Below are 142,410 nucleotides of genomic sequence, written 5' to 3'. Positions count from 1 at the left end.
TCTAATTCTGAGAGCTCTTCTTTAGATCCGTAACAAGGCCTCCAGAAATGCTAGCCAGACCATCCCATGCTAGGAGGTTCGATGGCTTTCTTCAGGGTTTGGTCCAGAGCAGTTCATCCGACAGCTGCAGTTCACAGTCCATGAGAGATCAAACAGTGTGTATTTGACTTGGATTGACATGTCAGCTCAGCTCTGGACTTTGCTCTTCACCGGTCTTTCATTCTGCATGTTATATAAGTTTGTAGTCTAAATCACAAATCAGCTATTTGGGGATTTAAAAAGTCAACATTTTTCAAGGGAAAGAGGGAAGAGAGAGGCACTCCCAGCAATGGCTTGGCATGCTCAGAGCACAACAATGTTGACATGTGAAGTATAGAAAAAAACTTGGCATTGGCCATCTTTCCAGAGTATTCTCTGATTTTTTGTGGACTTTGGCACTGCTCTCCTTCATGTCTCTCTCATTCACATCTGCTTTCGTCTGCTTCTTTAGATTCTCCTCTGTGCTCGCAGTACCAGAGTACTGCTGTATGCTGTAAAGTTGCTCTGTGTCACTGTGATGAGAGTGCCTTTCTTTGGCTGGCAAATTTTCTTTGCTTTGTCCCAAGTTAATTCTGAATGTCCTTGTAGCATCTTGCTAAATGTCTTGTTCCATATCTGAATTATGTCTCATGTTAGAAGTTCCCTGAGCTTCTCAAGGGTAGCTCTTTACCTCCCCACCAGTCACAGATCCTGCTGCTGTTTCCCCCTTCTTTTTGTACATAAAACCATGCTGTTTACAGGTCTCAATTTTATGAGGCACCTTACTCTTAATTTATTCTTTTGCATAACATTTCATAGTTGGCTTCATCTGTGTTGGTTAACTGGAAGATCCTACAAAGTGCTTTTTTGCTGCCTGTTACCAGAAATTAGGCTTATTTCTGATTGCCTTCCTTTTTGCTGGGACTCATGGCTTGTAGGTAAAACATAGGTTAAGTCTTCTCCAAGACGATTCTTCTGCTGATCCCTGAGATCAGTAAACACTGAGAGCCAGGACTCTGATGGAGATCTGTATCTTTTGGTGTCTGAGCTCTACCTGTGCAGCGCTAAAGCGGGGTTTACAACAGCCTAATAAAGATCTGTTTCCCTACAAGAGTGACTTGCTTTTGCCCTCACTCTGCACATGAACGTGATGGGCAGTCCAGTGAGGACCAAAGAAAATAAAGGAGGTGTGATGGCTCAAGAGGAATTGAGCTGTGGAGAACATGTGGCTGGACTGATGTATTTTGTTCGGTAACACGGTGATCTGGCCAAGCCCTGGAAGACATTAATGGAACTGATAGATGTTTTTAGTGGGGCAGCATATTTTATTCAGGAGGAACTCCAGGAGCAAACCCATATTATTTTGATATTTCAGCACCGAAAAATAATATTGATCCACCTACAATCATACCTGCTTATTCTGTTTCTCTTGTGCTTTAGGTAGTTCTTTTCCCTTTTGTGGGTGTGAAAAGAAAGAGGAATACTAACTCAAAATGCAGTGTAAATGTCATGTTTTAGGAATTACTTGAGGTGCAATGCCTAGAAGTATTGCCATTTCTGAATTTTCTGCCAGGTGTTCCTTTTGACCTATGCCTTGCAACTAGAGACTCTCCTGGTAAGAAAGGTGTGGTGATCTTCAGGTCGGTTTGTTTACTTTCTTTGAATGTAGCTTTTAAACTGGGTTCTTAGCCCTCTACTGTTACTCAAGAAACTGTCATTGAAATCAGGAGTTTTAGCTGAATACATATGACCCTGATTGAGTCAGTCTGCACTTTGCATTTTTAGATAAAATAGAAGTATTTTAACCTGAAATTTTCACTATAAAGTCTCTAAATGTAATAAGGGATTTTAAGATTAAATGCGTATTTTTAAAACTTAAATGTTTAAGAAGAAAATAGTTTAAAAATATCATCATGATATGGTGCTAAAACAGCTTCAGGGCACCTCTGCCTGCATACTCTCCTGCAAATGTGTGAATTTATGTTTTACATGGTTTTGTAGTACTGTTCACTGATTTTTTTTTTTACAAATAATATAATACAAATAAACTTTACAAGCAGTAGACATGTATGTTGTATTTCAAAAGGATAATTGAGTTAAAGTTGTATAAACAGGTGTGACATGCATGGTTTTCTTCAGCAACATGTTGAGAACATTTTGTGGCTTGGGACAAAGGCTGTTAGAAGTAATTCAGAGCTGCTTTAGCTGCCAGACAGCTGCACAGGGGCTCCTCCAGTCTTTGAACGAGTTGTGTAAACCCAGTCTGATCTGGTTAGCCTTTAGATATATGGGCCCACTTATAAAATATTATATATTTATGTGGGCACTGGGCCAACAGTGAGAAGCATGGGTGAGTTAGCATGTTGAAATGTGCACATGTTAATATTAATAGGGAAGAACATTAATGTTTCTGTGTTTTTCATTTAAAACTGTGCTTGCCATGTTCCTGGGAGGCCTGAGGGGGGTTTTTGTTTTTGTTTATCTATCTATCTATCTATCTATCTATCTATCTATCTATCTATCTATCTATCTATCTATCTATCTATCTATCTATCTATCTATCTATCTATCTATCTATCTATCTATCTATCTATCTATCTATCTATCTATCTAATCTATCTATCTAATGTAGAATCACTTAATGGCCATCCTGTGCAGGTTGTATAATTATTGTGAAAATGAGAGTCAGCTTTTGTAGCCTCCTCCCTTCTTTATTAGGTTATCTCTTGCCCCAGTGATCCTCTCCCAAAAAATCTCTCATTATCTGTACCAATGGGAGCAGAGCAATCCTATTTTGTTCCCTCAGGGCACCTCAGCATTTGTGAATGGTTAACTCTGATCTCAGATAACTGGTTGCGTTCTTGTGGGAAGCCCAAACCAATGAGATTATTTTAACCTTTTACCTACATAACTTTTCCCATAACAACTATGGTTCCCTCTGCTCTATCTACCTCACACGCTGAGCAAGAGGTTGAGGTGTGTCCCCAGCAAATACATAACACTTGTTACATGTAAATGACATACACTTGTTACCTGAAAAATACTGTCTTCCCCCCCCCCAGTTATTCTGCAGTCTTTGCTGCTTAAGAAACTGCAGAGATGACCACTTTAAATAATTTTGCAGTTTATGGATGGGTACATGTTGCCCCAACATGCAGTGTCACAACGGGGTTGGCAAAGACAGCCTTAAAGAAAGTATAGGCCCAAATTGCTACAACAGTCTGATGAAATGCTGTGGAAAAAGCAGTGTTGCAAGTCAGGCAGAGGTGAGCCACAGGCAGTGTGGAGAGGACGAGTCCAGGCCCCAGAAAACTCAATCTGCGGGAGCCTCAGAAGGTGGAAAGGTCATAAAGTCTGCTTCAAGTGTGGGAAGCCGTGCCCTGCCCCTCTTGCCCATGGTGCTGGTGACCCCAAGAAAGAAGCCCAGCTCAGCCTAGCTGTGCAGATTTAATGTAATCTGCAAGGTCAGGATGCACCTTGGATGTCTTTTGCTGGTTGGTGTGTTTAAATCACGGCTTGCATCCACACCAAGCTTCATGGACCTGGCCTCATCTCCCCACAGAAACTCCGTAGGGGCTGATGGATGGTCATGGGAAGGACACCTGGAACATCCTGGCTGCTGCACACGTAGGCCATAGGGATGTGGCCACAGGGTTTGCAGGGACATTTCCCCAGTTGTCTGCCTTCACAGCTTCGTGCAGGGGCAGCTCGCGGGCTCGTAGCCCAGGCCCCTGCTTTGGTGGAGCGCCGTGCCACCAAGGTGTGCTTGGACAGGCGTAGGGCGTGAAGAGGGAGAGGGCCATCGGATGGCACTCGGGAATCTGCACTGGGGTTCCTGTGGCAATGGCACCAGCAGGGTCGGTGGAAAAATAATGTTTAAACCTGTCCATTTTTTTGTGGCACTGGAAACCAAGAGAAGATGATGTACTGTTCAGGCTAAGGCAGTTGCTTGCGGACTGCAGTTGTGCTGATGGCATTTTTGGGGGTTGTTGGGAATGGGAAAAAATTGGAAAGATGGAAGTAATTTTGGCTTCAGTTTTTTTTCTGAAACAGAGATCCCACAAATCTGCACTGGCTTGAAAAAAAAAACCACTCTTTTTTGCTTTCAGTCTATTTTAAAATGAAATTTAGTTTGAAAGAGTAGTTTGAAATTACAAGCTGATTTTTGTATTGGAAATGTCAAAAGGAAAAAATAAAATGTAGCGGTGAGTAAATAGTGAGGTCAAGGCCTGAAACTTGAAATTGATGCAAATTTATGACTAGTTTTACTGGGCTGCAGGAAAAAACAGAACGACCGACAGATCACGGGTTTGAAATCTTTGTGTACCGAGCCAGGAATTAAAACAGTAATTGTTCAGACAAAATTATTTTCAGCATGGAGGCTGTTGCCTTCAGGGAATACTGCCATTCTTATTATCCATCTTAAGCTTTCTGTGCTTGTCTTCTACTTTACTCCCACCTAGCCTGAGGGCCAGTAAGACAGTTGAGTAAAACAGATACTTAAAAACAAAATAGGAAGGAAATACCTGCTTGTGTAAAGCAGTCAAGCTGTGAAATGTTCTGCCATAGGTGACTGAACTGTTGTTAATTACTGTAGAACCTAGAAGGTCACTCTTGGACCAGGTGCTAATAGGTCTGAGCAAATAAATATCCCCATCCCAAGGACCTCAGTCTGGGTCAAAGGCTAAAGGTGTTTTGGCAGGGTAGAAGGAAACTGAGAAGCTGTAGGACAGCTTGATAGATGGAGGTCCCAGCAAACCTTTTCTAAAGGTCTTTCTGAAGGCCTTCTTAGTGTAGCAGTGCATTAAGAAAGCACCAAGACAGAAGGAAGTAGGAAAATACGGAAGTGTTTCAGGAAGGCAGTGATGAAGTCTGGATGTCAGTAGTTGGGAGAGCCTTTTAGGTCTGCACTGGAAGGAGAGAATGGCAAGTTTAGGGCCAGGGGAAGGAAGGGGAGGGGATGGGAGCAGGTGTGAGCCACATCCATCACTCAGATGGGATGAGGTCACCAGTGCAAGTGAGGAGTTAGAGAAAAGAGCAATGTAATAAGGAGCAAAGGCTTTTAAGGACATAGGGGAGCGTCTGGTCCTGTACCAAACAGGTGCTGGGAGTGAGCCCAGGGGCACGATACCCAGTTGATATACTGGGTCCCAGCACAAGAGGAGTAGGTAGGGTTTGAGGCTTCTCTCAGGACTGCTTGCTTGCCCAAGGAAGAGCCCTGCAGAAGAATTGCCTTTGTAGCTGGTGCTTCTGCTCTGGAATATTTTGAGGGAAGCACTAGTGTTTGCTCTGAAGGAATGCTGAGGTATTTTGTTCAGGCATCTGAATGGTCTTTTTCCTCTCTTGTTTATGGAATAAGCTCTGGCTGATAGATTTTGTTTGTTTGCTTGATTTTTGGGGGGTGGTGGTGGTGGTAGGATTGTTGGGATTTTTTTTACTTTGTTCTATGGTAGTAATGGTGGCATTTGTTGTCCTAGGCTGGAGGCAAGATCAGCCCCTGTGAAGATGAAAAAATTCTGATCTGGTGATATGGGAGGATAAAAGGAGAGTTGTGGGGGAATTAATATGGTTACATTTTCTTGGATGAAATCAGCATCATCTTGTGCACAGTGAATTGGTGGAAATGCATGAAGTTAGAGGCAGGGGTCAAACTGGGGGAGAAGGTGTCTCTGGAAGAGGAGAGAACACTGTTGTTGATGAGGAGGACCATCCTTGCTACAGGATTTCTCTCAGAGTTGATCGGTAGCATCAATTCATGTGACAGGTGTTGATGAACTAGTAGGACTGATTTAGGTGGAGGGAAGTTGAAATGGGAGGGAAGGGAAAAGTAATCAAAAGTAGAAGAGGATACGGAACAGTGAGAAATAGCACCATGGTAATAGATAAGAGAAGGTGAAGGCAAGAAGAATGTGCCGAAGTGTAATTAATGCTTGCAAACAAGATCTCACAGGATGAAGGAGTGTCTCAGGAACAAGCTTAGGGAGCTGGTAGCCAAAGAGCAGCTACACATTAAATGAGGAATTGGAGAGGAATTGTTTGCAAAGGACACCCTTCTTTTGAATGGAAGAAAAAAGAGCTGTGAATTGAAGTTGTGATGATGATAAAACATACAGCTGAGGGATGGGGTGGTTCCTTGAGCGGAAAATGGAATTGCTGTGGATGATTGTGACAAATTGAGAAGACAGAGGAAGAAAAGTCTTGAAATAGAAGGCTGGTGGGAAAGAGCTAGGTGAAGTTCAGGTAATAACGCTACAGAGATTGTACAGGGCTACATGAAGATGATGGAGACAGTGGGGATTGCAAGCAGCAGCAATAGAGCAGAGACTACCCATCTCCTTAAGTCTGTTCTCCTCCCTTTCTTGGGTTTGATCCAAGATGAGAAGTGTGAGAAAAATGAGATACTGTACTGGATTTTCAGGTCAGGGTATATTTGTCTTTGTAAGTCTGGCTGCAGTGCTTGAAGGCAGAAGCCCTGAGTGTGACTAAGCATCCCTTTCTTGACTCATTTTCAAATACAGTGATCCTCTCTTAGCCTCAGTGGGTTGGGTTTTGGCATAATTTTGGATCACGTTGAACTGTAACTGCAAACAAAACAACATTTTGACCTCATGGTCCATAGCGTGGTTTATATGCACTCTTAAGTTTTTCTTGCTCACTTGGGACTCCTAAACAGAACAGATATTTTCCCTTTGCCTCTCTGAAACCATTCTCTTACAACTTTTGGGGGGATAAAATAGATGTGTAGATGCCAGCTATGAGATAAGATATACCTGTGGTGACATGTAAGAGAGCCCTAGTGTTGAGAACATATACACTGACATATTACACTCAGCTTTCTTTGGAACCAAAGTAAAGAAATAGGATTCTGCAGTGAATTAGAATTAGTTTTGCAAGAATACCCATATAACCATTCCATAAACAAACTTAACAATGCAAAAAAGATGCAGAGAATGATAATAATCTAGCACTCCGTTCCTCTTCTCTTTCCCAACCTCTCTTGAGATGAAATCTGGTTTAATAAAATAGTATCTGCTAATATAGAACAGCTCAACAACTGAATTCTTTTGTGCAAATACTCTGCTATTGATGTGTGATGTGATGCCAGCCTAAGGATTCTTAAACACTTGTAGTAATATTCACACAGGAGAGCTGTACAGATTTATCAAATTAAACCAATTTGAAAGCTATTTTAGTCTAACTAATTTGATTTCATTGTGAAGACAAACTTTCAGTTTTCATGCAGCAACATGTCTGTTTGCACTATGTCCAAATGCTTTGAGCATGGTAAGTACAAACACATGTAAGCATAAAATTAATGTCACACCAAATCAATTACAAAGCCAATCAATAAATCGGGAAAGGTGATCCAAAGGAAAGACCAGAGTAAATACATGGTATTTCTGTGGACTCCGATACCAGTTTATCAGAGTAGCTCATCACTGTTTGGTAGTACCAGCACAGTGGTCTGCAAAGGAGAACTTGGTTGTTACTCAGTTTTAGAGAAGGGGAAAACTGATACTGCATGTCTTGGTCAGGAGCCCTGAGATAATCCTAGGTTTCAAGGTCATACCTGAATTTCTGTCTCCTTATAGTATGTTAAACTATTTGGCAGTATCTAAATCTGGCACTAGATGCAAGCAAAGTTGATAGTTGCCCAAGGGTAGACAGACATGAGTGGAAAAATGATGTCCTGAAGGCGTTGTTGGGGGGACACAACACACCAGGTTGGTTTTCCCTGTCTCTTTTCTCCCCAGGTCAGCAGCAGCATATATATGCATTTTGCAGGTGATGAGGAGGGGAGCAAGAACAGGCTGAATACTGTGGGGACTTATACATGCAAAGAGCTGAACTAGGCCGTGGCCTCCTGTTCCTGGGATGAGGGAGCTCACTTCACTTTAGTACCGTGAGCCTCTCCGAGGCAGTGGTGTCTGTCACAGCCCTTCGGCCAGCTGTTCAGTTGAATTTTGACCCTTCCAAAGGGGAGAGCAAAACATGCTGCTCTGCTTCATCCTCAGAGCAAGCACAGTTCAGCTTTGCCTAGACTGCTGAGAAATGCTGAGCACTGGGGACCAACCCTGTGCGATCGGTACAACGGGGCTGCCAGAGCAAAGTCAACTCTCTGGCTATACGTAAGAAGGAAACAGAAACAGTTGGACTTGTAACACTGGACTTCAGCACTGTACTTAGAGGTAATAGTTAGCTTGCAGAATTAAGCATGCAGAAAATCCATGACTCAGGCGACCTTAGTTAGCAGAGCTCAAAAGAAATAAATCATCATTTGAGGCATTGCCTTTGGGAATGTTTGTAATGGCTTATTCTGCACGTTTCAAAAGGTGGGCAAGACATTTAAATGGAATATTGGTTCTATGAGGATATTCAGGATCAAAAATTAGTTATGAAACAGTAAACTAACTTCATAAACAAAATATTCCTAGCAGGTACACACTGTAATATAAAAGCATATCATCCTGTGTAACATGAAAGTTGTCAATAACTGGTCATCTTCAGAAATTTAGCATTCTTGCAACAGAAAGAATCCCTCTCAACACAAACAGATTCCAGGACAATGTAAACAGGTTTCATGACAGCAGTAGGTCAGGAATAGAGGCGATTTCCCCTACTACTCTGAGAATGTTAAAATAACATGCCCAAGATGTGAAAAGTCATGTCTTTGGAAGTGGTCCATGCCTCATTTTATCTACCATTAGTTGATCAGTGACATCCATTGATAAAGCTGTGCCACCCTAACGCAGGGTGGATCAGTAGAGTCAGGCATCCCATGCTCGCTGAGCTCTGCTAACTCCAGAGTGGTGTAGCCACCCCACCCTTTTCACTTGCTGGCCTGCAGCTGATGGCAGAAGAATTTGAAAAATCTACACAATGGATTTGATGACCTAGATGTAGAATAGAATGTATATGCGTAAAATCCATGGATTCTGATGATCCTGTAACAAGAGAGACTGGCTTATAGGTAAAACATGTAGCCAAATGAGTAGTGTGCTGGGGAGTTTCCATCAAGAAGTCTCCTCAAAGCATGTAAGATGTTTTCTGTGAGATCAGGGCTGGCTGTAAGTGAGAGCACCCTGCCTGGGAGGCAGGAGAAGGAGCACTGAGGGGCTTCAGGTCATGGAGGCGTAACTTGTTTCTTGATCAACTCTGTAAGCCTCTTCCAGAGCTACAGGAGCTGTCTTGTCCTTTCTGCAGACTCTTCCTCCTGATGGCTGAAGGGACAAGGTGAGATCAACAGCTGACGTCTGTAAACAGCTTCTGTGAGTCAAGGTAGGTAGACTTTGCCTTCCACAGCTTGCCAAGGAGATGCTCAGTAGCTGTGAATTAACTACATTTGGGGTTCTAATGAACTCTCTTCAGTTCTCAAAGCCACGAGGGGCTGCATGACCGCTGCAGTATTTCTGTAGTAGCTGCAAGTGATCCTAGAGACAGCTGGGTAAACCTGTAATTATGAAATTGCCTACAGGTTACTAAGTATAGACATAGCACAGACAAAAGGCTTCAGAGCAATGCCTAAATGTCTCTCAGTCATACTTAACATTTGGTGGCTGAAAGCCCTGCCATGTTCCCTGCCATACATGTGTATAACAATTTTCATGCCCTGCCAAGCTTGGAACAAAAATAACTTGGAGGCAAATGATCTCTATGTGTTAATTTGAAATGATTTTCTCTACACCTGTTGGTCTAAAAAATGCATTTCAATCATGTAAATTACACCAAGAAATCCTTTAATGAAGTTAATTTTCTAGAACAAGTGGCTATTACAACACTTGTGGGGAGGTGGGGAAGGAGTGGCTTACTTGAAATTCAGAGTTAAGATCCAGTGTAAATTGTTGGTGGTTCTGTGGGCGGGAGAAAGGGATGAGAGGGCAAGGCTGGGTGCGAGACAGGCTTCATCAGGTTTGGATTCAAATCAGATAACAGTGTTGGAGGCCTGGTGGCAGTGCCCTGTGGCGGTGACCACGGCTTTCCACGGTGATGCCGGGAAGGCACGCACACCAGCTCGGCACGGCTCAGGCAGGCGAACGCCGCTGTACCAGTGATGGCAGAGCACAGAGCTGCTGAGGACATGCAGCTGCGTTTCCATCCCATGCACCAGAGCAGCTGACACGGAGTTCATGGCATCCGTGCGCTCTGACGCCAGCGTGAGAGGAGGGGACAGTACCTGAGCTAGCCCAAATCCTGCCACTACAGTGTTAACTTGTCACAGCTTCTTACAGAAATTTGACTTAGCAAACCTTAGGCTGCCACCATCTGATGCAAGGTAAGTTTTGATTCAATAGCAGGAGTTGTGAAATTAGACCCACTGTTGTGAAACCACAACAATGTCTATATAGTCTAATATCCAAGGTGGTGACAAGCTGGTGTTATGAAAACCTTTTGAACACTTTGTATGGAAACAAAGATGGGATCGCTGCAGAGCAAGCGTTCTTGCAACTGCCAGGGCTGCTCCTCCACATCCAGTCCTTGCTGGGCACCGAGTGTGGATGTACCCAGCTACATGCAGGCCTGGGTAGGGATGGAGGGCATTCCTTGGGTATCCCAGGTGAAGCAGAGCTGGCCAAATACTCTGCTTCAGGGATTGTTTCACAGCTGTGCAGGCTTCGCTTTTTGATTGCCTGTGATTTCCAGAATTAGACCCTGGACTGTGTTGTTGTTGATGGCATTTGGTGAGAGCATGACGGCAATAGTCCAGCAGCAGCAACAGCCCTGGAGAGCTCCCTGTATCATGGCCACAAGAGCAGTACAGTTCTATACATCATCTGCATTTTAAATATGTGTCTGTGCTGTATGGAAAGTACAGAAACCTAGGTGTCAGATAAGAGAATGTGGTGTCTGAAATGCAACTACAGATCAAGGCTGCAGTGCAAGCAAGCAGAGAAAAAAGCAGGTAGAGCCTCTTTGTAACACCTAAACTTACTTTGTCTTTAGGAACCAGGAGATTTGAATTACATCTGGTACTGACAAATAACTTATTTTAAAGGACAGTCATGTCTGTGACCTGTATTGTGTGGATGAAGCATAGCTCACTCAGATGGCAAATCAGCAGTATAAATTTGAATTACATATTCAGTGATTTCATCAAAAATAAAGTCCAAAAGCATGTAAGACGCATGGAGCATGTGTGGTGTGTGGGGTGTGCTTGTATGCATGGGCATGTCTGTGCTGGGGATGGAGAAGGGAACAAGGAGCAGGGAGGGGCAGGCTTGATTGGATGTGAATAATGGGCTTGATTTCCAAGCTTTTCATCATGAAGCCTCTTCCAGACTGAAAACTTTCTTGTTCTTCCTGTCTAAAAGCAGATTTCATGGCAAAACAATTCCAAGACTTTGGCTGTCATCCAAACATACTTGGAGCTGTAGTATTTTAGCTGATCAGCAGGCTACCTTAATTTTTCTGTCATGCAGCCAAGATCTTGCTTTATAAAGATAATCCCCAGTTCAGCTTTACCATCCATAGTTACTTTTCCTTAGGAAGGAGTGCTGTAGGGAGAATAGTGCCTTAGTGAATCTGGGATTTCTGTAGACTGTTGACGGATATTACAGAAACATCATTCTGATTTATATTTATATATATAAATATATATAAAAATATATATAAAATCAGCTACGTATACACACATATATGACTCTTAATAGGAGTTTAACAAACTGATAATAAGTTCTGCCTAAATATAGCAAGTGACTGATATTTACATAAATTTCTGTAGGCAGTGGGGAGGAAGACTCTTCCTTGTAAAGGGTCAAGTAGTTTTTAAAAATTCTTTTTAATTATACAGTAGATTATTATACATCTTTGTTGTAATCAGTAATAATGTGGGCTTGTGGGAAGAAAAATCATGTGATAGCAAGCCATGTGAAATGAAGTTACAAACTGTACCATCACTACTTTACTTTTTGGTCTAGTCTGCAGGTATCTTGAATCGTTTTCTGTTTGAGGGCAGGATCCAGAAACCCTTATTCAGAAAAGTAACTTGGCTGCAGGCAACAGGATTGCTCCTCGTAAACTGTATTGTCTGCAAGAGCAGGATGCATATACCCTGAAATTACAGCAGATTAGTTGGATGGTAATCTATTAGAAAGCACATTTTGAATGCATTTGGGTCTTCCTAACTTCTTTTTGGATTTGTTGATCTCAGTTCCCTTGTTCTTCATCATTCAAAGCTGCGGAGGAGGCAGCATGGTGAGCACAGCCTTGCAGGGCTGAGTACTGGGGGCTTTGCCTGTACACTGTACGAGCACAGACCAGAACAGTTTCTTCTGCTACTACACCCTGATGGTGCTGGGCAGATGTTACACGCTTCTGATGAAAACAGAAAATTGCCCATCTTTTTATTTCCTTTTTTTGGATGGGTGGTGGCAGGAGGGGAGCTCATGTCACTGAAACAAACAAGGATTTGAAATCACTTTATGCATGACTTTTTCTAGATGTGGATTTTACTCCCTTCTCTGACTACACTGCTCAGAATCCCAGTTAGCTTTTATGTCTGTTTTGCTCACCAATTATTTCGCAAGTCCTTGGGCTTTTATTGTCAATGCATGTTGCTTCCAGAAATCAATAACAATTGAACAGTTGCAGTGGTCTGGATAACAGGCATTTACACTAGCTTGTGTTGACCACTAGTTTAATGTATAAGTTCCTATATAGTTTCTGTCCTTTTCAATGACTGGCTGTGGGGAGACTGCTTTGCCTTCAACGATGTGACATCATTTTCTGCAAAGCAGTAAAGTTGAAATGTGTCTGTGTTCAAAATTCCTTTGGGCTATCTTTTTTATAATTCTAGGATTATGTATGTTTACGCTAATGTCTCCTGATGGATTGTACCAAAATGGCCTTATCAATGACATTTAGAAGATACAGCTTTTTTTTTTTTTTCCTCTTTATTTTTTTTTTCCCATCTGACCATAACTGTGTCACATTCAAAAGATTCAAAGGATTGCTGATTTTCCAATGACAGCAAGGTTCTCACCATGCACACCTAACTGGGTGAAATTTCTGTGATTACTTTTAACCAGTGTTGTTACTTTGCAGATTTTTGTAAACACTGATTGTCAAGTACATAAGGAATTGCCAACAGTTGCATTGTAGTAACTGGGAGGGATTTCTACCATCTCCTGAAGGATACGGATTTTCAGTTCATGATCTTCTCTTTATTCATTAAGCAGTTTGTGTGTTTTTAGAAAAATAACGTTTCTGTTCAAACTGAACATGACTTCTATTCTGCTTGTGAGAAAACCAGCTCAGGAAGCAGCACTGTGTGTATAAACTAAGTTTACATTTACTGACTTTTACTTCACATCCTGAGGGGCTGCATTTGGCTTCCTTCCTGCTTTCCTGCCCACCCTCTCCCCATATTTTTCAGGTAAATATCAAATCTGACCCATTTTCCCCAGGATCCTGTTGTTCCTGTGATAATCTCTGCTGTTCTTCCTGTGTGCAGCCTAATAATATCTCAAGCCTGTTCCAGCTCTGGGACAACTGTCCAGGAAATGCCACATAAAAGTCCAGAGAACCTCTTATCGCACAAGTGACACCCAAGTTTTTACCCAAGCATCTAGGGATTCTTTTATTGCTGTTTTCACCTGGGCTTTACATGGTCTCCACTACATCTTCTTGAAGCACGGTGTCATTTTTAGTGGGTCATTAAAGGAGAGTAATGCTGTTTATTTAATTCTGCCTTCTGTAATTTATTCTTCCTGAAACTCCAGAAGGTCTTCATGCTGACCAAGAGGTTTGTCCATAGTGGATCAGCGTAGGAAGGAGGCTTTACTCTGGAAAGAGACTAATTTGAACAAGTTCCCAATATATCTCAAGGTGTTCAAATGAGTTTAAATTTACTTAAAAAAAAAAAAAAAATCATCACAAGTGACAGCCCCCACCCCTAAGTTTACCAGACAAAACAATTTATGAAAGGACAAAAATAAATGTCACCGCTGGATCTCCGGATTTCTGTTCATCACTTTGAAGGGAGAATAGTACCTGGAGCTCAGTGCTGTTATCCTGGGGTTTTGTAGTCACAAGGGGGAATCTGAATCTGAACTCCAAAGTTTGCGTCTCATCACTCAATTATTGTTAACTCCAGATAGTTTTTCTGGATTTATGCCAGCGTATCTGACAGATCCTAACACTAGTTCTTATTTTTACAACTTGAAGTAGCCCCTGATCTTCTCTCCCTCGGCAGTGTGCAAACAGAAAGCAGAAAAGAGTCCCTCCCCTCCTCAGATAATCTCTGACCTAATTTGGGCTAATCCTGGGAAGGGCAAGTGCCACCGAAAACTGCTGGGGAGCTTTGAGGGGAAGAGGACACAGAAGAGCTTTGTGTGACAGTCTGACATAAGTCAAAGCTTAGTCACGTATTAGGTCGGTGTTGATGACATCAGCCACTCTTCATTCAGCCTTAGCTTCATTCCTTCAGATGTTTTGTTGTTATGGAGGTTTTTCTGATGGAAAGAGATCAGATAAAACATCATCTTCAACACATAATTCTGCTGAAAGTTACCAAAAATCCCCAGAGCACTGTCCTACCAGTAGTTTTTGCCTGAGCATGGATACTGTAGACCTTTTTCTTGACAGTATAGAGGAGAGAAATTTTTTTTGCTTCCTTTTGTTATGATTACCATACAGAGGTGTGTGAGCACATTTTGTGCTCTGGCTTCAATTACACTCTGGGAATCCTGAAAGGTTACGGAGGACACAAAGGTCCAAGTATCATTTTAGAAATAAGAGGTCTCAATGTTGATTATTATTAGTATTAGTAAGTAGGAAAAGCCCAAGGGTTAAGTTCACGACCTTGTTGTGCATTTGAACGTGAGACCTGCTAGCTTTGATGCTGAGTCAACAGTCAATGTGATTCAAGTTGTGGTGTCCCTACATCATTTCTAAGGATGTCTGCAAGAAAAGAAATTCAGGAGTTTGTTGAGCTGTGAGCAATAAGAGAGTAAAAAAAAGTCAGTGCTATGGTTGCAACAGGAAGGCTAGTTTTTATTGACTCATATTGCAATAATCTTAGATATCAAATACATTTTATACAATGAACAAGATCAAAGCTGACAATTACAAAGTAAACTAGAGTTCTGACATTATTCTGCTTTGAAAATTGTTTTATCACTTTTTCTGTTCTTTAAGAAAAATATTTGATACTGGGAAATGTGTAAAACGGAATGTATAGAGAATGGGTGGGGGTTTTTTTGGTTTTTTTTAGCTAGCACACGAGAACTGACTTTAGAACTAAAAGGAGTTATGACAATACCAGCTGCAGCAGTCCATCCTGAGTGGAGCAGCACAGCCAAGTCTGGGGAAGGAGTGTTTTTCCAGGGCACTTACTAACCAGCATGGACGTGGCAAGACTCCTTATTTTTCTGGGTGAAATAAACCATGCCAGCTCTTTTGAGTGTTGTCGTTTTGACACCAGACACCCTTGCCAAACTGTGTTAATATGGGATTGTATCTTTTGCCACCTTTCCCTGAATTACATCGGGGAGGTTTTGCAACATAGATCTGATATGTTTAATTCAAAATAGAAGTAAAGATCCTTATTTTTTTCAGGCTTATTCTCTAATGAGTAGGCACTGGGATAACAGAGAACAAATCTGTACTTTTATCTTGGCACTTTTCATTGAAGTCTTAGTAGTAGGCATAGAGGCAGAAATGTTTCAAGGTTTTGCTCTTATTCTTGCTATTAATTTTGCTGTGTGGGCAAATCAGTGTACTTCTCTTTGCCCTTCTTTCTCAATCTGTGAAATGGAGATAACGCTGCTCTGATGTTTGAGATGGCTGGGCAGTGCCATTGTGGGCTAAATCCCAGGGCAGTTTCAAAAACCTAAAGGAGTCAGCATCACTGTGACTTAGTTGGGAACAGTCCTGGTTTGGTCTGGGTATGTGTCAGCAGAAAAATTGACCTCAGTAGGGTAAGTCTGAAACTGTGACTTTTCTACTAGTGATGATTAATGCTGAGATATATGAGGAAAGATCTGCACTGTTAAAGGAGACGAGACGTGCTTTTGATGTAATCAAAGATGTAAGTGTCTTGTGGTTGGTTCTGTGCTAGCTATAGATCTGGAAGGAAATTAGGAAATGTGGTTGTGAAAGAAAAAAAATACCTTACCAGAGCACTAGGAGATGATTACCCTCTTTTCTATAGGAAAACAGGAATTGACTGTTTTCTTTAATGATTGAAAATAAGATATAATCAACTTCAAAGGCAGTTCTTGAAAGGCTGGCTAAGTTATACCAACCTCTTCTCAGTCACACTCCAGCTTGCCCTCTGGGTAGACCTGTAAAGTTGTCTGTGGTTTATTTATAGCCCCACCACCTCCCCTGCAAGACTTGGAGGAGATGCTGGAAAGATAGCTCTACCTGCAGGCAGTACCTGAGCTGTGGGAAATTGTGGTTGTGCCAGAATAGAGGCTTTTAAGCTCCCTCACTACTCTTTTCATTCCTCTCTGCTTTGAAGGGAGCAGAGTGTATCTGAATGCCTCGACTTCGCGTTATAGGCAGACTGTATAATTTTTCAAAACTACCCTGGCATCAAGAAGAGATCAGACAAAATCTCTGCAGAAGAGATCTTACATACTGTAGGGCTTTGGTCTAATGTGACATGTTACCTGAAAAGCAAAATCTGAAAGAGAGTTTTTTGGAGTGACAGGAGTCTGGTGTCCTCACAAGTACTTGTTTCTAGCTCTCCATTCCCCACACAAGCCCTGCAAGGACTCCATGCCAGAGCTTTTGCTGCATAGCTGCTGGCTGATGTAGCTGGTATACTCTCAGTTTCTTTCTGAATGGTGCTTGGGGTAGGAAGGGGGTCATCAATGAGAGAACCAATGCATACAAGGAGTGAAATTAAAGCTGAAAATTGTCTCCTTTCAGTTTTAAGCCATTAGGATTTGCATATTCCCATTGACCACAGCTGGCTGGCTGTAGAGCCCCCAGGAAGTTTCTTAACGTACCAGAAACTTGTGCTGACACAGAATGGGTCAGGACTTCCTCTTCTCTCTTACTGCATCACATGCGTAAGAGGCTGATGATCCATTGCACCATGCAGTGGAAGCAGGTGGCTTCTCCTGGCAGCTGCTGCTGCAGATCTGCCCCCAGAAGTTAGTCCCAGAGTTACTTCCAGTTTGCACATCTGTGCCCATCAGAGCTTGCCACGATGCAGGGTGCTAGGGGTCAGAGCCTGTCCTTGTATCTCTCTGAAAAGGGAGGAGGGGATGGTGTAACCTCACTGCATGTAAGCCACTGCACAAAGGAGAACTGGGCGCAGGGAGCATGCTGCAAGGAGCATCACACTAGTGCTCCCACTGTGGCTTCTCCTCATGATGTCCCCAGGACTTTGACTGGGATGTGCTCGGTCCCCACAAAGCGGAGGCCAGAGAGCTGTTGCCAAAGTGCATCACACTGATGTCACCTGTGCTCCCAGGAGTTAGTTGTTCAAAGTCTGATTTGAAGTAGGAAGGGAATTTGGGATCTTTTTCTTGGGTGTTTATTCTCCCCTCTGTATGTCCAGACTGCTGCTTAGAGCAGGGGGAAAAAAGGGTGATGGCAAGTTTGTGGGTTGTCTTCTTGAAGCTGGGGTATGTAAACCATGCTGATTCTGTGCTTGGGAGAAGAGTTGGGCAAGGGAAGGGAGGGTGGGGTATGTGCTGAGGCTAGATGACTGGAGTTTTAGAGGGACAGCAAGCAGGAAAGTTACTGCCAGGAGAGAGGAATGGTATGCCTTGGGAAAAAAGGGCAAGGAAGAGGGAATACTTGCCAAGAGAGGGAGGCTGGAGCAGGGAGCCCTTGGTGTAGAAATGAAGGCTGTGATCACTGATCCAACGTAGCAGCTGGGAGTAGGGGAGCAAAAAACTCTCTGCTGATGGAAAGCCTGCTTGGAAAGACACGTGCAGGCTCAACAGCCAGGTGGTTTGTACTCATGGGCATGGGGGACACTGCAGGAAAAGCCAGACTATTTCTCTTCTGTTATCAAGCCATTGGCCAAACTACATATTTAAAGTAAATAATCAGTTAAGTCGGCAATCAAGTTTTATAGCCTAGATTTGTGCAAGGGTCAGGAACTGCTCCATCTCCCAAATTCCTGATTTATGCATTGGGTGTTATTTCTGTTCCTGTTTCAGAACTGTGATCAATATGTTAAAATACAGTCTTTGCAGCTATTTTTCATGTTTGTCCAAACTTTTCTGGCCTTACGGCAGTGCACAGGAGTCTTTTGCTTCATACTCTGTCCTTCTCTGATGGCACTGAAAGTTTTCTCCCTTCCCCACACACTCATGTAAATTAGCTGAGTTTATCTGAGTGCTTGAAGCCTAGTCAGGGCAGTTTGGTCTCAGGATTGCTGCAGCACAACTTAATCCGGTCAGACCTCAGACCCCTGCCTTGCACCACATGAGCCCTCTGAAGCGAAAGGAGTTCCTGCTTAAAGGCAGCTGCAGTATTAGGATATCTTTGTACCACAGAGCACAGCTCAGGACTCCTTGTTTCTTTGACACATCCTTGAACAAACATGCCAGTGCATGTATAAACCTGAACAAATACTATTTTTCTTGGACTTTCACAAGGAGCATGAATGAATGTGTGGCTGAAGCCCTTGCTGTATCAGAAACGTGACGTGCTTCCCAGCAGCATGGCTGTAAAGGGGCAAAGCTATGAAACGCCACTACAGAGAGAGGTTGTGAATTCAGAACTCAGCTGCTCCATCCTTTCTGAAGAGGTGTCGGCTCTACAAACAAACCTTTCAGCCCTAAGTTCCTTTCTCCAGCCAGGAAAGTGAGGAAATAGCCTTCCTGGAAACAAATTAACCCGAAGCACTTTTTGCCTTCCCAGCTTATTAACATATAAAATCCTTGACTGACCACAGAGTAGATCTTTTTACCCAGAAGAGAGGGCAGGTGCCAAGGGCTCAGTGGGCTTTTACCACAATTGTTGAATTAATGCAGAAGATGGTCTGGTTTCAGTGGCTGTGATCAGTAGTGCAGAAATGTGAGACAGCTGTCTTTGGATGTGGTGAGTTTAGAGTTGGGGACTAAATCTCTGATGTAGTTCCTATCACTGTGTGCACCTGTGTTAAGGAGAAAGGAAGCAAGAGGTGCATCGTTACCAGTTACAAATGCAAAATAATTTCCAACTCATCAGCTTTAAATTACTTTGTAAGCTTTGAAGGTTCCCAACTCCACTGTCTGTAGACACCATGCCTGCGTGCTGTGGATGTGAACGGGTAACCATACAAATGAAGCATTAGCGATCCACACTGAATAGGCTGATAAAGCTAATCCAGGGGAGTAGGAGCTACTTGAATACCTTCTTTCAACATATTATTGTAGCTAACATTTTGTTTAGGTAATCATGGAGGTTTTCCTCCTATCTGGGCTAGTCAGGAGGTAAGAGATGGACTATTATGTACAGAGCCATGTAGGAGGGTAGGTCAGAATTATGGTTGCTATTTATGGAGACTAAGGGCTTGCTTGGAGATACAGTTATGACTATCTTCACTGTCATGCTCTCCTCTCCTGTTGTGTTCTGGCCAATTGTGTGTGATGGACTATGTCACAGCTCTTAAAACATTGTTCCCTGTGTCCTTGTGGGTATTCCCTCTTGGTTTTTATGGTATTGCAGTGCTGTGTCCCCCAAGGCGTAACAATCAAGTCCCTGGACACTGTTGAAATACCACAATTGGCTGAAAATTGGCCTTGCTTTTTATCTTGTCCATCTCACCCAAGCCCCAAGTGCTTGAAATTTTTGTTGTATTTTGTTTAAAGTGATAAAGCCTTCATAATAAAATCCACACTTGCATTTTAACCTGTCAGGACCTACCATAGAAAGGAGGTCCTAAATAACTGTTAAGATGGTTGATGGTTTGCTTAAATGTAACACTGTGAGAACAGCCCTTCCTATCAGTCAGAAGGTATCTGGGGCCATCTGTCTTCAGGCCCAGCCTAGCACTATATTACCCAGACCTGTCCACTGAAGGTTTATTACTGATCCTTGTAAAGTGCTTTGATGGTAAAAGACTGTAGAAGTTTAAGACACGGACATGTTCTACTCAGAATTCATCAATCACCTATGTGCAGATGCTTTGCACTAGTTATTTCCTAATGAAAATGGAAGTGCATTTCCTGGAAAAGGGTAGCAAAACTGGTAGGGGAGTAGAAAAGGAATAAGGAAATTGCCAGCAAACCTCATGAGTCCAAGGGTTGTTGAGCCCTGCATTGCATAATGGAAGTTGATTCTGGTTTTGGATGTGCTGACTGAACGTGACAAACAGATGTGAGGAACATAATGTAGCAAAATATTAATATTCAGATGAGCTAATATTACAGCATTTCCATCAAAATAATGCTCAGACGCTTGGCCTTCCAACAGGTGATGTATGCAAGCAGCACATCATGCTTGTGCATGGACAAGGTTTCAAAAATGATGTTGCTGTGTAAATGAAGCTAGGTAGGGGGTTAGGGAAGAGTAGCATGTTATGGCCAAGGGTCAGTATGGTATCACATGTCTTTGAAGGCCTGGGGGTGACTGAGCTTTGCTTTGGACTCAACTCATCATGCAGAAGAGAGAATTACTGGAAAGAACAATTATTGATCATAATTTATTCCAAAACTTAAAGGTTAAAGGAGAAGTTTAGTCTGTCTTCAAATAAACGAAACTGGCAAGCTTTTTGAAAAGAAAACTGCATACTTTCTGAGGGAATTGAGGAGGAGTCAAATGCACTGACATACAATATTTGGCATCTGACTATGCCTGAAGGCACTGCAAGGTGTGGGATGCTGCAGAGGAGAGACAATATTGCAATATCTCCTTGGAGTTGGAGACACCTTTGCTCTTCCCTTCGTGCAGGATGGTAGGGTTAGCACTAACCAACTTCCCATCTTCTAATGGCCACAGATGATAATGAACAGCCCTCTACAGTTGTGTGGTGCTGCTGGCTTGGAACTCAAAATGAAGGCAAGTCTTTGCTCATTGCTTATCTGCTGCTGTTCCCTTGGAGGTGATCCACGCCGAGTTCTGTGCAGCCCACTGTGAGGAGTCTTGGATCTGCTGTATTGGAGGGGAATAAAGCTAAGGCACAGCCTGGGGCACAGGGACTGTCTGAAGAGCTGCACCGTGCCGTGTTCTGCTGTGACAAGGAGATAAATGGCCACGGAAGGCTGAGCCTCTCCAGCTCCTAGTGACTCCAGAGAGGGAGCTGCGTTGGTTGCGCTTCTCAGGTCATGCTCGTTCTATGCAATGACACTGGATAATCAGCTATTCAAAGCCATCTGGACTCATTTTTCCAGTTAAGTAGTGTCGACTGTGGGCTAATCTTCTCAATTATCTAATCACCCTGTACCACTGAGAGCACTAGCACAGAGATGTCTCCAGCACTTATTCATTAGGGTGGGTTTTACTCGGTTTATACCTGTGCTTCCTTCATCTTGCTGCACCATGTGAGGATGCATGTGAGCTGCCTGCAGGGCCTGGGCAAACTGAACGGAATGGCTGTGGAAGGCTTCGCTGGGTCGGGGCTTTGCACCCAAGGCACAGGGTGGAGGCTTTGTCACGAGAATGATGATTTTCCCCTAGCCTGCGGAAAGGTCCTTGGTTTTCTTTCTTTATAGCCTTGCTTAACCCAGCAGCTGCTCATGAAGGCTTTCCTTTCTGATTTATCCCTCCTGGCTTGCAGCCATGCTCAGAGCCAAATTGGGAGTGATTCCCAGTCCAGATGTGATAGCAGTTCTCTGGGGGACCCTGCTGCCCTGCTGCGGAGAGAGAAGTGTGGGATATGGATGGTTTTAAGTAAGCCGGTGATGTTGGTCTCAGAAGTCCTTGCTGGCTTGTTTTTATTCAGTCTGGGATTTGTATTACTTTTGTCAGCTCAACCCTGTTACTGGTTACATACCATAGTCCCCCACAGGAGCCTCAGATAAATGTTGTTTAAAACACTGCATCTTTCAGCTTCGTCCACAATTTACCAGTGTGATATGCAACCTATATAAGGCTGGCAATTTCTGATGCTATAGAATAAATATTGATGCCAGGACTGGCCTGTTGTCCTGGTGTGGGAGATGTGAATAGCTGTGCTGGGAGGAAAGGGCTCCTCCTGGAAAATGCAGTTGTGGTGTGACAACAGCATGCAGATTGTCAATGCACAGACTCTCGCTGGAACAAAAAACAATTTAGAAAGTAATGATTAAGATATTAAAATAAATTTTCATCAAGTAATGTGTTTACTCTGACAATATCTTCTTCCTATTCACAATCCAAAGATTTTGCTGTTCCTACTGACTTTACCTGGAAAGCACTCTGGATATTATCAGTACAAGCAGCCTGATTAAATTTAGGATGGATATACCATTAGATGCCTAGTGCTTTAGTTATGATGTTAAAATACTGATAAGGTGTGTAGTCACTACATCCTGTGCTTATTTGCAAGCCCGTTCAGTCAGGGTAAGACACTGATTGCATGCTTCTCAGTTGTGCAGAGATCTTTTGATTAAACATTTCTCTGAAACCTGTCTAAATTTCATTCGCACTATGTACTTTCAGGTGCTGTACATATAAACGAGAATATTTCCCACTTTGTCAGTCCCTTGATAAACCTGGATATTGGTTTAACATTTTTTTTTCTTTCTGCTCTACCCAAGCATTCTTGTCGCTCGTGAAATTTGTAGCAAGTCTAATATTATTAAATATAGTTTTCTGAATGAGTCTACTTCAAATGTATGTACACAAATTATGTATGAATAAAACAAAGGAAAATGAAAGTCTACAAGATAGCGTCATGTTGAAAATGAATGTTTGATAAACATCACAAAAGTAGACTTATTTCTAATACTTGCAAACAGCAAAGAGAATTACTAATGCTGACTAATCTATCCCAAGCAAGTGCTTTTCTATGACCTGGAGGACTGAAATAAAATCCATTTGTTTATTTGCTTTGGAAAAGAATCAGTTTTGCTGCATGGAAGGAAGCAGGACAGAAATGTGGCTCCTGGGGAAGAAAGGGGAATTTAACAGGGCTGCAAATTCCCCCTGATTCTCCCCACTGACCACATCTTCTGACTCTTGGCCCTCTTCCCACTTTGTAACAAAAAAAAGGATCCTAATATAAGGTTTTTATAAAAAAAAAACAAAACAACCACACTTTCCCTAACTGAGAAGCTGGGACACTTTTGTGCCAGAAAGTTTCTGAAAGAAGGATCAAGCGTACATTAAGCTTAGCAAATGTGTCTGAGAAAGAATGACCTTTTTTGTTTTGTTTTGTTTTGTTTTTTTTAATTGGGGATTTAGGTCTGGTTTTGGAGTTGCTTGTTCAAAGCTTAAGCAAATTGGAGATAGCCGCTTTTTTACCAGACCTTACTATTGGAAATCCAGTGGAATCTTGTCCTGGATTTTAGTGGAAGTAGGGCTGAGAGAGTCAGGGTAACCTGAGAGTCCCTCAGCACCAGAAGTTAACTTGTTTCTGTTAGACTGGAAGTTATTTGTAAAGAATTTTGATGCACAAATGTGATTACATGAATCTTAAAATTAGAGTGTTATCTGGAAGATACAAGTAGCTTCCTATAAATATGAAACAGTATCTTTGACCTTTCACTTTGGATTTGTTTCATGTTTTTATTTCTTAAGGATAATTAACTAATTACTTTTATGGTTGTGGTTTCAAATGAGTAAAAACAAAGAGCCTCCCTCCAAAAAAACATATCTAGAGTTCTGCTTCCCAAGATTTCAACTGCTCTTCTTCTAACCAGAGGTGTTGTGCAATTGCAATTTGGTGAGGAGTCCCTTTCATATTTGCATGTCCTGCAGAGAAGTCCCTGCTTGCCAGGAGGGTGCTGCTGCTCTGCCAGCGTGCCATGTGCTCCATCAGTGGAAAAGCTCAGTAATGGTTCTTTCTTGAGAAATGTTTTTAATATCATGAAGAAGTTGGATCCTTGAAGTTTTTAAATTGTCAGATACACATTGGCCAAGCCCATCTGCTTTGGCACTGTGAAAATCTGGGAATCCTTTATGGATACTGAAGGGAGTTTTTACTTGCTGGAGAACTTGCATTTTAAGACATACACATTCTTAAGTTACATGTGTGTTTAAAATCTGATCACACCAAGGGTAGATGGAAACCAATGCCATCTTACTGTAGATAAAAACTCACTAAGCAGCAACAGCTCTTCTAGGCAGTATACTGCACCCACTGTGAATTAGTAATACCCTAATCCAGATTCTGTTGAAGCTAGGGGAAGGATTTTCATCAGCTCCAGAAGAAGTTGAATGATAGCCAGCCCCAGTGTTCATGTGCATACGTGATCACGCTAAAGGACTGCTAAAGTGCTGGCTTATTAGTTACTATAGTGATAAGGAGGAGACTATTACTGTATATGGCCTGTTTGGACTGGTTGAAAAATGTTGAGGATGACCTCTGCATTCCCCCTTGCTTTGTATTTCCATTTCATAATTTTTACCAAATTGACCTGTCAGAAATGTCCTCATGGTTTACCATTCTATGCTACGTACAGTAGGCGGTAACAAATTTCAGGAAACATCTGTTGCCATGCTTTAGTTGGGTAGATTTTCCTGAAGTTTAGGATGATGTAGCTTTTACTTTGTATTCTGAATGCATGATGCTGCTGGATGCTGACACATTTTTGTGGCATTCTAAGCAAGTTGAGACCACCTTCTCGTGGGAGGGAAAATTCTTTCTGCATGGGGCAAAGCCATGCCCTCAGCTGCTTTCTGGGAATGTGATAAAGGTCCTTTCATCCCTGTGAAAGCAAGATCTCTGATAAGTCAGCATAGTTTGTGACTGTGGCTGCTCTGGGTTTTATAGCCTGGGCTTTGAGTTTTCTTCTGTGCTTAGTGGGGTAGATAACAGTTGAGGGGAAGTTGCATTCAACAAGCCCTTGAAGGCAAAAAGAGAATATTGAGGGTACTGAAGGAAAATTAATAAACACGTACTTTTACAGAGCTAAAAGATACCTTTGAGCTTCAGCACTTCCCACCAACAGTTCAAGAGGAGAGGAGTCTGTGCTTAGTAGTAACAGGGACTGGCTACAGGATGCACCTGGTGTAACGTTGCTTTCTTTCCAAAGAGGGTACAGAACATGGGGGTCACGCGTGCTCCCCTGCAGGGTGCCCTGCAGCCCCGGCCAGCTGAAGGCTGAGCGGAGCTGTGTCGTTACAGAGGATAAAGCAGTTGTCACGAGGGGAAAAATATTATCCCACTTTCTGGAAAGGTTACTAGCTCTTGCACGACTTTTTCCCTTTATTTTTGTTAACAGGTAATTTTACATTTCTAAATTTTCTAATTTGTTACCAGCTAGTCTCTAAATTGTTATCTAAAGGTTACCTCTGCTTTATATTGCCTGTTAAGGTGCGTTAGTCAAAGAAAGCAGAGGGAAGTTTGCACTACTGTAATGTGAAAGAGCCTATGCAAGCTGCACATTTGCAAATTTTTTTTTTTAATGTCAGAACTTCAAGGGGAAGTATAGGGCGCTGAACTTTTTACCACATTTGAGATTTGCTAATCAATTGTGAAGTTTGTGGTTTCACTTTAAGACACTGTGGGTTTAGTGAAAAGAGCAGCACCTGTACTTAACCTTGTAGGTGTGCAGTTAGTAACCTAAGCACAAAAAAAACGAGTAAGCAAAAAGTTCCTTGTCTGAGGTTATTAGATGATTTCCATCTTGTCATTAACTCAGTCAAGCCAAAATGATAGTCTGTTGCAGCCCTCAATGATTTGTGCCAAATTGTATATTTCAACCCTTAGCAATTTCTGGAAGTCTATTTTATTTTAATCTTGCTTTTTTTTTTTTTGGTTTGTTTGGTTCGTTTTTTTAAATATACTCAGCACTCCACGCTAATACCCCTGGGTCCTCATTCTCCACGGTCACTTCAGGCAAATTAAAGTTGTTTTTGTTTTTTTTTTTTTTTAAATCAGCCCTAAATGCGTGGGGTTTTGAAGTTCTGTCAGCCGATCCTCATATAATGGGGACTGCCCGTGTAACTACAGCGGTATCTGCTGCCGCGCAGGTGGGACGGGAAGGCGAACGCCGTCGTCGTTCCCTGGCCACCGCCGTGCCCGGCGCGGGCTCCTGCGTGACCTTGGGGCAAGCATGGCCACCCGGTGCCCTTTTTACCCAAAAGCGTCCTGTGCCGACCAGAGCCCAGGAGGGCAGCGAGGCACCCCGCGGGGCAGGGCAGTCCGGTTCAGAGTACGCAGAAATGCTTGCGGCTGGCACGAGATCGCGGGGCTCCACGTGTTGTCACCGCTGCCAAGCGCCCCGGCCTGCCGGCCGTGCAAGTGTCCGCACCCAGCACAGCTGCTCTTGCAGGGAGCACAGGTTGAAACTGCTCTTTCAAACTGATCGGTCGCATGATTTCTCCTTCAGCACCTTCGTGACATTAATTAACTTCAAAATGAAAATAATGAGTGGGGGATCAAATAGGAAAAGAAATTGTAAGATGCGTATATATCTCAAGGTAAAATAATGGCTTTGAGTTTTGCTAATCTAAGCTTAAGTTTGGCTTAATCAACTTAAATCATTTTTATTTAACATGAAAGTCTGAACTTAAAATCGTCGCTCTTTTTGCCCGCCGTATTGATGTACAAATTTCTTAGCTGCTAACTCTATTCCTCTCTACAACTAGGGAGAATATATATATATATATATATGCTGCCACGCTCTCTTTGCCTTGTGGGAAAAAAAGTCATTCTCTAAATAGTGACCCGACTGCTGGGGTGTTTTGCCTATAGATCAGAATTCAGGCTGGCCACTTGTTTTCAAAGGTGCTATACAGTTTTGTTGAAAACAGGTCCTAGTCACTGAGAAACAGCGATTGTACTGGGTTATTTGGTGGCATCTGGGACTCACTAGCACGTTCTAGAGGCTTTAGTTTTGTTTCCTTAATTGATATCTTAAAGTCGGAAAGAAGCAAGGACCGTCATTCCTATTGATGCTTATGACAAAAGACTCGAGTACCATAAAGGCAGTGAAAAAAAATAGTATGGCAAGAGCCTGATTAGGATTTTGAGGGGCTTACCTATTGCTCCAGGCAGAAGTTGGTCAGCTTTAGTCTGCCCGGTCCGCTGGCAGACTGCACAGAACTTGCAGCCAGCAGAAACCTCTCTGTGTGTTCTGCAATGTGCTTTATGTGCCATCCTACTTCATTTTAGGGTCTCCATGTACTTTATAGATTTCAAATTTATGGTAGTGATTAAGAAACTCATATCTAATAATTGCTGATCTCTTGACCTGGTAATGATTAAAGCCTCAGAAATATGGAAGAGATGTAGTAGTATAAAATTTGTTTTATCACACAGAGATCGAACAACATTGCAATAGGATCTGCCACTGTTTCATAGCAGAAAATATATGGAAGGAACTTAATGTAGTTGTTTTTGAGATAGAGAAAATTAGGGGGGTTTTGTGTCTCGTAAAAGTTTGCTGCTGCTAGATATTTCTAGACAAGATTTTGGAAAATCAGTTTTCTAAAGTACCAATATGTAGGTGTCCATGAATGTTACATAAAAATAAAGCTAAGCACTTCAAATAATAATGTTTAATATCATTAAGTGATTTGTTACATGAAGCAGTACTCAAATATTCCTCCAGACCTATCTCTATATAAGAAATAGGAATTTCATTACCAGTAAAAGATAGCTTTCCAAAGATAAATTACTACCCATCACTTTAAACAGTGTTGGATGTAGCTGACTCTAGGAGGTTTGCATCTTGAAATATAAGAAAACAAAATAAAGGATGAACTTAGACCGTTAAAATATCCCTAGACATGTTCATGAGCCCCTCCCACAAGACAAGAAGTTGCACATCATCTCTTCACTGAGTTACTTCTCGGTAGCGACCGGTGATGTGCAACCTCCTGTCTTGCAGAGGGTAGGAGAAAGGAAGCAACCTCAAGCAGCCTCGCGTGTGCCTCTGGGCAGGAGCTTGAACACTAGTCAGGGGAGGACAACTTGCAAGGACAAAGGTGCTCCTGTGTGGGGCAGAGGCTCCTGCATCCTGTACCGGGGATCCCTCTGCTCCAGCTGGGCTGCCGTGCTGCATGAGGTGATGGAGAGCGGCACTGATGGCAGGCTGTGGCTGGAGCCAGGGACGATGAGGGGTATGATGAAGTGAGGTCTCCACAGTGTGGAATTGGGGTGGCAGGTGCCGTAAGCATGGCAGTGGGACGGGCTGCAGAAGCACCAGGTCAGAAGTGAGGGCTTGACCGGCTTGTGCTGTTCAGGAATGGGATAGCGAAACTTCCTTTCTAAGAACTACTCAATGTCCCAACTCTAAAGCTTGCTTGGGTCCATGCACAGTGGCGGTGTGCATGCTGGCCAGTGCTCACTGGCAGGGAAACGGTGTCAATACCTTGTAGCTGTTTTGTGTAGACAACTGGATATATGCTCAACATCCAATTTGATTCATGGTGGTTCTTGATAACATAGACATGGCTAAACAAGGCTTATTTTCCACTTATTAACACCATTTTACCAAGGAGAGGCATATTTAGCTTGTCTTTCACATCTATTTCCTATAAACACAAGTTTGCACAGAAAGGTTTGTTATTCACAAGTCAGACCCATTTGTTTTTGTGCAGCAACAACTCTGTGAATCACCCCATCGCAGTGCGGAGCGTGGAATTGTTCCCACCCATTTCCAGAGACAGCTCAGGTGATTTATGATGAAGGGCCTTGACAAGTTGTTCTTTTAATCCCTGGATTGGCTTTCATCCCAAATGCAGATGTAGTTTACTGACATATCTTGTTGTGGAATACTTTAATAGGGTGTATGTCGGCCACGCTGTTCTTATCTGCATCCAACAAGCCTTTTATTAAAAATATTCCCAGGGCTCATCTTCCCCACAACATTAACCTGTGTGTTGGCTCTAGCTATTGCCCTGTCTAAACACAGCTTGCACCGAAGTGCGAAGGAGCGTGCAACCTCCGTTTTGTAGCCAAAAAGGCTACATTAACTGAAGTGTGAGCTACTTCGGCTGCCAACCTGAGCTCCCTGCACTTAGTCGCCCTTTCCCACAGGAGCCAAGCATGGGAGCAGGGCTTGCCACATGTGGGAATCATACGGTTTTTCCAGAAGCCTGTGCTTCAGTGTCTTTTTGTACTCGGTGGCTTACCTGGGTGGCTCCTGTGGATCTTCTCCCTCTGTTGAAGCTAGGCAGCTGATAACCTCCGAGGCCTGCTCGCCCATCATCTTGGACTGGCCTCTGCAGGTTTGCCTTGCGTGATACTTGACAGGCTCAGGCAGACGAGATGTGGGGCCATCCTTTCAAAAGCAGAGCTCTGTTTACACACATGGTCTAAGCGTTGTGACATAGGTGTTATATGAAAATGCAAATGACAGAACTGATGTACATCTTCCAGTATGCAGATGTGTTTTGTAAGAAATAAGGAGGAGCCCAAATGAATCCTTGCAGTGGTGGAGCATGCTTTTTAACTGGCAGGTTTGGGGAGGTGAGCACACTCAACTTGAGATATCCTTTAAAAGCAGATGTTCCTTGCTGTGACATCTGGCCTGCACCCAGAGCTGAACTTGGGTTTGTGTACCAATACTCATTAGAAATAGTTGCAAGGAGGTGTGGGAAGAATGTGAAAACATGCTGTGCATTTGGAGGTCATTGCTGGTGAGGGACATTACTGTAGTCTGGCACTACTTGGGGCTCTGCTGTTCGGTTCTGTCTTAAACGTCTGCTGGTGAACTGTAAACCCTACCAAATAAAACTTATTCCTTTTGTCAGCCAGAAAAGATTGTGCTTGGGATATGTTCCAGCAAAAGAGATGATATTTTACTTTTTGATGCAGACACTTTGTTTCTTAGTCAGAGTTTAAACATAATAAATATTTAACTTCTGAGCTTTCTTGCTCTGATTATCTCTGTGTAATATTTTACTTAATTTTCAGTTAGGCAGATGGAACATTATTGTTGGTTTATATATTTCTGCAATATAGCTTTATACATTGCAGCTCCTGTTCTCAAGTAGATTTTAGAAATAAAACATGCAAACTTTATCTTTTTTTGTGTAATGCCTTTGACTCTCAAAAAGATAGTTACACAGAGGAACGGTGATTTGGGATAATATTTTACAAGAGGAAAAGTGAACGTGTTGGCTTGTTTGTATTGCGTTAGCAGAAACAGCCAGCAGAACATCCTTTTTATGTTTGTGGTTTTATTTAAATAACTCTCAAATTTGAAAAGCTTTACATTGATTGTTTGGATGAAGCCAGTAGTAAACTTGCTAGTAAACTTGCGCACCTGTACAGCTTGGAGGAGGAAGCAGAGGGAAATGCAGCCCGTGAACGAAAGTTCAGAGAAAGAAGGACTGGAGGCAAATGAACCAGCTTTAACAGAATTTAATCCACTGTTGCTTTACGCTGGCTTTTCCAGTCCCACGTCATTACACAGGAACCCTGTCATTGGAGGAAATAATATTTTCGTTAGCCTGACATAAGCAAGCTGAATCAGTCATAGCCAAGTTGTCATCTTTTTAGTGGACAGGTTACTATTTCCATAGGACTCCTCTATCTCCTTCATATCTTCTGGGGTTCAAACTGACACCCCAGTGCTGTGGGAAGGGCAGTTCCTATGTGCTGAGTGTGAACTAACCAGGGACTTTTTCAGTTCATACAGCTGCTGGTTATCAGAAGATCCCAAATCATAAGCTACATATTTATCTTCAAGGGGGTAGGGAGCAGGAGCAGTAGAAATACTTGATAAACTGAGACAGTGACAGAAAGTGGAAAAAATAGTAGGCATAGCTGAAAAATCCCTCCTGTATTTTAAAAAAACCACAAAATCCTCAAAACCCAACAAAGTCAAGTTTAAAAACATGTACTTGCTGTTTAATTTGGCTTTCTAGTTTTCTTTCTATTTTTTTTCTGAAAAATACCTTTATATATATTTGTGTATGTATGTGTATATATGTCTCTTTTCTGGTATGCAGTAGAACTTTTGCAAATTTTTTCTTTCCTGTGCTTTTATACAGAGGATTTTGTAAACATTTTATTTTCCTGGTTGGGTATCTCAATGTTCAGAAGACCTGCATTTCATGGAACTCAATATACTCATTACTTCCTTACTTCTGTCTTTCTAAGTTGAAGAACTGTATAAGGTAACATAATGAGTGTGACCAAAGCATGGTTTAGTCTGGCTCTGCGCAGACCTTTATCCTAAGCCCTGTCAGTGCAGCTCACTGATGACATCAGTATGTCTGAGTTTGTGCTCATCTGTGTGTGAGGAAGACAGATGACTGTGGTCTTCAAGAATCCCCCCAGATATATTTTTCTCTCTGAGCTAGCACACAGTTTCTTACTTCTGGGAGGCTCTTACCTTTGGGATATTTGCTGTTGTGCCCAATATGATGTGTTGTTTCTTAGACGAAAATGCACCCATAATAATGACATAGACCTGAAAAAAAAAGGCATAGAAATAACCAGATTCAGCTGTCCTCAACAAACCAGTTCATCTGCTGTAAGTCAGCAATATCTTATTCTAATCTCTTCTTCACACAGTACCTTTTTTGTCCCAGCTCTAGCTGTCATATAACCTCAAATAAACTTAAGTCCCTATGTTCACCACTGTCTTTTGATGTGTGGCAGGAATACCCCATGTGACATGCAACCAGACACATGCCATATATTTCTGTGAGAGCGGAGAGCACCGGTGTTGCTGCCAGGGCCCTGGGGACACTTGTAGACCTTAATAGACCTGAGCAGCTACTCCTGGGACCTCCACCCACACCCCTGCCAAGTGGTCCAGGGGCTCCACTTAAGCTCAGGCATGGGCCATGCCATTCCCAGTCCTGTCCCTTGCTCTGCCAGCATTCTGATTTGTTTTTTTCTGGATGGAGCCTGGAGGGACACTGCAGGTAGCTTGTCTCCAGCCCTGTCTCCTGGATGAGCCCTAGACATGTGTCCCAGCCTTGTCTTCAGTCCTGGCACTGGCTCCTACTGCTCCCCACTGGGTGTCTGCGTGGACCCCAGCCCTGACTCATTATCTCAATTTGGTGAGGGCTCTGAGCAGAACCAGTCGGTGTCACCTACACGGGTGCCCCGGTACCACATCTCTGGGGACAGCATTGCCTCTGCTGGAGTCGCCTTCAGCTCCTTGCTTGCTCCCTGCTTTGGAGTGACCCCACTCCCCCTTCCTGCTCCCTGGCATTTCCTATCAGGACTTAGATTCCCTTTCTCAAGTGTGTGAAACAGTTAGGAATGAAAACCAAAAATTATTCCATTTCCCACTATGAAGAGGGTTGACAAGACATAAGTAACTATGCCTGTTCCATGGACCCAGTAGCTCATGTTTTTTAATTGCAGTATATGCTAGACACTTTGAAGTGCTTATTTACATAACATTTCTTTGTTTTTCTTCTCTTGAGATTCCACACAAGTGTTAGCAGATGCAGATACAGTATGGTAGAAGGCTAGGCAGTCTGTTTAGTATAAAAATGATACAGTTCGTATGGCTCTCACATGGTACACTTGGGATAACCTGATTCAGTAAAGTGATGTGCATGCCCTGTAAATCAAAATAAAAAGAACACAACTAAGTATTATTTTTTTCTGGCAGATGCTTAATTTACATTGTCAATGATAGCCAATACATGTATATAAGAACAGCACTTTGATATCAGTATTATTGGGAAAAGCAAATGCTGGTGCTAAAAATTCTATAATATCCATCCATTGCTGAAATGGAAATCCTCTGTTTTGGATGTCTATTTACAGGGTAATTGTCCTGTTTGCATAATGGCCCTGGAGGGAAGAGGGGTCTGAGAAAGCTGGTTGATTTTTCAAGGATCACCACCTCCAAGCTCAACAGTGGCCCATCCCCATGGACAAGTAGTCAAGCAGAGACGATCCTGCTGTTCTACTCAGCACCGGTGAGGCCACATCTGGAGTGCTGTGTCTAGTCTGGGCTCCCCAGTACAAAAGGGACATGGACATACTGGAGAGAGTCCAGTGAAGGGCCATGAAGATGGTAAAGGGACTGGAGGTTCTGTCGTATGAGGTGAGGCTGAGCAAGCTGGGATTGTTCAGCCTCAAGAAGACAAAGGTTGGGGCTAGGGGTGATCTCGTTGGTGTATATAAATGCCTATTTTGGGAGCAAAGAAGATAGGGGCAGACCCTTCTCAACAATGGCCAGTGAAAGGACAAGAGGCAATAGGCACAGACTGGAATACAGGGAATTCCCTTCAAACAAGAAAGGCGGAATGTCTTTTTGGACCTCTTTATTTACTTATTTGGTTTATCTGATGTACTTAATGAGAGTGGATTTCCCTAGTGAAATGGGGTTAGAGCCCGTATGCCCTGTACACAGATAAAAAGAGTTGGTGACATCTCAAATATAACTAAAACGTGTATGTAGTTCCTAAAAGGCCCTAGCCCTTGCTGATCCACAGGAGCCCCAGGTTCCCTAGCTCCCCTGTGTAAGACAGGCCAATATTGTCATTGTAGATTTTGTTTATGTACAGCTCCTACTTCTCTGTTGCCTACGTATGTTTTTCCACATAAATTTGGTTGAGACTGGGTCCCTCTCTTTTCTGATTAGCTGGAAAAAAGCCAGTTTCAGAGTAATGTAGTCCCTGGTTGTATAGTCTGATGAGTGTCGAGTAGGAGTAGAGAGGTGATACTGAGCATTAGTGAGATGCATATTTAAATACTGTGTAGCTGGGACTTTTGCAATTTCATGCTGATGACAGGATTAATGAAAAAGTATGTATGAGAGAGAGAGAGAGACCTTTTAGAAACCACCTTTCCAATGAGAGACAAGAAAAAATCAGTCCACTGAGGTTTCTCTGAGAGGGCTAAAAGTTGTGGTTTATGGCCTTTAGAAACACAGATGTGCGGAAAGATGTGATAATGAAGGATTAATTAGCATAGTAGATAAAATCGTAATGAGTTTTGGTGTTTGGCAGATGGAACCTAGATGCATTTGTGACAAAACATGAAGTCACCAGTGCCTGAGATGGTGTGTTTCTATATGACCTGGTTCCTTTATCCAAAACCCCGGACATAATGCAAAAATCACTTGTCAGAGTCTGGCTGTGTCTACATGACCATGAAGTGTGGTGCAGCAGCAACAAACCAGCAGAGCCCAACCACGGCAGAGCAGCTGATGCCCATGCTGCCTGTGCTTTGGCGCTTTACTCGCATGAGCTTTAGTGGTGCAGTGGACACCGTGCCCATTAGCAGCTGTGGTCAGCCAGATGCACTCCTGGATTATGTGCTTCCACTTCCTTTCCTGAGAAAGGAATTTATTTTGCTTTTCTGAGCCCCTCCACAGCGTGAACCCAAGTGCAGTTAAATTGGGACTATCAGCAGCTTCAGAAATGCCCTCCTCCTTTGTGCTAAAATGTGGATATAGGCTCATTTCTTTGTCAAAATTCCTGTTTTGCAGGAAGTCTTATGCTTGGTATACTCTAGTATAAACTGAAGCATCAGGAAACAGTGGTTGCCTTGATGTAAAATAAAAGTACCTCCAATAATTTATAAAATATTTTATATATAGATATATGAATGTGTATAGTCTTAACTCACATAGACACTTAAAATAACCCAAATATTACCCACAAAACACAGGAAAACTATGGCAATGCGGCGCATGCAGTATGGTGGGGCTTTGAGATGCGGGTTTATGATTTACAGGTCGAATGGGCTGATGAAGCTTACGGCCAAACCAAACCCAGCCAAGGTAACTGCCAGAGGTCGCCGCCACGGCCTCGGCCGCCTCTGCTTCACCCAGCTGCACCTCAAACCCGCAGCCCCCCTCACCAACAAAGTTCAGCAGCGCTGAACAGGTGACTCCCCGGATTGCAGCAAGGTCATCGTCCTCTTCCAGTGCTTTCCCACTGAGGCGCACACGTCCTTCTGGCCTGCTTATGCCGGATGCGGATGCCTTTTGCAAAGCCCTAGGAACAACCTGCCTTGCAAGCTGCCGCCTCAGGTTTGTAAGGTGCGAAGCCCCGCAGTGCCAACACTCGCCTCCCCGCCCTGTATGCTTCCTCTGGAACGTTTGCCGGCGCGTACGGTGTTTCCACCGCCCTCACCGGGCTTTGGTATATGAATTACTGCGGCACCCCCAGCCCCAGGCACCCGGGCGGTGCCCCGGGCGGCCGGGCCGGGCCGGGCCGCGGCCCCGGGGGGTGAGGCGAGGCGGCCGCGGCCCCACTGCCCGCCGGGCGGCGCGGGTGGGAGGGCGGGCGGGCGGTTCGAGGAGCAGGAGGGGACGGAGGAGGAGCAGGAGGAGGAGGAGGAGGCGGGCTCGGCACACGCACACGCCGCTCCCGCCGAGCTCGGCTTAAATAGGGCGGCGCCGGGGGAAGCCGCGCACAGCCGTGGTCGTTGTTGGCCGCCGCCGCCGCCGGGAGGTGAGCGGGGCTTGGGGGCGCCGCTGCCGCCCGGGGGTGAGGCCGCGGGCCCGGCCGCGCTGAGGGGCGGGCGGCGGGGCCGGGGGCTGTCAGGGGCGAGCCGGCCGCCCCCTGCCCTGCCCGGCCGCGGCTGAGGCGGGCTGGCTCCGCCGGGGCCTGCCGGAGCCGCTGCCGCCCGGCCCGGCCCTTCGCCACGGGGCTGGGGCGGCCTGCGCGGCCGCTGTCACCTGCGGGGCCGGGCGCTCGGCGCTGAGGGGCGGCGGGTGCCGGCGCCACCGATCCCCTGGGGCTGCCTCGCTGGGGCTGCGGGGCTTTCTGGCGGGATCAGCGGTCCCGGGAGCCGGCTTGGCTTCCCGTCGCACAAAAGCCTCTTCAGGAAAACGTAGCCGGCTGTCTCCGGCCTCCCCCCACCCCCCCCCCCCCACCGCTCAGCGCTGCGGCAGCTCCGGCTGACAGGGCATTGTTCCTGCCCCAGCGCTGCCCTCTCCCCCCGGCTCGCCTCGGCCCGGCCCGGGGTAAACAACCGGGGCCGCGGGGGGGTCGCCCCGGCCGGCCCTCGCTCCCGGAGAAGCCAGCCCCCGCGCTGCCCGGCCGGGCAGCAGGTAGCAGGCTGGGGAGCGCAGAGCCGAGCGCTAACCTGAGCGGTGTCACGTTGAGCGGCTGGACCTTGTCTTCAGGCAGGTTGTTCTTACGGGCACAGGCGCGGCGTGTACTCGGAGCAGGTTTTTCTACCTTCTGAAGCAGCTGAGAGCGCGTATGGAAATGTCGTGTGAGGCAAACTGGCCTAAAATGGAAGGTTTGAGTGGCTTTGACTTTGCAGGCCTCCTCTGCTGTTAGATGGGACTTGCGGTGCTACAGCTCAGGGATTTAGCCTGGTTACACGGTGCTTTTGTTCTAGTATGCATACATTTCTCGTTCCTGTTGAACAGGAATTGCAACACTTGAAGCCTTCTGAATTTCTAAAGGACATGTCTGTGAGCTGTCTGGGGTATTATAGACACCCTCTTGGACCTAGTAATCTGTCTAAACGTATGCCTCACTTGGGTTTAGAGTCTGAGGTACAATGGTCAGGTCCTGTGATAGGAAAGAGTGACATCTAAAGAAACTGTTGTTGAAGCCCCATGGTTCTGTACCTGGACCACAGAGCTATTCTGTGTGATGTTGACAGTTTTTTTTTTTTTTTTTCATCAGTGTTGCTTTACAGTGAACCATGCACTCCCCTGAGCCTGCTCAGGAGTGTTTGTGTCTCTGTTTTGGAATGTGCTCCCAAACTCGCAAGCTGAGGTTTCTCAGCTCAAGAGGCTTAGATCAGATTTTTTTGGAACAAGAAGTTCTGAGTGTAAGAAGGCATTGAGTTTACTGAAAAATATCCTTCTTTTTCTCTTGCAACAATAGCAGTATTAATAATGCAAAAACTGAAGTACAAGGTTCCTCATGGAACCATACCGTTCCTGCCTGATTCTTTAAAGTGGAGGGATACCTAGCTTACTTGTATTGGCGTATGAAAATGTCTGAGGATGGCTGATGGGGAAAATCTAGAGCTTGTAATTACAGGTAGCTGTTGTGTGTAGTGTACTCTGTTCAAGGTCTCGAGCAAATGGCCTTCGCCTATTCTGAGGGCTGTGTAAGTATTATGAATTTGAAAATCAGCTTCTAAACTTGATGGATGCTGTTTTACAACTACAAATAGGCCAATGTGAGGTTGGAAATAAGTCTTCAATTCTTGAGAAGCAATCCTCCAAGTAGCCTTTTGCTTCAAGGGCAAGTAAAAAGTTGGTATCAGTGGAAGACCAAAACCAGTAATTCAAAATGGAAGGGAAGACAAGTTTGAAAGGGTTATCTGGGTAAGTAACTCCTGTTTCTTGAGTAGAGTCTCTGTAGCTGATTCTCCTACCTCATTGCTCCACTAGAAATGAATACTGCATGGGATTTTTTGGAGGAGATAGAGGTGCATTATACCTTCTCTGTCCTGGGTGTGTTGATCTCCAGTGGGGAAGAGTAAGCAATTTCTTCTCTCTTTCCCCTTCAAAAAAACAGCGCTTTGACTAATGTGAGCAATAGAAGATAGTGCTAGGTTTTTGTTTTGTTTTTCTAAATTTCAGTAATGCAGGTGATTGAGAGGGGTAGACTCAAAAAGGCTAATTGAACAAAATTTTTCCAGTGTGCAGCAGAGAAGGAGAGAGAGATTCTGGCCCACAGGGATACGTTGCTTGATAAATTGGGCTTCTAGTAGTCTGAATAGACTGCCTGCCATATCCTACTTCCCTGCTGTGCTTAAATTACAAGTTCAGATATGTTAGATATTTTAATATTTCAAATGTAACCAGTGGTAACCCCCCAGAAATCCTCACAAATAAGAGGGGAGATGGTTTGTTCATTGGTAAATGGTTTTGCGTGGGAGTTTACAATGCTGTGTGGCCCAAGGAAGCACTGCTGTTTGGCGTTGACCTTTACAGGCAGTAGGCTGAACCCTGGCTGCAGATGGAGGGGCTTGCATTTCTGCAGATCCTGCCTGACTTCTGGAACAAGGTCACTTGATAACACAAGGCTTCTGCTCTCTCTTGCTGCCTTTCATGTTGGGAGTTACTCATCGACAGAGTCAAATAGGATAGTAAAATACTCCTTTTTGGTTAGGATCTGAATCTTAGTGTAGTACTGGTAGTTTATCCAAAACTGACTGAAAACAGCTTGCCTGGTTTTAGAGAGATTTAGGAGAAACGCTTTTTGTTTTTGTAGTTGGACTGTTTAAGGCTTACAGCAGAAATGCATGATGTCTAGTTTGCAAAAAATTACTTTGGCTTCTTGTATGAATTATTGTTCTTAATCCCAGAACTCTTAAGCTTTTTAGTTTGATACTGCAAGTGCCTTGTTTTGGAAACTTGGCTTCTACAGTTGGGCTGCACTAATAGCCTGGTGAGGATGGATTAGTTTCCTAGGAAAGCTAGAAGAAAATGCTTACTATCACCAACTCTGAGGAAATACAGAGATACCTTAGTACCTGAGGTCAAGAGGTTGCTTGGTTTGTCATACTCTTCCTTGTGATGCTGGTGTTGGGAAGTCACTCGGTGAACCAGTTGCTTCTCGTAAGTACTTACTGATCTGCCCAGTCTCACAGTGTTAAGGGTTATGTTTTTTTTGAAACATCATTCTGAATGTAAACACTATCTAGCGTGATGCAGTGTGGCTTAGTGTGCCTGACCCAGGTTGCCTCCTGCTAGACTTCAGGTGATAGAAGTATGAGTAAGAAACTCTTTCTTGCAGAGCCACGGGCGAGCACTTGAAGCATGTGTTAACTTGATGTTGCATCCTGGGTGTTCTGAACAGTAGCCTTTACCTGGGAAGAATAGAATGAGAAAGTTGGTATGATCTATTCAAGCTGTTAATGCACAAGCAAGCTGTTGGTTTGTAGCAATTTGCTTCTGTAGGGTGATTTTCATCTAAACCGTATTTGGATTGATATTAACAGAGTAGTGCCATGATGTACTTGCAAATCAGAGTTGTAGGGATTCAATTCTAATGGATAGTAATTTAGGCTGCAAAACAGATATTTGTAAGCATATTCTGTGGTCTTTGAAGACAAAAAACTGATAATACTCTTACATGACATATGTTTGTGTATAGGCATGGATCAAAGGAAACTTGAATTGATCACTGTCTCAAAGATTTTAGTGGGAAGTATTGGTTTTACTTAATATACAGGGTTACCAAGTGCTGCTGGAGGACTGTAATTGCACAAAAGGCATTGAGCAGGTTCTTGTCATGTGGTTCAGCTCCTGCACTTGAATAAACTCCAGTGACCTCATTGGTGTGCACTCAGATTACTTGTTGGACACCATTAAGAGGCAAGAATCTAGCTGTTGTTCCATTTGATTGCAAGAGGATTTCAGCCAAATGTCTGAGGACAGGGCTGTGACTTTCCTTGTAGATGGAGAACAGAGCTGTGGCACATCAGTATCAGATGTAGTGCTCCTTAAAGGTTGCAGCAAGAATCTTAATTTCAGTTGCAGCTTATGAAGTAAATCACCGTGGACCAACTGATGGGGCTGAATCCAGCTTGTAGGCTGCTTTCCTCCACTCCTGCTGTGTCCCAAATGCAGGAAGAGAAACTGAACCACTACAGGATGCTCAGTGGTTGCTCAGAGCCAGACTCGGGCTGAAGGGAATTGAAGGTGGGGGAGTAAATATTTAGGACCTGCTGGTTTCTCTCTGTTCATGGGATGGGTTCCTTGCTAACAGCTTTTTAGTTCCTCCCACTTTACTGTTGCAGGAAAGTTACTGCTTTAAAAGGAGGTCTTGCGGCTCTGAAGCCTGGCTGGGTGATCCAGGTGATTCTGGGTAAGATGAGACATACTTAAGTTTTTTTTCATTTGGGTGGGGGGTGGGTGGAGGAGGAGGAGGCCAGAGTGGTGGATTAGACAGTTATTTGGTTTGTTCAGGAAAGTCCTTTGTGAGGAGTCCTTTATGAGACTCGTATCATACATGACATGTCAGGCTCCACCCTTGAGACATCTTGCTGTTGTATTACACAAGGATTAAACTGAGGATTCTCCTTCAGGTTTCAATTACCTGTGCTCCTTTGCTGTATCTTGAGGGTGGCTGTGGTTTCCTTGCTGGTAATGTTTTTGGCTCTGTCACAGGTGGTTGCAAGACCTCAGTCAAGTTTACTGCCTTGACTACAGGGCAGGGGGAGAAAATCTTGGGAGGACTTGCATGCAGCGTTTGGAATTGCATGCTTAAGGTGTAGTATTACAACAGTCCATCCCTTTCTGCAGCTGTGCTGTCTTGTTTCCTTCTGGGAGCTAATGGTCATCCAGACAAGAGTTAGGTGTAGCTGAGAACTAGCATCAGAACTAACCTGGGAAGAATGGTATTTGCGAGCTCCCCTCTAATGTGACTGCACAACCAACCAGATGAGTGCCTGGCCAGTGCAAAGAGGGTTGTGGGAGCACATATCTGGGACAGGTTGGACTGACTCAAATTTAAGATGATTGTAAGTGCACTGTGAGATTAGGATTATGTATTTTCTTCAGACAAAGGGATTTCTCTTGTTAATAGCCAAAGCTATTTGTTGCACCCTCTTTTATACTCAATAAAGAAGCTAGAACCTGATTCTGCGCTTGCTCTTTCAAAGGATGAGTGGAGAAGGACTTAAGTTAAACAGAGATCCGTGGGAGCGGTGCAGCGTATTCTGTAATGGTAAGAAAACAACGAGCTGCAATAGCAAAGAACTGTCAGGATAACCCAAAGGTGTTTGGGTGGCTGATCTCCTACACCAGCTCATCAGAGTGAAAGCATCTTACTGCCATATTGCTCATAATAAGAGATAGGCAACTTGTCTTGTAGCTTGCTTGTGCTTGTAAGAGGCTGTAGAAATAACACAGCCACTTTTATACCGTGTGGTGGACCTGCCTTTACGGCAGGTCACTGCAGTGCTGGTGTGCTGCTCATCTAAATGTTAGGATGGAGAGGAAGAGAGGCCATTGGGTGTTGAGGTTGTTTTCTTTGCAATATGAAGCTGACGGCTGCTCTCCTGTTCTCTTCTGTTGCACTCGAACGATGTCTGGCTATGGATAGACAATAGGCAGACTGCTGCCTGCTGTAAATAGCCCATTGTATGCTGAGAGTAGGAGCAGCAAAGAACGGCAGAGTCCTGCCAACTTGGGTCATTGCCTTGAGATACTGGCTCTGCTGTAAAGAATGAGTCTTGGGTGCTGCAGGGTGTGTGTGTGTGTGTGTGAGCAGAGAGAGCTGGCTTTGTCTGAGCATACAGAAATCCTTAACTGAATTGATATGATGAGTTCAGAGGGGTGCTTTCATAGGCTGGATTTGGGAACTGCTGTTTCTGTGGAGGTGGCTAGGACAGGTAGTTATCTCTGAAGCAAATTTGCCCTGTTGTTAAAACTACTTTCCCATATCTGTCTATTATTGTTTGTGAACCTACAAACAAACCAAGGTCTACTGGTTGTATTGAGGAAAAAAGTGCTTTTGACCCTAAATGTTCATTCTGCTCCAAGCTTTTTTGCTACATGTAGCAACCTGAGTATTGCCGACTGGTATTTATCTTACCTGGGATCTTCTTCCTTTGGTTCTCCAGCTGTGACTTCCAATCATTTGCTGTGTCCTGTCCCACACTGGGGCTGAGTTTCAGTCCATTCCCTGTGGTCCAGATCCTGTCTGGATGAGAAGCAATTGCAGTACCTGAGTTTGTAAAGAGACCATGGCTTTTTTGCTTGTCTTGAGTGAGCAGACTTAGCTGGGTCTTTTATTGAGGAAAAGGACTGAAAGCCAGGTCCTGGCTCCACTGGGAAGATCTTTGTGTCTCAATCTAAAGGCTCTAAACAGCCCTTCTTGGCCACGGTAAATACCTTGGATGCAATTGGAGCATGAGACCAGTAAATACTGAGATGAATCAGAGACGACTGGGAGGCACTGAAGCCTTCTTTCTTGATGGGGTATATTTGGATGCTTATGCTAAGAATGTGATTTTTATTCTCCCTGTTGCATCTGGCTTTGTCTTAAATACAGAAAACAAGAGTTGATACAACTTAGCAGATAGTGTTAAAGCTAGGAATTGCTTAGGCTTGCAGAAGACTGTACTAACCTTGTTTTTTGTGCTGACGAGGCAGAAGGTATAATGAAAAAGTCATCCCTCAATATAAATATAAGCAGTAAAATGTATCATTGCGTAACTGATAACTTGTGTTATAACTAACTGCTGAAGAAAGGTTTTATGTTACAGGCTGCTCTACAAACAACTGGTCAAGGAAATGAAAAGTAGTGGTATGCATCTCTTTCTTTTCACCTAGGCTTAAATCAGAGCAGCTCCTTGACTACAGTGGGATTCTTATGTGAATTAAAGGATCATGTTTACTTCAGTTCTTGGTCGGTGTAATGGCACCACATCCTTTTGAAAGAGTAACTCTCTAATTAAATTTCATTCCTAAATCATATACTGTGTGTGCAGGATGCTTCATGACTAATGCAGAGAGGAAAGCAGGTATCTGGTTTTAAAGGTCAAAGGTGGTTACTGTGGGGCTTGAGGAGGAAAGAGCTGTTTGCTCTTAGCCCTTACATACTCTATAGCCCCCTTTTTCTAGTTTTATAACATGATGTCTATGATATACACAGAATTAATTTATAAGCCAAGACTTCCTTATTGGAATGACTTTTTATTCTTACTGTTCATCTGTGTATATTAAAAATTAAGAGGTAGTTTTTATGCCTGCAATGCTAATGAGCATGATTTGATGCATAAAAAGTAACAGTATGGTAATCCTAACTGTTAAGTCAGTAATTGATTCTTTTTTTAAGAGGTTCTTTGTTAATGTATTCAGTTCTTCTCTACCTTCCATTACTACACCCTGATGTGTTGTGGATTTTGAGTATAGTCTGCTGTGTATCACAGTGCAAATAACCAGAAGGCATTTCTGTAGTGGCCCTGCACTGCGTATCTAGGTGATGCAGCCCTGGACCCTGAGGCTGTGCTATAAAAGGGGTGGGGGAGAGGGCAGTGCCTGCAAGCTGGGGAGTGCTCCGTGGGTCTGGGACCCTTCCAGAGATGAAACTTGATTTCATCTTGACACTGCCTCCATCTGTGACCTTACTTCAGCCTGTCCTTCTGCTAACATTGGGAAACCCTAGGCCCTTTGAACTAATTTTATGGCTTTCTTTTTTCGCTGTCTAGCAAATCCTTGTCCAAATAGTGGTTAGACTTTCTGTGAACTAGACAACTCTTCTGCTTGCCTGGTTGAGTAACTGATTGCAGCAGTAAAGATTTCAAGGGCGGACTGTAAACTAGAGGTTTTCCTGTAGAAATAAGAAATCTTAGCATGGTACTGTTAGCTTTAAAACTAATAAGCATAATTCTGCCTGTTTGGATTTCAGAGTCTCCTACGCTGCCATCCTGCAGCGGTCCATTGTTACACAGTGTGTTCTAGCTATTTAAACGCTTATTTTGACATTCTTTAGGTCCGTTGTTTAATTTTTACTGCCCGTAGGAAACGGCTGGACCTAAACTATCCGAGTAAATACATCTCAGCTCTTCAAGCAAGCCGGGAAAAAACCCGCTGCTTCACCCCCACGAGCAGCCACGGTCGGCGTTCCCGGGGTGGCAGGAGGCTGGGCGGGCGGGGGGGGGGGGGGTGAGGGCGGGGGGGGGGGGGGGGGGGGGGGGGCAGGCGCCCTTGGGCGGGCGGTGGGGTGACTGGGTGCCGGTTGCCATTGGCCCCGGGCAGGCTGGCTGCCTGCTGCTTACCTCTCACCTAGTGGGCAGGAGCTGGGGGGTTTGGCATGTGACAAACGTCCCGGGAGACCTTGGCTGTAGAGGAGAGCACCAGCTGAGCTGACTGCAATCCGTTTTTTTGGGTGGTTTGGTTTTTTTTTTTTTTTTTTTTCCATGGCTGGTTCTCGCTGTGGAATATCCGTGACGGCGAGCGCTGGCAGGGAGCAGCCCCTTTCGGCTCTTCCTTCTGTGTGAACGTGACAAATCAAGTGTGCTTCCTGTGCTTGATTATATTGCTGCTGCCTTGGGCCTCCTTAGATGCTGCTTTAGTCTGCTTCACTGACAGAGATAAATTGCTGGAATGGTGCTGGGAGAAATAGGAAGCTTGCTAGCGTAGAGGAGCTGTGGGAGGATATCAGCTTTGAAGGCAGCTTGCTGTAGTGAGATTTTTGTGTGTGATTGGGGGGAAGAGTAGAAAAGAGAGAGAAAATTTATTTTACTGGATTTGAGATGAAAAATCCTGTTCCTGCTATGCTACTATAGGATTAGGGTGCTCTCTGTTACGGTAATGCAGGCAAGTTAGTACCTCCTAGTCCTGCCCTCCCTTTCCCAGACTTCCCAGTTTGACGCTTATTGATTAAACAGTCTTGTAATACAGCTACTCTACAAATAACTATTTTGCATTTATGAAATGCTGTCCTTTTTTTTTTTTTTAATAAAAAGTGTTGTTAAATTGCAGTGTCTGTTAAAAGCAATATTAAAACCCTGAAGAAATAGCTTCCTGTCAGCCCCACCTGTTTTTCTGGAGTATGAACCAGTAATTGCTTGCTTACTTAATTGCAGCACAGAAATATAAAGGTATTGCCCATCTAGTGGCAGATCAAATTATTTGGATAGTGGGAAGCCAGTAGAACAAAGCATACATCGCTACCACAACAATAAATCGAAAGGGGATTTAAAATCTTTGTGTGTAACTTTCTTTCATATCAACAGATTCCAGCATCAAGATAGCCACACTGAACTACAATGCAAGCACATGAGTTGTTTAGACACCTACGAATGCCAGAACTTGGGGATGTCAGACAGTACGTGCGCACCCTTCCGACAAATACGCTGATGGGCTTCGGTGCTTTCGCAGCTCTCACGACCTACTGGTACGCAACAAGACCGAAAGCGCTAAAACCACCATGTGATTTAGCAATGCAGTCTGTGGAAATAGAGGTGAGTGTCACTTGATGAGTGCTGTCGTTCACTGAATTTTGGAGCCTAAAGGTGGCATTGAGAGAGACCAAGCACTGATTTATATAAGAGTGTTTCTAAGCTTGTAGTGTGGAGGGGATAGGTTTCAGGGCTTTTTTTTTTTTCTGAAATATGCCTTGAAGTCAGTTTTTTGTCTTTCTGAATTTGAAAAGCAGTTTGAGGTTTGAGGTCATAGTGGTAATAACTACAGTGGGAGAAAGACTTTTTGCTGAGAAAACTGAGCTTCTGATCACAGTGGTGGCAGGAAACCTGTGCGTGTTAGAATTGGCACAGTGTAGTTTTCAACTCCTGGCCATGTGTTTAGGTGATGACCTACTAAATTAGGTCTTGGGGTCAGAGTATGTGTGCTGGTGGACACTGATTAAGCTAATACTTTTCTGTTACAATATTGAGTTTATAATAGCTGACAGATGAGACTTCATATTGGGCTATGAGCATGAAGAGAGTACTAATTGACCTCAAATGATCTGTGGAAAGATATGAGTCTTGCCAAGAGATCACAGCCATAAATTAAGTTGAAATTAAAGCAACCACCTGCTAAACTCTGGACAGGCTAAATTTGCTTTTGTCTTACGCTCTTTAGAGGCAGAGTTGCTGCTAGGTGGTGTGTTTTTAAATACTGAAATAGAATATGGAAACAGTCTGACTGGTAGGAACTGTTGCTTAGAAGCAAATACAGACAATTGATTACATGGCTGGGGTTTCCTGAGCAGCAGTTATATCCATTCCTCTGCTCACTGCAGTCAAGATTTTACCACTTATTTAATTCTTTCAGGAGTGCCTCTATTTCTCCAGGGTAGACAAGGTGTTTCCTCCTCTTGAAGGAAGGAGACAGCTTTGAAAGGTGGTGATCTTTGGCTGACCGCTTCTTGTGTTACTCTTGATAGTCAGAAACTACCAGTATAGATTTTTTTTTTTTAAATACATACTTGCAACTGAGGTCTCCCTTTACAGCACATTTTTCTCTGTGGATAGACTGTTATGATCTAATTGTCCTATATCAAATGGAATTAATGTGATTTCTTGTGCTTAAGAGTAGATGTGACTGCAAATGATGTAAACAAATGTGGCAGAGCAGTTTGACATTTACAGTAGGTAAAATTTCACTAACTTTAGCAGAGCAAACTCTTGTCATAGCCTCAGATCAGGCACTTCCTTTGCAGTGTTTCATGTTACAATGTGATAATTGCCAAAAATACCTCTTTTCATGCATGTAGAGTAAGGATTCAGAGATTAGATCTTCTGTTGAGGAGCTTTCCCAATCCTGACTGCAGCCACTTAGACAGCGGGTAGAATAGTCTTGTAGAGCATCATGCTTTTGTGACTGGAATAAATCAGCAGGGAAAGCTTTCCAGCTGTGGAGGGCCTCCCTAGTCAGTATAGATTTCAGAAGATTTGGGGGAATTTACATTGCAAGATGGTAGAACAGTTGCTTTTAACTGTCCATAAAACAAGTGACAAATACTTATTTGCTTGAGACTTTTGACAGCAGTTTCAGTTTACTGCTTTTACCTCTTCAAGCTAAATTGCTTGTCACTGATGGATTCTGTGACTGAAATCATTGTTTGGTAGTATGAGACTTCACTAAACTACTTAATGCATAATTGATCCATATTGTACTAATTAACATCAGCTCTCTGATCAGAGCAAGATGGGTATAATAGCTTTATTTTACATTGTCTCTTCAGAAAATACATTTTAACAGGAAGACTGAACAGTAGTAAAACTTAAACAACTGAGTGTTGGTGTGTCTTGATACGAGCTCAGACTTTGAGACCATGTTGAAATGAGCAAGATCTATCCAGCTTTGTTTATTGACAGTGCAGATACAGCCCTTACTGTAACGTTGTAACCTGTAATCAAATGAGAATGTATGTTTTGAAGCAAGTTTCAGGTGTCTGTTAGAATTGGTACTTTTATATCAGTAGTGAGAATGTAATATGGTGCTTGCGATTCAGTTTCTCACTACATTTTGCATAGAATTTCACTTCACTTATTCCATTCTCTTGTACATGTGTTAAGGTGGATTGTCACTTCCACAGAAGAAAAATTGCAAATACTGTTCTCTAATTACATCTTAATATTTTTTCCAGCTAAGCAATACAATATTAAAAGTCTAGGGAGTAAGCAGTGTGCTCCAAAAAGACATGGCAGAAAGCAGTTCTTTACTATTTTAACAACTAATCTACTTGCTCACTAAAGATAACAATTTTGAACTATAAATAAGCTTCTGCTTAATGCTTACTTGTGACTTATTTCCTTGGCCTCTAACAAAGTTAAATGAAGTCAGTGACTGGAGTAGGTTTCTACATGTTCTGATAATAAATCTTCCTAACTTGATATGGGAAGAAAGAAGTTCCTATTTACTGCCATTCCAGGTCACTTCCTATCTCTGGAAAGCTTTGGTTTGGTAGGTCAGCACCCAGTGACCCATTTTAACAATCACTGAGCATAAGATTGCACACTTAGTTGAATATTGGTGCAAAGAGTTACTGAAAGTATCAGCTCTTCTAGAGTGGATGTTGTAATTAAAAGATGTGGAATATGATCTTCAAAGTATGCACACTACAGTTACATTTCACTGAAAGAAACGCTCTTGTCTTCAGAGCTCCCAACTCAACCTCTCTTCAGAGGAACTTCTCAGAGGGATAAGTGAAAATCTTTCAGGATCCACTTAAATCCCTTGTCTGTAGGAAGGGAGACAAGATTAATGAAAAATTCTAAATGCAGTCTCACACTAGTCAGACTTTCTTGCTGGGACTCATGCTATACTCATTCATGCACTGTATTGTTAAGAATTTCAGTGCTACAGTAATGGTAGAAATAGGGCATTAGTCTTGTGTTTTGCAAAGCTTGTGCACCCTTAATGTCTATAGCTGTAGGCGCATCTGGATCTGTCTGCTTGTAGATTGCTTTTCTGATTAGTGGCTGACAGCTGAACAACTTTGGCTGTTGAGTTGAGTGCAGGTGTATGGCTGTCAAATATATTAAATTTTGCCTTAAACCCAAATGTTTCTATTTGGCTCAAGTTTTGTTAAAGCATGTAGAATGACAGGATATAAATAAACACTCGGACGTCAGTATTCTCTAGTAGTAAGAATTTGGATTTGACTGGCTTTTTTTCCTCCCTTAAGGAAAGACATTCAAATATGGAGAGAGGTATTGAACTCATGAAAACTTTTAAACCTACCTACATTCTCCTGATATATTACCAGAACTCTAGCTTGCCTGGTCTTTCAAGAAACATTTAATTAGATGTGTGCTTGTCTCCCTATTCAGTGATCAATTTAGCTGCTGTGTGCTTACCTAGGGATTAGCATGCTCAGAATTATATGGTTGGTTTGAAAACTCTAGTTTATACTTCTTGCTGCTCAGAATATGCATGCTGGTGACCTAAGCACCACTTGATAGTATGCTTTTCCTTTCAGGAAAATGGAAATAGCGGGTCTTGCCTCTGGGGTGTGGTGGAGCCAACAGTGTGTTTTGACATTACTGCTAATCCTAAGAATCCTGTGTCAACAAAAAGCAAACCCAAGGCTTGAACAAAAGCAGCTATCTATTATGTGACCCAAATGGGCATTGACTGAGTATGCTGCTGTTGTAGAATAAATGTTTCCTCCAACTGCTGCCAAGGTTTTACTTGATGTCCAGCACTTGCTGTATAATGGGTCAATTTCCTGCAACTCCCTGAGCTGCTGCAAGGGTTGCTTTACATGAGTAACCAGAGGCTATTCTCACATTAGTAAGATTTTATTGCCTGGCTCCTTAAGAACACTTTGAAACTGACAGCCCCTTTGAGTGCTTACTTTTTGTGCTGGATAGATGTTAGGTCCCATTCAAATAACTTGTGTGAAATCAGCCAAGCATTCTGGTCCTGAGATTCAGTTGTTTGGTGGTTGTAATGACCAGTGATTTTTAGAAAAGTTGTCAGAACTTTCCCTGATACTACACAAATATTCTGGATAAGGACCCTTTGGACAGGCTCTTAAAATAGTAGTTATTGCTACTGTCAAGCAAAACGTAGACCAATACCATGATATTGCCTAGTAGATGAGTTGAAATTGGGAGCATAAGGTAAGGTCCAAATGATCTTCAGCATATCTAGGTGTATTTCACTGCATCTCTGCAGTATAACATTGAACTGATAGTATTCACACATGGAGCTGGGTGTTTTTCAGCAAAGCTCTTACTCTAGGGCTGTTGAAAATTCAGTTAATCTCACTTTCCTTTGAGGAAAAAGAATAAAGTAAGCAGAACCGTAAGTTGGTTATGTTTCCCTTTACTGAAAAATCATGAGAACTGATGGGCTCTTTTCAATGGTAGTCTGTTACAGAGCTTGTTTTTTCAGTATCCTGGAATGCATCAAGAAAAGTGCGGCCAGCAGACTGGGGGAGCTGATTCTTCCCCTCTGCTCTGGTGAGACCCCACCGGCAGTGCTGTGTCCAGCTCTGGGGCCCCCGACGTAAGGAGGACGTGGACCTGCTCGAGTTGGGTCCAGAGGAGGCCACAAAGATGATCAGGGGCTGGAGCACCTCCCTGTGAGGACAGGCTGAGAGAGTTGGGGTTGTTCAGCCTGGAGAAGAGAAGGCTCGGGGAAGACCTTCCAGTACTTAAAGGGGGCTACAGGAAAGGTAGGGAGGGACTCTTTATCAAGGAGTGTAGGGATAGGATGAGGGATAATGGTTTTAAACTGAAAGAGAGTAGATTTAGATTAGATGTAAGGAAGGAATTCATTGCTGTGAGGGTGGTGAGACACTGGCACAGGCTGCCCAGAGCAGCTGTGGCTGCCCCCTCCCTGGAAGGGTTCAAGGCCAGGTTGGACGGGGCTTTGGGCAACCTGATGTAGTGGAAGGTGTCCCTGCCCACGGCAGAGAGGTTGGAACTAGATGATCTTTAAGGTTCCTTCCAACCCAAACCATTCTGTGATTCAGGAGGACAGTGCTGTCAGTCTTGTGTCTAAGCAGTGGGCTGTCTAAGTCTCTTCCTCAGATGTGGTTAGTGCCTCAGGCCCTGCAAAAACTGTTCTTGTGGTGCTGAGTTATAAGGTGTGTAAACAAAACTGTAGTAGCTCAGATGAGAAGAAAACAAATATTTCTTGGCTGTTGCCAAGGAATGGCTTAGGTTATTATATTTCACCTGATTCGGGAGTTGTAGCACATCAAACATGGTACTGATAGGTTGCTCTTGTTGACATTACCTATGACTGGTCACAAACTGCATTGTGTGATCTTCCTCAGGTTACCTCCAGAGGTGCTAAAACTGGGAAAATCTAGAAGCTGACCTTGGTCATCCAAGATACATGAAACTACTGCAATAAAGCATGCAGTCTTGCTTTTCTTTCCAGGCAGAGATGTGCAGTAGTGATGTGTTCACTTCCTATAGAGTAGATGTTGGTCTGAGTGCAAGTATGCTCTTGAGTTTCTAATGTTACGAATTTTTAGAGGTAAGCCAGTCTTTAACTTGGTTTGGGTCATGTTTACAGTGCATTTCTGCTTGCTGCCAAAGGAGTGGCAAGCACTGCATTACGCATAGCATTTTGCTAAAACAAGTTAGACTTGTTTTAGTGTTAAAATACTTTTTCCTCTCTGTGCCTTTAATGTGCTAGCTTGTTCTTTTCTGCGGACATGGGCAATATGACATCTTCTGCAGATGAATTTAGCTTATACATAAACAGATGCTCTCTGGTCTTCCAGCGTACTTTGAAAAGAGGAAAACAAACCAATGGCCAGAAAGAGCCTATGATTGCATGCAAATAGGTTTGACACTGTGGATGGTGGCACAGTTCAGGCACACATTTAGTTAGTCCAGGATTTGACTTTGTGAAAGAGCCAGGAGTTGACTACAACCACTGATGGGGTCTAGGGTAAACATTGCATAAGATTCTCTCTGTTTAACCAGTGAGCTTTCTGCTAAGAACTTGCCTGCAGGTGTCTGTCATCATAGCAAGACTAATAAATGTAGCCCAACAGTACTTGTGTAACAGCAATTTGTGAAACTTGATTGCTATAAAATGAGATTAAGTAGTCACTCTAAAACAGGCTATGTTAAAATGATGAACTACTAAATTTTTGTACTGACTTCTAATTACAGCTTATGTAAATGCTCACCTGCTGAAAAAAGGTGATTTTAATCCTCCAGCTAGTATTGTCTTGACTGCCTCTAACCAGATTTCAGGAGGAAACCTTTTTTGTAAAATGGAACATTAAATTGGATTAAAGGACTCAATTTTTACCTGATACAGAGTATTTCACTTACAAGAATGCTTGTTTAGGGTGTTGTTGACCACCCTTAAAAATCATGTAGGTTTTAAAACCACAGTTTGATGTGTGATTATGTTTTGTACTCTTAATTAGAAAAGTAGATTAGGATCTCAGCATTAATACTGTATCTGGAGAGCTCTGAGGCTGGAGTGATCTAGAAAACTTGATGGAATTATGCTGTATATTGCAATAATAGAGTAAAACATTTCTAAGAAAAACCCTGTGTCTAGTAAGGAGTGTTAAATGGCATTGTGTCCTCATTTGTTCTGTACCATCATAGGTAGCTGAGGAGTAAGATGGTTTTTTAGTCATTCAGGGAGCAGTCTGACTCTTTAAACAATGTCCAGGAAAACCTTGCGGATTTCTCTCCTGGTGGTGAAAAGAACTGAAATTCTCGCAAGCAGAATTTGCCAAGGCTCATAACAAAACTTCATGGTTGAGGTGTTTTTATTACTTCAGGAAATTCCTGTTCATTTATAATCAACAAGCGTGTCTAACTTTTCTAATTGGTTTTCTTAGGGTGATGAGCATGCTCGAAGGTCCTCTCTTCTTAACAGTGATGAACTGTTGATTTACTACTATGATGATGTGAGAACAGCTTATGATATCTTCCAAAGGGGTGTGCAAGTATCAAGTAAGTCTAAAATTAAAGATAATTTTTTTCAACAATATGTTGAGATATCTTGGTTCTTTTGAAATGCAGCTGAGGACAGGGGACGTCTGTCTAGCAATAGGATAACTGTATTGGATGTGAGATTTTTTGAATGCAAATTTAACTGACTTCTTGTGAAGCAGAACTGTGTAAATAAAGTCAGTGCTGTGTTCCTTAGCCTAAATCAACGTGTTGCCTCCGTCCTTCTCCAGCTTCCATTACTTCTCTCCCCTGCGCACCACCCCACGCCCCCTCAAACAAAAAACTTTGTCCTCTGCAAAGAATCTAGAGGCTTAACACCAAGAGTGTAGTTAGTGTGGTGTCAGGGCTTAAATTTTGAGTAACTTTTATCTTTTTTTAGATAATGGTCCATGTCTAGGTGTTAGAAAACCAAACCAGCCATATGAGTGGATCTCCTACAGAGAGGTAAGTAGTCTCTCTAACTTAGTGCTAGACCTGCTTTTGTTTGCTGACACTATTGATACAGCATCCAGTAACATGATATAATAAATCTTAATTATTTATAATGGTTTAAAGTAGTAGCACAATATTGCAGAGAAGTTGTAGTTCCTATTAGAGTATCTTAAAGGAACAGCCTCAAATATATGCAAGGGGGAAAAGAGTATCTCTTGCACTTACTTGGTTTATTCACATTTTTGGGGGAAATTTTTGGGGTTATGTTGGCAGCTTTTAGCATCTCATTGCTGAATTGTTTAGAGCTCGGCCACTGCCTCTGAAGGGCTGCGGCTCTGAATTAGTATTCAGGGACTCAGACTTCTACTACTTGAGGTGATTGCTTCTGAGTGGCTCATTTTACACTAGGAAAAGTCCCATCTACAGGTGTTACTTGTGCTTCTTGACAACTTGTCTCCATAGTGCTGAATGATGATTGTATAGGGTGTTAACAGACGCGCTTCTAACTAGTAGCATGCTCCTTCATGGTCGCTAAAAATATCTTTATGCAAATCTGACAGCTGTGCGCTTTAGGTCGTTCCTGATTTAATCAGTTGTCTTCAAATTTGCATAAACATTGCCTATTGCATACTGTTAAGGTCATTAAACACCTTTTGTATGTAGCAGGCCTCACTTTTTCCAAGGTGATTTTGCTGGGCACTTAAGGGCAACCTCTATGAGAAGCTTTGCTGTTTGAGCTATGTGACTGACATGGATTCAGGTCATGTGCTATATGGAAAGAATTTGGAAGACTGCCTACCCAGGCTTCGTTTATAGAACTTCCTGCTTTTTGAAGGGAGAAATGCTATTCCCATAGGCACCGAAAGGAGCAGGAGGGTGTGTGTAGCGCTTGTGATTGAGCAGAAATATAATGCTGTATCATTCTAGGGCCACTTCTGGGGTTTAATACAGATAAACCAAAATGGCCTTTTCTGTGTATGTGAGCTTAACACTTAAACTTACACTTAACACTTTCAAGTCCAACTGGATTAAGTGTCTCTTCTATTGCAAGTGTAGTATCTACAGTCAGCGCAGTGTAATGACACTGCAATGTTTAGGTTATCAAGGTCACATAGGACATAGCCTAGAAAACTTCTGTCTACTTCCTACCAGTTATTGGCCTTCTTTTTGTAAAACTTAAGGTAAAATAATGTTGAAGGGTGTATACTAACGAGCTTGCTCTTAACTGTCTTTTCTCTTGCCCTTCCAGGTTTCAGACAGAGCAGAGTACGTGGGCTCTGCATTACTCTACCGAGGCTTCAAACCATCTCATGTTCAATATATAGGAATCTTTTCACAAAACAGACCTGAGGTAATTTAATTGACAGTGTGTACACTGGTGGCCTAGCTGTTACTTAATTGGCCCACTCATATCTGTTGCTTTTTGGCAGTGTATTCAGCTTCCCTCCTTGGAGTCCATTTAGTGTTGGGAAAAGGCTCAAGACTGATATTGTAGACCCACAAAATATAGACACGGCATCTTTTAGCTAAAAGCAAAACTGACAATTGACACAACTGTTGGTATCTTTTGGTTTTGTTTTTTGTGTTGCTTTTTTTTTTGCTCCCAGAGCTGAATGCAGAAGTCTGGAGAGCAGGAAGAGAATCAGGGAATCCAGAACTTAACTCATTCTCTTCTCCTCTTTCCAGTTTATAGAGGAGGCATGTTTAATGGGAAGCTAATGCAATACATAGTGAATGTAATCACCATTTGCTTTCTCTTAAAAAGTGACATTGGAGTACAAGGTAATGGAAAGTGGTTGAAAGTCACAAGGAAGTTTTTAAACCCTTCAAAACACAAAGAAACACCTAGTGATTAAATATTGGGACAAATAGAAGATGCCTAAAGGTCCTATCTCTGCCAGCAGCCCTGGGCACAAAGATTCTGGGACGGAAAACTGCTGATGAAGACAAAAATTGAAAGTTAATTGTAGTTTATTCAAGGGGCAGAAAGTCTAAAAGTGACATAATTAAAGGTCACCTGATAAAACAAAATGATGTTACATACCTGAGGCAACTATGGGAGTACTTAAATTGATTAGCTAGTGTCTATCCACTTTAACCCAGAAGTGGTTCTAGATTGCTGTTTCTAAAAATACTATGAAATATTAAGTAAATATTTATTCTCTAGACTTGTCCACTGAATCTATTTAATAAGACTGAATTTCTCTAATCTGTGTTTATGTGCTTAGTAGCCTGAGCTGGTACTTGCTGCATTTAGCTAGTTCAATCCAAACGTGTATTAAGACAGGAGACTGGTTCTTAAGTTTTGTCAAAAATATGCTGTCCCTCTTGATTAAACGCTCCCAGCTGGATTCCATTATCTAGATCCATCTGTAGTGTTGACAGGGTTAGAAGTTGTATCAGTGTCTTGGTTGTGCCGGACAACAGCTTGCTGTTGGATCTCTTCTGACTTCAGTTTGTCACTGTGCCTTCCTTGCTGTCATTAAAATGCAAGCTGTGTGACAAGTGACCTTGACCCCCTTCCTCCTTTCCCAACCTACACCACAAAAAACTCTAATTCTAGCCATGTACAGATGATGAAAAACACTTTTTCCAGACTCTTAAATCTGCAGTAGTTTGCTGCTTGGATTTTCCTGCTGGAATTCCGGTTCTAACAGCTACTTTTACTTCTGTAATAAAAAAGGCTGGGATATCTCCAACTAGGAAGCTGTTAAAGGACATGGTGTTACAGACTCTTCAGTTCAGTCTCCTGCGCTTATAACATTATGAACAGGAAGTAAAAAAGGGAGCCAGATGTTAGTGTTGTGCCAGTTCGAACGGCTTTTCTGTAGACCTTTGAGTGCAAAGTTTTTGACTGCTGGGTCAGTGGATTTTTCTAAAGGAGAGCATGGTAGTGTGGTCTGCTCTTGGATCAGAGACAAAATGTGCTTGAGTTGCATTGCTTTGAGTTGGGTCAGGAATGAGCTGGAAAGACTTGTTTAAAGCAGCAATTTTAAATCTGGGATTTTCCCTGCTGAAAACTACTGGATGGGTGTTGTGACATCCCCAAAATAATCACTAATCCAGACAGGAGATTATGAGGAGTTTTTTGTGTGAAATGATTCATATTTGCTAGTTCAGGGAAAAAACTGCTGGGGAAATCCCCTAATGGGGAAAATCCCAACATGTTACTTGCTTAGATATTCACTAAAAAAAACAAACTTGGGATTATAAATAAGTTTTACTTTCTCTTTGAGTAACTGGAAAACAGATGATTTCTTCTGCAAGCAAGGAAGTAGTGTTTTGGATTGAGAAAACAGGACAGTAAAATACACAGTGTCCCTTACGAGAAGATCAGAGCCATGTCAGAAAACAAACTGAAACTTGCAGACTGTGTTCAGTACTAGTTGCTTGCTTGATCTTTGAGAGAAAACTCAAGTGTCAAGGTTTTATACTTGTATTTAAATACTTTTAACTTTAGAAGCTAAAATGGAAGAACAATGTCTTAGTATTCCACAAAATAAAGATGCTGGCTGTTGTATTGAGAATGACAGTCTCCAACAGCTCTTGCACACTGCAACAGGAAGCTTTTATCGCTCTGTGCAGCTTCTGAAGTCTACTGTAGTAGACCCCCACCCTATTAAAATTACCTACTAAACTTCAGGCTGCTGAACAACAATACAGCTGCTTCCTTGTTACATGTATAGGTGGATGCTATCTAGGAACAAATATTCAGTGGACCCTTTCATGGCTGGTATAGGTGTGCCTGCTTAGACTTGTCGGTGTGTCTAACAGCTGCATGAAAGTCTAGTTACCTGGTAGCTGGCCTTGTGCTAGTTTCATGAGAAGTCTTTTTGAACAAGAAGAGTACAAATTACTTATTGTATAAATACTTTCAGAAAAATTCCCTGCATTTAAGGCTGTCTCAATTGGTAGAGAACTTACTTCAGGAAACTTACCACTAATAAACAGTTCATAAAACTGAGATTTAGCATCTTTAACAGAGCCTCTATATCAGATATTCGATGTAATAACCAGCTGAATGATATTTAAATTAGTCATCATATGGGGGTGAGGTCACTGGCTAGTGTCCTGCAAAAACACTGGAAAGTGTGACAGATTGGGGGTGGGGAAAGGGAAACAAACACCCTTGTTGAATTGTAAGATCTGATAACTTTTAAAGATGGTTGTTGTTTTGTTCCTGTAAGTGGAACTGACTAAAGGTACTGTGTCTGAGAAATTTTGTCAGTCTTCAATGGGAAAAACTGAAATGTTCCAGTTCCACTGGCCTCTTCATGTGTCTGGAGGCTCCCATTTCAGGAATAGCACACTACCCTGTGTTTTGGTGTAGCTAGTTGTTTACAAACTATACCCAATAGCTGCTACCTGGAAAAAGAATTGCATGACTAACTTCCCTTGATGGTACTTTAGATGAAATCAGGCTTGCTCTAAGGTACTGTCAGCTTGCATCACACACAATAAGGCTGCAATATCCATTATGTTTATTAAGTTCTGTACTTCTTAGCAGGCAAATCCTTCTTATTGCAGTTTTCAGGGATGTAATTGCATTTTTTATGGAAGTCTTCAGATTAAAGAGAAATGGTTAGTCTTTAGAAATGCTGAGAAACTTTCTGGGGCTGGCTTTCCAAAGGACTTCTAGTTTAACTGCACATGTTTTATTTCTGGCCATCAAATGAGATGCAGATAATATAGAGGTAAGAATACTGTGTGTATATAAATGTAATGTGTCAAGAGATGAGAAAGTCTTTCTTGGATTCATATACCATGGTAATATAGAATATTGAAGGCATTGGCTACCTCAATAACACAAAACCCAGAAAAAAATACTATACTCCTACTCAAAGTCTCTTTCTGTTAATAATTGTTTTTCAAAAGTACTTAGAATTGATCTTAGGAGCAGAGTTGAATTTCATTGGATTGTTTCCCTATAGGTCCTTACTGTTTGTTTTGACTTTCCTCCTTCCACAGATGAAAAACTTACGATCTTCGAAGTAAACAAATGATACAAACTGCTACTTTTTTTTTTTTTTTTGAAAACTTGTCCAAATGAGCTCAGTCCTATTAGCTTCCTTGTTAGACTCCAAATATGAGTCTTGGAGGGCTGTTATGATAAGCATAGTGACTTCCATCTCTTCTTTTTGTGCAGTGGGTTATCATTGAACAGGGATGCTATGCGTTCTCCATGGTGGTGGTGCCACTCTATGATACGCTGGGAACTGAAGCAATTACCTACATTGTGAACAAAGGTAGGACACTTTCAGTAGTTCAGCAACCGAATGTATGATAGCAGAGGTGACTGAGGACAGAACTGTAGTCGTCTTCAGAAGAGTCTTTCATTACTACATTCTGATGTATGGACCTAGTCTAAACTCGTCATATTGATGATGTCATTCTCTTTCATCAGCTGACTTGTCGTTGGTTTTCTGTGACAAACCTGACAAGGCCAGACTTCTGCTAACCAGTGTGGAAAAGGGGGAAACTCCAGTACTCAACACCATTGTTATCATGGAGTCTTTTGGCATGGATCTTGTGGAACGTGGCAAAAAGTGTGGGGTGGAAGTCTTAAGCATGAGAGAACTAGAGGTAAGAATGCTTAACCTACTTTACTGCTTTCATCCCGTTTACTTGGGGAGGAAGAAGACTGTCTCTTGAACAGATTTTTAGGACTGTGAAAGAAATGTGGTAGGTTAGTTTCAAAATACTTAACTATCTCTTGGATTGAAGTTTGCACAAAAAAGTATTTTTTGAACAAAAAGGAAAACAGCTTGCTAATGGTATTTCACAATGCTCAAAACTTAAGTGTCAGGATGACAGAATGAGAGCTTGTTAATATAGTTCAGACTGAACATCAGATCTGAGCATTAAGGCTTGCCCATGTGAAGCAGTAACACGATAATTATATTACTGTGACTAATACTTCAGGAGTACTATTTCAAAAAGAGCCTGTGTAGGTTTTGGTGTTGCGAAAAATGGCATCTTTCCCTGTACACTGAATCTACAAAATGTTTTCTGGGGGAGGAAGAAAATGGCAGTAAACTGTTCCAGAATAAGTTTATGGTAATGTAGGGGAATGAGACTTCCAGATTTTGGAAGTAGAAACCATTTTGTTTAGCCACCTAATGTCTTGGTTTTTCTTGTAGTTAGTTTGTCTGCATAGATCTCTTATGCAAGTTTATTTCATAACTTCACTTATTATTTGGAGAACTGTCCCAGGATCAAATTGCATAAAATACATCTTTACTGTGAGATTATGAAACTGGGTTTAGGCTGGTTCCAGCTGGAGTTCTGGTGAAGGCTTGGCTTACTAGGACTTAACTATCTCCAAGTAAGTGTGCTTGTCTTGTGCAGGTGTCAGTAACTGGTGTGAAATGCTTCATTTTGCTGAATTTGTTTTCACAGCAGTCTTAACTGCTATGTTAACAGGGCCACCTTCTGGTAAAGGTACAAAAATGCCATCATGTCTTTTCTAAAAGATTATTAACTGTATCTTAGCTAGCTAGCCTCAGCAAGACTGCCAGGTTGAAATGAGGCTAAAAACGTTATTCAGAGTAAGTGACTTATATAGCTCACTGGCAAAAGGCTTGGCTTAAACCGGGAAGATGATTGGCCCAACTGCAAGCTGGTACACTAAAATCAGCTTATTTGAGTTGAATTTTGGTTTTGGCAGATGAAGATGCTTTCCACTAGATCATCTAACTACAGAAAAACAAAGCCCAGGGGATGAATGTTATTTTTAAATTAGAAGTTTAGATGTTTAATTAGTGACTTCCAGTAGTGCTTTGTAGCTCTTAACAACAACACTTGATGTTTATATTAATGCAGTAATAGATACAGATTACTCCAAGAGCTTCTTGTCTAAATCTCAGAAGTTAGGCAAACTTAAATATTTCTAATAGTATTTCAGTGAGCAGGAATAAGTGTCATCACTTTTTTTTTTTTTTAAGGGATAGAGGCTTTTAGTGTTTCCTGAAAGGCAACTATGAACTGTTCAGGATTTTCTATTAGAATAGAACAACTATTTCTAGCTTTAAGTACTTGTTTTCTGGATTTCTGGCTTGAGTTTATTGCTCAGCTGTGCTTTATAGGTTTTGCAACCAGTTCCTCTGCATAAACTTGGTTTCTGATGCCTAATATCTCTATGTATGCTATGGTTACTTAGAGCTGAGTAGCTGTGAAATAAATGTCTCCAACAGGAAGACATGTTGGAGTTCTGTTGTAGGAGAACAAAAGTGTGTGGAGATCTGTAGCTGTATATTCAGTAAATACCAGATCTTATTCAGAACTGTCTGTAGGGAAGTATTGAGCTTCTGGTGCTACTTGAAATGTAGGTGTTGTTTTGAGCAGACAGCTGTGTTGTCATAGTGGCAAATTTTTGCATAATGGCTGTGTTTCAAAACGTATGGGAATGTTAACTGTTTCTGAACACACCTTTTTTTTCTTAAACCTCTCTGGATAATCTGAGGTACATGACACTAAAGGAAGTTTAGGGCTAGTAAAGGAATGCATAGTGCTATTGTACTTGGAATGTAAAGACAATGGTGAAGTTGATGTCTGCCTTCAGAGGGTGCTTCCAAATCTATGCTTAACAAAAGGTCTGTTTTAATTTGCATAAATTCTTAAATTAGTATCCTTTCTAGTCTTAAATAGACATGACAGTAATAAGTCCTGATTTGAAACTTTAAAGCTCATCAGTATTGAACACTGGATTTCAAATATTTCCTGTTAATCATTATATCCTTGATAAAAGGATCATCTTGGTATCCACTGCCTTCTGCCTAAAGAACTATGACATCATTAATGGTCAGGCCTGCATAATCATAAGGAAGAAGAGGTTTCTTTCCACTCTTCAGTATAAAAGACTACAAACCACCAATGACCCTTCATGAGGAAGCTCAGTCTTCCTTCTGGCAAGCAGTGATGTTGGTGTGAGGTGCTTACTGAGATGAATTTTGCTTTATCTATTCAACAGTTGTCAGTGGCACATGTCTTCTGCATGACGTATAGGATTGCCTGCTGTGGCATGTCATAACGCTGTTTAACCTTGAGCTTCTCTAGTGAGTGACTTCTGGTTTACTAGCTGGGGAAAAAAAAACCCACTGAGTTTTAGACTAGTTACCAGTTTTGCATTTGTAGAACATGATAGTTACTCTACATATCTTTAAAAAGTATTTAAAGCCTTTGTTACTTTCTTCATAAGTTAAAATACCTTAACAGACAATCTAAAAAATAGAATATTATGGTGTTTGGTAATGTTTGTCTGGTAAACTTAAAGCTAAAAAGTTACTTGTTCATATCTAAACTTTCTCTTTCCCCTTTCTCTCTTTTCTGTAGGAGCTGGGAAGAGCACACCGGCAAAAACCTATTGTAAGTATGAACACAGTTCAAGTGACAATCTGAAGCTGGATAGCATTCTCTAGATCAAACTAGCAAATCTCCCTATTTCCCTTAGCTCTAAAGTAACAACAGTATTTCAGTGTTTTGTCCAGGAAAATCTTTTTCTTTGCTATCTTAACCATGCTAATATTTTTCTTAACTCTCATAGCCTCCAAAGCCAGAAGATCTAGCAGTCATCTGTTTCACCAGTGGAACGACAGGTACACCTCATTACATTAGCCGGTATTTATTATCCTGTGTATGTTCAAAAGTAATTCAGAAGCCCTTCTATTTTCTTCAAGACTCCCCAGCTGCTGCATCTTTTTGGCAAGTAGTAGCTGGGGAAGTTATATGGTAAGGGTCCCTTTGATTTTTCCCATTAATCAGTACAGAGTTGCAGTACTGGGGGGGTGGAGGTGTTACATTTTTGGGCTTTGAAATAAGTACTGAACCTGTATTTCCGTTATAGTAAGGGGCCAACATCAGACTTCAGACTTTCAATTCTTCCATAGTCCTTTTTTATGCTGTGTTAGCAAAATTTGCTCCTTAGTTCTAAGCAACCTTGCTGTAAAACCAAAACAGAAAGGCTACCTAGATGTTACACTTGACATTTGTGAGTTAATGTCCAACACTGGCAGGGAGCAAAAGGGAAGAGTACAATGACAAACTACAATTTTAAAGCAGATGCAAGAACAGAAATTAGTCTGGGCTTTGATAGCTGCATCTTCACAGAAGCGTTGAATTTTGAATGAGAAACTTATCCAACAAACATAAAAATTTCTTAAGGATTTGCTCTTCTTAGGAAATTTGAGGACTTCTGCACAAGCTTACTGCTTAACTGTTACCAGCTATTCTTGAAAGTGTTAGCAAGTTCTCTGCCTTTGTTTAACTGATACGCAAAGAAATGTATTAATATCAAAGAAGGGACTCATTGATTGAAATGCTATTAGATTAGTTTTACCACTGCTTGGTAACTTAAAGGATCTAAAAATTTCACTGTTGCATCCTGATGTGCTTCTTCCTTAGGAGACCCCAAAGGAGCTATGATCACTCATCAAAACATAGTCAGCAATGCTTCAGCTTTTGTGAAAACTACAGAGGTAAACTGCAAAGGTTAACATGGGTTTGCACGAAGGAAAGAATCTTGGGAGTAAAGCCAACATTGAAATCTCATTAACTTTGGTCTTTACTTCAGTAAGATCCAAGTGAAAATGTAACTTGACAGCACTGCCCGTGCTAGGTCAGAAGTCAGTATTTACTGCTTTCTTCCATGAGGGTCAAGAACCCAACAGACTTACAATTTGGTCTGATCCAAGCAAAATGTTAGAGTTCTTGATGTGGATCTACATTACATTCTGCCACAGGCTTATAGTGTTTGTCATTAGTGCAAGATCTCTGTCAGAGGGTTTATGTAGAGGCTAAGCTTTTCCACTAAGAATGAGAAGCTATAAAGTATGTTAATCCCCCAAAATACTTAAATCCTCTGCATCCTCTGCATAACTGAGTAAGCAGCATGACTGTATTTTTACGTGGTAATGTTAACTAATTGTACTTACTTTGCCAAGTATTCTTCATATAGAATTGTTTTTAAATTCAATCACGTAAGGTACTTTTGATATCAACTTTATGGTAAATTGGATAAGCAAACTTTCTGATCTAAGATGGAATTATGTATTTTTTTAAACCCCTAAGGCATAGTACTTTAACCTTTTTTGTTTCCCCTCCCTTCCAATGTATATAATGGACCTTTCTATGGTTTCTATCAGAATTTGTTTCTATTCTTAACCGTATGAATGGTAAGGTGTAATAATCTGCGGACTGTACTGATTTCTGCAATGTGTGTTTACTCATGCTGGAAGTCATTGCTGTTATCTTTTGAATGAAAGACAATGCAGCTTCATTGCAAACAAAACTGGTACAAGGGCTTTGCTCTAGAGTTTAGACACTAGATTTCATTGTGTTTAACTTGGGCAAAACAGAATCAATGAAAATTAAATTTAATTTTACTAACCCTTTCAGAAAACATTTATGCCTTCCACTGATGACGTTCTGATATCATTCCTGCCCTTGGCTCATATGTTTGAGAGAATCGTTGAGGTAAGCATCTGTTTGTTGTACTGGACTATTGAGAAGCTTGCTTTTCTCACAGAATGCATGTGTCTTGAATCCCGGTGATACATGCTATTCTTTTTTGACTCCTGCACATGTGTATGAAAGCATGAGGTAAGGTTCAGGACAACAGTGTCCCATAAACCAGTGAGTACTAGACAACTGATTTTCATGCTGAATTATAAACATTAACCTTAGAACTAGGGTTAAGTGTTTTACTAGAATACGAGATGATCCCTTAGAACACATACACTGCCTAGAAATTTCCTCTAGTATAATCAGTGCACTATTAAGAATCCATGCCACTCTTTAGTCTGCAAACTTTAAAAATTTATTTTATAATGTGGCATCCTGCTTGCTTACACAAAACTAATCTTGACTTGGCTAGACTTACCAATGCTTCCAAAAACTTAAATAAAAAGGAAGGGATGTTGTTTTAGTAGTCTCTTCCAGGAAATGAAAATGGTTTTCAGTGCCATTTAATGACAAACCTTGATTTTCTGTTGGGTAGCTTATTTTACTTCAGAGCAAAACCTGGGGCTTAATTTTTGGGGATGAAGGGGCTCGGGTTGCCTTAATAGGTGGTAGACTTGAGGACCTCTGAGCCCATAGTTATGTGGTATGCATTACTGAAAGGATGCAATTTTCTCAAACTTCTTATATACAGTAGAGGCACAGATATCTAATTACTGTACTTACTGAAATTAAACTAACACCTCTCCCTTGGGTGAGATTGCAAATTCATATGTTGAAGGTAGTTGTGTCCCAGTTTATGTAGGAAAATAAACAGGCTCTGTCCAAGTGTGAAAAGGCACCTGGAGCCAGAAATTGTCTTGTGATTTCACTTAGGAATCTTGCGCTTTCTACCAAGAGTGTGTGTGTATATACATACACACATGTAAAAATGTGTATGTGCATATGAATGTGTGTATATGTATGTTATGAAGACTGGGAATAGAGTGTAACTGAGGTCTACAGGTGCCCTTAAGCTTTCAGCGCTCTTTTTCTCCTGGTAATGTGGATACCAGTTATACTTCAGTGTCTGTTTTATTGATACCTGTCTTGCATCAGAGGGTACAAGCTCTGTAGGTAGCAGTTCTGCTCTTGATTATGCAGCAGAAACAGGATGGGAACTTGTGTTCTAAAGGATAAAATGAGAAGAAAGTATTTGGACTCAGTATTCCTCTGCTCTTTGATGTTTTTACAAAGTAGGTGATTACTTGCTTAATCTCCTTATGTAAATATACAAGAACGCTTTTGGTAGAATGAAGAAAAGATTTGTTACTGTTTGGGGTAAGTATGAGCCCAGGCTCTGTGAGAAGCTATCTTTAGAGCTCTAGCTATGTTGTAAAGTTGTTGTTTGCTGATTTTTGGCTCCTTAAAGAAGTTAGAGGCTTAGTGAACTTGGCAGGACAAATGTGTTCCCCTCTAGCAAAGGCAGTTGCTGTTCAGTCCATCTGGACTGATGCATTTGCTGCTTTTTAGCAGATGGTGATAAAGCACAGGTGAAGGGAAAAAGTGACACTTTAGCATGTTTTGTGCAGAAAAGGTGAATATGGATGGCAGGGAATGAAGGAGGTGTTACAGAGGAAGCAGAAGAGAGGAAAACAAGTAGATATAGATAAAAACAAGAACAGAGATGTTGTTAAAAACAACAAATTAAACCCAAACAAAACAAGAGAAAAAAGGGGATGGAGTTTCTAGACTTAACAGAGAATGTAACACAACAGGATTAAGTCTGCCTCCCTTGGTGTAGGTCTGAGGTGATGCAGAAATAAGCAGTGGCTCTGTTAAACTCTTCTAAGGAGTGTCTTGATCACCTACCAACAAGTTCTCTCCTCACATCAGTCCTGTGAAACAGGAAGGCAAACCAGAGTGCAAGAGAATGGAAATCAAGTGGCATAAGGCAGAAATCCCTGCTTGGACCAGTAAATAGCGTGTGCTGACTTTAAATGCAGAAATTCTTAGCATATAGCAGGGAACAAAGGTCTAGTATTTAAAAATAAAATTGTATTTTAAAGTTCTGCTTTTCGGTCTCTTGCTACTTCTGAGTCACTGGTACTGCCTTATTTGGCCAACTGCCCTTTTTGGATAGGGGCTTTTGTGCTGTATCTTACTCTGTCAAAGTCCTTGGCCTGCATACGCCAGACATGTCTTGCTACTTGGTCTTTCTAGTCCCATGCTGTAGTCTGAGAATGTTGCAGAACTAGTCCAGAAGCTGGGAGGATTTAAGGTGGATCCTGCACAGTCCACTCTGCATAGGATTGTCATACATATACAGCTAGAACACATTATATATACATCCTGTGTTTTCAGAGTGTTTACTTTTTTTCTAACAGTGTGTGGTTCTGTGCCATGGAGCTCGGATAGGATTCTTTCAAGGTGATATCAGGCTACTTATGGATGACCTAAAAACACTGCAGCCAACTGTATTTCCTGTCGTACCGAGACTGTTGAACAGAATGTTTGACAAGGTAAGTCTACAGGCATGAGTCTAGACCTGTGCAGGGTTTTACTAGAAGAGAGTTGAAAGTGCAGGGAGTAGTACTGGTTGTATTAAAACACTTTCAGGCAGCAAATACTAGTGTTGAAAAGTCTGACTAGGGGACTTGGTTCATTCTAGCTTGATTAATGACTTACTGTTTTGCTCTGAGCAAGTTATTTAAGTCCAGTCCTCAACATGAACATGAGGCTTAGCATCTGCATGCCACGCTTTTAGCATCTGACTCATGGAGTGGAATTTGCTAACCAAGGTCAGGTGTTTGCCTATGTTTGTATGGCCGCATATGAGTTTCCTACATAGTAGCCAGCGTGGTCTAGCAGAGCTATAAACCAGCCAGTTAGGAGTGCTGGGGAGAAGGTGTGTCTGCAGCCCCAGTCCCTCCTGTGCTTGCTGCTTGCCTGCTTATGGTCATCTGAGATGTGAATTCAGAAGCAGATTCTCTTTCTTGGACTTTAGATTTTAAATCATCCTCTTGCATATGGCTGACTCACTCTTTTTAGGATACAGCCAAAAGAGTTGAAGGTTATAACAAGAAGTCATGTGATTGCTAAAGAAATGGCAGAGCTGTCTGGGCTGTCTTAGCCAGGACAGTGCTCTAATCATGAGACTAGAGGAATAGCAAGTAGTACAAGGTGCCGTTTGGCCCCAGGAACAAATAGTGCAACTTGGATCCATCTGGAGGGGATGAGATGCTGAGACCAGCCTGTAGTGCTTAAAACTTAGCCCCTCTTTCAGCTTATGCATTCTGTACTGAAATTTGAGAAGCAGGGCCAAAGTTTGGGACTCTCTTCTCCTTTCATGATGTCTTCCTGCTTGTTAACTGTGGTGCCCTGGGGCTTGCACACTTCTATGGCACTGTTTCAACCTCAGCTAGCCTTGCAGTAACCTAGCATGTGAAGTTAACAAGAGGAGAACTGGAGTGGTGAGGGGGCCATAATGCTGAAGAGCTGCTGAGTCTTTCTCTTTCCAAGTTAATAGACTAATCTGTGGTCTGCTGTTGAGTTTGCTTTGTGGCTTCCTGAGAACAACTAGAAGGAGCCTTTGAAAAGTGACCTAAAAAGCAAGTTTATATATGCAAGACAGATCTCAGCTTGGTATTTCTGAAGGGATCTGCATCTCCTCAGAAAACCCTGTATTACTTTACACATTATGATAGTGTGCTTTTTGGAACATGCTGAGGATTATACTCAATTTGAATTTTGATCCTACAGGAATAGAAAAACAAAATTTTAATTTTCACTCATTCATTTTAATGAAGAAACAATACATTGAAATGGCATCACAGTATGACGGGAAGAAATAATTAAGTGGTAGTTTTGGTGGACATCTCTTGAACAAAGATAGGGGTCAAAATCAAAATCCACAAGTACTTCTTGCTAGAATTAAGATGCCTACTAATAAAAGCTGTTTAATTTGCTTGGTTTTCAATGTTAAGAGCCTATGTGTGCTTTTGTAAGGAAAAGGGAATGGTAGTCTGTGAGGCTTCTAACCACAGATCCTCTTTCTTAATAGATTTTTGGACAGGCAGATACTTCATTAAAGAGATGGATGCTGGATTTTGCTTCCAAGAGGAAAGAAGCAGAACTCAGAAGTGGTGTAGTTCGAAATAACAGTTTCTGGGATAAAGTCATCTTCCGCAAAATACAGGTATGCTTGAAAGCCTCTGAGTCCAAGTTTGCAATTGCTGAATTGCATATGAATGGTTATAATCTGGTATTCATCACTGATTAAAGACTACCTTGCTACTCAGAATAAAAACCAAAGCTGTCTTATTTCCAACTTCATTTTTTTTTTTTTCCATTCCCTTTGTTCTAATAGTATCAGCTAACTGTATTAAGGAAGTTACTGTAAAACAGTCTGGTACTTCTCTCTTATTACGGAAAGCAAACACTGTCCTTCTGAAGGAGGAGTGCTAAATGTGACACTGTCACCTGTAGCCCCTACTGTCTCCTCCTCAGTGTTGGTCACTAGTAAGTTATGCCTGCTATTATATCTGGCACTCACTTGCTATGGCCTTAACTTTAGTTGTACAACATGCCCACTGGTGGCTGCTTTTTATAGCATTCAGGATGTATGAGAAGCTGATACAAGGCAGTTAAAAATAAAGCTGTTGCTGTAAGGCCATGACTTAAGCTCTGCAGACTTTTGGCAGTATCTGCATTGCAGCAACACCACAGCATAGTCTTTGTAGATACTGTTTGAGATACCGCTTCTTCCAACCACTAGTGAGATTAAAAACACTGCAGGAAGGACAGCTTACAATAGGAGACTAAACTTTAATCTCTAACATTTGTGGGTGGCACTACAGGTGAATAGTGGCTGAGGGTGGGATGCAAGAAAACTCTGGAAATCACTCTAAAATGCTTTTGGTGTCCACAGTATCTTGTGTCTGTTGTAGGCAAGTTTGGGTGGAAAAGTAAGGCTGATGGTTACAGGAGCAGCACCAGTATCTGCAAGTGTACTGACCTTCCTCAGAACAGCTCTTGGCTGTCAGGTGAGTTTCCTGACCTTGATATTAAAACATAAGATTATAATACCCAGTTCTGTCTTCCTTAGAGCATTTCTGGTAGTCTCATATATGGATAATTCTTTCTGGCATTCTTCTTGGAGACTACACAAGTGGGTACTCTTTTCCAGATTTTATCTCTCGGTCCTCTGAGATTTCTGTATTCATCCCAAAGTCTTTATTATAACTGAAGTAATCAGCTGAACTGTCTTTAGGGGAAGATTTTGCAGGGGTGACTGCTATAAGCAATAATTTGCTTTGGTTAAGCTTCTGGGACTTGCCTTGCTTACAGAAGTATTCATATCTACTGTAGAGAATCTAATCAACATTATGATATTGTAGTGGTGTTGCTTTGAAGATGAGATTGGGAGAAATCAGATTGCCCACGTTGAAGAGGCTCTGAAAATAAAAATGCAAAGTATATGCTTTTTGAGGTAAAATAGGAATAACAATGGCACAGGATGGAACATGGTGAAATAAATTTAAAGGATAGAAAACATGAAAACACTCTAAAATATGAGGTTTCTGTAACTTGAAGTTCTTCAGTAGTGTGCTAGTGTAGTGACGCATTTCTGCACAGAAAAGGGAAGTCTCTTGTGTATAATAATCAGAACTGTGGATGGGTACAGGGATTCCATTCCTGGGTGCCTTGGACAAACATGCCCTTAATTGATGTGAATTAAGTAATTTGTAGTGCCACTGTTCTTTAGTTTCTTTGTCTTGCTCCCTCTGCTTTCTGTTCTGATCTATACAGGTGTCACATAGCATGTGAAACTTTGAGTAGATATTGGAACTGCTTGTGGAATATTGGCACTTAAAATTGTGTATTGCAGTAAAACTAATATAGTGATATTGGCTTTAGATGATGCTGGGGATTTTGCTAAACTCAAACAGCTAGAAAAAGTAAAATATTTTAATGAAGAAACCGTATGTTGAAAAGTAAAAAGCTTAATCTTTCTGGCTTCATATCCTAGTTCTATGAAGGTTATGGACAGACTGAATGCACAGCTGGATGTTCACTGTCACTGCCCGGCGACTGGACAGCAGGTATGGTGTTTAACAGTCTGCCTGTGTTAAATTTCAGGACGCTATAGAGGAACCTGGTCACATTATTTAATCTTCAGTATACCTATCATGAAACATAAGATTCTGTTTTACTTCAAGTGAAGTTAAAGTTTTGAAGGGATCCCTTGGAAGTTTCTACCCCTAAATAGCTAGGAATGTTCAGTAATCCAAACTTATAATAGGCTTTGTCCTTGCAAGTTGAAACGGATTTAGGAGAGGGGAGGTCATAGTATCAGCCCTTGTGATTTTTACAGAATAGGAGTCTGCTGTATATAAACACAGTGTTGGAAATTTAAATTGTAATTTTTTGGTGTTGGAACAAATGGTCTGCATTTGTCAGCTGTTATATCTCTATCTCCCTAACTGGACTAAGACTGATAATTGAAATACTGGGAATATCAATTGAAATTGATATAGTAGGACTTTTGCTACTTAAATATGTCCATAGAGTGAGGATCATGATTTATAAGAAAAAAGCAAGCCTGAGTACGTGGTACAGCTTATAACATTCTAGGGATATCTGAGAATGTAATGTTTCAGTCCCAGCAAATTTAAGCTATTAATGTACTGGTACTGGTGTAGCACATTACCAGAAATCAGTTTTTCATCTTTTTTACTTCAAAATGTAACTAGCTTATTGGTTTAACCTGACTAAAAAGCAGTTCAGGCTATTGAAGTGTTACTCATTAAATAGGTCACGTTGGAGCACCCATGCCATGCAGTAGCATCAAGCTTGTTGATGTGCAAGAAATGAATTACTTGGCTGCAAAAGGAGAGGGTGAGGTAAGTAATTTCAAAAGGTCAATATGAGCCTCTTAAGAAATCTTGGAAAATGTTTTTTGTTCCTGAAATAACAGCTAGCTGTCTGAGTTCAGTGGAAGTGTTAAATGCGGCGGCCTGCTACCTAAAATCAAAGCTGCCTGGTTCGCATGCATGCAATGTCAGCTAATGATTCAGAGAACCAAAACAGAAAATAGTGCATTGGAGGGGAGAAAAAGCAGTTTACTGTGGGAGAAGAGATTACTATGTATTTATGGTTGTGTGACCAACATGCCATCCTCCAGCTGTGGGATAGCTGAGAAGCTGCCTATCTCATACTACATCTATCCTTCAGTAAAATGCTAGCAGAGGGCTTTCTCCCACTCCCACTGTCAAGAGCTGGAGAACAGCTGATGCATGTAGCTTGTTACCCAGCTTGTGATGTGTGAGATGAGGTAACTTACAGTGGCTGGAACACTGTTAAGAGAAATTGAGATAAAATGGCATGAAGGCTGCTGATGATTTCTGACAACTGCCTGCACATTCTTCTGAACTTTTTTCTGCAGCCTGCACAAATTGAACATGTATGTTTTACAGATTGCACTTTGAGGACTCATCTTTCTATGTAATGCTACATGCTGTCTCTTTCAATACTTTTTTTCCGTGTAAAAATATATATCGCTTAAATTCTGTGTATATACTTTGAACAGATATCCGTGTGGTAATTTATTTTCCCCAAGCCCTGACAGCAAGTTATCTGTGGTGTCTCTCATTGGCCTTTGAGGGGCCTTGGGAGCAGTTAGGGGGTAAGAAGTGGATAAATGAAAAGTAGCTTAATTAACTAATTTGTGGCTGCAAACAATACCTAATCTTTATTTGGTTTTGTTGTAATTTCTGTGAGACTAGAGACAAATCATTTGGCTATAATTCCCAGAAATATTTAAGGATTTAGTTGGGCTTGGTGGGCAGCTGTTTGGAAGTGGACAGCAATGTCAAGATTCCTGTCTTGCATTACGACTGCATGTTTATTCTTCATCAGCAATTTTTGTTTCACTTTAAATATGATTTTAAAGTGTGGTCTCCTAGAGGAACTGAGTATGAATTCTCATAATGAGAAACAGTTAAGTTTAAAACAAACAAACAAACAAAAAAACCAAACAAAATTCTAAAAATGTTTTGCTTATACTTACTGTGAAAGTTTGCTGCGTTGGGAGTTATTTTTGTACTTGGATAAATATGGTAGCCCCTTAATATATCAGGTACCATGCTAGTCTTTCAGTTGTAATTTCCTTAGTGTGAACTATTCTGAATTTATCAAATAAGCATTGTAACTTGTTTCACAGAACTGAAGCCCATAGCTACAGAACTGGCTCTCATTATCCTTTGCCTAAAATAGATCTTTGTCCTCATCTATCTGCTTTTCAGCTGGGTTAACACTCCTCCTTTCTGAGAGTAAGCTTTCAATATTCTCCATTCTGTCAGCCTTGCGTTTCACTTTTGCCAGTTATCCAAGTTCAAGAAGGATAAACTTGTGACTAGAATTATATATGCTCATATGCAGATGAGGTTTTAGTGCCAGTTAGCAGGATGCAGAATAAATGGTTTGCTGTCTCCACTGGGAAAAGCTGTCACCTACTGCCATCTTGTAACTGTAGGAGCCATGAAAAATTAAACACTTGATCAGTCAGCCTTTGACTTGACTGAGACATAAAGTTCTCTACTCATTCTTCCACATAAGCTCTGTTTTACAGCAGAAATGACCTGGTTCTTAAAACATGGTTCGGTCACAAGTTTGGTATTGTCTTTACAAGGTTGTCAGAACCCTCACTAATACCTTGCTCTCCCTCCTATTGACAACATTTCCTGTTCATTGTATTGTAGTTCACCAGCATGCCTATATTTTATGCTGAGGTAAGCACTGAAAGTACTTGGGATGACTTTCTCAAGAACTGGCCTCTGAACTACAGAAGTAATATAAATTCTTGGACTAGAAGAAATTAGTACCTGAAGAATTTTTTTTTTTTTTAGCCAATTCCTTGCCTGTTTTATAACTCTACTAATCCCCTAGACTAATAGTTGACCTAGTATTTTATCGGTCCCTATTGATATTTATTATCCCTTTGGCCTTCACTTAAAACTGGATTTTCTATCCTATTGTTCTAGAGTCCTGATACTATTGCCCAGATCAGACCCTTCTTATGGTCTCCAGTCATCCACACATGCTAAGTCACTCCCAAGCTGGTATGTTGCTTCTGAGAACTCTTGTGTAGAGCTTTCAGGGTTTTTTGGACTCCTGATTATCCAAGAGTTGTACGCAGTGGGCATCTTTAAGTTTTGCTTCTTGTCTACCTTGCCTCTCTCTTTGTCCTCATTTCTAAGGAGGTATTCTATAGTCCTGCTGATCCTTAAATAACAGAGTTATATCCCGTGTCCCCCCTCTTGCCACCAAAGAAAACTTAAACAACCTTGAGTATTATGTTGAGAAGAAAATACATCCAGTTATATCTAGAGAAGTTCTTGGTTTTCTACTTGGTACACAAATCCAGCCAACCTTCAGTTTTTTAAAAAATTGCAGGTTTCCTTTATAGAGAAGTCTTGAGTGCTCTAAGCCCCAAGGTATTAACTGGTTCACTTTTGGACAACAAACATGTAATTTGCTTGATAGACAGCTTTCAACACTAGTTTTAGCATATCGCCCCTGCTGCTTACTAACACTGAAACAAACACATTGCCAGGCTGAGGGGCAGTATTTCTGGATCCAGCAGAATTTCTTCATATAAATAAAAATAAATTTCCTCTGGTAAATTCAGATTATTCAAATAGCAGGTAGGAACACTGCTGCCAGACTGGAAGAAAGCAGATGCCTCCTATTGCAGCTTATACGTTATATCAATGGAAAACATTAGGTCTTCAAAAACCATGGGTGGAGATTTTTGTACTTAATGCATAAACTTCATCTTATCTTTTTAGTGGTGGTTATCACGAACCATTGGAGAAAGCATTCATTGCAAATAGTATTTAACTTCCTTTCATAGTAGCATACATTAACAAATGGCTATTTTCAGGTGTGTGTAAAAGGGCCAAATGTATTTCGTGGCTATTTGAAAGATCCAGAAAAAACAGCGGAAGCTCTGGACAAAGACGGCTGGCTTCATACAGGAGATATTGGAAAATGGCTACCAGTAAGTTAAGTTATATGGCTGAAATGTACTTCTGTAGCTATAAGCAGTAATTTAACAAATAAAACAGAAAATATTTGGTATTAAACACAATTAAGTGAAAGACAGGTAATTTTAGGAGGAGGATAATTACTGTTGTAGATAAATCTGTGTGCCTTGGGCTAAAAAAAAAAAAAAAAAAAAAAAAAACAACCTATTAGCAGTGCCAATCCTGGGGCTTTCCCTAGTTTAGGTTACATGGGTGCAGAACATGTTTTTTTCTAACACATTACTCTGGCTCTAGCACTGTTTTACTGTACCATTGTGGCATGCTTAAGCTGTGTAGATTGGTTTTTCACTTGAAGTGCCTCTTCTGAGTGGAAGTTATTTCTGTCAACAGAATGGTACATTGAAGATCATTGACCGGAAAAAACACATATTTAAACTAGCCCAGGGAGAGTACATAGCACCAGAGAAAATAGAAAATGTGTATCTGAGATGTGAAGCACTTGCTCAGGTGTTTGTCCATGGAGAGAGTTTGCAGGTAAGCATTCTTCAGATAACCTTAAAAATTAATGCAAGAGGGACCTGCAGAAAAGTGTCTTGTTTTTCTCCTTCCCCCCTTCCCCAAACTTCGGGACTCACATCGTAAAAATTTTTTAATGCTACACACTTTGGTTCTGAATGTACTTTTGACTCCTGCCGTTATGTAGCATGTTGCTAGATTTAGTTTCAGACCAGGTAGTGGAGCTGAATTCATTTAATTGAGTATTAATGACTGTATAGAAGCTGCTAACAGTGTGCAGGCAAAATAAAAAAAAAACACCCAAACCCAAGATGTCCAGGTTTTTGAAAGTGTAAATTGAAATGTGAGTCTTAACAAGAGTAATGAAGTGTAAGCTTCTGAACTGCACTCGTGTCTTCAAGTTGCAGAAAGCTGCTGACTTTACAGCAGGATCAGAAATGCTGTCCAAAACCTAACACTGACTAGTAAGAAATGTGTGGAACTAAAGTGTTGACTTTCAAAAGAGGGACAAAAAAAAGCTTAACAAAACTTCCTTTTTAGGCCTTCTTAGTAGCTATTGTGGTACCTGATCCTGAGACTTTGCGCAACTGGGCCAAGAAAAAGGGATTTGAAGGCTCTTATGAAGAGCTATGCAAAAACAAGGTGAGTCCTATCTAACTAAACAGTTAGCTTGAAAAAGCTGATGCAGAACAGCTATACAGTGTATTTCTGTATCCACAGGACCTCAAAAAACACATTCTGGAAGACATGGTGAGGATTGGGAAAGAATCTGGTTTAAAGTCATTTGAACAGGTAAGATGCTTGTGAGAACCAAACACCTAATTCTTTAAAGTTCTCAACACGAATGTAATCTGACTCTCCAGAAACTGTTTTCAGTTTGCATCTGGAAAATTTAAGTGACAGGCTTTATGATGCCTTGGAAAATCTTTTTTTTTTTTTTTTTTAATAGCCTTGTCTATTTTGAGGAGTTCAGCTTGTCTAGTAACTGTTTACTTTCCAGGTCAAAGACATTGTCATGCACACTGAAATGTTTTCTATTGAAAATGGGCTGCTGACACCAACACTGAAGGCGAAGAGACCAGAACTGCGGAAGTATTTCCAGTCACAGATAGATGAACTCTATGCTAATGCCAAGATGTAACTGAGAATGGAATGAGGAAAGTGGCACATGTCTCATGTCTACTGTTGGCCTTCATATCTGTAATTTGACTACAGCAAACATAGGGAAGGAAACTGTGCAATCATTAACTTGTACAAAAATGGGTACTTGCCATAGGAACATTGGAGAAATGGAACACTGCCTTACTGTCAAAGTTGTGTTGCATACTGTTTTTATGGTGACCTACAATTTCCAAAAAGAGCCTTAACTATAAATGGTAACTATATGTAAGTTATTTAAGACTTCCTTGGCCAAAAATGGGACTCTGCTTCACCAAGGAGCTAAGGTTTTCTTATTGTCAGCATGTTTGCTGTCTGCAGTGTATTTTGCAGTTGTCAATTCCACAAAGGATTTGGCAGGTTTGAAAATGCCTCTAAGTATCTTGCATCTTCAGAATGATTACTTAATCTGTTCAAAAAAACAAACCAACCAACCACAAGAAAAAACAACCGAACCCTTACAGTTGTATAGCTGGTATGACATCTTGCATTAGTCCTAATATTAACTGCGGCAAGGCATCTTAGTGTTTTCTCTCCCTTCTATATTTGCAGCCAGTTCAGAGATGTACTTTTATAAGGTAGAAATCAGAACTCCACACAGAGGAGACTGATGAAACCAGGTTCCTCAGAGTAAGGCTGTGTAAGGTGGTTCTGCAGAAGGTGTGGATGCAGTTAATTCAGCAAGTGTGGCCTTTGCTACATTAACACAATTCCAGAGTGGTGCCAGCCCCGTAAATGAACAGATCCTAACTCTGGCAAGAACACTAGAGACCTAAAAACCATTCAGGAGGCTGGGCTATGCTAAGTCAGGTGTACGTTGCACCTGTGCTAGCCACTTGTTTTCCTGTAATGAATGTGTATTTAAAATGCATTTTTAAAAATGTGCCAGGTCCTCTGTAAGCAGAAGAGCTTCTGACAACCTCTCAGTTTTCTGTGCTTTATGTATGAGCCACTGAGTATTCTTCACTGAATGGCAAGATAGGTCAGGTAGAATGTTTTTGCCTGATGCTTTGCAGCAATTGGAAGTATTTATATATGCCAACAGAACGGTGTTGGCACAGGATAGGTATTTGTTCAGGGATAAAAACCTAATTCCCAGATAAACTACAAAATAACCAGTTACATTTTGTTTGAGAAATCAGCAGAAATAAGCCTTATTAGAGCATAAGTCTTTTGCTATCCTTGAGAGAGTTGGTTTTGCATTAGCATTCATTGCTGTTTTTTGAAAACATGGATATATGTAAAATACAAGCACAACAAGGTTTGCACTAAGATTTGTGTGTAACTGTAATGCACTACTCTGTAGCATAATTTCATACATGTGTGCAATTAAGGTACACAAATCCAAGTCAACTGTTAGAGCAGTAGTTTGTTACATTGGAATTCCAATATTTGCTTAGTGTTGGCTATTTCTATGTTTTATAAAACCAAAACAATTTTCAAAACCAATGAAGGAAACCAAAATAAATATTTCTGCATTTCAACTCAGTGAAGTGTTTGTTTATCAAGGAAGGATGCTGCTGACTAACAAGACCAGGTGTAACTTGGTAGCTGACAAGCTGTAAAACTCCACTGCTACTAGCATATTAACTAGGATAAATGCTGGTTGTTGACACCTTACTTTTGGAAGGTAACTTTCTGCTTTGGTCTGGTATTTATGTGTAAGTTTTTGTCCAATCTCTGTAAGAAAGGGATGATGTTGTATGTAACTTGCTCCATCAGTGTTCAAAACAAACTATTTTTGTCTTCAGTATGGTTTCTGACAGCTAGGTAGTGTTCTTATCGTAACTTTTGAGTAAAATCTGGAGTTTTCTTAAACTCTTATGCTGCTTTTGGGTGGTAGTGGCTGTCCTTCCTGAGTTGTCATCATTTGTCCCCTTCCCACTTACACTGTGCATCTGGCTTTAATAAGCAGTATGCTATGAAAGACTTCAGAGGTGGTTTTATCAGACCAGGGTATATGGAGCATCACCAACCCATGTTTAGAGCCCAGTGTTAACAAAGATGATGATGTTGTGAAATAATAAGCATACTTCTGCTCTTAGCCAGGGTAGACTTTCTCCTTTTGAGTCCATTTTTGTATGCTCCTTTATACATTTCTTCCCTACTGGAAAAACTGTAAACCAAATGTTTGTCACTTACGCACATATTTGAATATGATATTGAATATGCTGCTTGGAATGACAAAGTGTCACCACCCTTGTCCTCATGGAGCTGGCTAAGAGATGAGAGCCAGATTGAAAGTTTGTGGTTTTTAACACATCCCATCAAAGAAAGCTTTCTTGAAGAGCTCGTTATCACTACAGAAACAAAATTGCACTGCAGTCTGTACTGCTGCTTGTTACCTGGGCTTAGGGACTGCTCAGGGACTGGGTGCTACAGCCAGCAAAGGAAAGTATAAGGAGAATTTACCCCGTTAATCCTGAAGTGGTATTTTACTGCATCTTAGTTTATTTGATTGGACAAAGGGAGGTGGGGTGGCAGCAGCAGATGATCTTTGGAATCATAGAAACCAGGTTAGAAGGGACCTCAAGGATCATTTGGTCAAATCTTTCTTGGCAAAAGAACACCCTTAGCTGTGGATGAAGATACGGGGCATGAAAAGGGCCCTGCCCACTAGTAAGACTTCTGACAAATGTCTAATTCTCCTGTTAACAGCTGATGAGTAACTGAATGCCAGAGATACCAAATTAGACAGTTTTTGATCTGTATTCTACTTCTTTTGGCACTATTCTAGCAAGTTATATTTTTCTGTATGTTTTGAATGAGTTTCTTGTTTTTTATCGGTAAGTAGGAAGTTATAGAGGCAACTACTGTCTTGCCTTGTTTATATAATGACACCTTTGCACAGCACCAGTTCAGAGCCCGTGCAAGGGACAGAAGAAAACATAGGTGTGGGGCCTGCTGTTTTTTTGGTTGGTTTGTTTGTTTTTTTTGGGGTGGTGGTGGTGTTTTGTGTTGTGTGGGGGGTTTTTTGTTTGTTTTTTGTTTTTTGTTTTTTTTTTTTTTGTAGTGTAGCCAAAGTAGCTGGTAGAAAAAAAAATAAATCACGTTGGGTGAACCCAGACAGGTCCCGGTCAGCCCACCCCTTGGGCCCGGGACTGAGGAACTCGTCTCTTACAGTGAAAACCTCCCGGCAGTGCCTAACCCGCTTCGAACCGGCCCGCGAGCGCCGAAGGCGGGCAAAGGCGTCACGAGGCGGGAGACACCCCACCCCCCCCCCCCCGGCGGCGCCCCCGGGCCGCAGGGCCCCGCCCCGCCGAAGGCACCGCCCCTCAGCCCCGCGCCGCCCCCCGCCGCGCGTGCGGCGGCCCCTCAGGCGGGCGCCTGCGCGCGGGGCGGGGCCGGGCCCGCCACAGCCGTTCCGCTTCCGGCGCCGTTTGAATGGCGGCGGGAAGGCGGGTGCGGCCCTTGAGGGCGTTGGGCCGAGGGGGCCCCGGGTGGGGACAGGAGGCGAGATGGAGGGAGAGCGGCGGGGCCGCCGCCCGCTTTTTCTCTTCCCGAGGCGGCGGGCCGCGCCTGTGGGCTCCTGGGTGAGGGCGGGGGGGGGGCGCGGCTGGGGCCCGGGGTCTCCTGCATGAGGGAAACGGCAGCGATGAAGCGAACGCCGTGGTTAAGCAGCGCCAGGCGCTGTCTTGCTTTGTCCTTTTCATTTGTGTGCCTTGTTACCGGCATGTGCTATGCCAGGCGTCGGGCTGCTCCAATAAAGTGAGTTTTACCACTGTTAAAGTTACCCAGCGTGCGTTGAATTAACAAAGATTTCCCGTTCTCGCAGGTATTGAGAGAAAAAGCAGATTTGTATTGATGACAGTTTATCCCCAGCTGTATGTTTAGCAGCATCTACCGAATAGGGAAATGTCCTCAAAGAAGAAGAAAAAGGGAAATCATTCCAGAAATAAATTAAAGGTAAGTTTTGCTAGGTTGAGCAGAATTAAAACAGTAAGTGTTTTATCGTTCTGCTGTGCTCTTACGGCCTTGGCTCTGGATGTGGATGCAGAGGTGTTAACGTGAGGCTTGCTTTGCACGGGTGCTGGGAACTGCTGTGCAGTCCCTGCTGGTGCAGGTTTGGGGTGCATGCGGTTTTCTTTTTTTCGGAGCAGTACACCATCAGGCAAAATGGGCCGTTGCCTTTGAAACAGGCAAAAGTTTGAAAGCAGTCTTGCAAAATTATGGAGAACAGCTTATAGAGGAAATAGTCGATGTGTCTGTGTTTGGTACCAGAACAAAACTTGTGAGGTACTACTAAGTACTGGTAGAATTAAAATCTCACGAAGTTGGTGTTTTCTGGTTACAATTCCCTTTCCATGCATACGTACACATTAGTGAGGAAATTCGCTCCCACACTTACAGCATAAATGACCCAATCACAGATATTTCATGAACTAGTGCTATTCTCTACACTTCTGCTTCACAGAAGTGTCTGTGTAATACTGTGTAATACTGGATTTATAAATTTCACTCTTTATAAGAATTTTCACTATATATATATTCAGTTGTTTAAAGTGAAAATAATTAATTTGGACAAAGATGGACATTTATGCAACATAGAGATGAAAGAAGAAATATTTTAATGTCTGAAAAGAAAAAGGCTACAGATCATAGAAACTAGATATTAGACTCATAAGATTTCTAAGCTTATACACTTAGTTTTATAAAATAAGACAAAGCTGGCACGTCAGTATAGTATTGAACAAAAGAATATATCAGTATTATACCATCACTTCTCTTAGGGGGAAAAAAACCCATAGCCTGAGGAAAAAAACCACATGCTTCAAATGCTTTATATCATAGCTCATTAGTCAATGCGATCCTTGTTAAATGTATTTCTAGTCAAATGTTCTTGAAATCCATTGTCACATTTAATCTGTTTTACACTCACTGAAAAAGCTGGGTGAATTAGCAGTTAATTTCATACCCTTCCAGGAACACAAAGTCAGCTCCCGTCCTCGGAAATCATTTCCACTTGAAGAACCAGATGTCTCAAGGATACTGAAAGTAGTGGAAGCAAATCAACTTGAGGAGCTTGATGATTCATTTGGTTAGTATTAATTTGAATGTGATTTAACATATGATTTTCATGAACAAGCCGTATGCGAAAAGTATTTCAGTGCTTACCAGGAAAAGGTATTGTTTCTTTGCCAGAGAAAGTTATGGGCAGGAGAGATAGAGGGTTTTTTGAGAGCAGTGTTATTTTCTGTCGTTTAGGAAGTAACGGGAATGATGCTGTAATATATGCAAGTAAAAGTCAATGGAAAAATACTGACTATTCAAGTTTTATAGTCTGAACGGTAGAATTTCACACAACATAACTTTACAACTGTGTAAGAATTTACATTTTTAAATTAAAGTTCAATATCTTAAGTTATTCTCTGTTAAATTATGAAGTGAGGTTTTTGCTATTATAAGAATACTCATGGCAGCAAACTTAGACATTCGCAGGGATGTTGTTCTGCCACTTTTAAACGTTACTTTAAAAAGTGACATCAAAAACGCGTACTAGTTTTGGTGAAGCATTAAAACCACTTTTGTGCTCTGTATGGGACGTGTGCAATGAGGCCTCAGCGTACTGGAAGAGAGTTGATTTAGACAGAATAGGTGCACCTGTGTGATGTGCTCTGTTATTAAATATAGATAGCTTTTATATGTTGGTGCCCATAAGAAAAATATTTGAAAAACGGTGTGATTAGAAGTTGTAGAGAAAATGCCAAGAGCTGCTTCTCAGCTGTAAGAGTTACTACTCTAAGAAAATACATGCAACTACTAGAAACAGCATGGAAAAGGAGCTATGAAGAACAGTATAGCAAAAGGGCTGTCATAAGGGAAAGACTGGAAAATTAAAAGCTCTTTCCCTTACTTCTGTGGTATTAAAACTATAAAAGGATGCCACTAGCGCTAACGTAAGCTAACACTAAATTTTTGTGGCAATGTGCTTAAAAGAAAAATCTGTACTGTGGAAGGCATGCTAAAACCTTGAAGTTCCCAGATTTCTAATCTATTTTGCTAGCTACCTGCAAGAATTCTACTTTTACAAACATTCTGTAGCAGCTGTAACAGCCTTCTTATAGCATCCAATAAAGCAGGTAAAAATCTGTATTAAAAAAAAAAAAAAAAAGGTAAAATTTAGAAAGTAGTTTTTTAAATGTGTGGAAGATCTATGCCATAACAAAGAGAAACTTTAAATAAACTGCACTAAATGTTGTGGTTGCTATATGCCATACATATATGCTGAGCTTTCCTGCACCTTTGGTTTCAAATTGTAGAGGAATAGCAGGTGGATGAGTATAGAAACTACGATGCTTTTTACTATGTATATTTTTCATCATCCTCAAATAATACTTTTAACAGGACTTCCTTTTTATTAGTGACCAAACCACAAATATTCTAACTAAATGCTTAATGGCAGGCAGTGCTAGACATAGACACATGTCCGTGCTCTTTGCCTGAACAGATGGGAACAATTTTCATGCAGCTGATTTTCTGTTCTTTGTAGATCACCCTTTGCACAGTACTGCTGTGGATGCTTATGGAGAGGAAGATTCACAAAACGAGTCACTTGGTCATGTTTCAGCACCGCAAAGGAAAAGTACAGAAAGAAGGTCTAGTGAAAAAAATAATTGCCATAGTTTAATTTAATCTTTATGTTTTAAGATTACATGGGAAAAATGTTCTGTTTGTCAGGTTTTCGTAGCTGCTTATTAAACAGATGCTTTAACTTAAAATTTCCCAGATGAGAAACCAGAAGAGTAAGTAAGGTTAAGGAATGTAGAAAAGAAATGGGAGAATAAATTAGTGCCTGCCTTCTGTAAGCAATACATTGATTTAATTACTTTACTGTATTTTTTTTTTATATGAAAGGATTTTTAAAATACCTCTGTGAGGTATTAATTCTCTAAATACTGGTGTCTGAAGTTAAAAGGTGGAAAAATTGAAAAGTAGGTAGAAAGCAAATTATATGTAACAAAGGGAATTATTTTAAAAATCTTTTAATGCAAATTTTAGTATATTTCTCATTTGACAGATTTAAACCAAATTTTATTTGAATGAAACAGCAAGACAATAATAGTGCTTGTATCAGAGTATGGTTTGGGGTTTTTTTGGGTTTTGATTTCCAATCCCACCCCCCAGCAAGAAAGCCTTTTCCATTCCAGCTAAAATATCCTCAGTAATAGTTTTGTTACTGTTTTGAAGTTTCTGTTCAATAACAGCATGGCTATCCCAGTGTTCAATTCGTAATGGATTTCTAAATTGTCATGAGGATTGCTGTTGAGGGATAAAGATTCTGTTTGCTTGATATGCCATTTGCAACTTTTTATGTAGTCCATGTAGGAAACACGAAGTAAATGACATAACAGTACAAAATGTTCCCCAAAACACAAGATTTTTTTCTGTATATGGTTGAAGATCATTCTTTCTCTGTGTGTAGTAGGTTTACATGTGGAGATTTTTCTCTTCCTAGTGAAAAAACGCATTGCTCAAAAAGGTCTGGTGGTGATGCTCAGAAATTCAACACAGCTGATCCTGAAGATGCACCCCTTGAGAAGAATGTGGTACAGAAAAAGTTGCATGAGTATTATCAGACAATTGAATTTCAACTTACTTCATGCTGTGCCTGCATTAGAAGGGGGGGAGAGGAGAACCTTTAATTTGTTTCTTAGTACTGTCTTAGTACTTAATGGTATTTGAAATAATTAATCCTCAAAGTATTCCCGTGGTCTGGCCAAGTGAAAAGCTTAAAGCTACAGTCATCAACGTCGACAGGGAATATAATAGCCAGATGTTCCTGGATCCTGTAGCCCATTCTCTTGCTCATTTGGGAATATGTTCTTTTCTTTCAAATATCCTCTTCATATCTGGAATATATGTTCTTAAAGAGTGGTGTACGAAAGGGAATATAAATCCTTCGTACTTCTTCAGTATTGAAGTGAAACTTACGACATAATTTATTTTTGTATTGATAAAATTAATGTTGAATATATATTAGAATTAAACAAAAAACACCCAGTTTTGAACGAGTGTTTTTCCACACTTAGACTGCCGTTAGTGTAAAATGCTTTTGGCTTGCTTAGCTTCCAGGCAGACAGGGAAACTTAACTATCTGCAGATGTGGGAAAGTAGGTCAGTGATAAAAAAAGCTATGCAGTAGTTTGCATAGAAGTTTTTTTTTTATGGTTTGAAATTTATTGGAATTGTTGAAAATCGTGCTGTAAAATTCAGTACAGAGTGTTACTTTTTCATCAGTTAACTGTGCGTGCATGTGCAGCGCTCTTGCAGAAGTGCTGTCGGTGTCACAAAGTAGTCGAAGTAGACCAAGAATTGGGAGAGAACATGGGTGAAAAGGAAGGTGAGCAGGCTCTGTTGATCAGAGAACTGTTAATACCGGGCGACAACTCCGCTGAACCAAGGGGCCGAATGCTCCTCAAAATGCTGCCCCACCTGCCACGCGGCTGTCGGTCGGTCGGTCGGTCGGTCGGTCGGTCGGTGGGGCCAGGCAGCCGCCGTCCCTCAGCAGTGTGACCGCTGTGCTGGGATGCTGGCGAAATGGGGCTGAGGAAATGCTACTGATGTTTCAGTCAGGCAGCGCTCTCCTGCGTTCTGCCAAATTGCCATCTCTCAGGAGCTTAAATGAGTAAACCGAGGGTTTTTTTTGGAAGTTAATCTGCTTTTTATATCGCAGGAGGCCCTGAATACTACTCAGTTGCAGGCGAAAAAGAGGCGGCCTTCAGAGAACACATCAGATCCTTCTGGTAAAGCAGACTTTTCAAAACTCCCATGTAGCTTTTCCTCATTCGGGGTGAATGCTTTTCCATAACTATATAGTTTTCGCCTCTGGTATGTAGCAACATACTGCTTCTAGAAACAGGAGGTTTTAGTTTCAGCTCTGGTATGGACGCTCATTAGCAACGGTTAAATTGAGGGGCTGGTGTGCCACACAGCTCTGATCCCCATAGTTTGCGTCCCTGGACTTGCCTGAGGCGGGGAAGCAAAGCTGTGCATCATCCCTTGCGGGCAGCTGCGTTCCCCTTGGCGGGAAGCCTGGGCCCCTGGCACGGAGCTGTAGGGCACTTAGCACATCCCTGGGTCTGGAGGCCTGGAGCACCAGCCGTAGGGCAGCACTTGGAGCGCCCCTGGCTTACAGCGAAGGCACAGCTGTTACTATAAAGACATTTGAGACGGGGAGCTTCGAGACAGCAGCATTTTTTGGTAGAGAGAAACTGTTTCTCAGGTGTCATCTTGCTGCCTTTGAACAGAACGCCGTCACATTCAAGTACTAGATTTACATGTGGGAGTGTGTGAAGAAACATGGTTTAACTTTTTGTGGAATTAGTTAATAATACTATTGCAGAGTTTAAAGAAACATCTTTGTACATGGTTCTTTTTTTAAGCGTATATGGTATTAATACAAAATGTATGTAAATATAACAACTCATTATTCTTTAAGTAATGCAGGTTGCCCAAACTCTCAGGCTAATAGTTTCTACAGCACAAACAGCTATATCTGCAGTCCACTGTGTAGTTTATGTTTGTTCACTAACATGTTCCTGGATTTGCTTGAAATGATGAAAAATAAGAAATAAGTTGTATGTGATTGATCATCCAAATTCTAAAGTGTTCCCAGATTAAATCTATCGTAGTTGCTCAGCCAAAGACAAATGAAATAATCCATATATCCCACTTCTCAGGTTTCGTATTAAAATATTCATAACTTTTGGATGGTTATTTTAATGGTGGGCACAATAACTTCTCTGCTGGTTTTGAACGTGTACCTGGATTGTGCAATGCTCATCTTTATTCTGTTGTTTCAGTGAATAGCCCATGTTCTGTGCAGCTTTGGTGTCCCAAAAAGCTGAAGAGATCTTCTAGAGATATTACAGAACTGGATGTTGTTCTATCTGAATTTGAGAATATAGCAGCAAATTATAGGTAAATATTCTGCTTTCCTGTTCCTGAATACTCAAAGTTTTAAAAACAGATTACCTGCATTTTTGCTAATGTGCTGTCCTTCATGGAATGCAGTATTGCTTGGTTACATTCTGATGTTAATGATTATTAGGTTTCTGTGATACAAACATTTTTGTCATCTGTGATCTTGAGGTGGTCTCCAGAGATTTTATATTTTTCCAGACACAAGAAAGACACATCTCAGCTGCCATTTTTCAGTGCAGAAGTTAAGCTATAGTACGTGAAGGATCTGCAGTTGTCCCTGCTGCTATCTGTTTAACATCAGATTTTATTCATTACCCAGAGGGATGGTTTTGGAGATTTCTCCTTTACTAAACCAAATGGGTTGTGTTTCTCCTTCTGACTTCCCCAGACAAAGCATAGAATCAAACATTTGCAGAAAAGCTATCAATGCCTTCTGTTCTGCTTTCAAGGACCAAATCACCGATCTTGTAAGTACACTGTAAATAAAATCAGTTTTGTGGTAGTGATTACAGAGCTGTATATTACATTGTAGTCAAAATGCCTTTGGTTTTATATTGTCCTTTACACATTTATTTTATGTCACTTTAAATTTTCTAGTCTCTTATTAGGATAAATAATATGAAAGCACAGTTTGTTGTGTGCAGGTTATGATTTGCTGCCTCTGTTCTGGCTTTCCTGAGAATTGCTTTTAGACACAACACTGCTGTCGTGCAAGCACGTCGCAAAATTGTCAGCTTTTGAGAATAGGGAAGCATTTAATAATCCTGAAGAGTCTGTCATTATCTAAAACATTATGTAGTAAAACTGGAGAGCTTCATAATTTGAATGAGCAAACCGTTATGTCAAATGCTGGTCTAAAAGGTCACGGACTAGAGTTTTAAAAGGTTGATGAATTAATCTTGATACTGCGTGACAGTGACTCTTATGTAGAGGCCTGACCAAGGCCTCTAACATAGTTCAGGGAAAATCAGCCTTTTTTAATTAACAGTTTGAACTTAACTACAAAGTTTATTAGCTTGGAAGACTAAGATTACTTCTTATTAATTACAACAAGTAAAATAAGCTCAGAACTTCATAGGAGTTAGTAAGTACAATGGATAAGTGCTAAAACTATAGTTCTAACTGATTCGTTAGACTGAGCAAATTTTACAATTACTAGATTTATACATTTTCTATAAAGTTACAGAAAAATTAAGCTAGGTAGTATTACACTAATTGGTACAAGGAGTGTTACTTGCACTAACTGGTGTAAGATGACTAATTTTATGTAGCAGTCTTCCTCTGGCATGGGGAGAGGGAAGAATTGATGCACACCTGATAGACTAGTCATCTGCCTTTGAACCAGTGTTGTTTTTTAAAAATAGCTTTCCATGTTATTTCGAAGTAATTTTTGCAACTGTGTTTTTAGGAGAATAAAGATCAAGATCCATAGGCAATCTGTAATTCTTCTTTTCCTCTGTAGATAGTGGAAGTCCAGGAATTAAAGAATATGAAGAAAAAAAATGCTAAGGTAAATACATACATATCACTAAATTGTACAGCATGCAGAGGTGAGTACTGACATTTCAAAAAGTTGACTAGAAGAAATAAAATAATTCACAAAAAATTGAATCAGCTGCACAAATCGAGGATAGGGAACCACCAGAGGTTTTTTGGAAAAGCTGAGGACATACGGATCGCAAACTCCATACGTATATTGCTATACTGGTGTAAAAAGAAGGAATGCACTTTGGGATGTGTAGGTATCTATGCATCTGAATTACTCTCTTTTTTTTAATGAGCACTGGTGAGGCCTCTGGAGAGCCAATCAAATATTGAGAGCTAACCTTCAAGAAACACAGATGAATATAAAATCTAGGAGAGCAGCAAAGGTGGTGACCTGTGAGCACGGAATTGCATTGCTCAGTTTAAAGGAGAGAAGTTTAAGGGAACTGCATTCCCTAAATGTATGCAAAATTTTTGTTCAGCATAAGGCAGTTCCTCTCTTCATCCAGAGCGAGTAGTAACTGACTGAAAACGCAATGGGGGAATGTTGACAGGAGGAGGAACTAGTGTAAGAGCAGGAAAACGTTGCATCAGGAGAGGTGAATGCCCTGCAGCAGAGATGCTTAAAGGCAGGTTAGGCACTGTCTGCCAGAGGCTTTCTGCCCAGATTAACATCATTTGCAAACTTTTGGATGACAAAATAGCTTTTAAGACGTGAAGTCATGTCGTGGTTTAGGCCTGGTTGGCAGCCAACCACAGTGCAGCACCTCTCTCTCCCTTCCCCTTCGGCAATGAGAAGGGACAGAGAGCCAGGCTTGGGGTCCGAGATAGGACTGGGATGGGGAAAAAAATCCCCCTCTCACAGGAGACAGTCCTCCACAATCTTTCTCCGACTTGAATTCCTCCCATGGGCCTCAGCGTTCCCCACACTGCTCCGTCATGGGTCACCAACTTCCTCCGACTGGATTCCCTCCCACGGCTGCAGCCCTTCCCGAGCTGCTCCGGCGTGGGACTCCCCTGCATGCTGCAATCCTCCCAGCACTGAATTACAGCAGCGGGGCTGCCTTTTCCCATGAGACCCCAGCCTTCTTCGGGCACAGAACCTTGATAGGCAAGCAGGAGCAACAGGCCATAAATCAATGTCTGCTCCACCGTAGATCTCCATGGGTGGCAGGGGGGGCCGCCCTGCCGTCTCACCACAGGATACAGGGGGGTCTCTGCTCCAGCACACCTCCCCCCTCCTTTCTTCCTCCGTTCCTCCACTGACCTTGGTGTTCATGCAGCTGCAGCAACTCCTCCTCACAAGTCCCACTGCCCGTCACCACGTCCCTTCTCAAATACGTTATCGCAGAGGCGCAGCTGATTGGCTCAATTTCCCAAACAGAAGTGGAGCTGACGTGGAGCTGGGGGAGCTTCGAGAAGCTTCTCACAGGGGGCCGCCCCGATAGCCCCCTCCCCTGCCACCAAAAAACTCCACCACTCACTCAACCCAGGACAAGTCAACAGAGATCTTACTCTGGGAGGTAGCAATGAATGTACTAAAATCTTGTTGATTTGAGGTGATACAGTAAGCTACGCGGCATGCCAATGAGCATTTGCATACACATCAGCATTCACAACAACTCAGAATTATCCCTATTTTGCCTCTTATACATTTGTTTAAAATCAGATCTGTAGTTGATAAATTTATGATTGTTCTTTTGTTTTTCTAAGTTGGGTGTTGTATTAAAGGAAGCTTAATTATGCTTAGTTCCTTACGGCAATCATACTGAACATACTCTCACATTAGTCTGCATTTCTAAAACAGATAAACAGAACCCGCTAGGGTTGGTCATGTTTGAGTTCAAAGTGTCACAACCTCCTTTTGTATGCTTGTAAATCCGTTGTTCCTTAAGAGAAATTTTTTATGGAGGTGAGAGCTTGACATTTTAAAGAGCTTTAAAGTGTTTAAAATACAAACACAAAATATGGCAGTTTATAAGGTCTCGTACCTTAGGATCTTCCACACCCAGAGTCAGAAGCATAAAACCTCAGAGAAAAAAAGCCAATGAAATTTGAGTTGTTTGCCTTTGAAGCTACAGAAACCGTTCCAAAGACTTTCCGCACTCTATGTTCCAGGTAATAACAGACATCAAAAAGAAAAGGCAGCGACTGATGCAACTCAGAGAAGAGCTAATTAGGTATGTTTCTAATGATGCACAATAATAGCCTGAGGAACTTCAGGTGTCTGGTATTTTGTAACTCAGAAGTGAAAGTAATTTTCTTTGTTCTTTAATGTTGATGAAACTCTACTTGTGTTCTGTATTGCTTTCTGGTTTTACAAAAGCTAAGGATGACGTTGCCTTTCCATATTTCAGTTGCCTAGTCATTCTTGCAAGTTCTCTTAGCTGGCTAGTTACTGGGATGGTATTTTGGACCATGGGTTCATAAGAAAAACACTAACGTAGTCACTGGAATTGCAAAAGTGCTGAATCATAAATTTACAAAGGTAATGCAGAGGGCTTTTTTGGTTTTGAGGTGAGAGAATGTATTTCACCTCTGCAGTTTGTCGGGGACGCCTCTGAGTACATACATGGTTTGCTTCCATCTCATGTGGTCACAGATTTCCCCTTCTCTAACTTGGCATTAATCTTAACGCCCTTTAGGTACACAACACACACATTAGGTTCTTTGGAAGAACCACGAGACTTCCCCAGGTTCAGCTGGTTACTGCTGACAAGCTTTATACTGAAGCTGCATGTAACGTCCACGCTGTAAGATACCGCTGTAGGGAACCGCGAGCTTGGGCCCACAAAGGCAGATGAAAAGCCCCTTCTCCACGGCCACGGGAGTCTTGTCTTTGCAGTACCATGGACAGACTTCACTCGGAGAACTGAGTAAAGGCATCTCTCAGGATGGGTTTGAACCCCCTCACAGACTGAAACCTGTCCTCGTGTTTTCTGTTTGTTCTTTTTTAATCCCTTGATCATCTTAAGAAAGGCTTTTTTGCTGCAGCACTTGTTAAATGAAAATGGCTGTTGGTGTCCAGTTTTTGGAGGGCTGTTGTAATGGGCTGAGCCCTCCCATTTACATAGGCAGAGGCGTATGTAGTTTGTAGATCCTGAGCATGCTCCTGCATAAGCACTGAACACCTCAGCCTGCAAGCAGGTGTGTGCAGAACACTGGGTAGCTAAGAAACTTCACTTGAAAAACTGAAGTGGAGAGAATGGCTAAATTGTCAGACTCAGAAGAGGCATGGAAAAAAGGTTTGGGGTTTTTTTATGGATTTGGACCCATGCTCCTGTTTAAGATGCTAGTTGTTCTAATTAAACACTGTGTTACATTAACCTATGTTTTTGTATTTCTGACCAACCTTTCCCTTAAGCCCTCTTCAGAGGAAATAGTTACTCATGAAATAAATATGCAGGCATAGCCATCAAAGCCTTGATCTTTTTTCAGAGCTGAACCACAACTGATACAACTGCAAAGAGAACATGCTGAGCTACAGGAAAGGCAATCTTCCTTGAGGCGAGCAACTGAATTACTTACTGATTTAAAGGAGCTACAGCAAGACTGTTTGAATTACAGAGAAGAAAACCCAAAAGAAAAAGTAGTAGTAAGTAAATATTTTGTGTGTGTTTCTGAACTGTTCTGGATCAGTTTTCTCTCCTGGACTGATAAGCATTTCTATTCATGTTTAACTTACCTTAAATAGCGTGGCAACATTTTGTTAATTGTCTTTGCGGAAGCAACTTGAGAATCATTGCTTTAACTGTGCTTACTATCTCAATCACTTTTTTGGTCTCATGCTAGAAATTAAAGTATTACAGAGGAGGCTTCTGCTACCTTACTGTCTGTCCAGGAGTTCAGAGGACATGGAAGTGTATCAGTTGTCCTCAGATCTAACATTTTGTATAGAAACTGAAGGATTAGCAGAGAGAAACAAGTAATCATTTTTTGTTGTTGTTTCTGTTCAAAGGTAGGGAGAGCTCTGGTACTTACAGGGCTGTTCTGTAAGGTATTTATTGCTAAGAGCCGTGTTTGTCTTTCACGAGCAGAGGAACTTTTCATGTAGCCTTGGAACTCCTTCCCCTTTTGCTGCGGCTCATGACCTGGTGTGGTATTTTCTGTTGGCAGTGCTTACATGCCTGCCCCATGTAAGGGAAATCCTGCCATTGCAGAGGAGTCTCCAACGCTGGCCGTTCTTCACTTTTAAAAACCACATTGCACCATTTCAGACAGAGTAAAAAGAAATACAGATACGGAATTGACTTTTCCAAGAGTTAAAAATGTCACCTTGTAATTTTATTTCCTTAACAACAGTATGGAAGGTCCAGCCTCCCTGCTCTTCTGGTGGAGTCACGGAGAATTCTAGGAGCAGAAAAGCACTTTCAGAATATTAATAAGAAACTGGAAGAAGCTCTGGCTGTACAAAGAGGGAAGTTACCAAAGAAACATTAAGTGTTTTTCAATAGGCTTTCTGACATTCGTTAGTGACAATTATTAGAATGGTCAGTGCTTGAAGTTTGATTAATTAATCATTGTTGCTTTATTTTGCTTCAGTGTTTAAAATAGTCTCCGATTAAGTCACTTCTCTCTCTCTATTGTCAAATAGTCTGTGTGAGAACTTACTCAGAATGTTGGTGAAATTAATGAAATAGCAATTCCAGTTAAAGTAGTAAAACTTTTCTGTGCTCTGTTAACAGTGCTGGGTTTTAATCTTGGGCTATTAATGTGCTCTTGGAAGCAATATATATTTTTAAAAGAGAACACATAGACTGTAGTTGAACTATTGATGGACAAATCTCTTTATTAAATTTGTAGTTGAAATAAATAATTTCCTCCCATTTCTGGAAGTAATCTATTTGACTTATCATTTATTTATTATTTTCTTACTATTTCTTATATTTACGATTATCAGTAGAAGTTGAACATACAGCTAACAAAACAGAAACCACACAGCAGAGAGCATTAAAAGCACTAAACTTGGAGCAGCATTCCTGACAAGTTTTCAGCCCAGTGCTCTTCAGCCCCTGTGTAATCTTCCCTGATCTCCTCAGGCCTGTTGCAGACCACCTGGCTGGGAGGATACTTGCTTGCTAGCAGTTAGTTGCTCAGTTTGTTGTCCTGCAGCTGGGGAGGAGCGCTTCCGAACTACAACGCAGTAGCTGTCTTCCACAGGAGGCAGGCGATACGCAAGCCAGGTCTGTCTGCTAGCCAGGTCTGTGGTTAGCCACTGCCTTCAGCACAAGGGTCCTGTTTCCTTAAAGCTTCCAAAAGAACTTAATCAGGAATTTCTTCCACGGCGTAATGCAGACTATCATTTGCAGCTTCAGCTAGTTCCACGTCTTCAGTAGCTTCCAGGAAACAGGCGTCATCGCTCGCTGTGTCCCACTCACTGTCTGACCACAGGAAGCCTTGAGGTGAGCTTTTTCCTAGAGATACTGAGCTTTTTGACAAGGCTGATGCATTAGAACGTGGTTTTGCTTTTTCTTCTGTGTTCTCTCTTTCATCCATTAGTGCATATTCTTCTTCCTTTTAGAAACAAGAATGCTACTTATTCCATATGAAAACAGTCCTCGTACCTTTAAGTGCTCTGATCTGAAAGTTTGAAACACGTACTATTACATATAATGGATACTACAGAAAGCTGGCCAGTAAGACACATTTTCTAGCACGTTCATTTATAGCCTCATTAACCTGGGGAAGCCTATTTTAATAGGAATAAAAATCTGCTTTTTTTTCTACAATAGTCTGTTGTATACAGCTTCTTAAAATAATACAAGGTTAAAACAAATTTTAGTGTCTATTTAAAGATACTGTCAGGATCTGAAAATGCATTTAAATTACACTTTCCATGAAATAGCACTAGTAGCTACAGATGATCTGCTTAAAGAGCTTAATGTGCCATTCTGCGGTATGCAATTTAAAAGTGTAAAGTGTAAATTGAAAAGTCGTGCCAACTCTCATTGCCTACTCAGTGAGAAAACTATTATGTTCAGGGCTTGGAATCTAGGTGCGGTATCAGGTTGGTTTAAATATTCTACCCAGATGGGCAAACATAAACTGCTTTAATACACCAAAATGGAGTTACGTGAACGTCAAATCTGATAGTCACTGACTGACTCCAGTGTTCCAGGAGCGCTTCTATTTTATCTGGCCCTTTGTGAAGTCAGACACACAGAGCAGAGCTTAACTTGGGCAGTTTTTTCCATTCTGCACCTGCCACGGTCTTGTGGTTTATGCACTGGGCACTGCTGTTCAGGCCAAGACAGAAGAAAGTCTTTAGTCCCAGGTGAAGTTAGGCTGTTCCAAACAACCTAAGCTTTATCTGTGCAGAGTGGTTTTGTGCCGAGTCTGCTGCTGGAGAACTTAAAGATGACTCTGGGGAGCTAGTGCAGCAGCACAGCTGCTCTGGGGAGCTGTTCTGTACCAGTGTAACTACTGTGTGGAGCTCAGCAGACTGGGGTGGTGGGGCTCTTCGGTGACTTCCAGAGACAGCTCTACTCAGAAGAACTTTAGCATATCGATAGGGCAACAACATACCTCTTTGAAAAGAGATGGGAGACATATCCTAGGTGGTAACGGAAAACCTAAATCAAATAGATGGCATTAATTCAAGTTAACAGTCGGAAAAGTGTGAAGTATAATTGCTTTGAAATCACCGAATACATACTTTGTGATTTGAAGTTATTCTCTCTGCAGACTGGATCATGACACTTTTGATACCAGACTTCCTTCTTTAGATCTACCAGAATCCTAAGATTGAAATAATTTACTTTTTAGTAACAGTATATAAATGAAGTGAATGTGTACAGTAGGAAACCGACACTAAAGGAACAGGTTTTGTTTGTCCCTATCTATGGATATTTCTTTCATGCTCTGATATACTTGTTGCATACTTTCGTACAGTCTTTTTTTTTTTTTTTTCAATAAACTTCAGGTTTCTTAAGTTAAAAATATGTTTCTTTTAAGGCTAACATTTGAAAGTGAAATTTAGTCAACTTCATTACATAAATCTTGGAAGAAAAAGTCATTAAAGTAGGATTAGTATATTGGACCGAACCGATTTTAATAAGATTTTGTTGCTGCTGCTGTTACAGATAATTTCATTGTAAGAACCAGATAAAATCACTATTTCCTGTCAACTGATTATACAATCCAGCTTTTTTCGCCATGCTTTAGAAACACCGACCTTCGAGCAACTTACTTGAGAAACACCAAGTTCATCTAGCATAGTGGCTGTGGGGGTTTTTTTATACCCTTGTTTCTCAAAAACACATTCCTTATCTGTCAGTTATTTAAAATGTTATATAGAATTATTTTTAAGTTAAAATATTTCTACTAATGATATACTGCAATTCTAATGTAATCTAAAAAACCTGACTTTTCAAGTCCTTGCAGAGTCACTAGCAAAGCTCATCTTGACTGAGGTGGTGGCAGGAGTTACCTTTGTCATTTTAATAGCATAAGAATGTAATTTAAGATGCACTGTAAATTCATTTAAAAGTGGTCTGTTTATCTTATTTCAGATTGTTCAGCTTTCTAGCTAAGAAGCATCAAAGCAGAGCATCACTTAATAGCTTTAACGTACTCTGACTTGTATGTTAGCATCTTTAGGCACGTGTTTTAAATAGCATGAGCATTCTAAGAAATACTACAAATACAAGTTCAGTTATCATGATGTAAATTCAAGGGGGAAAAAAGTCTGTGTGGGTTTTTTTTTTTAAAAAAAAAAAAGCACTGTATCCCCACAGAGCAAGAGAGCAGAAATTGTGACTGGTGCTGATTCTATCCATAAGAGTTTTTCAGCATTTTTATATAATTAATAGTTGAGCAGCAGAAGAAATGAAGCTGGTTTAAAGTGACTAGTTAAGGAACATACATTATGTTGTTACTTTTGTGAGCTCTTCCAATATTTTCACACCAACGGTAACCAGAAATATCATATACAAGTATTTCTCCCAGAGAAAAATAATTCCATCGCCGTATACCTGGGGGGGAGGAGGGGAATAAATAATGAATTCTTTAAAAATACTGCTGCAGAGCGCTCATTTGTAAATAGTAAAGTGGTTTTTACCTCCTTGTACCCCATCTTTATTAACCAAAGAACGAACAAAATAATCAATTTCTGGATATGGAGAATCCTGATAACCTTCCATGGGATCTGTTAAAACAAAGGCCACAGGTACATGTTTTTGCCACTGTAGTACGGAACGGTAACTCTTACGCATTCTGTAGACCACAGACAGAAAATGCACGTGAATCACACCCAATCCTGCAATAAAACCAGGGCCAAATCCTCTGTCGCTTTCCTGCAGATCTCTAAGCTGCGCCCCCCGCCCCCGAGGTGCAGAGGGAACTGGGCCAGAGTAGGACAGCTGTGGGAGGGTAAATGGCATTTGGGTGCTGCAGAGCACCCTTCCCTGCAGCTGTGCTCTGCCTCCCACCCAAAGCTAGCTGAAGAGAAGCCCCCCGAGAGGCTCTCGGGTGTGTGAGTCACAGTACATCTAATTTGAGAGTACGTTTTTCCTATACAGTAGAAAAGTCTGGAGGTACCTCTAGTGCTTCTGGTAGTTGGACTGTTTAAAAAAGCAGACATTTTTCTCTCCTCCTCTGAAAAGTCAGATGACAGAACTTTTGTGTCGTCCCTCGCTCTGAAGAAAAGAGAGAATACAGGGGGTGATTCCCGCAGCGAGACAGCCTGGTGTATCGCTGCTGCGAGGGAGCGCGGTGCCGGCCTGGGCCGCAGCAGCGCCCAGGACCAGGTGACCTCCAGAGCTCCCTGCCAACCTCAGCCGCGCCGGGAGCCCGGATGGTCCCTTCTGCTACCCCTCTAGCACGGTTTTTTCCCATTTTGACAGATTCCTCTGGCTTGCACCAGCAGAGGGCAGGGTTTTCCCCTCCAGGACGGCAAAACTTGGTCGTTGACAAGAATCCCGGGACTCGGCCATTTAAAAACTGCTGGTCCACGCCCTTACAGCAGTATTTACTCTAGATGCATTATTTATGCGTGTATACCCTTTGGGTGGTTTGATTTTTTTTTCGCCGCTCTACACTGAACTACTTTTCCTTTCCGTATTACTACCCGGAAGGAAGGCTGTGTGATCACCGAAGACTAAATTCAACACAGCAGAATTTCTCACCCACATTCACAACAGCCTCAGCCGCTACCTGTGATCTGAATACGCTGCGTGATTTATGCTGTGGGGCTGCTGGCATCGCCGCAGGTGCGGGAACATTTCAGGGTATGAAAACTGAAGTCACAACAAATACATATTTTTAATAAAGCATATACATAGTTTTATACAGATGGACCATTTTAACTTTCTGCTGCAGTAATGATTAGGATCATCGTAAAATATAGTCGGTGCAGAGTAAGCTATAGCAGAGGTTCAGATCAGATCCAGAAAGTCTGATTATTGCATGTACCGGTATCCAACATAAGGAATGGGAAATCTGTATGCAAGTAAACATGTACAAAAATCCTTTTTTTGTACATGTACCAAATGGGAAATCTGGTATGCAAGTAAACATGTACAAAAATCCTTTTTATTTTTTTATCATAATTTGCAAAATATTTAGATTCTTCATATTTAGTTGACTGGAAATCTGTAATTTTTCATTTTAGAACTATGCAGAATCTGACTAAACTTAATAATGGTTACATTTGGGCATTTTGAGTGTGCATAGTGAAATGATGCTCAACTCAGAAGCTGTACCACAATTTCTGTGTTCTTTAAACTTGTGAAGGTAAGTTAAAATAATAAGTCCCAAGAAGTTTTTTCTTCAAAAACAAGGAATTCCTCTGGAAACTCTTAAATTACACTGTAATGATGTTGATGGAATAACTGCCCATTGATAGGAGTTATTCATAACTGCTGCAAATCACTAAAATACGTATTTTAAAATATTTTAAATTCCACCAGAATTAAACAATTACCTAGTGTTGCAGATCAACGAGGAAAGAAAATATGCTTCTTCCAAGGAAACATTCTCTTCACAGTTAGGGACAAACTTATTATCCTCTGCTATCTTCAGAATCACATTTTTTCCTGCTTTTGATGATTTATACATCCGGAAATTTCTATTCTTTGTATAAACTCCTACAGGAAAACAAACATTTCTTAACATAACAATGCTGGCTAGGATTTATGATACTTAGTACTTGAAAACTAAACAATTTTCCTTAGACCCAATTGAGCATAAAAAACTGCACAATTATTTTAACCAGAAAGGACTTCATATTTCCTGTGGACCAAACGCCACTTGTCTGAAGCATGTATCAAGAGAATTCAATTCCAATCTCAAAAATAAACAACAAAAAATTGAGCAGGTACGTTAAACATTGCCTAATCTGTCTAAGAATTTATTGAGGAGGTGGGTGTTTTATTTGTGGGTTGCATTTAATTTTCATGAAGATAAAAGAACGCATACCACAAGAATGTCACATAGCTTTCTATCACTGCAGCCTCACGATGTAATTCAGTATTCCAGCTATTCTGATCTTAGCTTTCCAGTTCTGAGGTAATGTGTGTAACATAAATAATGAGGATGGTTAATTTGGGGGGACTGACATAAAATTCTTAAAAAGTGCTGCAGTAAACGATTTGTTTTTTCTTTAATTTCTGTGCATTAATATGTTTGAAGGAATTTTGTACAGCAGGTGCAAAGTAATCCTTCTGAATCAGTAATGCAGAAGCCTACTATAGGGCCAACTTTGGGATCACATTTCAACAAATCAGACATACTGAAGAGGTCAGCAATAAAAGTGATCCTGAATTCCATGAGAAGAATTTGAAGGAATTGGGGGTTCTTCAGAGAAGTCTGAGAAAAACCACAAGATAAAGTCCTCAAGTTCACAACATACCGCTGTACGAAAGCCTGCTGAGCTATTTTCATTTCACTGAGACGGAGCAGAAAGCAGAGAAAGCAGATAGGGGGATGGAGAGGGGTGGGACTTTAAACTAGTTTGACTATGGGTGTTGTGCTCCTGGAGATTTTTAACATTTTAGGACCACGAATAGGCTAAGCCCAACTGGGCTGTGAAGTGCCCAACCCCAAATTTCTATTCTGTCATTAAAACCTAACAACTGCCATTCCAAACAGAGGAAGCAGGCTCAATTCATACATGTAAAACAATACAGAAAGCCACGCCTGTAAGTCTTGTTTCGTAATTAAGCAGCTTCTACTTCAACTGAAATGACAAAAAACCAATATATGCTATCCTCTTTTAATCCAAATAGGGGCACTAAGTCCTTAGGAACAAAATTAATTACAGTGTCTTGTGTTGCAAGAGCTTCTTCAAACTTCATAACAAAATAAATGCAGTAATATAAGAAATACAATGGACCAAGACTCTAAGGCTCCTTTAAAGTACAGCATTTACGATCACAGCTTCAGCACATTTTGTATTTGGTTTAAATTCTGTCCGTAGGGACAACAGCAAGAACACTGTTGTTCTTATTGTCTGTAATCAAATATTAAGGAACATCTAATTTCTTAACCTTTGTTGCATCCCAAAGAGATTTAAAGGCACTGCTTACATTTACCTAGATCCACAAAAAGTCGCTTGTCACCTTCTTTATCGTTTACTATTAGAAAGGAAAACTCCAAATTTTCTCCCTGGTGTGATGTTTCCATATCCTTTGTTTTGCAAGCGATGGCTGGCCAGCCTTTGGAAGTATCTTCGACAGCTGTGAGGTTTGTAAGAGAACCATCTAATCCAACTCCTTCTGCAGAACACTGGAAAACACGGCCTGCTCCTTCTTCTGGAATCACATCAGCAGCTTTACTTTCCATTAACCTTATGGCAGGCTGCAAAATGGTTCTCACAAAGTTACCTGAAAAACAAACAAACAAAAAACCCCGAAAGCAGATAACATCATTTATGAGAACTTAACAGTTCCTGTGCAAACATTTTTCAAAACAGCCAAGATGGAAGTGGTTGGGGCTTAGGGCACTTTTTTCCCCTTATGAATTTTTTTAAAGCAATCTTTTGACCAGTACAGTGTACAAAATGGGTCTGGTTAATAACTAAGAAACCCATGCTTAGCAAGAATTTTTCCTAATATTTTTTTGTTGTTTTTTAAACATGAGAAAATAAACAGTTGTGCATATATTAATTGTATCATACAGCCATAATCTTCCCCGTTGCAATTTTACTACTGAGAACAGAGAGAACGGAGAAGCAAGATGACTTGGCAATCACCACATTAGAAATAAAGACAACATAATGAAACCGAAAGGCATAAACTGTCACTGCAGTTCCCCAAACTAAATTCAAAGTTCTAGATAAAAGCGCAAAATTGAAATAAGCCTTTGGTGTCTTTCAAAATCAGTTCTCCTACCCATCACACCCCCTGTACCTTTGCAGTTATTAAAGCCTCTGACAGACAAGATCTCAAGCTGCTCCCATGCTTGGGGCACTAATAATCTTGACTTAACGATTAGTATGGGGAAGACTTTTGCACTAAAATTTCCGTGAACCTGAACTTTCCACTAGAATGTCAGAAACTTACTGAACGGAGTTCAGTTTGGGTCTTCATGCTATCTTAGCAGGAACATTTCTGTTAATAGTTAGACTTAGCTGTTAATAGTAAGACTTGCTCAAATGCTTAATGTAGGACTTTGTTAATGACAGTGATACCAAAAAATACGTAGTCAAGGTCCTTTATAAAATGTAGTTTGATTTAATATTTCAATACCTCTTCAATACATGAGTAAAGCATTCCTATAGCTTTGCTATTACACAACTTATTTTTTTATCCAACCATAGGTAGTTTTTAATCATTTAGCTGAATATTTTTTCAGTAGCTAATGACAGCACACGATGACATTAACAAGCTCAGATTCAGGATTCTGAAAAGCTTGATCGTCTCTCTCACTACTGCTTTCCCTAATTTCACTTTTAGAATGATTAAAAAGGTTTACTTGCAGCTTCATTGTATATTAACTGATGTAAGAGCCTGACCAGGGATTACAGAACAATAAATTACTTTTATAAAGGCATTTTGTAATGGCTTTTCAAACTCCCAGTATTGTAATTCAACTCCCATGGTACCTCCAGGCCTTGCTAGATGGTAACCACAGACAGACAAATAAAAACCATGGCCAAATTACTTGCAGGAAGAAAGAAGAGAATAGAATAAAAACAGATATGGAAATAAAACTATGAAGTGGAAGTAATACTGACAAGGAGGATTCTGCAGCCGTTCGATGAAGCTTCAGTGGGGAACCTGAAAGAATATGAAATACAGCTCCTCCTGTGCTACCTGGCAGCAGAATGACTCCGTGGATCAAGCCTGAGTGTCACCATCCTCATAATTCATTACAGGACTGCTGAGGCACACAAATCATTCACAGTCATAGACAGTGTTTTGAGCCTGTGTGTTCAAATATGCTCACAGAATTTCTTAGGTTTACAACAATAGTTACTCGGATCTTCAGTTCAGGGAGGAAATGTACCTATTTCAGAAATTCAGTTTATTTCAATTACCATAGAAGTTAAAATATCTTTAAAAGTCCTGGTTGACCACTTCCTTTCTTTATGCATGCAATTTAAGCAACAATCACTCTGGTGTCAGGACAGCAAGGGTTCTGTCAGTGAAAGATTATTTTGGAAGTTAGTTCTTTATCATTCACACACAGCTTTGTTTTCTCTCTTCCCATTTCTTCTCGCTGGTCGGATGTGGGAACCAAACCTGAATTTCACACGTTTGATCCTTGACTGTATTGTGTGTTTTCATATTTGGGATTTGTCAACTGTGTAGATCAATGTAAATTCATTGATCTCCACAGCTTTCCTGTGGACCTACGTGATCTCTTGTGCTTTCTTACATGAGCTATGAACTCAGTCCCTGTATTTTAATTCTAACTAGTAACTAATTATTCCAAATGTTATATATTAAATGGGTTTTAAGCATACTTAACTTTTAGCCCAGGCACTTTGTGCATGACTCTTGACATAAAATTCTTATGAAACAGTACTATCTAAGATGTGATAGTTCGTATCCTAGTTTAACCCACATAAATACCACTAACTCATCTTAGAGTATTTTTACTAAACAGAACACCACAATAATGAATTAAAAGACAAAAACAAAAACAAAGCAACAAAAAAACCCAACACTTGAATGTGTCTAAAAAATGTTAACCCTTTTAAGTTTAGCATTAGGCAAAATCTTTCCATCACTTCAAATAATATATATTTTTTCATATGGATTCTGTGAAATTACTTTATGAAGTTATTTGCATTTTTAGTTATTTACTACAGCAGTGTTTTGCACAAAGTACAAAGCTAATACACTTTAAGCCAGGTTTGTCAAGCAGGTTACTAAAATGCATTAATGAAAAGTAGTGTGTAATATTATTGTTAACGCGCATGAATTTGACACTGACATTTACGTATCTCGATTATAAAAAAATCAGTTTTTACTGTGACTTCAATATCTTGTTGAAAAGGCGAAGACAGAACACAAATATGCAATCTCTATATTTTAAGTCTGACAGTAAACATGTCAAATTCATGTCACAGTGGAGACACAGAACACTTAAACTAATGGGGCTAGAATAAACAGCTCAAGCTTCTACTGAAAGAACTGACTAATGTAATTTAGTTATCAAGTTCACAGGCTAAAATTGCTGTCATACCAAATTATTTATAATCCATGTATTACTTAAGAGTTTTATAGTGGCAGAGGAGCTAAAGACCATACTTTTGAACTAAAAATTGCAGTATCCCATTTAAGTCTTTAGGGTTTGTAGCTGTTACCACGGTGTCACATCAAAAATAACTGCTCCGTGTCACCCTTAGGGCTGGCAGCCAATATTATAATATTGACAGTTTGCTTAGCCCGATGTGAGCTGCTCCTGGTTTAGGGACACAGATACCACTGCTCCTAAAAATGAGAAATAGGGTTTTTAATGTTAAAGCTGAAAACAAATTGGTTCTGCGAAATCCTGTGGCCTCTTTGTGCTGGAGTAAGGATCTGAACTGTGGCCTGAAGTGATACTTAGGCCATGGACCACACATGTATATTAAAATGATTAGGGTAAAAAAAAATTTGTACATACACACAGGCCTACAAGATCCAGCTTCTCCCCAGAGTTTGCTCTACTCCTCCCGCTGTTCATGCTGACGACAGCTTTCATAGATGATTCCGCAGAGCAACACAAAACGTGTCAATTCTACACAACTTTGATCCAACAGTACACGTTTTTCCCATGAAATAACTAGGCAATTCAAAAGGAAAATAAGACCTTCTTTAATGCTGTACTGGCCTAGAAAGAAGTCTAGCACTGTGTCATTAACGATAGCACCACTGTGCTGTCATCAAGTACTAAAAGCAAAGACCCCATCTTCCCTGTGCTCCTGGGCTGGTTTGGGCTGGGACAGTTAATTTTCTCCTGTGGATGAGTCCGCGTGGGAGCAGGGTGCCCCAAAGCGTCTGTGGCTGTGGATAAGTCCACACCAGAGCAGGTACATCTCGAAGCATCTGTGGCTGTGGTTGTGTCTGTGCCGCAGCAGAGCCTGTGGCTCACTGATAAGGCTCCACTTGGAGCAGGTACAACCCTGCGGGACCGCAGTCTGCGGGTAAGCCCAAGCTGGAGCTGGAGCAAGGGCAGGAGTTCATGGCAATGTTAAACTCTATGACCTGGCCCAAAGGGACCAGGGCTGCGGATTGTAATGGAAATACCTTAAATTGTTGTAAACCGTGGTTTGAGTTGCGTGGTATAGGAGTCACTACAGCAGGAACCACCCGAACCAGGGGAGGAGCAGCCTCACAAGAAGCAGCGCACGCGCAGCCGTGACCCAGCCTGAGCTGGCTTTGGTGCCCAGTAACTCCACACAACACACCACCTCTCCTGTCCTGGGTGACCACCACAGGAGATGGAGCCCAAAGTCATGCACTAAATGAACTCAACGGACATTTTGTGGACATTTGTGAACATTTTACAGACATTTCACAAGGGTGGTCCATAGACTAAGGGAATGCTGTCTGTGTATTATCTCAAAGGGTGGCGGCGGTGAATGAGGATATACTGGATAGCGTGAGACCAGAGCATGATGTAAATGGTACGGGATAAGGGATGGAGGATGTGCTAGTTTTGGTTGGGATAGAGTTAATTTTCTTCATAGCAGCTAGTATGGAGCTATGTTTTGGATGTGTGCTGAAAATACTGTTGATAATCCAGGGATGTTTCTGTTATTGCTGAGCAGTGCTCTGTATATACACAAGATGAAGAAATTCAACATTAACTTTTCTTAATGCTCACCACTAACACCTCAGTGCTTCACAAACATTATTTTTAATGTGTGTTCAAAATAATTCTGTGAAGCGAGGAGGTATTATTATACTTATTTTAAAAATGGAGTCACAACAAACAGTGGTGAACTGGCAATTCTTTGTGTTGGAGTTGCCATATCCTATGAAATCCCAACTTACATCAACAATTAAAATTGCTTTCGGCTTTCTCTTAATCACATTTATGCACAGGTAGGTTGAAACCATCTTTGTCCTACCTTTCTGATCCCATGTTGAGCACAAACCAACTGCATTTACAGTCAATAATTGTAGCTTTAATTGTTAAGACTGACATTAATCTGAAAATTAAGGAGTCATAGCCACACTGTAAAACAATTTTCAAGCCAAAAGCCAGTCTTGCCAGTAGTTTTGTAAATAAAACTCACAGGCACAAAAAAAAATACAAGTTACATTTTGCAAACACAAAAATGCTACTTATAGAAAAAGGAAATTGAATATGAGTTGAGAAATACAAGGCTTAATGAAATAGAAATAGGTAGTAATTTCTGCTGGGAATACATATTTATTTCCACATATAATTCCATTAAAATAAATATTCAAATGTAAAATGGCACTGTACAAAGTCAAAATCTCACCTTTCATTTCTAGGTGTAAGAGAAAAGAACATACTTACCAACATGAATATTATCCTTGAATACAGCCTTTTCAGGTAGAAATATTAAGTGTCGACTGAATTTTTCATCAGTACTGGAATCTAAATTCAAGACATCTTTGGCTGAACAATTTACATCATAAAGTTCCTTTAATTTTTGGCTGACAAGCTGAAAATATAAACATTAATTAGGCTGTTTTCTCCAGCATTTTTAATAGTGGTATCTATAAAACCTAACACAAATACAGATTCTACATAATTTTTTTTTTAAGTTTTTTTTCCCTCATTTTGAGCATACAATTAATTTAATTCAAAGTAACTCATGACATTGCAAATTTTAACCAAATTTGACATAGATTGTATTTCCTGAAATAAGCAAGTCATTGAATATACTAAGAGTGATAAGCTGAGCAGATTTTCAGTTTTTTGGGTCAAAGACTAATTTAATAGCTTTATCTTCTGATTTTTTCCACCACAAAGCAGTTCACACCCACAGTAACAGTGTTTGTTTAGCAGGCTTACCTAGAATGGAAGACAGAAGCTATCATGATACAAAGGGTTGGTATGCTAATTCACTGGTATGACACAATGAACACTAAGGGGAAAACATAAGATGCTTGGCTCTAAAATAGCTCTAAAAATTTTTTATAAGCTAAGCTTGTGATTACTCATGCTTAGGACTGGGACTCAGAACCTAAGGGTCTGGAAGCTTAGGGTTTCAGCATTTCAGATCCCCCACCCAGCAAATCCAAAGTTCTCTTCTCAACCTGAGGAATCTCTAGATTTCAGAACTGATCGACAACTGAATAAACTTCTCCAGATTCTGTGTCAATGGAGGGTTCTTTACAAAGAAACGACCTCAATCATCATCATCTTTCTTTCCTTTCTAGCTAGGAACACGTAAACATCGGAAGTCTAACAAATAAATGGCCACTCACAAAGAGATTTTATTGGAACAGAAGATATTCTTCTAAAAACCTGCTTTACTTTCCAACTCTGTCATACTGAATTTGCAGTAGAGCTCATTTCCCAACCAAATTTTCAATAAAGTGGAAATTTGTACTATTTAATAAAATTGAGAATTAGCAGAGATATTTAGGTACCAAATTGGTAACTGCAGTCACCTGATGTTCTCTACATCATCATTTAACTCAACTATAATAAACTGCCACCTGATGACACCAAAAATCAGGAGGGATTTATCTAAGCCTTGATATATGACTGCATCAGTTGGCAAAGGAAATGAACTGAGGAATATCTGAATGGAACTTTTACTGGTGCTACTCTGAAGAATACTTAAACATTCCTTCAGTTTTACAGCTTTGAAGTGGCAGAGCACATAAAACAATATGCAAAAGCAAACTTATCTGTAAGCCTACACTGAATACAAACATTCCAACAACCATCATTCTCTATTTCTTCCTTTCACTTAAAGGAGAGAACCTTTGCTTTAACTAAACCGGTACTTTTTACTTCACTACAAATAACCACTAGGTCTACAATTCTTTTTCATTTTACTACAGAATAATCATGATAAAGTAGTAAATGCTTCGGTTTCATATTATATCAACAACAAGTTCATATTAATCTACAACATGGTTTTGCTCCGGTTTACCTCAATTAACTTTGCAACCATACTCTTGCCATCTGCACCAAGATTTGCTGGTTTGTAGAACTCCAAATCAAAATAAAGTTTGCAAGCATCTTTTTCAGGAATTACTTCATAGCAATGCATAAGACTTGTTTTATAACCTTTCCTAAGGAAAAACAAAAATCATAACCTGTCATGATAAACATTATACATACTTACCAGCTGCAAACAAGGATCCCACAAGTCCTAAATATTCTTTTATTTTTCAAACAACCACCCATCTTAAAATAAATAGCAGCCCTATAACACTTTGAAAAATTTGTAGCTAACTTCAGCATCAAGTACCAACAAATATATTTATCTGGCCTAGAAATCAAGTTTGTATTCTCTTTCCCATCCCCCCAAGTCTTACAATAAATACTGTCAACAGAAACGCTGTTAAGAATTTAAGGAATGATGGAAACTATAGTCGAAAACTTATTAAATTATCACTCATATGTCTAAAGCACTAAAAATGAGGTTACATAGACTTTTTTTTAACTAAATTAAAAATTAATCTAATTTTCACATTGAGAAAAAAACAAGTTTACTTTTCATATAAAACTTGACTCTCAGATTTCTTTTACTTTATAATTGTTTTATTGTAAAACAAAAAAGTTGAGGGAAAAAAAGTTCAGCACATGACCAGATTGTCAATACTTCATCATGCAAATACAAAACCATAGCCCAGTAACCAGACATTTATATTAATGCCCATTTAAACTGATGTATGACTAATCACAGAAATATATTTGTGTCACGTCTTGGTATGATCCCCTGAGGAAAGCTGGCAGCAAAAGCAAATCTACTGCTATTAGATTTAAGTTCAGTAGACAGCGCCCTTAATTCACAGGAAATAACACCAGTCTGCCACTCAAAGTTGAAACCCACTGTAGAATAGATTGGTTTGTCCTTATGAAGATTGTCCCCATAGGCAAGATCAAACCTCAGGCAACCCATTACAACTTTGTGCTAGTCAGAGCAGCAGACGGTTACTGGGGATAGCTATGCAGTAACAGCTATTATTTGATAATAGTATATCCAGTATACTATTATCTTATGGTAACACATAGGGTACCTTTTCAAATACTCACGTGTAATAAAACCAGAGCTCTTTGTATGTTGTCACAAGGTAAAACCTCTGTCCACTTTGCGTGTTCTTTTCCAAAGCAAATACATGAACATCCTTTTTAAATAAAAACACTGAGGTTGTTTTTTTTTTCTCCAAAGAACCAGTTAATATCTTCAGAAGTTCCTATTTGACATTCATTTCTTTGGTCAAAAGTTAGTAAATACTTGAAAACTTTAAGTAGAACACCTTTTCAAGGCTTTTTCAAGAGAAGTAGCATCTATTTTAATTAAGGATATCATTCTGATTTCAGTTACATGAGTAAAAAGTTGAAGCTTTGATTTGTTGTGCATTAATGTAAACTCTGCTTCCTCTGTAAGGTCTTTTTTCTGATCAGTGGCAAGTGCATCTAACATGAATAATGTCCTGAAGGGAACAACCTCATGAACATGATGGCAGCATATGGCTTTACAGCCAATATTTTTTAGATTCTATATTATTTAAATCCAAAAATGGAAATCTGAAAACACAACAAAAACCTACTGCCAAGCCAGCAAGAGCACATTTTTGAAAAGAACCTGTCAGGATTACTTAAACACCTAAAACAGTGTGGAGAAAACCCCCGTATTTTCTTTAAAAACAGCAATCAATTTGAAAAGTATTAAACTGAAAACAGAGGATATATTTTGCGTAACATTTATTTGGCTCATCACTTCTTATCATCTGAACTTGCTACTCTGATGCCATTGGAGAGTTTTATTGGTTTTATTTTGCCTCTGCCTCCTATTTACCTCTTTATCTTCCTCAGTTTTTTCCTCCTCTTTCTTCCCACTCAACCTCCCCCCCTTCTCCTGCCAACCCTGACTGCTTGCTCGTCCTCAGAAGGAACAAATCTATCAGTGCAATGTTACCGAAAAGCACTTTTATTGTCAGAGGTTAACATCACATATAAATTTGAAAGTTAGAACTAGTATTTCTTAGAGCTACCTCCAGTGTAGCATGATCCCCTACAAAGACAAAAAAAATACTTGCTGTTTCAGGACAGGGAAAAAGGAAAACAAAGAAGAAAAAAAAAAAAAAGAGATCCTGCAATTTAATAAAAACTTTATCATCAACCAAGATTTTAAGTGAAGTTCAACCTTGAAAGTACCTAAAGAGTAGAGACATTCACCTAAAAAATAATTTACCTCTTTGCAGGTTTTTACATAATTGAAAGCTTCAGCCTGCCGACAAAATATTTTCCAAACAGAGGATGGTAGAAGAGGTTTGGACAATTTTGGCCTATAAACTGGAGGAAGAGGGTTTCTTTCGTAGTGAGATGCTAGTTCTTCCACTTTCTTCAGTCTTTCTTCCCATTTTCTCTTCATTTGTCCTAAAGCAATTACAAGTAGTCAAATCAGTATCAATTTCTGTTTGTGACTCAACTTTAATATATCCTGTACTCATCACTGCTTTTGATTCCCGTTTTGTTGAGCATACTTTATTAACTGAGAGTAGCCTATATTCCAAATCAACATCTAACCTTGCTATGATACTCATTTTTACATTAAATCTTTCCACATAGTTCTGGAAGTAAAAGATCTTCATATTAATACTATGAAAGATAAACACAACAGAACAGACACAACAAGTGAACGCCTAGGAAATTTCATTTTTGTTTACAGAACGGTATTACATTCCTCCTCAAGTAGCATACAAACTGTTAACTAGCCATACAACATTAGTAAGGAGTGGAAAAATACTATTATTTCTGCTTTATGGTTGGAGAGACAAATGAGATAATTAATTTGTATGGGTCATACAGCACATGAGTTCCTGAGAAAAATTAAGATTTCGGTGACTCTAACTCTGAGCTCTAGTATGTTGAAGTAAAAGAATTGAAATCCAAAATAAGGGCTCCATTCTCCACTGCTGACCTTTGCTATTGATCAGTAATACTTTCACCTGCTTTAAAATCTCATGTACTTTCTTGCAAAATTAGGATAGCAATCTTATCTCTTTTCAAGAAATAGCACGTGAATGCAGTAATGCTTGCTATCTTGCAACCTTTAAACTTCTAGTTACATAAAGTAATCCAAATGCTACAAAGTAACGTATTATAAATGCTACAAAGTAACACGCATTAATGTACATATCATTATTTGTAAATTTAATTAACTTTTTTCCTGGGATAATTCATTGTCCCACTGAACAGATGCAAACCGGTAAAGAGCACTGCTAAGAAACCATGAAACAGAGGAAGAAGGGCAAGAAGTAACAAATATGAAGGTCCATCTTTTTGTTCTTCTACTTGGTTCTCATAGCAACACTCCAACTGCAATGAAAGATAAAAATGGAAATGACTGTACTCAACCATATTCAAACCTTTAACAAGCTGGATCCACAAGGTGAGTTTAAGTGTTTAAATATTCTTGTGGGCCTTGAGGCCCAAATTTTAGATCCTCTGAATCCTCCCTCCAAGTTTTCCACAGTAAAGGTTCCTGGACACCTACATTTCTGCCCACGGTACCCCTAAGCCTGCCTGTGTTTTGATAGTTTAGTGCCTATGTCAAATCTAAATAACAGAATGTTTTTTTCTCTTATGGGAGTCAAACATCTCTATAGGCCTTGTCAGCCTCCTGACATGTGAATTTCCTCCACTCCCTTCCTTTTCATGCAATTAGTTTCTTATTTGTGAATGAAAAATTAAATTATAGACAGCAATCACCATTTCTCAGAAGTGCTAGCAGAACTTTCAGTTTCATTTTGGTGCTGTTGGCTCTGCTGTAAATTAATTGGGTGCAAAAAACATTGCCTAGATCAGCACTTTCCCACAAAGCGACCATTAAAAAGAAGGTAAGCGAAGGAGAATTCTCATCATTTTCTTCTCATTTTAAACTTCCTCGTTAGATCATGACATATTTTTGCAGAAACACAGCTGGGAAGATATCTGAACCTGGGATAGGGTTGATTACCCTTACTTTTAGCTGAGATCTATCACTTCTCTTGCAGTCCAAACACTCTCGGATTCTCAGCAGTCTAAAATGTCAGGTCTTTTCCAAAGTAACTTCAGCTCCTGTGTCAACTATACCTAATACAACACATCTGCTTCAAGCACATACAATCTACACTTACAGACTAGACTTCTGAGTTTACTGGGAAATTCCCACTTCATCTTCTTCTCTTCTGTCCCGCCAGAAGGAAGGGGAGTACATATTTTTATTTTATTTGCCAGAAATAAATTTTGTCACCAACATGTTTCAACTTCATTGGTTTTGACTCAGCAGGATGAATGCATGGACCCTGGGAAAATGTATATCCTGGGAGATGACTTAAAGAACTTGCTATTTCATTTTCCCCTTTTGATGGAAGATTATTTCTTTTATTAGTGACGAGGACAGTGACAATCTGTTATTTTTACACCTTAGATGGCTGAGGGTTTGTTTGGGTTTTTTTTATTTATTTATTTTTAAACAAATGGTCTTGCCGTTTCAGAAACAGCAATTTTCTCCCTCATGTTACAGGGGAAAAACAAACACAAATGTATGATTTTATCATATGTGTCTCTATATTTTAGTAAAACAAACAAAAAAGAAACATGTTAAAAAATGGGGTAACGGCTTTAAACTGAAAGAGGGTAGATTTAGATTAGCTAATAGGAAGAAATTCTTCACTGTGAGAGTGGTGAGACACTGGCACAGGGTGCCCAGAGCAGCTGTGGCTGCCCCCTCCCTGGCAGGGTTCAAGGCCAGGTTGGACGGGGCTGGGAGCAACCTGGGCTGGGGGAAGGTGTCCCTGCCCATGGCAGGGGGGTTGGAACTGGATGGTCTTTAAGGTCCCTTCCAACCTAAACCATTCTATTAGCCTATAAAAAATCTGTAACAATTATGACAAAACACACTATCCACACCTGCTGAGAAATAAAGCCTAGACATGCAAATCAATCGCTGGCCAAAGTAAGATGATTACATTTGTTTCCTGGTCTGTGTGTGTCATGCAACATAGCTCTATAACAGAATTCATGCACCTCAACACTAATAAATCCATGAGATTTTCTCCCAACTGCTGATTCAGCCTTAGAAGAACATATTTAGTAACTTCCTCCTGTTATAAATTGAGACCACAATGGATCATAATCCAATTATAATGTTATTAATTATAGCAAGTAGAATATGAGCAAAGACAGCGCTGGACGGCAGGGGAGTCTGCGCTCCGCCAACTGCTGCACTGATCAGTTCAAACAGTCCCTTTTTACACATCTTTACATCCGTGGCCGTGAAGTAGTGGAGGCACTCTGCGCATGCTTCAGTTGTTGTTAGGGGGGTCGTTTTCTGCCTTCCAGTGGTTGTTGAGTAAGAAGTCTTCCTCCTTTGTTCCATAGTTGATCCCTCACTCATATGTCCTTATAAGGAGTTGTTCGTTCGTTCGTCCTACCTCTGCCAGTTCCTCAGAACACCCTGGTTATCTTTGAGCAGTACCTCTTCTGCTAGCACAAGCGGTATCTGGTTTGTGTAAGCAATTGTGGTTATCTTAACTCACACAAGCGGTGTCTGGCTGCTGTTTGCATAAGCGATTTTCTGTCTTTTGTTGCCTAACCTTTACATTGAGCTTAACATAAATTTCAATAAACAATACCCTAGTTCATAGTTTCTTACAATCCCCCCTTTTTCTTTTATCCTATTATTGTTTATTAGACGCTACTTTCATTTTCGGCACTGCAAGCAAACCTTTTTCCACAATCCCAACATTTATCATAACACTCACAAGATAATACCTTACAATTACAATCATAGTTTTCACGTGGCATAACGCACTCACAACAATCTTCATCATCTTCATCTTCATTAGTAGATACACTTTTATAATCTGTCTCAGACCCCGTAGTTAGAATAAGCAGTTTAGCTATGTCAAACCGCTCCTTAATAAAATGTAAAATATAGCGTAATATGCATGGTCCAAATATAAGCCCCAGAATCAACATAATAAGCGGTCCTGCTAAAGCAGACAACAAAGTGGTTAGCCAAGGTGAAACGTTAAACCAGTTTTCATACCATGATCTGCCCACCTCACGATCTTTTTTACGATGATCTAACCTTTTCTGAAGTTCAGACATGGTGTCTTGGACTACTCCCGTATGGTCAGCAAAAGAACAACATTCTTCATTGAGAGCTACACATAACCCTCCTTCCTTCAAGAACAATAGGTCTAATCCTCTTCTATTTTGCAACACTACTTCTGATAAAGACTTTACTGAAGTGGCTAAACTTTGAATAGATTGTTCTATTTTTGCTAAATCTTCATCTACAGCCATCTGCAAACTTTGTAATTCCTGACCTTTTACTAGGGATGCTATGCCTGTACCTGCTCCAACTCTGCCCGCTATCAGCAGTGTAGCTAGGGTTACTACTGTAACTGGCTCTCGTTTTTGTCTATTCAGGTCTCCTTCAAAGTGGCGTAGCACCTCCTCAGAGGTGTGATAGATCAGACGAGGAACAATAATCACCTGTACGCAAAATTGAGATTGATTAAACACATTTAGGGATAGGCAAGGCGTTACTCCGATGTCTGAACAAACCCACTTAGCTCCTGATGGCGGGATAGCCCACTTGTCATTTTGATTCTTGTGTTTCTCTATATTGGTGTTAGTGACTGTTCGGTTGCATAAAGACTGATACTTTTCGGGCACTGTACCTATACATTTTCCTTGACCTGTTATTGATCGAATAGTAATTCCTTGCGTATGGTTTCTCTGGTCATCCCATGGACATTCTCGTGGATTTGAACCATTAGACCATTGAATCCTACCTGGTTTTCCAATTGCCTCAAAATATGGTGGTCTAACATTATAACATAACCAACATTCTGCAGTTAAATTTGGTTTGCTTTCATTAAGGGCACGATAAGAGGCTTGCATTAGGTTCCATAAAGGGTCTTGGGATTCTGGCAACTCTAGTTCCCTGGATAAGGAACATTTAGTCACAATGTCATTAGTTGTTTCCGAAAGGGAATCTGGAGAAGGGGTTACAACAATTACGGGGGCAACCTTTTCTTTAGAAAGAGTGGGTGGATTCAGGACCAGGTTTGGTCCTACCGGTAAGGGATCGTGGGGCATCGGTTTCTTCATTATTTGAAAAATTCCTCCTCTGTCTGCACCTGTTTCCCAATATCTAATTCCCCAATATTTCCCTGCCAGCCAAAAGTCCTGAGCAGGATTTTTTATAGTTATATTGATGCCCACACAAGGAATCGGTTGACTTAAGCAATGACCCCATCGATCTCCGTTTAATTTAGGTCTCTTACATCCTTCTGGTGACCACTTTATTTCTAGATATTGGTCTCCAGGTACGGACCACTCAGAGGCCCATGTTTCGCACCCCCAATATGCACAACAATAATGACCTGGAGAATTACAGTATCCTTTACCAGGGTTTGATGCTGGACATACATAAATTGGTTTGCATATATCCGCTACATCTCTACGATCTTCTTCAGTAATTAGATTATGCAAACTTACATTGAAACTAACTGTGCCCGGTGTAGTTCGTGCTTGGATTGGATTATTTGGATATTTTATGTTCGTTATTGTCCAGTTCATAGGTTCATGAGGGTTTCCATTTGCTTGGGTTATTATCAATAACAAAACTAACGGTATACCAGGAAAAAGGGTGTCTGTCAATTTTGCCAATTTAAGTATATTTTTACCAGTCCTGGGGAAGTTCGGCCATTGCTGCTTTTGCGTCCCGTTGTTCTGGTTCTTTTCTCCACAGTTTATTCCTCCTCTGCCTCGCCCGTTGACTCGGTTGCTTCGAGCCACGGGGTGTACCATCTTCTCGGCAGCAAGGGAATTTTTCAGGAGAACAGCTGCTCCGGGCTTTCTGCCTGTTTACATAGGCTTCCCACTTTGTAGCTTTAACTAATGGGACAAAGCAAGACACAGTTAGCACTTCCCTTCTGCACTTTATAACCAGGATTTCAGCTACAAAGGGGACTGGTTCGTTGGAATGGTAACAATAATATTGAGGGTTTATTCCTTTGGTGTTTAGACTCTAATTGTTTTAATTTCCACTCAGTGAGAGTTCTTTGGATTCTCCAACACTGTGTGCAAACTCCTATTGGAGGGTATCCACATTCACAGTGTGTCCACCATTTATCCTGGCATACCTTACACCTAAAACAAGCAAATGGATAACAATTGCAGTTCAAATCATTACACCTAATTCGTATATCTAGAGTGCATATATTATTTACATCAGCATATCTTCTATATTCAATATTGTGTGGTTGCATAAGTTTAGCAATTTCCTTCAACACACTTTGTACGCTTCCATATGTAATAAATAAACAAATAAATAATTATTGCGAATATAAACAACAATACACACTTTATACCAAAAGGTAACGCAGCAAAATAATCAAATAAAGTCTCTATCATTACGTTATCTTTTCAGGGTTATCTCCAGGTGTCACCTGGAGTACTGATTACTTTCCAGTGGGGTCTCGTCACTGGGCCTTTAATGCGACTGGCATGAGTCCATCCACGCTCAGCAGTCCGGACAGCTGTTTCTGTTGTAAACAATATCCTAGTTCATAGTTTCTTACACTCCCTAATGCTAAATTTCTTAATGTTAATGAAAATTAGCTTAGTTATCCTCATGTTGAGCTGAACTGTGTCATAATGACAAACACTCCTCATCTTCCCTCAGCAACCACAAGAAGCGTCAGACCTGGATCTTGAGCTCCTAACAAGAAAAGTAGCTTCTACAATTAAGATTCTTCTACAATTAAGATTTGAGAAATCTTATGCAAAATGCAGGATATTAGGCCTGGCGATAAGACCTCAAAAAGTAGGCTAGTGACTGTTGTGAGAAGCTGGAAAACTTAAGTTGCTAACGCCAAGCTTACTCTGACTCCTGCTACCAGAGGCTAAATCTGAAAGACAGCCTCTCATTTGGTAATCATTCCCACAAATTACTTAAAATGGCGATTATTTTTATAAACCACTATTCTGTCAGAAAGGTACTTTGTTTTGGTTTTGTTTTGTTTTTCAGCACACAGAGGAACTAAAACAGCAGGCAAAAAGCAACAGGGTTTGGGTTACACCAAGTGAAGCCGAACCGCGCCAAGCGGAGCCCGACGCGCCGCTCTGGGGCGGCTCCAACAGGCTCAGAGCACAAACCCACGCAAGGTTCGCGTGGGCACCCTCCCACCCCGCGCGTAGTAGGGGGGGGAACCGGGACGCCACGCTAGCCGAAAGGCGCGGGCGGTCGTGTTTCCCCCACCTGAGGGCAAGGCCCGCGCTAGGAATGGGGCGGGGGGAAGGGGGGTTGGCGGTAACGGCACGGCCGCGCGCGGGAGTGGGGGCAGGCGGCCGCCCCGCGCGTCTCCTCAGCCGCGGCGTGGGGCTCGGCCTCGCGCCGCCTCCCCTCAGGGCCGGGAGCCACCTCGCGCGGCGGGAAACACCCGCGGGGCGAGGGAATAGGGGGACAGTAACCCACGCCAGCACCAACTCACCGCCACCACCCGCGCGCTGCCGCCGTTGGCGTTTGAACTACGTGCCGTTGGGGCGGGGCCCGCCGCGCCACGCGGGGGAGGAGCCAGAGGGGCCGCCCGGCGACCGCCTGCACCGGCGGCTGCCCCTCCGCGCCCGGCCGAGCCCCGGGGAAGGCAGGTCGGAGCGCGGCGCCGGTGGAACGGCGAAGGGGGGCGGGCGGTAGGCGGGTTGCTGGGCTGTGGGGGAGGCGGCGGGGCCGAACAAAGCGATGGAGGGGGGTGGGGTGAGGCTGGCTGGCGCCCGCCCGGGACCGAGCTGCGGGGCCGCGGTCCGAAGGGGGTGTCTGCCCGCGCTTCTCCCGCATGGAGCCGGCTGAGGGCTGCGGGAGCCTCCCCACACCTGGGCCGGGAGGGGCGTGGGGGCGCAGATCGCCGCCTGCCCGCGGGGTTCCGGGGGGTCCCGGCGGCGGCGGGGCGGTGGGTTGCTGGGGGCGGGTGTCACCGCTCCGGGCGCGGCGGGAGGAGACCGGCCGCGGTGCCCTGGCAGCTCCCGCCGCTTCCCCCGCCCCGGAGGGAGAGCGCGGGGGGGAGTGGGGGTGGGGGAGCCTTAGCCTGTGAATTACCTTAGCTACCCAGAAGCTTAAGGCAGACTGTTCGGTAATTTAAGCCTGGGTTTGTGGAGAAGCTGACTAAACAAAAGAAACAGGAAAAGGAAAGAAAAAAAAAAAAAGGGGGGGGGCTTTAATCTTGAACTGCTTTCCGGTGAGTGTTAGTTAACTGGAAACATCGGGCCTTAAACTGCGTTTGGATCTACCAAAATACAGCTTTGGATACAGTGGGTTAAACCTCACCTTGAAAGCGGTTCTTTGGCGACTCGGTGGCTGACAAAGGGTGAGTGTGGGATGGCTGGGGGGCATCATCCCGGGGTGGGGGTCACAGGGGCGATGGCAGGGCCACTCGCCTCTATTGTACTGCCCCTGCCAGTGCCGGGGAAAGCAGACTCGAGGCCCTCACAGGTGCTGTGACTAACTTTTTACAGAGGGTAGAAGGCCCTGTCCAAGGCGTTGTCAGTCTGTTCCCTGCTAGGTTGAAGGATGTTGCTGGTAATCTCGTTTTCTAACCTCTAGCTGGTAATTCTCTTCTTGTCAGCTGGTAGGTTTGAAAATTACACACCTTGCCCTTAATAGCCTCGTCAGGCTCCTATTTGTTGCAGTGGTGGTGGGGTTACTAGGTATAGGTGAGGGAATGAGGAAGGGTCGCATCTACTCTCAGAATAAATTCAGGTCTTGCTGACTTGGCAGATTAATGCTGACTAACTAAAAGTCTGTTTGCTTTCGGAACATCAGAGTGCTGGCCCAGTATCAGTGCTTTCCAAAACAGCCACATCCAGACCAGAAGTAATGTGAAGGGCTGTCACAGTATTGTCAAGCTTCCATCAGTGGTAGCAGTATTTAACAGGGCAATAAAGCCACACGGAAAACATAATGGTGTATTTCGAATGTTTTTATTTTTTTCATACAGTCAGCTTCTAGATTTTCCTTCTGTTACTAATTATCTAATTATTGGTTATCATTATACACCGTAGAATGGAAAATTCTTCATTTGCATGTGTGCATTAGTATAGCAGTATGCCATGTATATAGAATACCTTCTTTGAACGCTTGACATTTTCTCTTGCAGTCACGTGAGGTAGAAAACTGCCCTCTTGTAATATTTAAGGACATGCTTTACAATACTGGTTTCTGTTTTGGACATGTATTTTAATTCTGCTACAATCATTGCTTTGTAGCAGCTGACATATACTGAACATGTGTTGTCTTGTCTCCTGTAGTTTGCATATTTCAAGGTACAGTTGGTAACTAGAGACAGTTCAGTTATTTGCTTCCTTCCCTGTTTGAGAAACTTCGGTATTATTTTTATCGCTATATCATTAATTTCTATTGTTGGTTTGCAATTCAAATAAATACTGCTTTAAAAAGAAACCTGATGGTTCTTAAGGCAGTGGTGATATACGATGGTGTGAATTTATTTTCACCAGGTCCAGGTAGAATAAGTAAATCCAGGCTGAAATGGAGTTAAAACATTGTTTTATTTATAATTTCCCTATCAGAAGAAAAGCATCGGAACAACACTTGCTGAGCATAGTTTTGGACCTTTTTGAACCACTTTAATTTTTACTAGTTAGTACCTGCAAGGATCATTATAGCATTATATTTGCTATATTTGTCTCATAGGGTTTTTTAAAAACTTTATATTTTTTTTCAGATAAAATATTGTAAAATAAACTTCCTAAAACCTACAGAACATAGATTAGAAAAATGCTCTTGCTCATTTCAGCTGTTTGGTTTTTAGGTTTCCTTACAGTTGAAAGCTCATCTTACTTAACCTTTCAGAGAAAATAATATCAAGGAGCAGATTAACAATTTTTAATTAAACTCTTACTGCATTGTCCTGATTTTTTTTTTTTTCCCCACATCCCTAACAGCATGAGATCATCCTCTACAGGGAATGTATTCTGCTTGACATGTGTATTCTGCTTGACAGCACATGACATCATTGCATTACCTAAACCAAGATGAGGCAATTCTTAGTAGTCTGTTAGAATCAGCACTGTCCTCCAGAGAGCGTTACTGTTATCCTGACCAGTGCTTTAAAGCAGAAAACATACTGCTGATTAAAGCATGCACTTGAGAGCCTAGCAACAAAACAGATAGCTCTTTGTAGGTGTCTGTTCTTTAAAGAGATGCGGGTGACTTGGTGCATTAAGGTGCTCAGAAACTGATGGATATTAAAGGTGAGTTACAAATTCTATTCTGAAGAGAAAGCATGTGTATTTTCAATGCCTAATGTATTATATCCCAGTTTTCTTCACTATCTGTCTAGCTTCTGTAAAGACTTAGACAAGCTCCAGTGCTGATGCAGTACAATACAGCAAGCTCTAACACTTCATTAAACAGTTGAAACTGCAGGCTGTGAGCTAGGCTTGCAAAGGCTCTAGTAAGAAATATTTTTATGATATGGTATTGCAAAATGTGTTTTACATTTTTCAGAAACAAAGTACTGTAGTTCATTGCAATTGTAGGTTTTGCTAGGTGCTACTGCAGATGTCATTGTTTCTTTGGCATTGGATCAAGGACAGCATTTTTCAAGTTTTAAGGTTGCAAAAGGGTTGAGGAGATAAGTCTTAATTTAAAGTCACTTAAACGTTGAAGATCTGATCTTATTGTTTGCAGCATGCTTTAACATTTGTGTTATAGAAGCATTCAGTGGTCCAAATCTGTTAGGTCTCCAATTTGCCTACTTAAGATTGCTGCTGTTCACCAGTGTTATTTCCACCAGCTTGCTAAAACCAGTCCTTAATGGGATGCAAGTTTGGTTGGAGCATGCCCGATATGAACCCAAGGCAGCCTAATGATCCACTTACCCTCCCTAATGATTCCAAGATCTTATCCTTTGGCCAGAGTTGTTAGCTTTCCCAATATTTTAGCAGAGTCCTTCTCTAGGTAGTTATTGGCAGCCCAGGCTGACTCATATCGTAGACAGAAAGTGACCACAGCTCATGTAGGCAAATATTTACTAGTTTACACCAGCTGGTTCATGTACTTGCAGCTCTAGCAGTGCAGATCTTCACAGTGCAAGACAGCTGGGATAGACACCTGGACTTTTAGCAGAAGTTGAATTACATGCTGACATGGCCACACTGCTCTCAGTACACCTACCAGCTGGTTTCGATGATGGAGTTGGTATGTGATATTGTGCTTTTTTAATATAGTGTGATTCTTCATTACTGCTGGCAAAGAACAAACAAGGTAGAAAGCTAACCTTTTCCCTGTCTCTCCTATTAATCCTAGCCACAGTGAAGGGTTTGGGTTGTGCTTCTGCACGTAGTGCTTCTCCAAAAGAAGGAACAGCATGAGTTGCATTAGAGTTGTGGGTCAGTCTGGTTGAATGTTTTCCTACAACTAAAGTTTTAAACAAAACTGTCAGGCTGAGAGGTCAGGAAAGCTGGGAACCAAAGCCAGGGATGACTGTGGTAGGGACAGGGTTGAAAGAGGCATAAAAACTCCTGGAAGCTGGGCTCTGCTGGAGCAGTGGCACTTCTAGCATTCTTGTCGATGAAAGCCATTCTTTCCACTTCTCAGGGATGAGAAGCTCTGCTTTTCAGCTACAGCTGGGTGGACACACCAGTTGTTACTCTAGACTAGACTTTGTTGTCAGTGCTAATGCTCCCTGCCCAATGATAAGGCATAGGGTTGGATCACTGTTGTGCCACAGGTCTTAGGTACTTGAATTACCCTTTGGAAGTGCTTGTCTTTTTTCACGTAGGGAACTTTTAAGGAATTAGACTTTGAAAGTAGGATGAATGAACCCAGATCATGGTGCTAGGCAGACAAGTTCAGCATCATAGATGTAGTTCCTGACCCATGATACTGTCTTTAAAGTGAATTTCTAAAGTATAAAGCAATCATGTATTTTAGAAATACTATTGCTAAAATATCAAGCTTATTTTGATACTTGTGTCATTTGGTTTTCAGGGAATTTCCGGTGTGCTGCTAATTTACATGATACAGTTCTCAAGTCTGGAATAATTTTGTGAGTGAGAAGATTTCTTGATTACATCAGTGCTTCAAGATACAAAGAATAGTATTCAGAGTAACCTTGAAGATCTTTTGAAGTCACTAAAAATGTAAGTAAATGTCTTAAGAAACAAGGAAAGAGGGTTATACATACCCAGATTAGTGCTTCCAATGCATCAGTAATTGTTGCCACAGAAAATGGCTATTCATGGTATACTAGCTAGAGTATACCTATGATATATATAGTTTGAAATATAGTTTGCCATCAAAGAAACTAAGTCTTAAATAAGAATCTTCATCATATCTGACCAGCAAATCTTACTACTTGGTCTAGTTATTTATACATCCCTACTTACCATAAATACATCTGCTAAGTAAGTTTCTTCAGAATTCTTGCCTTGTAGTGCCTGGCTTGTTTCTTGAGGTCAAAGCACTTACTTCACTTCTAAGCATTTATTACTTTGTCCTATCTGGCAATTTAACTTTATGATGCTTAATCCTTTTCTGAATCCTGAGTTAAAGGTAGCCAGTGGTAATGTGTTCCATGAGTACACACAGAGTGATTGGGAGGGAGGTTTATTGCTTTTAAATTGGTTTCTGGCTTGGTATCAGTCATCATTTCTTGTCCTGTGTTTTGATCAAAAGTAAATAGCAGCCCACAGCATAGAGTTCATTTCATCAACTATTTAAAGTTATATTGCTGTGGTTTTCTGTTACTTGTATTGTAGTTGCCTTCACATACACCAATTAGGACTTAATGCAGTGATGTTTCATTTGAAACAATGCAGAGAAATTGTTTATTTCTCAAAATACTACGAACCAAAATCTAATCTTCTGTGTTAGTCTTTGCACACATCCAGTAACTTGTATTGCTTGGTTTTGGATCGTAATTTCTGTATCACTCAGATAGAAGAATCCATATATGACATGATATTTATAATACTGAAATGCTACTAATGCATGTAGGGACATAATATTTTAAAGATTGTTTTCGATTTGTCTCTTATCCTGCTTTTTGTAGGCATTTTCAATGATTTAGTCACAGGGATCTGCAGACTATTTTTCCCAGAGTTGCTTTAGAAGACAATAATTAAAAAAGTATTTCATGTTCTTCTTTCAAATATAAGATATGTAGGGTTTACTCAGAAATGCTATTTTTTGCCTAATACTCCTAGGCTAGTTGTTCTGTGTGAATATCCCCTTTTAACATTCCTGTTTTCTCTATAATACTAAAAAATTGTTTTCTGATTGTATAAGGCTTTGAAATTAAGCAGTCTGAAGGTATTATTTCATATGAAAATTAACTCTCATGTATTTCTATTTTCTTACATTTTCAAGCTGATAACAGAGAGCCATAATGGCAGCCATAGGAGATGGACCACATTTGGAGGAAGATCAGACAGATGCAAAATCTATTCCTGCTTCTAAAGGGTAAGTTGAGGTACTTTTGTTTTAAGTCTTGAATTTAAGTCTTAAGGAACCTTGTGCTGTAACACAAGCTGAGAGCCATAGAAGAAATAATGCAAAAAGTTTCAATTATGGTAAATTATAATAATCATAAACAACCACTAGAGTTGTTGTACTGAGTTTGAAAATATACAGTCTCTGAAAGAACAGGCCACCTGTTTGTACAAAGAACTAAAAGGCAAAACACTTGAGGTGCAGTAAGACTTGGCTTAACAGTATTACCAAGTGGTTAGCAGTTCTTGAAAAGAGACTTCTCTATCTCACCCTGGGCTAAATGTTCATCCCTTTCCTTGAACTGCTTCTAGACTGAAGCACCTGAAGCTGTAGCAGTCAGTTCAGCTGCTTGGGCTGACCTGCTGTAGGGTTGTATGTGCAGAAGCACAAGTGCAAGGAGAACTTAGAGGGGTGAAAAGGGGGCAATGCAGGCCTGTTCTTCCTGGTGACAGCTGGAGGGCAGGGATGCCATCCAAAGGGACCTGGGCAGGCGTGAGAGGTGGGCCCGTGCAAAACTCATCAAGTTCAACAAGGCCACGTGCAAGGTCGTGCACATGGGTCAGGGCAATCCCAAGCACAAATACAGGCTGGGCGAGGGGTGAATTGAGAGCAGCCCTGCAGAGGACTTGGGGATCCAGCTAGTTGTTATGCAGGTGTAGCACTAGCATCAGATTATGCTTTCTCTGGGAACTTAATTTGTTTCCGAAGTCATTCTTTTTAATATTTCATTTTCAGTGAAAATTATATTTAAGACCATTACAGAACTTCTATCAATAGAATATGATAGCAGATCCCAATCTTGTAACCACTTACCCATGTGCTTAATGAGAAAATCCATACTGACTTCAGCATATATGGACTGAGTAAAATTGACAGCCATTGCAGTGTCATAAGTGGTGGTGTAGTTGGTGTGCTCATTAAGGCAGAATTGCAGTTGCATGTAGAGTCTTGGCCTTTCTAGGGTTTGAATGTTTACTTGTGAAAATTCAATGGTAATATGACTTTTGGTTAGAATTTGAAACAGATTTACAATTTCAGAGCTGATCTTGACTCCAGGTACATAGCTTCCAAAAGATGATAGTAAAAAAGCCCAACTGATTTCTTGTTGATATAATAATTGGTTTCTTTAAACTAATTTTTCATATTTTCCTGTGCAGACGCATAATCATTTTAGACACAGTTCTTCCTTGATTCTTTAAATTTTAAGCTTTTTACAAGTTGCACAGAAGATTACTACAAATACATATGACTACAAAGTAGGTTTATTTATTTTAACCTCTAGACAAGTAGTCTTCACTAGCCTTAAACCAGATCTACCAAATGATTTCACAGGCATAACTTAAAATCACAGAACAGTTTAGGTTGGAAGGGACCTTAAAGACCATCTAGTTCTGACCCCCCTGCCATGGGCAGGGACACCTTCCCCCAGCCCAGGTTGCTCCAAGCCCCGTCCAACCTGGCCTTGAACCCTTCCAGGGAGGGGGCAGCCACAGCTGCTCTGGGCACCCTGTGCCAGTGCCTTACCCCCCGCACAGGAAAAAATTTCTTCCTAATAGCTAATCTAAATCTATGTTCTTTCAGTTTAAAAATGCTACCCCTTGTTATATCACTACACCACCTGATAGAGTCCCTCCCCACCTTTCCTGTAGCCCCCTTTAAGTACTGGAAGGCTTCTATAAGGTCTCCCTGGAGCCTTCTCTTCTCCAGGCTGAACACCCCCAACTCTCTCAGCCTGTCCTCACAGAGGAGATGCTCCAGCCCCCTGGTCATCTTCGTGGCCTCCTCTGGACCCGCTCGAGCAGGTCCATGTCCTTCTTATGTTGGGGGCCCCAGAGCTGGACACAGCACTGCCGGTGGGGTCTCACCAGAGCAGAGTAGAGGGGGAGCATCCCCTCCCTGGACCTGCTGGCCACACTGCTCTTGATGCAGCCCAGGACATGGTTGGCTTTCTGGGCTGTAAGTGCACATTGATGGCTCATAGTCAGTTTTCCATCCACCAATACTCCCAAGTCCTCCACAGGGCTTCTCTCAATCCACTCATCACCCAGCCTGTATTTGTGCTTGGGATTGCCCCAACCCATGTGCAGGACCGTGCACTTGGCCTTGTTGAACTTCATGAGGTTTTCCCAGGCCCACCTCTCAAGCCTGTCTGGGTCCCTCTGGATGGCATCCCTGCCCTCCGGCGTGTTGGCTGCACCACACAGCTTGGTGTCATCGGTGAACTTGTGAAGGGAACTTATAGGGAACAGGTAGCGAACTTTATCTGTTTCATTGGTTTTGCTAAAATAACCTTATCTTATTATTATTTTGAAACTAGAAAAGAGTGATCAGAAATTAACACCTAAAATTTGTCTGATTTCTATACAGAAAGAACCTACCTGCTAGCAAGTCTATGGACTCTGGAATTCTGCCAGACTACAGTTACAGAATGGATTATCCGGAGATGGGGGAATGTGTAATAATAAACAATAAGAACTTCCACAGACAGACCGGTAACACTTCCAAATATTTTTTTTTCCTCAATTTAGATAAATTAGTGGCATGTTTTATTCTTCAAAATTAAATATGCAGACTAATTTTTATTGAAACCTAAAATTAAATGGTTTGAGTGGGTGTGATTCATTTCAGTGCATTCTTCCAAATATGCGTATAGAGGGAGCACGTTAGGGTATAGTAGTAATGGGGAGAAAAATTGATAGGCAGTAAAAGTCCATCTTACCTTTTAGTCATGATTTCTGTTTTGCAAATGCATTCCTTTTTTATGTCTTTATTATATGGATAGGTAGATATAAAAAGGAGTAGATAAATCTACAATATAAATACAGATGGTGTGCCTGTATAACAGTGCAATGTTTTTTCTGTTAGGGTGTGTCTGGAATAATGGTATAGTATTCCAGACTGTTACAGCTGTAAGTGAGAAAAGGATTTGGCTCAATCAGACTGTGCCATCTACATCATACAAAAAATAATACATTTCTCTCATGTATAGGGATGTTACCCCGTTCAGGTACAGATGCGGATGCTGCAAGTGTTAGAGAAGTTTTTATGAAGTTGGGATATAAAATAAAGATCAACAATGATCTTGCATGCAAGGACATTTTAAAACTATTGAAAAATGGTAAGTAATAACGTTTGGTGTGTGTATTGAATCAACTGCTGTCTCCAAACACATCTCTAGCCATCACATCTCTTCTTCCGTTGGTCTTTTAGATGATATTTCACACCTACCGGTGGTTTATTGCTAAGGGTGACATGTACATCGTAATTTCTATGTTTATTCATCTTTGCTGTCTCTCCATCTTTTCGTGCCATGACTGTTGTCTCCATATCCTTTCTCATCTTCTAAAGAAGGTTGGAAAAAAGGCTGAAACTTAAATGCAGACTGATTTATATTCTGACCCTGGGATCACTGAAGCTCTGTGAGTTGGAAGGAAACCTGCTTAATTGGGTAGATGGGTTCTGGGCTGTATGTTTAGTGGTGTGGCGTAAGAGGTGTTCTGATCCAGGGGGGTAGTTCTGGTTGAGGGACCAGAACTGCAAGTGTGGGGACTGAGGGTGTATGTATTTATGATTTCTTTTAGAAAAACAACTTTGTGAAACAAAACATCCTTCTGTGAAGTGAGAGCTTTATACTACTGTTTTTGTTAGCCCTGCTTTGTTTGGACTTGGCTATGTCTAGACCAGTAAATTAAACGGTGCATGGAGGTATGTGTAGCCCTGGAAAACAGGCTGTTCTAGTTAATTGTTGGAAGGTTTTCTGACATGACTGTGGCCCGTGCCTACTAGCGTTCTCGCAGAGTATTCCAGGTCACAGTTCAACAGTAAAGGTGTTGCAGGGATTATTCCCAACAGCCAGTTAGCCTGCAGCAATCCTGTTTGGTCTTTTTTTTTAATGTGTTTGCTAACATAGATGTAGGTTCTTTAGTGCCAGATAATGTTTATGCCAGAGAATGTTCCCAGGCATGGATAATATATTAGCATAATTGCTGCCTATCTGTTGACAGTAGCTGAAAGTGGAAAGGCCTCTCTTACCTGTGGTATAAGGCCTCAAAATAAACTACAGACTGCAAAAAAACATCCTTTTCTGACTCTTCTAGGTGCAGTGTTTGTCCATAGATTGTAGAAATGTCTGAGTGTGCATTGCTTGAGAAAAATCTAAATAGCTTGGTTTTTTTCAAGATAGAAATTCAGTGTTTTGGCACATTCTAAACAGAAGACTTCAGCTTTTGAGACGGTTACACTTTTCATCTACAAACTCTTGCATATTCTTGAGTTTCCCACTCAGAACTCCTTTTGGATTCTTTATTTTAAACCATGTTTGTATCTTTTCATATATTTTAAAGAATTGTCTTGGTCTTCAGGTACAATCCCTGCAATGTCATGCAACAGAAGACATCAGAGAATATCTGTTCTACACTTTTTGCATACCACAAGATGGAAATAAAAAATAAGTCTACAAACACTTTATATGAAGCTTAAATATCTTTAAGTACAGAATTGAGGTGTGAAAAGTCTTTCTAGACCTTGCTACAGGGCAAGAGTGAGAGAGAGAGGGGTAGTGCTAGTACCTGGGTCCCTGCAGCAGCAACAACTTTCAGGCTACATTCAGTTCCCATGGAATCCAAGCAGTTGAAGCATCTCTAAGTCAAAAGAGGCAAGACTTCCCCATCCTTTCCCAAAACTCAGAAATTCCCATCGGTCTGATCCCAGATCACGAGACTCTTGGCCATTACTGCATGAGTGAGGTGTACCATTCAGACACAGTGGGAACACCCTCTGTCTCCTCACAGTGTTCCTGGCCTAGTTCTGTGGCTGTGTCTTAGAATGGGTAGGGTTGGCCTTTAATTTGGGATTTTCTGTGTCCAGCTTGCTGAAGTAAGGTAGGCTGGCTGCTTTGGTTCAGAAGTGAAAACTGGTTGGAGGTTTCTAACCATGGGAATTAGTTCTTAAAGACTTCTCTCACATAGGAAGTATCAACTATTCAAAGCTTTTAGGGTATGCAAGAAGTTAAGATAATTCTCTCTTTTCTTTTAAGTTTCTGAAGAAGATCACAGCAAGCGGAGCAGTTTTGTTTGTGTGTTGCTAAGCCATGGTGATGAAGGATTAATCTATGGCACAGATGGCCCTCTTGAACTGAAAGCACTCACAAGCCTTTTCAGAGGTGACAAGTGCAGAAGTTTAGCAGGAAAACCCAAGCTGTTTTTCATTCAGGTGATGTACAGCTAAGCAGTGATCATCAGATCAGCTGGATACTTAAGAAAAATATTGTTTCCCATTAATTATTAGTGAAAAAAAGTTAATTATTTCTAAAATTGATTTAAATTGAATTACCTTCAGAATAAGATTATCTTTAGGTCTAAAAGTGGTACAGTCTGCCCTATTAGGTAGGCAGTATTTGTAATAGCTGAGATTGCATTATTTTAATTCTACGGATTAAATCTTTCTGAACACTAGTCAAAATTTTAGTGAGTTTCTGAATGCACTTTGGAATTAATATCTGTCCTAACCAAACTATGTAGTTGATTTAAATAAATGCTAGTTACTTTTCTTCTGAGTCTGTCTAATGCAAATGTGACATATAAATTCTTGTTATTTTTGCACTTTAATTGGGATATTATCATCTTTAAAATCGAAAAAAAAAAAAATCAGTATTCTGATTATGATCGCTGCCTTTTTTTATTATTATTATTTTATTTTCTATTCTTTCCACTAAATAGGCTTGTAGAGGGACAGAATTAGATTCTGGTATTGAGGCAGATAGTGGATCAGAAGAATCAATGTGCCAAAAAATACCTGTAGAAGCAGACTTTCTGTATGCATATTCTACAGCTCCAGGTGAGAGACATGCAAAGACATTTTTGTTCCTGAAATTGCATCTATGTATCAGCTTGTATTGATATTGTAAATGACAATTTGCAGTTGTATCCAGTCATTGGATGACTACTTCATTTGTTCTTTTTCATGCAAATACAAATTTTCTTCCCTCAGTTGTTTTTTCTCCCATGATTTGTTTTCTTTTTGAGGCAGTTTCTATTCTCAGTTCCTACAAAAAAACAAAACAAAACAAAACAAAACAAGCCCTGGGTATACATCTTCCTCACTTGCAAAACCTCAGATGTTCATATGCTATAAATTTGGTTAATCTGCGTTGTGCAAATAATTTAGAGCAGGAATTAAAAGGTATTATTAGTTGAGAGAGAACAAACCAATCGGGTATCTATAGATGCATATGCAGAAGTGGGTAATAAGCACCACCATGTTATTTGCCTATCAACTCTATTTTTATTGCACCCTTAAGCAAAATTAGTAGTTGTAGAGACCTGAGCATGCCCTTTACGTTATCAGCAGCAGTAGATTCCAGTCTTTAATTCATGGTCGTATTCCTGAAGACAGTGACACTGAAAACCATTTTGCATCTGGGCTCCATCTGTTCTGTCACCTCTCCTTTGTATACACGTACCCTATAGAGACATGGTCAAGTGGTTAATGGCAAAGACTGTTGCAGCAGCAGATCGTTTTCCTGCCTTTTGATTTTCTATCTACTTGAAGTTTTCTTAGATTAGAAAAAATAAGAGGATTAGAAAAATCTTTTACGTTGGAATTTGGGGAGATAATAAAATCTAAATTTTGTTGGCTAGTGGTTTTGAGTTTTTATTTTAAAACATTGATTGCTCTTGGAAACAATGCGTTGTTCCCCTAATTGCTCTCCTGTCATATATCAGAGGTTGCTACATCTGATCAATTTGACATCTCTTTCTTCCACAGGCTATTACTCCTGGAGGAATTCAGCTGAAGGTTCCTGGTTTATTCAGTCACTGTGTAAAACGCTGAAGGAACATGCAAGGAAGCTTGAACTCATGCAGATTTTAACTCGTGTAAATCGCAGAGTGGCAGAGTATGAGTCTTGCTCAACTCGGCAGGATTTTAATGCAAAGAAACAGATTCCATGCATTGTCTCTATGCTTACCAAAGAATTTTACTTCCCTTCCTAAAAGAATTTCTCCATTCATGTTTTTATCTGCAATCTATACGCAATGTTAGTATGGAATACCACTTTTAAATCTGAATTACGGTTCACTACTGTGTGTGGCATAATGAACTGTCTCAAAGGTAGATATGTCCATTATTAGAAGTAAAACATAGTATGGCTATGTTAGAAACACAAACTTGCTTAGCTGAAGCACAGGCACATCTGAAAGCAGTCCTCTGAGTATCTTAAAATTAGGAAGAGGAAGCTGAAGAAGGATGAAATCACTTGTCAGATCTATGTGGTGCTACATTTCACTTTGCTGATGGGGCAGAGTAAAAAAAAACAGTTCTTGTAACTAGTTTGGTTTCATATCTTTGCCAATAAGAAGAAGATTCAGAATGTGATATGCTTACTAATGATGGTAATATGATAGTAGTGTTGTCAAACATTTCTTCTTAACTCAAGTTCTTAAAGTTTAGGTTATAAATAACCTAAACAGTTTTTATAACTTAGGGCATATATGGTGGGAAACAGCCATTTAATTTTTTATATACAATTAGGAAGCATCTTTAGAATACAGTCAATTTTTTCCTGATCATTTTATAACTTTTTGTAGGGAGTATTAGGTACAGCAATCATATCAACACGGTAGCTGTTTCAAAATAAATTTTGTATTCTGACCTTGAAGCTGAGTGACATAAGGGACCACTTTTCCAAAATTTATTTTTCTGCGGGTCCCTAAGAGAAGGGAGTTGCTGGGGCATGTTTTGGTCTGTAAGAATCAGTGCAAAAGGAATTCTACATTCTGAATAGTCTGCTTTCCTCTTTTGGGCCATAAATAAGAGTGGGTTTCCTTTGTTCTATATGCATGCCACATTTAATCTGTGTGGAAGCCTAGATTTGTGGTACTGGAGAAATTTCACTTCTTAACTCTAATATCAATTTGAGTTAATTACAAGACTTTAGCTAAAAATACGTTGACAAATAGGAAATGTATATTTCATGACTGAATACTGTGGAACAGGCTTTTACAAAATTGTAAAACATTTTTGTTGATATTTCCGCTTGTGGCAGTCTTTTTAAGATGAGAGGAAGACAGAACAATAAATTACTACAGGGTGCTTGTAAAACAAGACTTAAAACTCTTTAAATTGTGAAGCCTAAGGAATGTTAGCAAATTGATGTTCACTTTCAGAAGCATTTGAGGTTTTCTTAAATTAAATACTGTTTTCTAAATTGTATCATGCTTTCCTGTGTATTATTTGTTTGGGATCTCATAGCTTTTACAAATTAATTTCAACTTTAATTATGTCCCTTTTTCTCAAAAAGTTACTTTTCTTCCCCATCTGCCTTACCACCTGAAGCTGAAAAGAAGCTGCTTTAAAGCATTGTGTACCATATAGCCAGGTGATAAGAATAGTGATTGAGACATGGGAAACGCAGGTTCGAAAGTTATGCAGGAGAGTCAGTTTTAAGCACTGTGGGTGAGTGCTATGGTGACTGACTGCTGGGTAGGAGGAATCTTGTCTCTCTTGTAGAAACGTTTTGTGAGAGCGGGTTAGTGAACTGTTAGGTTCAGTTCCAGGCAGATTAATTACCCACACTTCTGTTGAAAAACCAAATAGGCCCCTGTTAAATGTACCTAAAAATACTGTTTACAGAAGCCTATATGTACGTTTCTTCATGTAGGTTATGAATTAGAACAAACAGCTGCACAGTTCCATGTTGTAAATGACTGACAGGACTTCTGTTAATCTCCTTCAAAGTAGTTGGGAATAGGAATGTTCCTTGAATTCTTAGTTATTTTGCGGTGAAAAAGTCCTGTCACAGAGTTTGCTCTTCCCTTAGATTTAATAGGTTCTGGTCTTGATCCTTCTTGGACTTTTAAAGGAAAAGTAATTCTACAACTTTTCCAATAGTCTTTAAAATGGAACAAAACAAAATCAAAGCTAAGCTATAATGAGTAAGCAGTCATTTGGGAAGATGTAGAGGTAGGGCTTAGGGAAAGGGGGTAACAGTCCTGCCAGTCCTTTCCTTTCAGGCCAAGAGCTGCCTTTCACTCCAAGTCAGTAAATTCCTTCACAGTGCCAGGAAAGCTTCTGTGCTCCAGTTGGTGGGACCTGTCTGTAGAGACGGGGCCTGTTGGAGAAGGGAGAGGGGGAGGTGAGAACGTCCTTGAATGCTTACTCAGTTTGGCCAGGAGGTCTGAGTAGGGCTGGTGAGCTAAGCTCATGCCAAGTGGAAAAATGTGATCTAGTCGAAAGGTTGAATTCGGCGCCGAGGTAGTGGGATGCAAGTTTGTAATGCGGTAAACGTTTTGGAAAGACACGAGGAAAATTAGGAGAACTTAAATGGTTGTCTTGTGGGGTGAGGGTCAGTGTGTGAGGATTGCACAGAAATAGATGAAGGCCATAGTATAGAGGCACAAATGCCAGTTAATCATTGTTGCAGGTTTTGACTGGATAAATCACAGAAAATTGAAGATTAAAGCAAGGTGAAGGGAGGGATTGCACAATGTAATGAGAAAGAGGAAGCTGCCTTAGGTTGAGTGAAGCTAAAGGAGAAAGGAACAGGTAATCTATGCAAAACACCTGGCAGAAAGCAAGTGTCACCTTTACAACAGGCCCCACTGGTAAAGGTGCAGTTGAACTATCTTTTTTATTGCTGGGTTACGCGATAAAAGCTTGTCTACACACCCACAAAGGTGCACAGAAAGACAAGAGCTGGAGGGGAAGCCTAGGCAATACCCTGCCCTGCAGGGCTACTCCCGGGCAGTGGCTCATCTCCACAGGCCCAGACTTGCACCCGAGCACAAGTGCAGGCAGGAACTGGAATTAAGGACTCCTGGGCTCCTCCCAGGAGAGCCTCAGCCCCAGGATCTACGTATGAAACCCATCAGGGTAAGTCAATGCAGGACCACCTTTCATGTAACGGTGGGACACGTCATGGGTGCAGGGGGAAAACATTTGGGGATTGCACAGGATTTATTATGGGATGTTTAGAGAAAGAACCAAAGGCAGGGAAAGGGATGGATTTAGGTAATTTGGGAACAACTCTGGGGAAAACAGAAGTGTAAGGGATTAAAAAGGGTTGGTCACATAAGTAATTTGTTGGTCAGTAGGCTCGTCTGGCCATGCCCTGAGTCTGCCCAGCACAGTCTGTCCTGACTTCTTAATAACTTCTGGTTTAACTGTTCCTGAGTGGGGGGCTCTGTTCAGCGTGTGGGACTGAGTATCACCAACTGGAGTCAGACCACAGGTCAGAGCACTTGTGTCTCCGTGGGGCAGTGACTGGAGTGACCTGATTTAGGGGCCAGCAGTGGGAGCAGCAGCTTGGGTCACAGTGGCCCGTGCGCCTGTGGCATCAGCACCTGGAGCAGAGCAGATTTAGGTGCCAGCAGCTGGGCTGGGACCGTGGGCTGGAAGACCGGCGTGCCAGTGACTGGGGAGACCCAGGTGGGTGACACCAAGGGCCAGCCCCAGAGGTGGGACCAAGGGGCAGAGCCCTGCGCCTGTGGTGCAGCACCTGGAGCGGGTGAGGATGTGTGAGCACCAGTGAGGACCTGGCCTGGCAGGAGGTGAAGTGGCCTCAGAGCCAGTGGGGATGGGATGTCTACAGGCAAGGCCACGGGGGGACCGGGAGAGTCCTGGTCAGCTCCCCGCCTGCGTGTGTCCTACATAAGTGAGAGAGTTTGTACCAGCAACTGGAGTGGGGCTGTGGCCTCAAGGGCTCGTGTGTCAGCAATGGGGGAGACTGGGATCCGCGGGCAGGCTGAGTGTCTGTATACGTGTGTGTGTGTTCCCACCCGTGGACCCCCATCCTGCTCAGAGAGAGGAGCAGGATGAGGCCGTTGATGCTGTGTTCGTGTGCGAGTGTCTATGTTATCACCGTGGGATTACAAACACGGTCATACGTATGTGTATATACATGGTGCAGATGTGTGTGTGAGTCTGCTAAGAACACATCAGCCATGCTTACTGGTTGGACCTGGGGACATGGAGCTGCAGCAACCTTACCTCTCTTGGGCTGCAGGATATGGCCTGATATGTTTTTCTCCTAACATACCTTTTGAAAAAAAAACAATTTAGGAAGACATACTGCCCAACAAACTTCTGAAATGTGAGGGAGACAACTGTTTTTTTCCAAAAGGAAAAGGAAGTATGTTAAATACGGAGACCTTCACAGAGACCAGTGGTGAAAGGCTGGGTAAAAATACTTGCATTAAAGTGGTACACAGTTTTGAATATACTAACTGATGGGAACAGCTCATCACTTCCCTGGGGAAGGCCTTCATGCCAAGTGTGGCAGCAGTTTCCAAGTTAAGCTGTAAAGCACATGCCTGTGTTTTCACCTGAAGATAAACATATTTGCGTGACTAACTGGATCACCAATTAAATTATGTCCAAAAGGCTTTTAAAAGGCCTAACTTTAGTATTTTGCTGATTTGAAAAGCCACCAGAACCACAAACCTTTCATAAATTAATAATAAATATGACGTATGAGACACCTTAACATTTTTTACTCTTTGCTTTTATAGCAAAAAACTAAACTAAAAAATACACATATTTAAAAAAAACAAAAACAAAAACAAAAATTTGATGCTAAGCAATGAAAGGATGAAGAAAATAAAGACCCAAGCTGAAACTGGGGTGGCAATTCATGCCGCCTGATTTTTACCAGGTCAAGTATTCCCTTCTGGTTGAGCAAATTCTTATGTAGAATGCAGTCAGTCTGCCCTCTCCCCACAACAACCTCTGAGAGTGCATATTTCAAATCTCATTTTGGTAAAAGAAAAAAAGGCAAGTCAAACAGTGATGCTGGTAAATCCCATAGAAACAGTCTGTCCTTGAGAACACACTTTTGGTACTCTGCTCCATAACAGAAGAAAACCCATGCAACTTACTCAAAATATAAATTCAGGATTGTTTATCCCGGAGAAGAAAGATCTGGGGACAACTTGTTGCAGCCTTTCAATACTGAAAGGGGGCTTATAAGAAAGATGGGGACAAACTTTTTGGCAAGGCCTGTTGCAGTAGGACAAGGGGCAATGGTTTTAAACTACAAGAGGGTAGATTCAGACTAGATTTAAGGAGGAAATTTTTTACAATGGGGGTGGTGAAACACTGGGACAGGTTCCCCAGAGAGGTGGTAGATGTCTCATCCCTGGAAACATTCGATACTGGGTTGGACAAGGGGCTGAGCAACCTGATCTAGTCGAAGATGTCCCTGCTCACTGCAGGGGGCTTGGACTAGATGACCTTTAAAGGTCCCTTCCAACCCAAACTATTCTATGATTCTATGATGATACAGTTGTTAACAAGTTACTAGGTCCTTTTTTATATATAATGCATTTGTCTTGGAATGATATAGGGGTTCTCCTTACATTTTAAACTAAATTATTATATATTCATATGCAATTTATAACTAGTATCTCACATTTTTTTATTTTCTACTAAAGCCAGGCAGCATGCATACGAAATCACTTTTAGAAATATTAACTGTATGAATAATAATGGCTTAATTATAACAATGACAGCAAAAAACTTGTCTCCACATATCCTATAAGGAATGATACTCATTACCAGGAAAACTGTCTTTCAGCTCTGTATTTCTGCCTGCTAATGACTGCAGGCAACAAGAAGTCACAGGACTTTTTTTTTGAGGCAACAGGGTCTGAGATACACTACTGCCTCATCACCACTGGGTGTCACTGCAGATAGCACAATAATCTCCAAAATTTACATTAATTATTTAAAACCAAAACCAAAAGCCTCCTGAATGAAGCAACCTTTTCACACCTCTCAGTGGTTGGTTGCTGTCTGCCAGCTTGAGTGTTTATTACATCCTGGGACCCGCATCCAAAGTATGTGAGAACATCACACTGATGTTTCCTAAGAAAACCTCCCTGTCTTTCTCATTGTATATCAGAGTAAAACAGAATCAGCTCATCCTGAGGCAACAAGTGTTGTTTCTGATGTCTTAGATCTACCCAGAGAACACTTCCAACTATGGAGCATCTCTTCCTGCAGATCCCTGACATACCACTGATAGTCCTGTAATGTTTAATAAAAAACCCCCACAGCAACCCCAAAAAAATCTTCTGTCATACCTGTGGTGATGGTCATTAAGCAGAAGGATGGTGCAATAGCTTGCTTTGCCGGCATCTTGAAAGGCAATTACTGGAAACAGAGAGAGGAACTTGCCTTGTATGCTCTTAAATTTTATTTTTATGTCTTAAAAACAGAATTATGAAGTTGGGATTTTCCTGGTTAATCACAAACCAAAAAATTAAGACCTGACTTTTCCTACCAAATGAAATAATAATGTTTTTTTTTTTTCTTGCTAGAGACCAAGATGTTCTGTCATATAAAGACGGTCGCATAATTAAAGCGCCTCAAAAGAAAACAAGGTGCACAACCATCATTTTCCAAAAGTGTTTCTGTTTAGTGTTTGCAGGGAAGATTTGGTGTCAGATTCAACAGCTCACCACTGCTGCCCCCAATGCCAGAGGACCAGCAATGGTGCTCTGCCTCTGCTTGCTGTGAACAAGACCTAGCTGAACACGGTGAGCTTCATCCAGTGAAATTCAACAGCATAGGGTGTGTAGAAGATGAGCCTATATGATCTAATAGGTCTTCCTGGCTTCAAATTGTCTACAGAAAGGGGCCATGCAAAGCCATCTCACTACCTCTAAGGGAGGACCAGCTAACAGGTTTTCCTGCATATGCATAAAGCTATAGTAATATCTGAGTGGTCTGAGAGTATCTGATGCAAAGATGTACCTATGGATGAAAGTGTACTACCATAGTACTCCACAACCATTAAGAAAACATTGGTCCTATTTTTTTAACCACAAGACCTTTAAACAGAGCAGTGGAAACAACCAGCACTGCACAATTTACAGTCTTCTATACAATAGCTAACTAAACACTAACTTACAGGGGGATTTAAATTTGTAGGATCCTTCTTAACAGACACGAGTGTTTCCTCTTTCTCTCCCTGTCTACTTCTGGTACTAAAACCAGAACATTTTGGGTTCCCTTTTATGCCATTCAGCTAAAAGCAGCTTCCTCAAACGCACAGCCCACACCTCTCCAGCATGATGCAATGCAAAAAGGCTGGTTAAAGGCAGATGTAACTTTCTCTGGGTAGAGCAGTTCTCCCACAGAGTCCCTTCACCCTTCTCGTCCTCAGAGGAGGCATCAGGTGAGCTGAAACTTGGAAGAGTTGCACTGAGGTGCCACAAGTGCAGAATAAAGGGATCCAACTTTAAGAGGACCTTTCAAGCAATACCAGTGTGCCTAAAGCCGGCACAGGAGGGTAATTTGGAAAATTGTGGTCTCTATAAGATTACATGATGCTATTATGATAAAAATGTCTCCTGAGATCTATGACAGATGGGAGAAGCATCGGAAGAAGGGACCAGCTTTACCAAGTCTCCAGGAGCTGGTATCACCTCTGCCTTATGCTAAGCAGTTGCTGCTTGCTGAAATGCTACCGAGTAAAAGCATCTAAGGGCAAAATGAAAACCAGACTCTTCCCCCTCTTCCGCTGGTCCCCATACTTTATGACTGCAATCATCCCAGGGGCTGTATGTGATGTATAAGCTTCCCTGACTGGCACCCTGCTGTAGTGTGGTTTCCTGGTCCCACTGTAGACCAGCTCTAAGGGCCAGTGCTGCGCAGGGCTCAGTGGCCCACAGGACTCCAGGTTTCTGTAGGTAAGCTCAAAGGGTGGCACTGGCTTACTTTTGTAAGTAGGTCATGGAAAAAGAGTGGGGTTTTGGGTCATGTTGAAATCAGTTAAAAAATGAGAGGTGTCTTAGCTGCCCAAAGTGACCTGGGTCTGTGATGGTGGCAGAAAAACAGACACTTACTGCTGAAACGCCGAGCAGCAGGAAGGGACAGGAGCCTGGTGAACACTGATACCTGTACCTGCTGTCCCCAGCTGGGTGCTTTGAGGGCTGTATCCCCTCGGAGCCAGATGCAGGCTGGGTGAGCTGGAGAGACCCTGCTGGGCTTGACCTGCTGAAACCTGTCAATGCAGGCACTTTTGGATCAGCTTTCCCCAAAGGTACCTCTGCGGGAGGCAGCAGGGAGGGCAGGAGAAGCGAGAGAAGCAGCAGGGAAGGGTAGACCTGAGAGAGAGGTGGCACCTCCAGCTGCAGCCTTTAAATACCACCCAGCAGCTCTGGAAACGTCTCGGGGAGAGGAGGCTTTGCAGCAGTGTATCAGCTACTCCGAGTCTTGGAAGTTGACCTTAGGAACGTAATCAGAGAGCTGATTATAAATAGTTTGTGCAGTTGTTGATGAGATTAAAATGTGCTGTGGCAGGCGGTTGGAAGTGGAGGGTTACTCCAGTGTGTGCCTGGGATGCTGTACCCTCAGTCATCTATGGCTTCACAGCAAGCCTGAAAAAGGGAAGTGGCTAAAGAAAATGCTCAGAAAATGGTCCCAGGGAGGCGGGGAAGGAGGAAGCAGCCTGGCTTACAAAACAGGGGGTGAGGGGCAAGGGCGAACAGGCCAGGGAAGAGAAAATTAAGGAGGAGGGTGGACAGTCACTGTGAGGGATCATAGTGCAGGCGTGGGGTAGACTTGCCTTAGAGCTAAAACACAAAAACATCCTGCAAGCAAAAAGGCTAAACCAGCAAAACCCTAAAAACAAGGGAATGCCCTAAATAGCAGAAATAAAAACCTCCAGGTAAACCATCGGGATTAATTTGTGCTCAGGTGGCAGAGTGTGAAGGAATTTGGGAGAAAGAGAGGGAAAAGGAGATGGGGAAGGAGAAGTGCAAGAGGTGAGTGACCCAGCAGGTCGGAGCACCTACTCTAGCTGAGAGCTGCAGCAGCACTGTGAGGTGGGCACAAAAAGTCCTCAGGAACAGCCAATTGTATCAGCTACGAGTTTTGCCAGGAGTCACTGCCAGACCTGTGCTGCCTCGGTGAATGGAGGAAAGCTATTGCCTCCTGGAAAGCCCCAAACTTGAGAACCTCAAAGACTTTGCACGAAAGGACAGGGAAGGAAACATTGGGCAGGTCCAGTGGGGCAGGAAAAGGAGGCAAGGAGACAGTGCTGGGCAGTGCGGAAGGCAGTGGTATCAACCTGCTGTGAGGTTTTCTGCAGTTACTATGAAGAGTTTTAAGCAGAAATTGGAGAGATGCCAGGATCTATGCAGGATGCTGCTCTAGAGCATCATCCAAATGGAGCTGGCAGTTGGGAAGAAAGTGGAGGAGCACTTGTTGGGCAGCAGGGCATGGATGGCTTTGGTGGGCAGTGGGGGCCAGGAAAGGCCTTGAAAGCAAAGGCAAGCAGGCTATGTCAGAAAACCGTGTTTGGAAAAGAACGGCGAAGCAGCAGAGAGATGCAAGAGGAACAGGGCGATGACCAAGGGTGGGCTGGGAAAGCCACCAGTACAGCCACCTCCAGGAAGCAGTCGCGGGGGCGGAAAAACCACCTGCGCAAGGCCCCAGCAAAGTATTGGCGGTGGCCAAGATGTGGAGCTCTTGAGCAAGAGTTGTAGCTGTATGGAAGCCCTGGAAAGGCTGGGTCACCCCATCCTTCACAGGTGAGAGTCTACGTAAGGCTAGCTTGGTGTCCCTCACAGGCTGCTCCCACATTTGGAGAGGTGCTGAGGTACCCCCACGCTGGTTCCCTGCCAGTTCACAGTGCAGGCAGATGGACAGACAGATATTATTCAGGACTGACAGACGTGGGAGCTTCAGGTTGCTTTCTGTCCTGCCCCTGAGGACCACCTGGTTTTTAGTTTGACAGGAGAATGGTGCCGGAGCAGAGGGTAGACCTGTCAGTAAGCAGTACGGGGGGTAGAGTGGAGTTTGTGTCTGTAGATGAAGAAATCCCTGGGGAAAGGTGTGTTAGGACAAGAGGAGGAGGTAAGTACGGAGCACCCCTTGTTCACTGCTGAAAGCTGGAGGATTTGGGAGAAAAAACACTCATCTGTGTAATTCATAGACAGGAGAATTTTGCTGAGAGAAGCAGTGAAAAAAATTTTAGGAAGGATTAAAAGGAGTGCTCTGAGAGATGCTACAAAGCACATTATTTTCTCCCCCTTGCTTCTAAACAAAATAGTTATCACCTTGTCCAGGTGACTGAAACACATAGAGCAACTGAAGGATGTCTTATTACTGACACCCGGGTGCATGCACAATGCAACAGCAGAAACTTTCACAAACGCCAAACTCTACAAACCCATTTAAATCAATCCAATATTCCCCTGGAGCCAGTCTCCCCAAGTTCTGGCTGGAGCTGTGTCCCTGTGGCTGGATTACATCATCCCCTGCTGTGAATTTTTAGGGCTCGGTGTTACCAGGTTGTAACATTGTGGGAGGCAGAACGTAAAGCAATACATAACCTAAAGGGACTATATTTTTCCTACCCAAGGTCTGACCAGAGTGAGAAAATGAATGCTCTTTACTGACATAAGACATAGCAATAGGGCTAGTAAAAATAATGCTTCTATGAACGGTGAAACTTCCGTCATTGAATTTCCTGTGGCTTTATGCTTCCTGTTTATGTTCCTTTCATGGCACGGGTGTGAAGGGGTGAGCTCTCCTCGAGGCCTTTTGGGTGCTCTGCACGGTTCTGCCTGCCTTGGCCGGTGCCTATGGCCGCAGCGGATCTTGCACCGCAGCCGCCTCCCCAGCAGCGCAGCTCCTCCGCACCTCTGCTCTGTCTGCTGCTCAGGTCAGGCGGGATGCTGAGGGACAGGGAAAAAGGGGCATTGACAAAACATGGTCATAAGTGTGGCCTCTTTGCTTTAGGAAAGCTGTCTGTAAAGCAAAACAAAAATAAAATGCAAACCTTTGTCAGAACACGTGACACCCATGCACATGTTTCTTCACCGGGGAGAGGGTGACATGGACAGCTGCCACGGGTGATTTGTTCTTGCACTGATTATCACAGGGGTCTCCAGAGCTCCAGAGACTAATACAGTGTTGAAACCCGTGTGACTCAGAGCAGAGTGAAAGCAGTGCAAAGAGAGCACAACCTTCTAGGATTCATTCGTTTTAACACCAGAGGGATATAAAAAGAAAACCAAACCTACATTTCACAGGATTGATAATAACCCCACTAAACCAACCACCTTTCTTCTGCTCTCTAGCATTTAGGTTGCAAGTAGGAAGCATTGGGGACCTTCATGGGGAGCCAGTTCACTCATTGGCTCTACTCTGGGTTTAAGCTAAAAACCACATGGTTTATAATCCGGCCTGCAGCTGAATCGTGATAGTAGGGGAATAAAACCATGGTGGTATCAAGCTTAAAAAGGGAAATGAGATTCCAGTGTGGACATACATGCAGATGCTGGCACTGAGCAACGAGGCATTTCTGTGCAAGGGCCTTGCACAGAATGTCACAAACCTCCGGAACCCAAATATATGAGTTGAAAAAGTGTAAAAATATATAGGCAAGCTTCCTCAGCCTCAGGCTTCTTGTTCTGACTGTGTCCTGATCTCTCCATAACTGCAGTTCACCATCTACCTCCTTTCTAAAACAGAGTATTGTTTATTTTGCCATCTTGCAAAATGTTGCAAAACACTCCAAACACTGATTGCAGGAGTAAGTCAACAGCACTGCAGGTGCCGCCCGTTTCCTGGCTGCTTTTACACAATGTCTTGGGGAGTAGATGAGAGACAGGAGCACGGCTACGGCAAAACCCGTGAAACCCAACTTGCTGAGGTCCTGCGGGGATTTTGGTTGGGAAATGGGAAAACTGAAATTCATATCTAATGAGATTACAGTTAAGATCCTGAGGTGGGGGGGAAAAATCAAGGAGAATTTAGCCCGGGATTTTCAATGTTGCTTTAAGGGGCAGGTAGCCCTGCCAGCCTCACTGGCATTGTGCTGGGCAGCGAGGGGAGGTCTCACCTGCATGCCTGCACTTACTGCTGGGGTACCTGGCAGCGCATCCAGGCTTGCTGTATTCCAGGGGTTTAATTTCCAGCCAGGATTATCTGACTTTGTCCTGACAAAATCAAGAGAGCCATGTTGGGTCAGGTGGGCTGAGGGCTTGCACCTCTACTGTTCCCGGTTTCCCATAAACATGAAGTAACAGAGATGGCCTGTGGACAGAAGGAGCCCTGTGATGATGAACACTCAACGAGCCCTCCGAGCCCCATCACTCTTGTCTCTTTGGCATGTCTTTCAAGTTAGCAAAATAACTAGCTGTTTTGCATGCAGGCAACAGCATCTGAGTTCTGATGGGAAGTAGGAGATGAGGAGATGAGGGGCAAACCTGTAATGCTGGGTTTGTAGACAGAGGTCATGTCTTTCACCAGAATCATTAATAAAGCAGGAGAAATGGGCACTTTGATCAACCTGTCTTCTTTTGCCTTTCTCATGTCCTCAGCTCATCAGGGCTACCACAACCCAGAGCCTGGGACTTCAGGAGAAAACACAATAGTACATCTTGACCTTCTTTTTTGGTTGATATAGTTTAGCTGTGCTGTCAGGTCAAGGGACAGAAGAGCAATGGTGAAGTTAAAATACTTGACATGAGTGATCAGGCAGCATGATAGGCCAAATAGTGAAGCTCTTCTCAGAGCTACCTTCCATGTCTGTTCCCTTTTGCACATCAAACTATGCAGCAGCAGCATTTGGCTTTGGCCAAGGGGAAGAAGCCGTTCAACTGGACAGGCTGCAAGTTCTTGCTTGGAGAAGTTACAGAGGTTGTTGCTGAGAGGGCTGGGTGCTAAAAATTGCACAGCTTTGGACAACCAGCTGTGGACTGACCAGCACCTGCAGACGAGCAAGTACTTGCAGATGAGCTGAAATGTTCTTTTTAAGGAACAGTATTCCCCTGGCTGGTAAGAGAGAGGAGATAATGTGATGAAAACTTTAAATACACAATCAGAAAAAAAGAGGGGAAGCCTGTGCAAACAGCACCAGCAGACCTGCTAACAGCTTTTGTGTAAATGTTCTCTGCAACTATTCCACAAATTATTTACAGCTGGTTTATGTGCATTAAGTGTTGGCTTGTCAAGCAATGAAACCTTACCCTTTATTTGAAGCTGACTGGGAACTATTAACACCTGCTTATCAGGCTTTTACATATCTAGCCCAAGGTATAATTTTATCAGGCTTTCCCACACAGAGAACTCTTGACTCCTCAGCCAGATCCACTCCACAACTGAAATGGTGGTTCGGGAGGAAAAGAAAGGCAGTGAAATTATACATAATTGTTTTTTCTCCACCTCTATTATACAGGGAGCAGGTGAGTCAGCATTCCCATAGAACTACTTTGCTGTGAGAGGAGGAGCTCTGCCTGGGCCTGGCAGCTGTCTGCCCTGGCCTCTGCTTTTGATATCTGCATAGTAAAACTTCCCTGCAGGGCTGGTTGCTGCTTATCAGTGCCCGAACATGCATACCTGTGGAGTACTCTTTTCTTCTTTCATTAGCAGGAGGATTTGCTACTCTGCATGTAATTATTTAAAGCAAGGTGCAAATAGGCAAAGAGTAACCACAAGCATGTGAGTTGTGTTTTTCAAAATAGTCTCACTAATTTAATGTACTGCTGAAGTCCAGTTGGGTTCATGGTTCCAGGTGTCATTTCATGACTTACAGATCTAAGGAAGCAAGCCTTCTAACTTTAAATCACCTAAATAGTTTCTTTTGGTTGTTGTTGCTGTTTGTTTATTTGAGATACCGAAAACACAAGTACAAATAAATTGTGCTACTGGGGAACCACTGTACAGAGCAGTATTATTTCTTGTAGCACCATACAAGAGCAGGCTTCCTCAGAAAGCGAGACATGTTTGTACCAGGCACTGCAAAACTGAGTAAGACGAGGCAGCTGTCATCTCGGGGAGCTTATCATCCACACAGACATAAAAGACAAACTCTGAGAGAAATGAGAGTAATGGGGAAACCTCGTGGTGGGCAGGTAAGTCTAGGAAGGTAACTTAAATTTCCTGAGTCTGAGCTGGCACTGACTCCACCAGCCTACATTCAGAGACTGTCTCTCTGAAGATCAATGTTGATTGATCTCCTGGTTATTTTTTCATTCGGGCATTTTAGCTCGGCCTATTTAAAACTCCTTGCATGGCACTGTTTTTTTATCTGTCTGCCCCTCTCTGATCTGCGCTTGGCAAGTCAGCAGGTAGAGTACATCTCGAGCCTTGCTTCTGCATTGCATGTCACTAATTAAAGAAGCCATTCAAAATAAAGCTCCTACTCATAGACTCTATTAATAGCCAACAGTTTTTCTCCTCCCCACCCTCCCACGAACTCTATCTTTTAAAGTGATAAAGCAGCCCTGCCCAAAGTTTTGAGATCCCTTGCATTCACATACCAACTCTGCACCTTTCCAGCTGCATTTCAGCAGCATTCCCCAAGGCAGTTTCCCCATAAATACGCCTCATCAGTACCCTGGTAGCCCTGGTAGCCCCACCAATACACCAGTAACAATGGCAAATTCTGGGAACAAATGACTTAAAATTGATGTCTCGTTTTACAATGCCGTGAAAGGTTTCTTGTTCAGCCTCTGACACTGATGATCCACTTGCCGCTGAAAGAGTCTCTCCTCAGTTACGTGGGCTTAGCAAACCTGAGAGCAAGGCAACGGTCAGAGCGACAGAAATGACTTGTCAAAAGAGAAGTGCAGCAAGATGGGCTGCAGGAGAGATGACTCATGGGTGAGCTGTGCTCCAGAAACAGCTCAGCAGGGCCAGCTGCTGCCTTTCAAAAAATGAACTTGCTGGACTCGACCAGCTAGTACCAAAGGTGCAACAGAGGAGTTCAGCTTCAGCTAGTTCAGTGCATTCAGAAGCTGCATCTGCTCTTGCTTTGGAAGGATGGTCCTTTGGGTGTGCAGAGGCTATGGAGAAGCTCTCTGGAGATCAGTGTTGCTAGGCCAAATACACCTAGGCAGCCAACAGACGGGACTCATTATCCAAAAATTATTCATTATCAAAAATTAGTACTGTAAACACTGATTAGGAAAGGCAAAAGAGACAAAGCTTTAAAGAGGGTGCTGGCTTGGAAATGGATTTGTAACTTGCAGTGACCATTTTAACTTAAGGCAGAAGCACCTTATATTAAATGTTTATAATCGGCTCCTCTGTTGATTTTTTTTTTTTTTTTTTTTTGGAGTCACACCGGGCTGTCACCCAGGCTGTGTTGCAGTATGACCTGAGGGGAGCACCAAAGAGGAAAGGCTCAAGCTCTATTTAAGTAGCACCCCCAGACATGTAGCATCAGAGGCTGCTGCAGGGTCAGACAAGCTGGGGGGCACACACAGTGCTGCCTGTTTTGCCAGCAGGAGACCTCCTGAGCAGGATGACCCCTTACTGGCACCTCTCTTCCTCCAGCACCCTCAAAGGGATTGGTGAGGTGGCCACGTCCCAGCATCTCCTGCCTCTCCTCCAGAGCTGGGCAACAGCCCCTGCCTGCCCCCATTGCCCAGCACAGGGGTGCGCTGGCTTGGACCACGGGAGGCAGGGATGGGAGGTGGGATGCTGGCTCACCCACGTGGGCACATCTGCCAGGTGATGCCCAGAGCAGCCTGAGGAAAGCCCCATGGGTGGGCTCCTTCAGCTCTGGAGGGGAGGAAATCACTCCTAGTGTG

At 41.6% G+C, this 142,410-nt stretch overlaps 4 protein-coding genes and 1 long non-coding RNA gene across 16 annotated transcripts; 3 read left to right on the top strand and 2 right to left on the bottom strand.

The window, feature by feature from the left end:
• Positions 1–30,172: 30,172 nt before the first annotated feature.
• On the bottom strand, positions 30,173–36,239 carry LOC116963206. The gene is made up of 3 exons (XR_004408025.2): positions 36,020–36,239; positions 31,344–31,421; positions 30,173–30,424 (listed from the first exon to the last, which is right to left on the bottom strand). It is a non-coding gene; the product is annotated as an uncharacterized LOC116963206 (long non-coding RNA).
• On the top strand, positions 35,259–75,830 carry ACSL1 (acyl-CoA synthetase long chain family member 1). 4 transcript variants are annotated; one of them, XM_032999206.2, is made up of 22 exons: positions 35,353–35,382; positions 39,650–39,717; positions 44,604–44,824; positions 51,643–51,757; positions 52,137–52,201; positions 53,439–53,540; positions 57,336–57,435; positions 57,594–57,772; positions 60,521–60,553; positions 60,732–60,783; positions 61,589–61,662; positions 62,582–62,659; positions 65,011–65,145; positions 66,687–66,821; positions 67,573–67,668; positions 68,655–68,727; positions 69,440–69,528; positions 72,570–72,686; positions 73,063–73,206; positions 73,729–73,830; positions 73,909–73,980; positions 74,189–75,830. In XM_032999206.2, exons 3-22 carry the CDS (start codon positions 44,630–44,632, stop codon positions 74,327–74,329), a joined length of 2,097 nt encoding a protein of 698 aa, XP_032855097.1. In that variant the 5' UTR covers positions 35,353–35,382; positions 39,650–39,717; positions 44,604–44,629; the 3' UTR covers positions 74,330–75,830. The 4 variants fall into 4 exon arrangements, with proteins under 4 accessions (XP_032855098.1, XP_032855095.1, XP_032855097.1 ...); XM_032999205.2 differs by having other exon boundaries at positions 44,597–44,824; XM_032999207.2 differs by lacking the exon at positions 39,650–39,717 and having other exon boundaries at positions 35,259–35,382.
• Positions 75,831–77,675: 1,845 nt separating this feature from the next.
• CENPU (centromere protein U) lies at positions 77,676–90,581 on the top strand. Of its 2 annotated transcripts, none has more exons than XM_042807673.1 (12): positions 77,676–77,748; positions 78,122–78,252; positions 79,270–79,384; positions 80,837–80,942; positions 81,803–81,893; positions 83,021–83,090; positions 84,150–84,267; positions 84,659–84,737; positions 85,733–85,780; positions 87,874–87,935; positions 89,194–89,350; positions 90,058–90,581. In XM_042807673.1, exons 2-12 carry the CDS (start codon positions 78,202–78,204, stop codon positions 90,193–90,195), a joined length of 1,035 nt encoding a protein of 344 aa, XP_042663607.1. In that variant the 5' UTR covers positions 77,676–77,748; positions 78,122–78,201; the 3' UTR covers positions 90,196–90,581. The 2 variants fall into 2 exon arrangements, with proteins under 2 accessions (XP_042663607.1, XP_042663606.1); XM_042807672.1 differs by lacking the exon at positions 77,676–77,748 and adding an exon at positions 77,755–77,879.
• Positions 90,582–90,598: 17 nt separating this feature from the next.
• PRIMPOL (primase and DNA directed polymerase) lies at positions 90,599–112,876 on the bottom strand. 2 transcript variants are annotated; one of them, XM_032998974.2, is made up of 13 exons: positions 112,035–112,874; positions 106,541–106,725; positions 105,379–105,470; positions 104,270–104,411; positions 102,676–102,823; positions 97,287–97,577; positions 95,678–95,840; positions 94,294–94,391; positions 93,815–93,901; positions 93,620–93,728; positions 92,411–92,493; positions 92,281–92,327; positions 90,599–91,269 (listed from the first exon to the last, which is right to left on the bottom strand). In XM_032998974.2, the coding sequence occupies exons 1-13, from the start codon at positions 112,156–112,158 to the stop codon at positions 91,018–91,020; spliced, it is 1,821 nt and encodes a 606-aa protein (XP_032854865.2). In that variant the 5' UTR covers positions 112,159–112,874; the 3' UTR covers positions 90,599–91,017. The 2 variants fall into 2 exon arrangements, with proteins under 2 accessions (XP_032854865.2, XP_042663605.1); XM_042807671.1 differs by lacking the exon at positions 92,281–92,327 and having other exon boundaries at positions 91,146–91,269; positions 112,035–112,876.
• A 1,017-nt stretch (positions 112,877–113,893) lies between these two features.
• On the top strand, positions 113,894–128,071 carry CASP3 (caspase 3). Of its 7 annotated transcripts, XM_042807678.1 has the most exons (10): positions 113,911–114,000; positions 114,647–114,713; positions 117,432–117,565; positions 118,358–118,509; positions 119,738–119,830; positions 122,228–122,352; positions 122,850–122,978; positions 124,896–125,071; positions 125,578–125,695; positions 126,626–128,071. In XM_042807678.1, exons 5-10 carry the CDS (start codon positions 119,757–119,759, stop codon positions 126,850–126,852), a joined length of 849 nt encoding a protein of 282 aa, XP_042663612.1. In that variant the 5' UTR covers positions 113,911–114,000; positions 114,647–114,713; positions 117,432–117,565; positions 118,358–118,509; positions 119,738–119,756; the 3' UTR covers positions 126,853–128,071. The 7 variants fall into 7 exon arrangements, with proteins under 7 accessions (XP_042663611.1, XP_042663608.1, XP_042663612.1 ...); XM_042807674.1 differs by lacking the exon at positions 117,432–117,565 and having other exon boundaries at positions 113,905–114,000; positions 114,596–114,713; XM_042807676.1 differs by lacking the exon at positions 117,432–117,565.
• Positions 128,072–142,410: the final 14,339 nt, after the last annotated feature.

Source organism: Tyto alba, unplaced genomic scaffold, assembly GCF_018691265.1.
Source record: "Tyto alba isolate M040663 unplaced genomic scaffold, T.alba_DEE_v4.0 Super-Scaffold_6, whole genome shotgun sequence".
NCBI lineage: Eukaryota > Metazoa > Chordata > Aves > Strigiformes > Tytonidae > Tyto > Tyto alba.
Note: the sequence above shows the minus strand (reverse complement) of the source record. Positions and strands in the feature narration are given on the sequence as shown.

Coding starts and splice junctions, on each gene's coding strand:
- CENPU (XM_042807673.1), top strand. CDS start 78,202: ATGTCCTCAAAGAAGAAGAAAAAGGGAAATCATTCCAGAAATAAATTA. Junction 80,943..81,802: donor AGGAAAAGTACAGAAAGAAG/GTCTAGTGAAAA, acceptor TTCTCTTCCTAG/TGAAAAAACGCATTGCTCAA. Junction 87,936..89,193: donor CTCAGAGAAGAGCTAATTAG/GTATGTTTCTAA, acceptor ATCTTTTTTCAG/AGCTGAACCACAACTGATAC.
- CASP3 (XM_042807677.1), top strand. CDS start 119,757: ATGGCAGCCATAGGAGATGGACCACATTTGGAGGAAGATCAGACAGAT. Junction 122,353..122,849: donor GAACTTCCACAGACAGACCG/GTAACACTTCCA, acceptor TCTCATGTATAG/GGATGTTACCCCGTTCAGGT. Junction 125,072..125,577: donor CCAAGCTGTTTTTCATTCAG/GTGATGTACAGC, acceptor TCCACTAAATAG/GCTTGTAGAGGGACAGAATT.
- PRIMPOL (XM_032998974.2), bottom strand. CDS start 112,158: ATGGTACACCCCGTGGCTCGAAGCAACCGAGTCAACGGGCGAGGCAGA. Junction 95,841..97,286: donor GCGACTTTTTGTGGATCTAG/GTAAATGTAAGC, acceptor GTTTTCCTGTAG/GAGTTTATACAAAGAATAGA. Junction 92,494..93,619: donor CACAAAAGTAACAACATAAT/GTATGTTCCTTA, acceptor TTTCAATCTTAG/GATTCTGGTAGATCTAAAGA.
- ACSL1 (XM_032999207.2), top strand. CDS start 44,630: ATGCAAGCACATGAGTTGTTTAGACACCTACGAATGCCAGAACTTGGG. Junction 52,202..53,438: donor AGTGGATCTCCTACAGAGAG/GTAAGTAGTCTC, acceptor TTGCCCTTCCAG/GTTTCAGACAGAGCAGAGTA. Junction 66,822..67,572: donor TCATCTTCCGCAAAATACAG/GTATGCTTGAAA, acceptor TGTCTGTTGTAG/GCAAGTTTGGGTGGAAAAGT.